Here is a 142,359-nt window from a genome sequence, read left to right as displayed (position 1 = left end):
GTAGAAAGAGTTCCTTATCCCTGTGTGTAAAACACACGCTGTTCAAGTACAGTTGTAGTCAGAAGTTTACACACAGAGACATGAATGTCATCTTGGATATGAATGTCATGGCAATATTTGGGCTTTCAATAATTTCTTTGAACTGTTCTTTTTCTGTGGCAGAATGATTGTACAGCATACAGCTTTAATTAAAAAAACACGCTAGAATTTGGTGCACAAGTTTTAATTTTCTTTGGGTTTTCTGAAATCAACACAGGGTCAAAAATTTATATACGCTCACTTCGATTATTAATTCCGAGGTGCTGAAACTTCCAAAATGTCTCTTATCTTGCCAAGGCCGAGGTCTCTTAACTTCCTGTTAGTGAGCATGATTGACTCCAGCTGGTAGCTTCTCTATGCCTTCATAAAAAGGGTTTGTTTACAGCGCTCATTGGCTTGACCAACACACAGTAAAATGGGAAAGTCCAAGGAGCTCAGTGCAGATCTGAGAAAGAGGATCACAGATATACACAACTCCAGAATGTCTCTTAGAGCCATTTCTAAACAACTGCAAATTCCAAGATCAGTTCAAACAATTGTATCCAAGTTATTGTGAGGTGTAGTCATTTTGCCAAGCCACTTTGCTTCAAGAAAACCCAAACCGTCACCCTCAGCTGAAAGGAAATTGGTTTGGATGGTCAGGAACAACCTGGGAACCACCATGGCACAGCCCTGCCATGAACTGGAAGCTGATGGATCACTGTCTACAGTTCAGATCACCATGGACTACGAGGCTGCTATCCAAGAAATAACCCCCTGCTCCAAAATTGACACCTTCAAGCTTAACTAAAGTTTGAAGCTGACCACATGGACAAAGATAAAAAGCCTTCTGGAGGATAGCTGTATGATCAGATGAGACAAAGATTGAGTTTTTTGGCCACAATGACCACCATGTACAGAGGGACACTGTACCAGCTGGTGGTGGTGGTAGGATCATCATGCTCTGGGGCTGTTTTGCTGCCAGTGGAACTGGTTCATTGCACAAAGTGGATGGAATAATGAAGAAGGAGGACTACCTTAGAATTCTTCAGCATAAACCATCAGAAACTTGAACACGACTTGGGAGTTACAAAAGGGCAATGAACCCAAACACACATCAGAGCTGGTTGTGGAGGATAAAGCAGGCTAACATTAAGCTTAAAACAAGTCCTGACTTCAACCCTGTTGAAAATATATGGATAGTACTTATAAGTCAAATCCATGCCAAAGAAAAAAAACATTTTTTTTATTGAACTCTACCAATTCTACCATGAAGAGTCATGAAATATCCAACCGGAATTCTGCCAGAAGCTTGTTCATGGTAAACAAAAATGTTTGGTCAAGGTGAATCTTGCGAAGAGACATTTTACCCAAATATTAGGTGTGCTGTATGTATATTTTTGACCCTGTGTTGATTTCAGAAAACCCAAAGAAAATTAAAACTTGTGCACCAAATTCTAGTGTTTTTTTATTATTATTATTAAAGATGTATGCTGTATATTCTGCCACAGAAAAAGAACAGTTCAAAGAAATGACTGAAAGCCCAAATATTGCCATGACATTCATATCCAAGATGACATTCATGCCACTGTATGTAAACTTCTGACCACAACTGTAGGTGTGAAGCTACCAGACCAGAGACGGTGACAGATAGATAAGAATCAATCTGTTTGTGTATTTATGACATCAATCATGAAGAATCAGACTTCAGCACATTTAAACACTAGCTAATGTAATTAATCTAAGGTGCGTAACTTTTCAACGTTAAAAATGTATACAGCTTTAAAAGTAGCAGAAAATAGAGAACAGCAGATTGAATATCATAACTTCAACAATATAACAAAAATACATTTTCAGTGCACACATTGTCATTATCAGCCTTCTGGAAGTAAACGAAACAAATGTGGCTGAGCTGAATAGACAGGATTATAGACATGTTATAATCCCAATACAAATATAGCCTGAGTAGTCAAATGAGCATAGAGTGCTTTTCCATTCATGTGGGCTTTAATGACTTTAATTCCCACAGAGCAAAACACTACTCAGAGCACATGTAAGCCATACGAATGGAATCAAGTGAATAAAAACCGTAAACCATCACAGCACCTGATGGCATGGAGATATTAATGTCTATTTTGGAACAGATGCATGGACTGACAGGTGTTTAATGATGCAATACAATACAGGGCATTTAAAGAAGCATCGTGACAACATTTGAGAGTAAAATAATACATTCTTTTAGGATTGTGAGCTATCAGTTCTACATTTGTGTTGCACATGGTTTTATTGCATGCAAAAATACTTCAAGTAAAATTTCACCGTTTTGTAAAAGAATATTTTCCAAGGTACTATTTTTGTGGCTATTGCCTCACAGAGACTGTAGCCACTATGTCATCGTGCTGTAAGAATGAGTGTAACAATAGCGCACTGCGCATATGCATCCAGGCGTTCCGATTAAAATGGCCGGTGAGTGTATACAATTCGGTTCACCGTTCGAAATAAATGGACTAGACTAAAGAAATCGTTTTTAGACACGTTTATGCTTATTACCGAGGGAAAGTGCGTTCCTATTTTAAAATATACTCCAGGTCGTCCCCCTTTCCTCGCCTTCTTTGGTCAGTGGTCCCGTGTGTGATGTCGATGTGACGCACTTCTGAGTTGTTACAGGAAGTTGTCGAAAAGAGTATGGAGACCACTGAGCTCTAGCGCCAGGCCTTTTCCGGGAAATAAGAGTCTGGGTCATGGCGACAGCGTGTGTATGTCAGCCTCGGTTCAGAGGTTTCAGTTGCGAAAACTGTAAGAGGTAAGAGTAGAATAATATAAAAGTACAGACACTTGGTATATTTTACTTCTGTGATTTTTTAAATTGTTCATTTTTGGATTACACTTCATTTTTGGGGCTACTGCCTCATAGAGTATGCCTCATATGAAGGAGAAGAAGAAGAACAACTTTATTCATCACATGCTTGTGAAATTCCTCTCTGCATTTAACCCATCTGAAGCAGTGAACACACACATGCACATGAGCAGTGAGCACACACACATTCCCAGAGCAGTGAGCAGCCATGCTAACAGCGCCCGAGGAGCATTTGGGAGTTAGGTGCCTCGCTCAAGGCCGTCCCATATTAACCTCACAGCATTTCTTTGGACTGTGGTGGAAACCAGAGCAAACTCACTCAGACACGGGGAGAACTTGCAAACTCCACACAGAAAGGCCCCCACCGGCCGCTGGGCTCGAACCCAGAACCTTCTTGCTGTGAGGCGACCGTGCTAACCACTTGCACCACCATGACACCCAATATGTGCTCTATTTACTGTATGGACATCGTATCAGGGCGGCACGGTGGTGTAGTGGTTAGCACTGTCGCCTTACAGCAAGAAGGTCCGGGTTCGAGCCCCGTGGCCGGCGAGGGCCTTTCTGTGTGGAGTTTGCATGTTCTCCCCGTGTCCGCGTGGGTTTCCTCCGGGTGCTCCGGTTTCCCCCACAGTCCAAAGACATGCAGGTTAGGTTAACTGGTGACTCTAAATTGACCATAGGTGTGAGTGTGAGTGTGAATGGTTGTCTGTGTCTATGTGGATGACCTGGTGACTTGTCCAGGGTGTACCCCGCCTTTCGCCCGTAGTCAGCTGGGATAGGCTCCAGCTTGCCTGCGACCCTGTAGAACAGGATAAAGCGGCTAGAGATAATGAGATGAGATGAGATGAGATGAGACATCGTATCAGAAAACAATTTTATTTATAAGCAGTAGCCACATGTGCCCATAGGGTACCTATTTTTAATATTTGTTTTCAATTGTACAGCTACGTATATACAATGTTCAAGTCTTTCATCAGCCAGTGGCATGAACATGACAGTCGAGTGAACATGTACATGCATGTTTTCAAACACTACATGGCTAGATGTTGCTGAGCTAATCCACTGAAAAGTGATCCTCTCCGCACTGTTGCTGACAGCTAAATGTATGGTCATGGTCGCCTTCAAACATTACAAGTTTAGTCTGTCACTACAGCAAGCCTGAAAGACTCTCAATCTTTCAGCATTCCAGCTAGACCATGAACAGTGAACAGAGTACACCTACGTACTCTATTTTCACAGCAGTAATGATTTAACTTCATAAAAGGTCTGCCAAATTCGACAAAACTGTTACATTACACAGCGAGTAGTGAAAAAAGCGTGGCTGGGGGGGTGGATACAGACACACAAGCTGTGCTTTGGTAAAAGAGAGGTGGAGAAGCTGAATCTGTCTCTTTAAGAACTGGTCCTTGGGCAGGTTGTGGTGTTGAGTAGGGAGGTGGATCCCTGACTGTCTTTCTTCTGCCTGATTTTCCCAACAAGCATTCCTATCAACAAACCCTGCCTCACTACCAGCTTGCTCCTCAGCCAATGTGTGTGAAGGTACTTGATTGAGTTGTTGGGTTGGGTTGGGTTGGATTGGGTTTACTCTCAGAGTTGTTCACTGTGTGTGTGTATGCATCACTTTATCATCACCTGAAGACTCCTGCACTTTTCTGAGCCAACCTTCTCAAGCCAGGTGTGTAGCATCTACAGTATTAGTGAGTGTGTTTCTTGAGCTTTCTTTTTAGAAATTCTGTACCGCTACAGAATCCCATGTACATTCCTCTATGTTCTGTTTAATTTACAAGTATTGTGTAGACATAACCAAGAAATAGGAGTGATGGGGGGAACAGATATGCACTGTGTTTTCACAGCATCTTGCTTCTATTTTCAGTCACAGTGTAGATTTTTCATACTGGTTGCCATTTGAGATAATGCTTTCTTCGGCATGGACTTGTTGCTGTCGATATTCATTCTTCATGTAAAATCCATGCTTGTAATAAACAATCAGTGCTAACCTGGAAAAAGTGATTTTATTGCACCAAAACATGGGAAAGGATTCTGCGACAATGAAGTTAACGTACAATGATATGGTTAACAATTTCGACCCAACCATGCAACAACAAACCCCGAGCATAATGTATTCTAGAAATAATTCCTTTAACTTCCAAATGAATGCAGAGATGGAGGTTGTTTGCCTAATTGCTGTCATACTAAAGTTGCAAAATTTAATTCCAACACTTTGCGAAGAACATCACTCCAGCATCTTCTACTCACACCTTAGCTGTTTCTTTGAATTTGGCTCCTGACATTAATCTTGAGAGTGTGATATTAGAGGTGCATTGCTGCTTGAAGATGATGATTTCAACAAAGGGTAGCAGGATTAGAAATATCATTAGTAATAATGTCATATTACTACAGCAGAATAGTTTGCTGATTAAATTGCTGAAACTGAATTCATGAAATGTGCCACAAATTCAATACGTGGCAAATGCAAAGTTGAGAAAGAAGCCAGCACTACATTTTCCTCCACCTGCTAACGGTCGTTAGATAATCTCAGTTGGATGATGAACACACTACCAGAATACCGTACACAGAGGTGAAATCCCCGTGTGGGCTTTAAGAACAAAAAACAAGTGAAAAACAGCCAAAATAGTTACTCTCACTTCATTTTCAGGATTCCTGTTAACTAACACAGGCTAAAAATACCACCCAGTATAATCAATGGCTGAGTGATTGAGCTGTGAGAATGGCACGAATAGATAAATATAGCTTGTTTATTTTCACTATACAGGTGTAAAGATGAAAGATAAGGCAGAAAGTTGAACTGATAATTGACTTGGCATCTCCCAGGATCAAGGACAACAAATAGTACAGTGACTGTCTATCATGTAACTCAGAAAGCCTCCAGTTAGAGACTTAAAGGGCTGATGACACGTTTTTGACATCTTTGGCGATGTTTTATAACATAAAAAGTAATTCCCGATGATCCATATATTAATTCACGAAGGCGCCTATTTTACAAGTTATGATAAAAAACGCGGCTATTTGGGCAAATTTGACGGGGCTGCAGCACCCAGGAGACGAATGAGGAGGAGGGGCTATATGACGTCAGCGAAAGAACCTTCCTCCTAACTTACCAGTTTGTTGTTGATGCGACAGGTGTTCAGTTTATCATTATTAGTATTATTATTATACATGGCGGCACGGTGGTGTAGTGGTTAGCGCTGTCGCCTCACAGCAAGAAGGTCCGGGTTCGAGCCCCGGGGCCGGCGAGGGCCTTTCTGTGTGGAGTTTGCATGTTCTCCCCGTGTCCGCGTGGGTTTCCTCCGGGTGCTCCGGTTTCCCCCACAGTCCAAAGACATGCAGGTTAGGTTAACTGGTGACTCTAAATTGACCGTAGGTGTAAATGTGAGTGTGAATGGTTGTCTGTGTCTATGTGTCAGCCCTGTGATGACCTGGCGACTTGTCCAGGGTGTACCCCGCCTTTCGCCCGTAGTCAGCTGGGATGGGCTCCAGCTTGCCTGCGACCCTGTAGAAGGATAAAGCGGCTAGAGATAATGAGATGAGATGAGATTATTATACATTATTATTATAATATATATATATATATATAGTTATTATGCCTTCGCGTTGTGTTGCCGGCTTTTGCTCCAAAACCCACAAGGATGGGGTAAGTTTATTCAAGTTTCCCAGAGATCCCGAGCTGCATGCGAAGTGGGTGAAGCAAGTCAGGCGCACTCGTGACAAGTGGGAGCCCTCACCAACATCCGTCCTGTGCTCTGAACACTTCGATTTGGATTGTTTTGACACCCTTCCCAGCTTAAAAGAATCTTTTGGGTGTGCAGTTTAGCACAAACGCGTGTTGCTACCATCAGCAGTGCCTACAGTATTCCGGAGGGGGTCTACTAGTAGCTATGCCGGATCCAGCAGTCGCCTGGGACAAGGCGACTCCTCCAAAGACAGTCCTCCTGTCAGAACATGTGTTGAGAAAAGACATAAGATAAAGGTACGTAGAGCTATAGAGTGCTCCGACATGATGCTAAAAATAGTAACCATGCGGTCTGCGCGGCCATCTTGGAAGTCACTCGCTCCAGAGCACTCATAGAGTACACATCATAGAGTACACATCATAGAGTACACATTGATGATAATCATAAATGTAATCATAAAGTCGGCGTGATATCAGTCATGTACAGTATTTGCTTGTGAAAGCTTGCGGCTTTCATGTAACTGCCGCCTAGCAACGAGAGGCAAAGGGTAAAGAGGGTAGGCTATCATAGATTCGATTCGGAAGAGATCAATACATGATTGCTTAAAAATTAGGTATTTTAACAATTTGCATCTGTTTTGTGATTATCGTGACACTTGTGTGTTATATAGAACTGTATGTCTTATCAGCACATCGAGGATCTTCCACCGGAGGCTTTAGCAAGTACTCGTAGCAACACTACACTTTACCCTTTGCCATGCATTGTTAGGGAACGGTAGCAAGTACCCCGATGACCGACTTCAAGAATATGTAGAAAAAATTTAGAAATTATACTTTCCAAAAGTCATTTGAGCTTAGTGTATTGCATTTCCATTTATATTGTCGGTTCTTGCTGATGTTTTTGCGGAGTATGACGCAGCTGCTGAATCAGAAGCTGCAGAGTTTGTATGTACTAGTTGTGAACATTCACATTATTATCAATCTCATTTATTTAAAATCAGATAAAATCATGCCATCATGATCACTGCTTAAAGTACCAGTATTTGGTTGTTCTTTTGTTCAGAACTGTGATGCCAGCTGCCAAGTAGACCGGCGTTTTCATGCGCCATTTCCATTGAGTAGAACAGCCAGTGAACCGCAGCGTGTTCTTCCGCTGACGTCACAGCATGGCTGCGAGCCACGGATCCAGTTTTCTTGCGCGGTGCAATTAAAAGTTGGATATTCGCGTAACAACAGCTTCTTTTCACGTAATTATAACAGAAATCTAACATGTTTGCCATGTTGTATAGTTTATTTAAGAAATTGCAGAGTCATGTTCGTGTCATCAGCCCTTTAAATCTACTCACCATTTTTATGTTTAAAGCATTTGTTGTAATTAATGGCTTAAACAATCATAATGGGTTCAATGGCCAATAGAAGTGTCAGAATTGATGTCTACACTCTCAGAAAATAAAGTACATTATTGTACTTTTAGGGGTACAATGGCTTGACGTCGAGCTTCGTCTCGGAAAAGCCTGGGGAGCTCTAAACAGCCTGGATAAAGTTTGGAAATCCAACCTTCCACCAGACCTAAAACATCACTTCTTCAGAGCCACCGTTGAATCTGTCCTGGTTTATGGGTCAACTACCTGGACACTCTCCTCCAAACTCCAATCCTCACTCGATGGTGCCTTTACAAGAACGTTAAGAACAGCTTTAAATATCTCCTGGAAAGACCATCTAATAAATAAAGAACTATACGGATTTATTCCCCCCGTATTGGCAACCATCCGGGAGAGAAGATTACAGTTTGCTGGCCACTGCTGGCGCAAAAAGGAAGAGCTGGCAAGCGATCTCCTTCTATGGCAGCCCAAACACGGTACCACCTCTGTGGGTCGTCCCGCATGTACAGTACCTACAGTACATCGATCAACTGCGGGATGACATGGGCTGCCTCGTAGAAGAACTGCCTGCGGCAATGCAGAATAAAGTCGGTTGGAGAGGCAGGGTCATGGGCGTCCGAGCTTGCTCGACATGATTGATTGATGGCTCGTCACTGGGACAGTACTCTTTATATACTGCTTGGGATTATATAATGTACCTTTTTGGCCCGGGCGGCACGGTGGTGTAGTGGTTAGCGCTGTCGCCTCACAGCAAGAAGGTCCTGGGTTCGAGCCCCGTGGCCGGCGAGGGCCTTTCTGTGTGGAGTTTGCATGTTCTCCCCGTGTCCGCGTGGGTTTCCTCCGGGTGCTCCGGTTTCCCCCACAGTCCAAAGACATGCAGGTTAGGTTAACTGGTGACTCTAAATTGACCGTAGGTGTGAATGTGAGTGTGAATGGTTGTCTGTGTCTATGTGTCAGCCCTGTGATGACCTGGTGACTTGTCCAGGGTGTACCCCGCCTTTCGCCCGTAGTCAGCTGGGATAGGCTCCAGCTTGCCTGCGACCCTGTAGAAGGATAAAGCAGCTAGAGATAATGAGATGAGATGAGACCTTTTTGGCCCTAAAAAGGTACACAGATTTACCTTAAGGTCCAAAATAGGCCCTATTAGTGTAGCTTGTACCTTGGGGGACAGAAATGGACTCCTACTGTAGCCCTATTTCTGACAGTGATGACCATGAAGGACAAGAAACCTCAAGCCAAGAGAGTCTTGAAAAAATACATACCCTTTCAATTCTTTGTCAGTTCCAAAAGCTGGAAAGATCAACTTGCTATTGTTCAGAGTGGTGAGAATAGTAGTATCATCTGGATGAGTAATTAAGGTCTGTGAGGTCATCTTGAGAGAAAGAAAATTTAATTTACAATGACGAATTAAATGGCTTGCCAATCTTCTGTAATATTGCTCCTAATGACTTTTTTTTTTTTTTTAAGGACAGCTTGGAAGATTAACAAATAGATGACTGCTTCAACATAAAGGTGCACAATAGTGCAAATGTCTGTACAAGTGACATTTCCTGTATCTGTAGCTGTGTCAAAATGCAAACAAGGAATGCCATGATGTTGGAAATGTCCACCATAAAAGATTCACAAAGTTGCCTGAATTATTAAGCGAGTGTCTGTTAGCTGTCTTGTGGTCCGGTTTCCTCACCGTTTGATCTTGAGATGGTTGCTGAGTTTAGTCAGTGGAAAAGAGCTGCGAACAAAAGATGCATTTTTACTTTCCTTTTGTTGTCTGCTTGCATCTTCAGCAATGAATCATTCCATTCAGTAATTTCTCCAAGACAAAGCATCGTGTTCACAGAGCTGATAAAACTCAGCACACTATGTAAATGTATGGTTTTAAATTGCCTGAAGGCAAGCGTCATTTTTACCTGTTGTGATTTTAATCCTTTTGGAGTCCTGCAGTCCCTGGTATATTTGCTCAAGCAAACCAGAGCAGTGACATATTTGATAGGCTACACCATTTAGTTATAGCTCTATGTAAGTTTTCACTGAAATGCATTTATTGAATGCAAATTGGACACGATCAGGATGATTGCTATGATCCCCCCCCCCCCCCCCACACACACACACACAAACACAATTCGCTGCAAAATCAGTCACTAATTTAAAATTGTATTATTTTCTTCAATTCTAACAAAAATGATCTTGTTCTGTTTCAGCTTGCACTGCATCATGATACAGAGGGTTACTCTGACTTTGCTTCTCTGGGGTAGTTGTGGTTGGCTCATCTCAAACTGTGAAGGCCAAGGTAAATATATCTGTCTGACTATGAAAACACACCAGCGTAAGATAACCTAATATTGAGATTATACAACATGGCCGGTACTGAATACATCGAGTGAATTATGCGACAACTAAAATCCACAAAATGATTGCACTGCTGCATTCTTTAGCAAACGAATCTGTCTTTTGTCACAAACATCTTATATAAGATGCAGGTATGCGCCTACTCCAGGTAGTTATTGCTTTAGTATGCTAATGCACCGACATAAAATCATGATATTCAGCTTTCATAAAGGGTATAACAAACAGTATCTGAAGTCCAGAAGGTGGAGGGGGTTGGGGACGTACTAGGCAGTGTACATTCCCTTGTGCCTGATACATCTTGTTGCTATGATATTATTTTCTGGTTGGAGAAGATGATGATGATGATGATGATGATGATGATTATTATTATTATTAAGGTCGGTAAAGTTTGCAGTATGTCCGGGAACTACAGGGTAAAAGAATAACATCGCTAGCACACTGCCTCTGAAAAGCTCTAACACATTTTAGGCTAAACCTTCATCAGCAGATTGGAGCCAGGGGATAAGGTGCTGAATCTGTCCTAGCAAAATGTTTCTCTAAGGACAGAAACAGCCAAGTAGATGCTGAGATTGAATGATCCTTAATTCCACAGGGGTTTGGTTACAACTCCGTCATCCGCTTCAGATGTTAAGAGTTCAGCTTCTTCCTTCCAGCCAGCGTACAGTCCCTAAGCATAAGCACACGCGTCACACACTTCAAGGCACGTGGAGTGGCAGCAGGCGCACAGCCCTTCAACGGATTGAAATGAAGGAAACCAAACCTGCATGTTTCACTGGCACCAGGGTGCTGGCTATAGCCACAGGAGCGCAGGAGATCTGGGATAGGATTTCATGGCCAGAGTAAATTTAGCTCCCTGTGGTTTGAACATGAAGCCTACTGACTAGATCTGCTGAGTGACATCCCTCCAGAGGCGAGTGGCTGAGACGACATCCCTCAGGAGTACGAGTGAACAGGATAGGCAGAGAGTGTCACATCACCTGTTTTTCAGTTATTCTAAGCACCCTCAAAGCACTGTCCCAACCACCTGATCTGATCTCTTTGAAAAAATTAATTGTTATGGCTTATGGGAGAATAGGTGCTTCAATATAGGTCAAATATGAATCAAAATAGTTTTTGTAATGTATACAACCTGTGGAAGGAAAAAAAAAAGAAAGACAGGAACTCAAGCTTGGTAATCTCCTGGTGCCAGTGTTTCTTTATTCAGGCCCTGTGTCAGCTGGCAGCTTTTTGGTTCAGTTGGCCATAGTATCGTTGGCTGTTTGAAGCAATTTGTGCCAAAGCCCACTATGGGACTGGGCCAGAGCGGTTTCCCTGACTCATGTGGTTTATTTGGAGTTCATCTGGAATTACAGACAAGCACTGCAGCCATTAGGACAAGACCACTCGGAACAAAAAGCATTATCTCGGCTCCAACTGTAAGTGTTTTAACATCTCACATCTGCCAACCTTGCAGATAAGCACTCGGACTTCCTACAGTAAAGCTGTACCAAAATCAGATTATTGCTAGGATTTATAAATCCTAAACCATTTGGTACTCAAAAGGGCACAAGCATTCAGTGTATGAAAAACAGCCACGCAATTAAGTCATAAAAAGTATTGTTTCACAATGCAGTCTGTTCATTCTTAAATGCTGCTGTAACTTCATTTAGAACTAATCCATGGCTTTCCCAGCTGTCTCTATTTAAGAGATTACTTGTTCTATTGTTGATCTGGGTTGCTCCAAACACTCTCGGATAACTGTTAGTACTTTTCAGCTGTTGCACTGATGGCACAAAAAAAGCCAGGTGTGCATTGTTTCGGGTTCACTGTGCTCCCATGAACACAGGTTTTACAGAGAGCCAGTTAAATGGAAAATGCATCTTGCACCAACCTGAGTGAATTAGTGTCAGTTCACAAGCCCGTGGTATGGCATTATGTCTTATACTATTTTTTTTAAATGGAAATGGGTACAATATCCCAAAAATTAGATGCAATATTTCCCCCAAAAACAGGATAGTTCAATGGCATGGTTCCAATCCCATAATGCTGGAACAAATGTTTTTACTGTCTGCTTTAAGCTTGGCTTAAATTAAATCCATTTAATAAGAATGTTTGGCACTAAGAGTACTCAATACCGTATCATCTGCCTTTACACTACCAGTTAATGTATAACATACAATGCAATAATATACAGGGTGCTTCAAAAAAATGTGATATTATTTGAGATGTAAGTATCCCAGAAACTACATAGTCCAGGCAAATGAAACTGAACAGGCTTAATGTTGAGCAATATAAGATTTATTCCTCAAAGTTTAAATGAGAAATTCAAAAGGTACGTGGATTCCATGAACGATTTCACAAATTTTCAATATTCACGAACCCGTTCGACCGTCTCTTCTGATGCTGGTGGTCGTCCAGATCCTTTTGCCCTGCACACACAGCCTTCCTCTTTGAACTTTTTGTGCCGTGTCCAAATCTGCATTGCGGTTGGTGCATTTTTAGAGAATTCTCTTATAAATGCACACTGCACAGTCTTGTTCGACTGTGTTCAAGCGTACTCTAACGCACAAAACGCCTTTTCTTCTCCAGTGAATGGCATTTCTAGACCTAAAAAGATAAAAACAAAAAACGTTAAACATAAAATTTTTACCTGTTTCCACATATGCTGTTAAAATCTGAGGTCAATTGAATGAGAATTGGCAAAGTTATTAGATTGTGAAATGATATCATATTTTTGTGAAACACCCTGTATATTACAATGACTTCTTTTTAGGATAAATATTTCATATATACGTAACTACCTGAGCACATTGGTTGACTCGGAGAGTGTCAGGAAGCACTCCGGGGGCTGGGACCTAAGCAATAGTGAATTCCAGTGATGTTGAAACAAAGCTCTGACAGGCAGCAGCTTGAAAACATTCCTGTCCTACCAGAGCACATACTCCTTTCATACACCTCACCACAAATACACACCCTCCTCTGGAAGGCGTCCGCGCGCGCACACACTATGACCAGTAGTATATTGGAATTTGTACTAAGGAGAAAATGCTGGAAAGCCAGCCCACTAAGAATGTTAATCCATCCATTATCTGTACCACTTATCCGTCAGGGTCGCAGAGGAAGCTCGAGCCAATCTCAGCTGACTTTGGGCAAGAGGTGGGGTACATCCTCGGCAGGCCACCAATCTATCACGGGGCTAACACAGATGAACAACCGTTCATACTCCCGGAGCATTTACACCAGATAGATTAGGCCAAGGGCGGCACGGTGGTGTAGTGGTTAGCGCTGTCGCCTCACAGCAAGAAGGTCCGGGTTCGAGCCCCGTGGCCGACGAAGGCCTTTCTGTGCGGAGTTTGCATGTTCTCCCTGTGTCCGCGTGGGTTTCCCCCACAGTCCAAAGACATGCAGGTTAGGTGAACTGGTGACTCTAAATTGACCGTAGGTGTGAATGTGAGTGTGAATGGTTGTCTATGTGTCAGCCCTGTGATGACCTGGTGACTTGTCCAGGGTGTACCCCGCCTTTCGCCCGTAGTCAGCTGGGATAGGCTCCAGCTTGCCTGCGACCCTGTAGAAGGATAAAGCGGCTACAGATAATGAGATGAGATGAGATTAGGCCAACTGGCTACTCTATATGTCTTTGGACTGTGGAAGGAAACCCATGCAGACACAGGGAGAACATGCAAACCCCACACAGAAAGGTCCCAGTCAGCTGCGAGGTTCGAACTCGGAACCTTCTTGTGAGGCAACAGTGCTAACCACCGCACCACTGTTAATCATTTTATAGAATTATAATCAAGATAAAACACAGATTTGTAGCAATGCAAACCTATACTTGCATGCATTTGGACAGTAGAAACAAGAAGACGTGAACTGATTTCCACTTCTCCAATTAAACATAAACTAGACTCTGTATTCATGTCACCAGAATTATGAGCCTCCAATGAGGGAAACCTGCTCAAATGTCACTATATATACTTGTAATTACAGCCGAGATGTCAACTATGTTAGACGACTATAACTAATTCACACGAAGCAAACATTAAAGCAAAAGGAAACAGAACTAATGAGTTATTTATGCCCTCCATGAGCCTTTCAGAATACCACTCACTGGCAGCTTGTCAAAACAAATGAACCACCCAGAAGAGCACAGCTGTCTGAGGGTGCAGTCTCATGATTTGCCAGCTGTTCTATCACTACAGAGTCACTATGGAAGTGCTACATAAACTGTTGTAAAGGAACACCACGCACGTCTGCTGCTAGTCACACATACTGCCAGGTCAAAGTTCGACACCCTAGAATTAGTATCCTCCAGCTCTCTTATTTGAAGCATAACAGATGAATTTTTCAATGACTAACCCTTTAATGTAACTGTGTCGGACTGAATAAAAGATGAGATTGGGGGCTTGGCAGTAACCGATACAAAACTCTAACCTTCATGCTTTCTTCACATAGCTTCAAGTGCAACCTCTAAGATAACCTTAAAGTCAAGTCAAAGTTATTTTAGTCAGTGAATACTGTACTTAATTACTCTTGAGTGAAACCAGTTTCTTTTATTCTTTGACAGAATTATTTCCACCAAGTACCATTGCAAACTGTTCCTGTAAGCTTGGCCATGGGAAGTGTGCTGAAGATGGCGACTGCAGGTAACATTAGTGGTCATGACTTAAACAATTTGAAATGTACAACAAATATTAAAATAGGTTGTCTTACGGTAAAATAACAAAGCTTCATTATAAATAATTTTGGTACAGTGAACCTATGGCGGGCGGCACGGTGGTGTAGTGGTTAGCGCTGTCGCCTCACAGCAAGAAGGTCCGGGTTCGAGCCCCGGGGCCGGCGAGGGCCTTTCTGTGCGGAGTTTGCATGTTCTCCCCGTGTCCGCGTGGGTTTCCTCCGGGTGCTCCGGTTTCCCCCACAGTCCAAAGACATGCAGGTTAGGTTAACTGGTGACTCTAAATTGACCGTAGGTGTGAATGTGAGTGTGAATGGTTGTCTGTGTCTATGTGTCAGCCCTGTGATGACCTGGCGACTTGTCCAGGGCGTACCCCGCCTTTCGCCCGTAGTCAGCTGGGATAGGCTCCAGCTTGCCTGCGACCCTGTAGAAGGATAAAGCGGCTAGAGATAATGAGATGAGATGAGATGAACCTATGGCATATGTTTTCTTGGACTTGAACATCTAGCTCTTGCTCTATGGTTCAGTCTGTTAACTTCGATAATTATCACATCCTGAATTTGCTGAGGAGTGGCACAGCGGTGTAGTGGTTAGCACTGTTGCCTCGCGGCAAGAAGGTTCTGGGTTCGAGCCCAGCGGCCAGCGAGGGCCTTTCTGTGTGGAGTTTGCATGTTCTCTGTGTGGGTTTCCTCCGGGTGCTCCGGTTTCCCCCAGACATGTAGGTTAGGTTAATTGATGGCTCTAAATTGACCATGAGTGTGAATGGTTGTTTGCCTCTGTGTCAGCCCTGCGATAACCTGGTGACTTGTCCAGGGTGTACCCCACCTCTCACCCATAGTCAGCTGGGAAAGGGTCCAGCTTGCCTGCAACCCTGTAGAACAGGATAAGCGGCTACAGATAATGGATGGAGTTTGCTGAGTCCCTGAATCTTTATAAAAATGTACCGTGTTTCATCGTTCAATTGCAAACTTGACAATATGACAATCACTGGCCTTTCTTGTCACATTTTGGGCTGCATACTGCACACTAAATAACAGAATAGTTTATGACGGTCTGCATTACATTAATGGCATTTAGCAAACGCTTTTATCCAGAGCGACATACAACAAACAGCCTGGGGAGCAGTTGGGGGTTAGGTGCCTTGCTCAAGGGCACTTCAGCCATTCCTGCTGGTCCAGGGAATTGAACCAGCAACCATTTGTTCCCAAAGCTGCTTCTTTGACCATTAGGCTATGGCTTCCCAGGTCTAGAAATATCAAGCTAGGCAACTATAACTGTCTAACTGTGGTTCTACGGACTTTGAATTACTGCCAGCAGATTTCTGAAAGAAGAAGAAGCCTTTATTTGTCACATGCACACTCAAGCACTGTGAAATTCGTCCTCTGCATTTAACCCATCTGAAGCAGTGAACACGCATGGACACACACACAAGTAAGCAATGAGCACACACACATACCCAGAGCAGTGGGCAGCTATACTACAGTGCCCAGGGAGAAGTTGGGGGTTAGGTGCAACCCCCAGCACCACCAAGATGTCACTGTTACCTCTTTTCAACCAACAGAGGATGAGCGCCGTTCTGATTTGTGCACCAAATTTTGAACCATTCAGAGCATTTCAACCAAAAATAAATTGGTTCTGAACCTGAAAAGTGTTTTTTCCAGTGCAAACCATTGCGACATCAGTGAGTATGTCATTAGTTTGGAGAGGAAGCACAGTGCAGCAATGGAAAAGGATACATTTGCAGGGTGAAAAAAAAGGACCAAAAACAAATGCATACAAGAACAGAACAAAAGCTTGCATGTAATCAGTGTGTACCACCATCTTGTTGCTACTGTTCACTCCTGTTGTGAATTGTGCAACAAACTCCATTCATGATTTATCCTTGATTACAACAGTTCTGCTCAAAACTGGTGAAAATGTGGGCTGGTTCGCTAGCTGGCAGCAAGATTCAAAGAATCCTGAACGGAACCAGATCAATAACCTGTTGGTCGAAAAGGGGTATGTTGGGCCCTTGAGTATGACCTTTAACCCTCTCTGCTGCAGGGGTGCTGTATCATCATGGCTGACGCGGCACTCGAACCCCAACTTCATCTTCACAAGAGAAAAGGAACTCCATATTATTGTGACACTGAAGAAGAAGAAGCCTTTATTTGTCACATGCACAATTTATCCTCTGCATTTAACCCATCTGAAGCAGTGAACACACACACACACACACACATGAGCAACAAGCACACATACATACCCAGAGCAGTGGGCAGCTATGCTACAGCACCCGGGGAGCATATGGGGTTTAGGTGCCTTGCTTAAGGGCACTTCAGCCCAAGGCCATCCCACATTAACCTAAATGCATGTCTTTGAACTCTGGAGGAAACCGGAGCACCCGGAGGAAACCCACACAGACAAGGGGAGAACATGCGAATGGGGAAACACAGAAAGGCCCCTATCAGCTGCTGGGCTCGAACCCAGAACTTTCTTGCTGTGAGGCGACGGTGCTGACCACTACACCACTGTGCCACCCTGAAACAACTGTGGCCTCCTTTATCAACCAGGCATGCATGTACTTGTGTATAAACCATGGATATGCACTGCCCATGATTTGTCAATTTATTCCTGTGGATTTTTTTTCTTTTTATTGTTTCGACACATTCACAACAAAAAGTACCCAAATTTATCAAAACAGTTCATCGATTTCCTCACGAGGTGACATAGAGAAATATGTCATGGTTGTAGTTCTCCATGTCCTGGATGAAAAATACAAGTGGTGTCTTTCCCAGTAAAACACTCGTGTCTGTGTAATATTTAGGTATTTGCAGGCAACCTGATTATGAGGTGCTCCCATCACTTCAGAATAACTCACAAAGTAACCGCTGACTATGGTGGTCACAAGAAGGTTCAGACAGGTGATACAGATGAAATCCATCCATCCATTATCTGTAGCTGCTTATCCTGTGCAGGGTCACGGGCAACCTGGAGCCTATCCCAGCTGACTATGGGCGAAAGGCAGGGTACACCCTGGACAAGTCACCGGGTCATCACAGGGCTGACGCATAGAGACAAACAACCATTCACACTCAGTCAATTAAGGCTACGTTTACATTACGTCGAATCAGCGGATCATCAGATTAACGTTCTTAAAACGATTCGCGTTTACACTAAAACCGTTAGCCGTGCACACAGCAACGCCAATACGCGGATACGCTCGGCTCCGCAGGCATCCTGCGCTCCAAATCACTCCACCCTGAACAGCGAGTGCCCTCTGGAGGGTGCGCACACAGCGCGCGAGTGAAGTGCACAAGCCACGATTCGGGACTGAGCCACTGTGTGTGAGATCCCAGCGCATATCACTTACTACTTGCAAGTGGAAGGATGGCAAGCCTAAAGACAATCATAACTACACAATGGGCAGTATTTGCATCAGTATTTGCAGTATTTTCATACTTTTATACTCTTTAATGAAAGGTGATACAAGGCGGAAGTCCGCGCCGTTTTTCAGCAGCGTCACATGACCAACGCCAGCGAATCAGGAAGGTGGATGTCACAGTGACGTTGTCCAATGAGACGCCAGCTAGAGCTCAGCACAGCGTATCCGCGTATTTTGAATGTTTACACAGCACCGGAGCTGACACGATCTGGATTGAATACGTGGACGCTGGCGGATTCCCGTTTCCTGGCGTTTCCAGGCGGTTTAATGTAAATGGACAGTGCATCCGCGAAGAAAACGAGACAGATACGGTCTAGTGTAAACGTAGCTTTAGAGTCACCAGTTAACCTAACCTGCATGTCTTTGAACTGTGGGGGAAACCAGAGCACCCGGAGGAGAACATGCAAACTCCACACAGAAAGGCCCTTGTCAGCCACTGGGCTCGAACCCAGGACCTTCTTGCTGTGAGGCGACAGTGCTAACCACAACACCATCGTGCCGCCCCCACAGATGAAATGTAAAGTAAAATCATATAAAAGGCACATCTAAAGATTGACTGGGAAGAGGTAGACAATGTTTTTGATCTTGTCTTGCTTGAAGATTTGGCACACATAGTTTTGCACAGGGAGCAAGTTTTGAAGTACCACAAGAATGATCAGACTGATGAGTGGCTTATCGGTACCATTTGCTTCACCCAGAGCAATTTTTTTTTTAAGTTAATTTTAGCCAGCAACTTGTCCTACTTCTAAAGAGGCAACTCATGAGGAGGTTGCACGAGTTCCAGATTTTTGGTGGGGGCACACAGATGAATGTAGTCCAAGTACAGTGGTATTCTAATGCCACTAGCCATCAGGAGAGACAAGGACACTAGCATACATCTTAAAAACACACATGGCATTAGGGTGAGGCCAAAGGGCAGGGCCAGCACAATAGAAATGCCGATGCTTGGCAGTCACATTTTAAAGCTATAGAGCACAAGTTAAAACAAATAGCTTTTGTTAAAATGATACTATAATGAATGAATAATCTTACTGATCAGGGAAAGCATACTGTATGAAATGATGTTCCTGGGCTGCTATGAGTTGCCATGAACAGGAAGGCAACAGTGTGGTATCCAAGTGTTTCACACCACCTCTGGCACTTAGAAAGAATGTCATATCAAGCATGATGGTATAAAATACCCAGTAGTCATAGTTTAGTAAAAGTACAAGATACCTTACTAGAAGACAATGTTATCAAGTGCTTAGCAGAAGCTTGAATGTCTCCCATTAACTGGATTAAACGGTATCTATGTGATAGTGTGATGGAAACGTACAGTAATACGCCATCGCAAAGATCCACATGTGGGGTCGACTCTTTTGATCACTCTTCTATCCAAGAGAGAATGAACATAGAGTGAGAAACTTTGTCCATCCATTCTCCGTAACCGCTTATCCTGTGCAGGGTCCTGGGCAAGCAGGAGCCTATCCCAGCTGACTATGGGTGAGAGGTGGGGTACACCCTGGACAAGTCGCCAGGTCATTGCAGGGCTCAGACATAGAGCTAAACAACCATTCACAAGTACAGTCAATTTAGAGCCACCAATTAGCCTAATATTTAGGTATTTGCAGGCAACCTGATTATGAGGTGCTCCCATCACTTCAGAATAACTCACAAAGTAACTGCTGACTATGGTGGTCACAAGAAGGTTCAGACAGGTGATACAGATGAAATCCATCCATCCATTATCTGTAGCCGCTTATCCTGTGCAGGGTCACGGGCAAGCTGGAGCCTATCCCAGCTGACTGTGGGTGAGAGGCGGGGTACACCCTGGACAAGTCGCCAGGTTATCGCAGGGCTGACACATAGAGACAACCAACCATTCACACTCACATTCACGCCTACGGTCAATTTAGAGCCACCAATTAACCTAACCTGCATGTCTTTGGACTGTCGGGGAAACCAGAGCATCCGGAGGAAACCCACGCGGACACGGGGAGAACATGCAAACTCCGCACAGAAAGGTCCCCGTCGGCCACTAGGCTCAAACCCAGAACCTTCTTACTGTAAGGTGACGGTGCTAACCACTACACCACCATGCCACATGAGAAACTTTGTGGGGTGTGAAATTTACAAGGCCCTGAGTGCCAAAAGGTTTTAACAGTATTCCCTGGGTGCTGTAGCATAGCTGCACACTGCTCTGGGTATGTGTGTGTGTGCGCATGCGTGTGTTCACTGCTTCAGATGGGTTAAATTAAGAGGAGAAATTTCATTGTACTTAAGTGTACATATGACCAAATACAAGCGGCTACTTAAAAAAAAAAACCTTCTTCTATCTCCTATTAATGCACATCATGGAGCTCACCCATTAAAGATGCTTTACACCAAAAACACTGCTCTTTGGTCAATGACCAAATCAGAACAGTGAATACTGATGACAATATCATAGGGGTAATACTGTCACCTTCAGATCTGCCATCAGCCCCCAACCTTCTGGCACTCGGGGCCTTGTAAATTTCATACCCCACAAAGTTTCTAACTCTATTCCAGGATGTTCATTCTCTCTTGGACAGAGGAGTGATCAAAAGAGTCGACCCCACATGTGGATCTATGCAGTGGCGTATTACTGTATGTTTCCGTCACTCTATCACACAGATGTTTTTTTTTTGTGTGTGTGTGTGGAATTCTTAACAAAGACTGGCACTCTGATTCAAAAACCTATCCTTCGGCTTCTCTCGAGCACCACGTGTACTTATGATGCTTTAAAACAGCCTCGTCATCAATGGCTGGCGGTATGAAGATACCACTGTATTTGCACAAATGACTCCTACACGTCCCGCCACAGAATACGTCGTCCAGGACACATCTGCTCTCCTCACACACACAGTGCCTAGTCTCACTGTGAACTCAAAAAAGCCTCCCTCATATCAAAGCAGACGACATAATTCATCTGTGTGAAGTGAAATTCTTTGAGAATGTGATCACCCAAACACGTAAAAGACTCATCACTGTGTTTGATAATTGAATTTAGGCAGGTACCATAGCCTGCAGTAACCTTGGGCAGTTCATGTATATTAGTTCTTTTTTGGGGTACCAGTAGTAAAAACAATCATGACACTTGAACCTGCCATCTTTGTTTCAGGCGGGTTTTATTTATTTATTTATTAATTATAAATGTTTACATTTTTCTGAACTTGAAAAAGAAATAAATGCAAAAAATGCTTTAAAAGCTATGTGTACATGTTTCAGCAATTAAGGAATGTAAATATTATGCTAGGGCGGCATGATGGTGTAGTGGTTAGCGCTGTCGCCTCACAGCAAGAAGGTCTTGGGTTTGAGCCCAGCGGCCGGCGAGGGCCTTTCTGTGTGGAGTTTGCATGTTCTCTCCGTGTCTGAATGGGTTTCCTCCGGGTGCTCCGGTTTCCCCCACAGTCCAAAGACATGCAGGTTAGGTTAATTGGTGGCTCTAAATTGACAGTAGGTGTGAATGTGAGCGTGAATGGTTGTTTATCTCTGTCGGCCCTGCGATAACCTGGCGACTTGTCCAGGGTGTACACCGCCCTTCGCCCATAATCAGCTGGGAAAGGCTCCAGTTTGCCTGTGACCCTGTAGAACAGGATAAGCGGCTACAGATAATGGATGGATGGATGAATATTCTGCTAATCTGGTGGCAAGGTTTAAAAATCGATGGTTTAGATAATATTAAAACTCAAATGTGATTTAAATGTTGCTTATTTGTTTGCAACCTATTTCGCAGAGCTTCACATGTAGTCTCAATAAAGTTTGCCTTGTTTTACCTTGAGCATAATGCTGTCTGGGGAACAGCATGGTGGTGTAGTGGTTAGCAGTGTCCCCTCACAGCAAGAAGGTTCTGGGTTTGAGCCCAGTGGCCGACGGGGGCTTTTCTGTGTGGAGTTTGCATGTTCTTCCCGTGTTTGCATGGGTTTCCTCTGGGTGTTCCGGTTTCCCCCACAGTCCAAAGGCATGCGTTTAGGTTCACTGGCTACTCTAAATTGTCCATTGATCAAGCTTGGAGAGGGATGGGCTGTGCCAAGTTTAAATGTCCTAGACACACCAGTGATGGACTGTTAAAATGACATCAGTGGTGCCCCTATGGCACCTGCTGGCTATGGGAAGATGATAGTGTTGTCTATGAAATAATAATAAAGAGCTGCTGAGTTTGTTTTCTGAAATTGTTGGGCAGATGTGACCCAGGTTGGGGAGGACCCTTTTGTGAGGACTGTGTGCGAATGCCCGGCTGTGTCCATGGCTCCTGTCATCAGCCATGGCAGTGCACTTGTTTGGATGGCTGGACAGGCCGCTTCTGTAACAAAGGTAACACTTTCCAGTGGACTGCATATCTGTGAAACCTTTGGATTTACGTAAATTTTGATTACAACTTATGAATTTATATATCTTTGCTTATCCAGATGTTCAAGTGTGTGAAAATGAAAAGCCATGTCAAAACGGGGCCACCTGTTTTCTAAATGATGCAGGAGAGTACAACTGTTTGTGTCCTGAAGGCTTCCATGGAAAAAACTGTGAGTTAAAGACTGGGCCATGCCATAAAATCAAGTGAGTGTTATTTTGTTAATCATCATTAGCACATTTCTACAACTTCTAAAACAAGTTTTCCTACAACCCCAGTTCCAAAAAAGTTGGGACAATGTGTTAAATGAAAATAAAAACAGAATGCAATGATTTGCAAAATCATGGAAACTCTAGATTTAATTGAAAATAGTACAAAGACAACATATATCAGTGGCACGGTGGTGTAGTGGTTACCACTGTCGCCTCACAGCAAGAAGGTCTGGGTTTGAGCCCCGTGGCCAGCAAGGGCCTTTCTGTGTGGAGTTTGCATGTTCTCCCCGTGTCCGCGTGGGTTTCCTCCGGGTGCTCCGGTTTCCCCCACAGTCCAAAGACATGCAGGTTAGGTTAACTGGTGACTCTAAATTGACCGTAGGTGTGAATGTGAGTGTGAATGGTTGTCTGTGTCTCTGTGTCAGCCCTGTGATGACCTGGCGACTTGTCCAGGGTGTACCCCGCCTTTCGCCCGTAGTCAGCTGGGATAGGCTCCAGCTTGCCTGCGACCCTGTAGAACAGGATAAAGCGGCTAGAGATAATGAGATGAGACAACATATATCAAATGTTGAAACTGAGAAAATTTTTTTTTTGAAAAAGATATGCTCATATTGAATTTGATGCCAGCAACACATTTTTAAAAAAGTTGGGACAGGGGCGTGTTTACCACTGTGTTACATCACCTCTACTTTTGACAACACTCTGTAAATGTTTGGGAACGGAAGAGACCGATTGCTGTAGTTTTGAAAGTGAAATATTATCCCATTTTTGCCTGATATAGGATTTCAGTTGCTCAACAGTTCGGGGTCTCCTTTGTCATATTTTGCACTTCATAATGCGCCAAATGTTTTAAATGGGAGACAGGTCTGGACTGCAGGCAGGCCAGTTTAGCACCCATGTCATGTGCACTAATACACCTCAATACATCACAGATGCTGACCTTTGAACTGTGCACTGATGACAAGCCGGATGGTCCCTCTCCTCTTTAGCCTGGAGGACGTGGTGTCCATGATTTCTAAAAAGAATTTCTACTTTTGATTTGTCAGACCTCTGGATAATTTTCCACTTTGCCTCAGTCCATCGTAAAAGGGCTCGGGCCCAGAGAAGGTGGCGGTGTTTCTGGATATTGTTTGTATCTGGTTTTAACTTGCATTTCTGGATGCAGTAATGAACTGTTTTCACAGATGATGGTTTTCTGAAGTGTTCCTGAGCCCATACAGCAATTTCCACAACAGACATGTGTCTGCTTTTAATGCAGTGTCGCCTGAGGGCCTGAAGATCGCAGGCATCCAGTGTCAGGTTTCAGCCTTGTCTCTTGCATACAGAGATTTCTCCAGATTCTATGATATTATGTACCGTAGATGACGTGATCCCCAAATTCTTTGCAATTTTACATTGAGGAATGTTATTCTTAAATTGTTGCACTGTTTGCCCACGCAGTCTTTCACAAAGCGGTGAACCCCTCCCCATCTTTACTTCTGACAGACTCAGCATCTCTGGGATGCTCTTTTTATACCCAATCATGTTACTGACCTGTCGCCAGTTAACCTAATTTTTTTTTTTCAAAGCATTACACAACTTTTCTAGTCTTTTGTTGCCCCGTCCCAACTTTTTTGAAACACGTTGCTGGCACCAAGTTCAAAATGAGTATGTTTCTCAAAAACACAATAAGAGTTTCAGCATTGGATATATTGTCTTTGTACTACTGTATTTTCAGTGAAATATGGGTTTCTATGATGTGCAAAATATTGCTTTTTGTTTATTTACGTTACAAAAGTGTCCCAACTTTTTTGGAAACGGGGTTGTACAACTAAAGGCTGTTCAGTTGATCTTGAAATAATTTTTCCAAGACATTGTATAATACATATGAAAAGCACAAATGTCTTTACGCTTAATTGTTTTATTATTTAATTCATGACAATAAACTTTTAATTGCTTGGTAAATTTTACACACACATTTTAAGACTGTAATTAAAACATTTTCTTTGGCCCTGCTTTATTGCTGCATCAGCCCAGAATTAGCTACACTCGCTGGCATGAGCTGCGCAACAGCCTGGTCAATTTGATGCCTCTGGAGAGCAATCATGTAATTCAATGGGCTCATTGCTGGCCCTGTAAGCGCTCGCTAATACTAGCGGACTGCAGTCACACTCCTACTGTTCTCCCCAAGTGCATTAAAACTCGCACATCAAGTGGTTTCCAGGGAAACCACAGCAGTGCTGAAAGAACGAGGCATTGTGCAGTGTAGATATTTCACACTGCAAAAATATTCAATTAAAATGGAATACAATATTTCTAAACTATTAACCCAGAACCATCATAAATCAGACTAGCTATTTACATTATTCATTTTCCAAATGTTTAAACCCAGACTGTGGATACATATTAAGATTTGCAATTTCTCTTGTTCTACTGTGGCGTACCTTAGGTCCCCCTGTAAGAATGGTGGCTTATGTGAGGATCGAGGTGGCTTTGCACCAGAGCTCTCTTGTCGATGCCTAGTCGGCTTCACAGGACCTCGCTGTGAGACCAACATGGACGACTGCCTGATGCGTCCCTGTGCAAATGGTGCCACTTGTGTGGATGGCGTGAACCGCTTTTCGTGTCTATGCCCCGCTGGGTTCACAGGCCGCTTCTGCACTGTCAACCTGGATGACTGTGCCAGTCGGCCATGCCTCAATGGAGGCCGCTGTATAGACCGCGTCACCAACTTTCACTGCCTGTGTCCTGCTGGATACACAGGTCGAACTTGTGAGGTTCCATTGGGGCAAAAGGGGCTCCAAACCCAAGCACCACACAGGGACTCCTTTGGCTGGGGAGGAGGAGGGTTTCCAGAACTCTCCAAATTACCCAGTTTTACTCCAAATAAGCCGCACACCTTCACCACAGGAAACTACTCCCACGGTGTTACAACTAGTGGGGATAAGGGCCATCTTCTGAAAATCTCTGTAAAGGAGGTAGTGACTCAGAGTGCAACAGCAGGACTCCCGGAGGAACATTTTATAATCCTGCTGGTATTAGGAGGCCTGACTCTGGCTGTGGTGGCACTTACAGCAGGCCTGGTGCTACGAGGGCACTGGCAGAATATCTGTGCCTGCAGTCATTGTAGAGCACCGACCTCTAAACAACATTCATTCCAGCGATGTCGCATGCAGCAGCGCCACTTAGCTGCCACTCAGCAGGACTGCAAGATCAGCTTCCTGCACTCATCTGCGCCCCCTGAGCTGGAGAAAAAGAGACTAAATACAGAGGTTATATGAAGCTACGGGGGAAAAGACTGCTTGACTGCTCATAGTAAAGATGGGTCATGTTTAATGAAAAAGGGTCCCATTTCTGTTTATGACCTTAAATGACCCGCTCACACCAGCTGTCGTTCAAGAAGAGAAGGAGCCGACTGAAGTGCAGGTAAACTGAAAGGATAAGAAAGTCTTGAAGAGAACGTCAGTGAAAAGCACTCCTGAGAAAAAAAGAGCACTTGACTAATCATCGTGGACTGAATGATGCCATGATGGCGCATACAGCACTGAAGAAGCATTAAGGCAAAAAAAAAAAAAGTGTAGAAAGGACCATAGGAATGTCCTTTACAACGCAATGAAGAAAAGTACTATACTATTCCTGTTTTATACAAAAAAGACTTTTTTTTTTCTATCCTACGAAAACAAGATGTTGCTCTTAAATCTAAAGGTGTTTTCACACTTGGTCCAGTTCAGTGCCCCGACTGATCTCAGATCGATGACTCGCCGTTTTCTGGTCATGCGTGAACACAACAGATGAACTCGGACTTCTCTAAAATGACCCACTGACGAACTGTTCTCAGACCGGTTCATTTATGGTTCATTTTGTGGTCCACTTGATTTGTGAAAACAAAGTGGTCTCAGTCCACTTCACATTTTGCTTTTGTATTTGGCTATTCGGTCGAATCTGACTCAAAAATCACATTTGATCCAGAGGAATAGTAAAGTAGTATACGGAAGCTACTAGTGTAGACGTCTCCCAGTCTTCAAATGCAGAAGTTGTCTAATATAGAGACAACTTGTAAATGATAACTGAATATTTGTGTTGTTTTATATCTGTGAATGTGATTTTTGTATAAAATTTGGAAGATTTGTTATGGGTCCAAGCACACACTACTGGAGCTTTCTTGTTTTGTGATGGGGAGCTATCAGGCCTGGAAACGCAAAAATCAGGCAAGTAAAGGGACCTTGATCAGTCTCATCATGGCCCTATAGCAGACTTTTTTTTTTTTTATTTGTTTATTTTGCCCAAATAATCTGACTGGAAGAAATTTCCATTTGATTGGATTTTAAATTAATTTCTATAATATGCAAAACTTAGCACTGCATCTGTAGAACTCTTGATAAAAAAAAAAAAGTTGACATCTCCAAACAATATGACCACCACGTGCCAATTAATCCTTCCATGGTGGAGTTTGATTAGTGCGGATAACTCATGAAGACTTTGCTGGATTCTCGTTAAACTTGAAAGTCTGCAGCAAATGATTTGAGAGGATATCGCCAAATATGAGCTGCATTTATTAACCAGGGTGACCTATAATTTTCAATTTATTGCTTCTTAGAGATTGCTTGTCGAAGTAAGCTGACCATTTGTGTGCTACATCTTTGCTCGTCTAGCTTTTAACAGGCTTAGCATTGGCCATGGGTGGCACGGTGTTGCAGTGATTAGCACGGTCATCTCACAGCAAGAAGGTTCTGGGTTCGAGCCCAGTGGTGGACGGGGGCCTTTCTGTGTGGAGTTTGCGTGTTCTCCCCGTGTCTGCGTGGGTTTCCTCTGGGTGCTCTGGTTTCCCCCCCCAGTCCAAAGATGTGCAGTTAGGCTACTCTAAATTGCCCATAGGTGTGAATGTGAGTGTGTGTGTGTGAGAGAGAGAGAATGTGCAGAAAGGAACTGGCCACCCTACTGCTGCAATGCTGGCCAAGTCAACCAAATATGGTTCGCCTCAAGCCTGGATCAGGTTCGGCAGTGACTACGACCATTGGTCATACTACAAGTAATGACTTCATCAGATTTGGAGTCTGTATCTCTAGAGTCACCAAAAGGCAAGAGGTTGAGCTAACATTTCGACTATTATTTTTGACCTGTATTCTTTAATATCATAATTAAAAAAAAATCAAAGGATGACAAGCAGATTAAGCTGTATGGAAAAATATCAAATGGATTTTTGAAATTCACAAGATCAAAATTTGGAGCAAAGACGCCAAAAATTAAAGGCCATATCTATGCAGTTCTTATTGTTGTGATATAAACCATGGTATTATTTGGCACCGCAGCCTGAGGGTGCCCAGATTGTTTTGTCATTTGACCACAGTGTGGTCCTAAAACATGCACATCACTGAACATGACTTTATGAAGCATTTGTCTAAACTCATGCTTTGTTCCTCCTGAATGCCTGGAACATAATGGGTCCAGTGAATGCAAGTTTTCTTGCCACCTTGTTGAATTATCTGTCATTTTGAATTTGAACAAAGGTAAATCTTATTATCCATCCATCCATCCATTATCTGTAGCCGCTTATCTTGTTCTACAGGGTCGCAGGCAAGCTGGAGCCTATCCCAGCTGACTATGGGCGAGAGGCGGGGTACACCCTGGACAAGTCGCCGAGTTATTGCAGGGCTAGGTAATCTTATTACAAAATTTCATGAAGCACAGCTTGATGAGATCCAGACTGTGCCAGACAAAGATATTTAAAAAATAAAATTAAATTCCGCTTTTGATGCGATACCAAAGACAACCACAATAACAACAAACAGGAAATCAGGACATGGTTTCACACCTCTTTTCTTCAATGACACCAGTATTTGTGCTTGGCTTGAGAGAACTAAATTCCTTTTAGCATTTGGCAGTTAAGCAGTGCTACAGCTAATGAAGTGAGATCGTATCTCATGAACAAGTTCTTGTAATTCTTGTACTGACACCAAATTGTATATTTGTCTTTGGCACTATTCCCACTTCTCACACTACTGCATGGCGTTTGGCCAAAAAGGAAGCGCGAGTCTGTATCTCTGTGGCACTTTTGTGTATTGGTTCTGAACTTGATACCCATCATTAAACATGTTCCCTGATGTGCAGATAGATCAATAGGGGGCACTATGACAACAAATGCAATGTTGGATTTGCTTCGGAAATAACACTTGGACTCCATTGACCATCACTTCCAGTTATATATATATTAATCTTAATACGTTGCCTGTCATTGCAACCATTTCGATAAATCACTTTGGAAAAACTTGACAAAACGTGCAGTTCCTTCATTGATGTACAGCGATATAGAATCGACAGTATTTTTAAATATAAATCTAATTTATTTCTGTAAATTATTGGTGTAATGTGTACTTGAGTATTTCAATGTGTATTTTTGATACTGATTAGATACTAAGTTGTATTAAAATTGTAAGAATAATGAAGTTGTCTTGTAAAATATTCAAAGGAAAAAATAATCAGCGATGTATCTGACGCCTTTGTCATGCCACGTCGGACGTCATTTGTTTCTGACTGAACTGATGACATCACACTTCATGGCACTTGCAAGGAAAGCAGAAGACGTTGTGTTTTTGTAATCCTCAGTATTTCTATTCAGAAAGGAAATGTGATTTATTTATTTATACAAGTTCATTGATTGATTGATTCCTTTTTCACGACACAAAGCAATAACCAGGAATTTTACAGCCATGTTCTCATTTTCATTGTTGTCATGCTTATGGTAACAGCACACCGATGGATTAAATATTGAAGCCACTTAAACAGAGTGACTAAAATACATGTTTCCATTTAACTTCTACACTCCTTTTGTACACGACACACAGAAATTGAGTATTGCATGCAAATACAAAAACCCCTATGCCATCAGGTAAAGATTAGCAAGAAAACATAGTAGTTACACTAATAACAGTATTCAGTATAGTGTTCAATAATAACTTGCACTGAGAGGCAGATTGACACTAACTGCAGCTTTCCACTGTCTAGAGATTACCTAAATGTCAAATGCTCACCAAGTTTTTTTTCACAACTGCAGGAAAGACACACGAAAAAAGAAATCTTACCATATGGAGCATGTCTACTGTCCCTGCGTATGATGTTCTTTCATCATAGCCGAAACTCCAAAGCTTTGGATTGGATTTTTCCGAATCGCATCTTTTGCAAGGAATGATCTGTGGTCTGGTCCCACCCTGATACGATATATCTGGCGCAGGAAGTGAGGAACGAGCGCAGGAATGAACTGAAACTGGAGCCAGCGCTTCCTGCTGATAGAACTGTATCACTCACAGAGCAAAGTAGAGAGCATCCTCCCCACTGTAACACTCCCAGTGCTATTAGACAGGATATTTTCTCCACAGCACAAGCTGTAAGCCTTTACTCAAATTCATCTATAATCATATTCATTACTGTATAGTTTCAAGAGACGTTCTTAAATTGCTTTTCGTGATATTATAGATGGCACAGCAGTGGTAGAGGTAAGTTCATAAGTGTAGATGTAGACTTACAAACGTGGTCTATTGACTTCAACTGATTTAAAAAAAAAAGTTTCATTAATTCCCATAACCATTATCAAAATATAAGAAAGGGGGGAAAAAAAGGAAGTTTAGACTACCAAATCTTCAGTTTAACTCCAATGGAAAATTTTATTTTCAGGTTTTCTGCAATTTTCTGACTTATAATTTACAGTGGTGCTTGAAAGTTTGTGAACCCTTTCGAATTTTCTATATTTCTGCATAAATATGACCTAAAACATCATCAGATTCTCACACAAGTCCTAAAAATAGATAAAGAGAACCCAGTTAAACAAACGAGACAAAAATATTATACTTGGTTATTTATTTATTGAGGAAAATGATCCAATATTACATATCTGTGAGTGGCAAAAGTATGTGAACCTCTAGGATTAGCAGTTAAGTTGAAGGTGAAATTAGAGTCAGTCAGGTGTTTTCAGTCAATGGGATGACAATCAGGTGTTTCAGTGGCTGAAAAAATTCAGCCACTGAATGAACATCCATCCATTATCCGTAACCGCTTATCCTGTGCAGGGCCACAGGTACCCGTAAGCTGGAGCCTATCCCAGCTGACTACGGGCGAAAGGCGGGGTACACCCTGGACAAGTCGCCAGATCATCGCAGGGCTGACACATAGACACAGACAACCATTCACACTCACATTCACACCTACGCTCAATTTAGAGTCACCAGTTAACCTAACCTGCATGTCTTTGGACTGTGGGGGAAACCGGAGCACCCGGAGGAAACCCACGCGGACACGGGGAGAACGTGCAAACTCTGCACAGAAAGGCCCTCGCCAGCCACGGGGCTCAAACCCGGAACCTTCTTGCTGTGAGGCGACAGCACTAACCACTACACCACCGTGCTGCCCTCTGAATGAGCATGATACTGATAACACCAGGGGCTTCAAAGTTTGGGAGAATAGCAGGGTACAAATAATTTACAGCAGGGTGCAAAATGGTAAAATGTCTGCCAGCAGCAGACATAATGCACGCAAAGCGTGCGGGGGGGGGGGTTTCAAAGGGGGGTGCGCCCCCCTTTGGGCATGGAAAATTTTATGAAATGCACTGAGAAATGGTGGCCTCTGGTAACTTTTAACAGTGAAAATAAAGGGTAATCAATACCATTTGGAAACTTGAAATATGAAACCATACCTCAGTCATTTTATCAAATTTCAGAAATATTTGCAAACAAACACACAAAAAAGTAGTCCGATTGAAATCCACATATGGATGATATAATAATTTTAAGTCTGATGTGCACTTTGACTAAGCTAAGGTGACAAGTTTCTCCAGATTCTCTAATACTATTGAAGAATATGGTGAAATCTTGAATACAGATGAAGAACAAAACAACTTCAATTATAATCAAAATGTTTATTTTTTGGCAGTCAATAAACTGTTACATAAAATGCAGCTACATGTACTTCATCAGCTGACTTCATCGTTATTAAAAAACAGCAGCTAGCAGCACTCAGTGACAGTCTCAGCATTTCTATTGAAAATAACTTTTATCCAAATCTCATCAACCTAATCATGTTTGTTATTTAACAAGATGAAAATGAAAAAAAGAGTCACTGCCTTCAAAATAAAGAGCAAATGATGACAAAATGTAAAGTTAAACATAGAGTAAATTATATAAAAATTATAAAAAGTAGATAGATAGATAGATAGATAGATAGATAGATAGATAGATAGATAGATAGATAGGTGTGTGTGTACATACCAAAATAAATCAAAGAAAGTAAGATTATATGATATAAAAATATTTCCTGAATTTACATATACCGTACATGTAGGGGCCTACTGAATAGAAATTATATAAATCTAGTTATTTAGTGCGGGTTAGGCACAACAAATATTATATGAGTGTGTGTATATATATATATATATATATATATATATATATATATATATAGAGAGAGAGAGAGAGAGAGAGAGAGAGAGAGAGAGAGAGAGAGATGCAAGTACGAATTTTTCATGGGGCGGGATGGTTTGGAACAGGTCATCTAAAATTGGGATAACATTTACCCGGGACGGGTATTTGAGGCGGGTCGTCTAGCTTAAGCTTGATTAGCGTTGTTACGCACACAGTTTGTTTTTTCGAGCAGCTGTCAAACGCAGAGTCAACTTTACGATCTGCGATTATAATGTCTTAAGCAAGGCTGAGAAACGGTGGACTAAGACGTATTTATTTTTCTATATCAACACAATGACAGAATAAATTTGCGTTCAAAACGTACTTACCTTTCCCTCGAGACCTTTTTAGCCACGCATCCAGCATGGAGCCGCTTGCAACTCACTTCGTCGCCATTTGTGAGTCACATGATGGTATGAACCATTCACAGTCCATGGAACACTCTAAGCCAATCAGAGTACGGCTTACATATGGCCCAAGGGGCAGTAATGGCTGCACTCATGTCGAGGATGTAAACAAAGTTGACGCGGCAACGGACATGCATGATATAGTGGATGTAATTTACGTTCACAACTTTTTTTGCCGTCAGAAATATTTAATATTAAATTTTGTGACTCGACTGACAATAGCCGGCGGCATAACAAGCCACAGACGGCGACTTGCCGCCGGTGACCGGCTACTTTTGAGACCGCTGGTGAGATTATTATTAACTTGAATGCAGATTGTCCCATATATTTCCTACACAAATTGAATAAAATTAAATAGTAGTAAACAGTGAAATAAACTGAAAGTTTATAACTCAAATATAAAGCCAGTTATTCAGTATAGGGCTGAGACGTGGAGACTGGCCAAAGGCTTAGAGAAGAAGCTTCAGGTGGCTGCGAACAGGTGTCGATGAAGTATACTGGGAGTAAGGTATCCTGAAACGATTAGCAATGAGGAATTGTGGGAAAGAATAGGCGAAAGACCAGTGGGGGGCGTTGTAGTAAAGGAGAGGGCTTGGAGATGGATTGGGCATACCTTACGAAGAAAAGAGAAGCGTAATGTATACCAAAAAAGGGCATTGGATTGGAACCTACAAGGAAGAAGAAGAAAGGTGGGGAGGCCAGTAGAGTCATGAAGGCAGAACTGAAGAATGCAAACGTCTCATGGGAAGAGGCAAAGTAAACAGGTGGGAACAGAGCAAGGTGGAAGATGATAAAGGGCCAATGTTCCCAGAGGAACAATGAGGATTAAGTCAAACAGTGAAATATGTTCTGACAACTCCAACTTGTCTGTAAGGCACACAGTTAACTTCATCACTGGTCCATACAGCAGGTGTCTTGTTTAGCACGTAGCCAAAACAACTGGCTACTTTTCAAGTTTATAGATGGTTTGCTGGTCCAAGTTTTAGGTTACCTACTGTAAAGGTACAGTACACTAGCTTCTTCTTCTTGACACCCTATTTATGTGTTTCAACAACAGGAACCAGTTATTTGGTTAATCTTTCAGTCAGTCAATGAGAAAAAAAAAAAGTCTCATTTTAGCTGGTCAGCTCAGTGGCACAACAAAAAGTAGTGGTGGATAATATTACATCATTAGAAGCTGATCATTGTACAAATCTACAGGAAGAGGATAAAATAACAGTAACACTAGATGAAATGAATCTCGACTAAACCGTAATTATAAGCACAGCAACTGTCTATGCGGGAATTATATTACAACCCCAAATTAGAAAAAAGTTGAGATGGCAAAAAAAAAAAAAAGATTTGTGAATAATCTTTGACCTGTACTGCACTCAAAACAATACAACAGCATGTTATTTGATGTTTCACCTCATGAATTTTACTGCTTTTTTAAAATAAATACTTCTCATCTCATTATCTCTAGCCGCTTTATCCTGTTCTACAGGGTCGCAGGCAAGCTGGAGCCTATCCCAGCTGACTATGGGCGAAAGGCGGGGTACACCCTGGACAAGTCGCCAGGTCATCACAGGGCTGACACACAGACAACCATTCATGCTCACATTCACACCTACGGTCAATTTAGAGTCACCAGTTAGCCTAACCTGCATGTCTTTGGACTGTGGAGGAAACCGGAGCACCCGGAGGAAACCCATGCGGACACGAGGAGAACATGCAAACTCCGCACAAAAAGGCCCTCGCCGGCTACGGGGCTCGAACCTGGACCTTCTTGCTGTGAGGCGACAGCGCTAACCACTACACCACCGTGCCGCCTAAATAAATACTTTAAAAAAAAATTTGATTCTTGCAACACATTTAAAAAAAAAAGTTGGGACAGTAAAGCATGTACCGCTTTGTAATGTTGCCATTCTGTGGGTGGTAGAAGAGAGCAACTGGACTTGTTTGAAGATTCTTGAAAACGTTTCACCTCTCATCCGAAAGGCTTCCTCAGTTCTGTCTGACTAATAGGGAGCATCAGGTATTTATCCTCTCATGGATCATAATAGAATCAGAATTCTGATGGCTGCATAGTAGGTGGCTGATAAATGATGTCTTAGACCCCCACCTCTGTTCAGTGATGGCCGTTCCAGGAAGCCTTTCGGATGAGAGGTGAAACGTTTTCAAGAATCTTCAAACAAGTCCAGTTGCTCTCTTCTACCACCCACAGTTTACTATGACCTGGATGACTGAGAATCTTCACAGACATGTTTCTACGCACTTTGGGATGAGATCCCTTCGACTGGTGTGGGAGTATTAGAGGACTTCCAGAAAACTGGCAGACATTTTAGCCAGAGAGGATCGTTCTTTTTTGTCAACATGGAATGGCCATCACTGAACAGAGGTGGGGGTCTAAGACATCATTTATCAGCCACCTACTATGCAGCCATCAGAATTCTGATTCTATTATGATCCATGAGAGGATAAATACCTGATACTCCCTATTAGTCAGACAGAACTGAGAAAGCCTTTCGGATGAGAGGCGAAACGTTTTCAAAAATCTTCAAACAAGTCCAGTTGCTCTCTTCTACCACCCACAGTTTACTATGACCTGGATGACTGAAAATCTTCACAGAAATGTTGCCATTCCTTCTCACAACACTTAAAAGATGTTTAGGGACTGAAGACACCAAGTGATGAAGTGTTTCAGGGGTTATTTTGTCCCATTCTTCCTGCAAACAAGGTGTGCAAAAGTACAGGGTTATCAATATCTCATCTCATTATCTCTAACCGCTTTATCCTGTTCTACAGGGTCGCAGGCAAGCTGGAGCCTATCCCAGCTGACTACAGGTGAAAGGCGGGGTACACCCTGGACAAGTCGCCAGGTCATCACAGGGCTGACACATAGACACAGACAACCATTCACACTCACATTCACACCTACGGTCAATTTAGAGTCACCAGTTAACCTAACACCAGGACACCTTAGGTCGGAGGTCGATGATCGACTTTGTAGTCGTTTCATCTGATCTCCGGCCCTATGTCTTGGACACTCGGGTGAAGAGAGGGGCTGAGCTGTCAACTGATCACCACCTGGTGGTGAGTTGGATACGCTGGCGGAGGAGGAAGCTGGACAGACCTGGCAGGCCCAAACATATGGTGAGGGTCTGCTGGGAACGTCTGGCCGAGCACTCTGTTGGGGAGGTCTTTAACTCCCACCTCCGGGAGAGCTTTTCCCAGCTTCCGAGGGAGGCGGGGGACATTGAGTCTGAGTGGACCATGTTCTCTACCTCCATTGTGGACGCAGCTGTTCGGAGCTGTGGCCGCAAGGTCTCCGGTGCCTGTCGTGGCGACAATCCCCGAACCCGGTGGTGGACACCGGAAGTAAGGGATGCCGTCAAGCTGAAGAAGGAGTCCTATTGGGCCATGTTGACCTCCGGGACTCCTGAGGCAGCTGACGGGTATCGGCAGGCCAGGCGTGCTGCAGCTCGGGCAGTTGCGGAGGCAAAAACTCGGAACTGGGAGGAGTTCGGGGAGGCCATGGAGAAGGACTATCGGTCGGCCTCGAAGAAATTCTGGCAAACCGTCCGGCGCCTCAGGAGGGGGAAGCAGTACTCTGCCAACACTGTTTACAGTGCGGGTGGGGAGCTGTTGACCTTGACTGGGGACATTGTCGGGCGGTGGAAGGACTTGCAAGCTCCTCGGTGGCACGGCACCAGGGGTGGATGAGATCCGCCTTGAGTATCTCAAGTCTCTGGATGTTGTGGGGCTGTCTTGATTGACACGCCTCTGCAACATCGCGTGGCGGTCGGGGACAGTGCCTCTGGAGTGGCAGACTGGGGTGGTGGTCCCTCCTTTTTAAGAAAGGGGACCGGAGAGTGTGCTCCAATTATAGGGGAATCACACTTCTCAGCCTCCCAGGGAAGGTTTACTCCAGGGTACTGGAGAGGAGAATTCGACCAATAGTCGAACCTCGGATCCAGGAGGAACAATGCGGTTTTCGTCCTGGTCGCGGAACACTGGACCAGCTCTATACCCTTCATAGGGTGCTCGAGGGTTCATGGGAGTTTGGCCAACCAGTCCACATGTGCTTTGTGGATCTGGAGAAGGCATTCGACCATGTCCCCCATGGTATTCTGTGGGGGGTGCTTCGGGAGTATGGGGTTCGGGGCTCTTTGCTAAGGGCTGTCCGGTCCCTGTACGAACGGAGCAGGAGTCTGGTTCGCATTGCTGGCAGTAAGTCAGACCTGTTCCCAGTGCATGTTGGACTCCGGCAGGGCTGCCCTTTGTCACCGGTTCTGTTCATAATTTTTATGGACAGAATTTCTAGGCGCAGCCAGGGGCCGGAAGGAATCCTGTTTGGGAACCACAGGATTTCATCTCTGCTTTTTGCAGATGATGTTGTCCTGTTGGCTTTTTCAAACCAGGACCTTCAGCATGCACTGGGGCGGTTTGCAGTCGAGTGTGAAGCGGCTGGGATGAGAATCAGCACCTCCAAGTCCGAGGCCATGGTTCTCGACCGGAAAAGGGTGGCTTGCCCTCTCCAGGTTGGTGGAGAAGTCCTGCCTCAAGTGGAGGAGTTTAAGTATCTCGGGAGCTTGTTCACGAGTGAGGGAAGGATGGAGCATGAGATCTACAGGCAGATCGGTGCAGCCTCCGCAGTGATGCGGTCGCTTTACCGGTCCATCGTGGTGAAGAAGGAGCTGAGCCAAAAGGCGAAGCTCTCAATTTACCGGTCGATCTACGTTCCGACTCTCACCTATGGTCATGAGCTTTGGGTAATGACCGAAAGAACAAGATCGCGGATACAAGCGGCCGAAATGAGTTTCCTTCGCAGGGTGGCTGGGCGCTCCCTTAGAGATAGGGTGAGAAGCACAGTCACTCGGGAGGAGCTCGGAGTAGAGCCGCTGCTCCTCCATATCGAGAGGAATCAGCTGAGGTGGCTCGGGCATCTTTTTCGGATGCCTCCTGGACGCCTCCCTGGGGAGGTGTTCCAGACATGTCCCCCCGGGAAGAGGCCCCGGGGAAGACCCAGGACACGCTGGAGGGACTATGTCTCTCGGCTGGCCTGGGAACGCCTCGGTGTTCTTCCCGAGGAGCTGGCCGAGGTGTCTGGGGAAAGGGAAGTTTGGGCTTCCATGCTTAGACTGCTGCCTCCGCGACCCGGTCCCGGATAAGCGGAAGAAGACGAGACGAGACAGTTAACCTAACCTGCATGTCTTTGGACTGTGGGGGAAACCGGAGCACCTGGAGGAAACCCACGCGGACACGGGGAGAACATGCAAACTCCGCACAGAAAGGCCCTCGCCGGCCACGGGGCTCGAACCCAGACCTTCTCGCTGTGAGGCGACAGCGCTAACCACTACACCACCGTGCCGTCCCGTCATCAACATCATATTTTTCATTTCAAAATTCACCACACATTCTCTTTTGGGGACAGACACCCTCTCCTTCTACAGCTCTGCCTTTGTAATGTGTGCAGAATGTGGTTTTGCATTGTCTTGTTGAAATATGCCTGGAAAAGATGTCGTCTTGACGGCAGCATATGTTGCTCCAAAATCTCAAAGTGCTTTTCTGTATTAATGCTGCCATCACTGAAGTGTAAGTTACCTTTGCCAAGGGCACTGACACAACCCCATACCATGACACACCCTGGCTATTGAACTTGTTGCTGTTAACAGTCTGGATGGTCTTTTAAGTCTTTGGTCTGGAGCACATGGCGTCCATTTCTTAAAAAATTTATAATAAAAAATAAAAAAATAAAGACCTGGAATACTGATTCATCTGACCACAATACGTATTTCCACTGTGTGATGGTCCAGTCCAGATGTCTTCAAGCCCAGAGAAGTCAACAGCACTTCTGGACACAGTTAACATAAGGCTTCTTTTTTGCACAATAAAGTTTTAACTGGCATTAGTGGCTATAACTCCGTACACTAGCGCTTGACAAATGTTGCCAAAGTAATCCTGAGCCCATGTGGTTATATCAGCTATAGATGAATTACTGTTCTTGATCACAGGTGTTCAGCTTAGGCTTGTGCCCTTGACATACCAAAATTCCTCCAGCTTCCTTGAAATGTTTCATGATGTTATGCACCGTAGAAGGTGGAATATATAAATACCTTTGTACAGTGGCGGAACAACTGCACACAAGGCCCCAGGGCAAAACACCAATCAGCCCCCCCCCCCACATAGCAAAATTGCAAACAAACAAATTAGAAGGCTTGCAGCATATAGGCCTACTCAGGCTATATCTAACAAAAAGCAGTTTTTAAGAATGTAGCCTTTGGACCTAGCCATGGCGAAATTGCAAACAAACAGAAGGCCTGTGGCATATAATCAGGCTATATTAGAACAGAAGTTGCTCAAATATTTTTATTATTATTTTTTTTTATAGGCCTACACAGCCTGTATTTTACATTCATTTTTTTATTATGTTCCAAATAGACACTAAACAACAACAAAAATCCAGCAATCATGAATGATACACCCTCATTGTGTAAGCACGTCTTCAACTACAAAGCCAACACGGAAACCTGCGTTCGTCATTAAAAAGGCATTCGATGCGCCTTGCGCTCCACAAAGTCGTCGACTATTTGAGGGATGTTAAGCGCTCTTGCTCGCTCATTCTCAATTGATAAAATGGCCAATCCACAGAGTCTCTCTTGACCCACTGCACTCCTGAGATAATTTTTTTATCAATTTTAATTTGGAGAAAGAGCGCTCTGCTGTTGCAACTGAGACGGGGAGAGTGAGAAAAAGCAAGAAGGCCGTGCACACCTCACTAAATGTAGAAGTTACTGCTGGATGATCTACTACCAGCAACCTGGCCAGGCTAAGCACAGATGTGTGTCTCACTATCTGTTCCTTGAAACAAGCCCTAAGTGACACTAGTTGACCAGGAAAGCTGGAGTCAATATCCTGACAATAGTGATCACACAGTCGACGGGCCACTTCGTATAGCTCCTCGTCCTTGGCATGCTGGAGCGTATTTGGATGAATAGCCTCAAACAAATGAGCAGTCCGATTTAAACTGACAAACCTTTGTGACAGATGCTGAATGATTACATCAAGGCATGCATAGAACACATTCACCCGAAAATAATGTTCTGCATCGGAAAGCCGACTGTCTTCGCCAAGGTGATCAAAGTGGCGCTTCACTTTTTTCAACCTGGCGGCTACAAATTGCGTTTGACTGCCCCATTTCACAGCCAATGCCAGAGTGGAAGCCTTTGCCTCATCAAACTGCTCCCTGTACTCCTGTAGAGTTCGTACAGCATTCTGCAATAATGCAGATGCTTTGAGGAGATCATTGGTCTTCTCCTGCAGTAACTTTGAGATGGCATTAGTGCACTCCAAAATCTTTGTCTGAAGGCTGATTAAAAATATGAACTGAAATTTAGTAATGGCCTTTTTAAATGCATCTACCTCATCTCGTTCATTCATTTTCTCGCTTGTAAGTGAGAGCTTGTTGAGAGCTTTAATGACGTCTCCATACCTGTACTTTAACGCAACAAGCGCATCGTAGCAGGAGGACCAGCGGGTTGGGCAGAGGCGTTTCAAGGTTATGTCCCTGCTCTCTGGACTCAATAAGTCGGCAAGTAATGCCCATCTCTTAACAGATGCCTGTCCACGGCATCTGGAGAGATCTAAGCCATTCCCTTCAATGCAGCTAATAATTCGGCCCTCCAGTTCAGAAGTGCATGCGTTCACAGTTGTCTCGAATCCAAGAAAAGCCTCAACTATCCTGATTTCACAGGGTTTTTTTTATTTTATTTTTTTAACCATGATAAGAATGTGTAGCAAAAATGAGAGATATATAGGTCAACTAGTCTGTAATCATGTGAAAACTTGTAGGTTTCAAGGAATTTCCAATGAAATCGCATAAGGCACATTTATTGCGAGGGCCTGAATGTCAAAGGGTGGGGCCCTGTATGGCTAGGGGGAGGGCCCAGGGGCAATGGCCCTACCCGCCCCTGCCTTTGTATCTTTCTTTGAGAAATATTGTTTTTAAACATCTGAATAAATTTCTCATGCGTTTGTTGACAAACGATCCTTTGCCCAGCTTTGCTAGGTCTTTCCTGGATATAGATTTTGTACTGAATCATGATTATAATCACCTGTTGACATCACATCAGTCATTAAATAATTTACACATTGCTAAAGCTAAATTGCCCTGTCCCTACTTTTTTTGGAATGTGGTTTAGGCCTGAAATGCAGGAATGGATGCATATTAACAACTGAGATGAAGTTGGCTAGACAAACCATTAAATATCTTGGGTATTCCATATATGTTCCAGATGTTACTTCATAGTTTTGATGTCTTCAGTATTGATCTAGAATGTAGAAAACAGTCAAAATACAGAAAAACCTATGAATGAGTAGGTGTGTCCAAACTATTGATTGGTACTGTGTGTTTGGAAGAAGTTGTCAAAGGATGCCTTCAACCAGCTTGTGGAAATCATTAGGTCCAATGACCGATTTGCACAGCTGTACAACAGCTAAATGATACAAGAGTGCTCCAAGAGCACAATATCTCCAGCTGGCAACTATGCCATAACTCTGGTAAAATGCGACCGAATTGAATGAAATTGCAATATGCGTATTACCGACATATAACAAAGAATCCTGTCAAGTTTCATGAAATTCCTCCAAAAATTGAGAGAGGAGTTGATTTCAGAAAGTGAGTACCCTTCCTGGGACGGATGGCCAGACATCGCCGTGACATAATCCCCCTTTGGGCCAGCGGAGGATAATAAAAATTGTGAGGGAAGTTGATTTCAGAAAGCAAGCACAGCTTGATGAAATTGCCAAAGTACAAGTTTGTTAATAATCAAGAACATAACTCTGGTAAAATTTGCCCAAATTAAATGAAATGTCAATATGCGTATAACTGTCATACAACAAAGCCTTTTGCCAAGTTTGGTGAAATTCCTCCACAAATTGTGAGAGGAGTTGATTTCAGAAGAGCGTACACCCTCATGAAATTGTCAAATTACAAGTTATTTAATCAAGGGTCAAAACTCTGGGGAAAATTTTCACAAACAAAATTAAATCGCAACATGCGTATTACTGCCATATAACAAGGCCTTTTACCAAGCTTCGAGAAATTCGTCCAAAAATTGTGAGAGGAGTTGCTGTCAGAAGGCGAGTACACCTTCATGAAATTGTGAAAGTACAAGGTTGTTAATCAAGGGCTATAACTCTAGTAAAATGCAACTGAATTGAACAAAATAACAATATGCGTACTACCAACATATAACAAAGAATCCTGCCAAGTTTTATGAAATTCCTCCAAAAATTGTGAAAGGAGTTGATTTCAGAAGGTGAGCATCCTTCCCGGGACGGACGGATGGACATCGCCACGACATAATCCCCCTTCGGGCCTTTCGGCCAGCGGGGGATAATGAGGCAACTGAATGGAGCAGGTTAACTCGATGGTGCAAACACTCTTTTCTGATGATGAACCCATATCCCCCAGATGATTATTCCCCCATTCTTACTCCTAATATTATTTTGTAGTGCTTTGATGAATAACAGGATGAATTCAAATGACTGCCATGGTCTCTCTAATCACTCGATTTAACAGTCATGGTGTGTTCTGGATCACAGACTGTAAAGTAGATATCCACCTCCTTCATCCATCAAAGACCAGGAAGATTTTCTTCTTGAAGAATGGCTCAAGGCGGCACGGTGGTGGTTAGCGCTGTCGCCTCACAGCAAGAAGGTCCGGGTTTGAGCCCCGTGGCCGGCGAGGGCCTTTCTGTGTGGAGTTTGCATGTTCTCCCCGTGTCCGCGTGGGTTTCCTCCGGGTGCTCCGGTTTCCCCCACAGTCCAAAGACATGCAGGTTAGGTTAACTGGTGACTCTAAATTGACCGTAGGTGTGAATGTGAGTGTGAATGTTGTCTGTGTCTATGTGTCAGCCCTGTGATGACCTGGCGACTTGTCCAGGGTGTACCCCGCCTTTCGCCCGTAGTCAGCTGGGATAGGCTCCAGCTTGCCTGCGACCCTGTAGAACAGGATAAAGCGGCTAGAGATAATGAGATGAGATGAGAATGGCTCAAGACCCCAACACAAACCATCTGCTTCCTTTGACGACGGGATTCCAAGCAGGGTACTTTCTGTGATCGGCAAACGGCATTTAGTTTTTGGTTTTCATTTGACTAACTGTTTTTGTCTATTTGCACACTTTTTCTCTTCTGTGGAACTGGCTATGGCCAGTAACTTTTGTGCCACCATTTCCTAACCCTCATATCCATCCAGTAAACTACGAATCATATGATTCTCTCCTGGTCTCTTCCTTTTAGCCCAGTATTCAAGAACATTTCAAACTTAGTAGGCACTTTTCTTGGGCACTCAGTGATCTGGGGACTGCTACAGTATGCCATGATTTTTTTTTTTACACTGGAGCCTAACACCTATGCAAATATCCATGAATCTGGCCTTACTGTCCACATTCTTCAATCAGCTACATACAAATAAGTGATTGAGTTAATGCTCTTGATCTTTCTCCAATATTACAAATTATGATCAAATTATTTACACCAGATGCTGGGAGATAAGAAGAAAAATTAGATGCAAGAATGTGGAAAAATAATGAACATTAATTCTTTAATATGATAGAAAATGTCACAATATTTTGACTTGTAGAATCTTGTTTGAACTCTTTCAATCTGAGACACCCATATTTTAACAAACAAGTGCATCACATGTCAGTAAGAGCCTCTGTTCAACTGAAAAGATCTACTTACAAAAAAAAACGTTCTATCCAGAGCTGGATAATAAAATTACTCATTACATTATGAGTGAGCCGCACTATAGGACCAAAAGTATGTGGACACCTGACCATCACACCCATATGTGGTTCATCTTCAAACCGTTGCCACAAAGTTGAAAATACACAATGTATTATTCCTGAATGTCTATACGCTGCAGGATTATAATTCCCCTTCACTGGAACTCAGGGGCCCAAACCTGCTCCAGCGCGACAATGCCCCTGTGCATAAAGTGAGGTCCATGAAATCATGGACTGCCAAGGTTGCAGTGAAACTCTCCTAACCTGGGACTAACTGGAATGCTGACTGTGTACCAGGCCTCCTCGCCCAACATCAGTGCCCGACCTCACTAACACTCTTGTGGCTGAATGGACAAATCCTCACAGTCACCTTCCAAGATCGAGTGGAAAGCTTTCCCAGAAGAGTGGATGCTGTTATAAAAGCAAAGGGGGGACCAGCTCTATATTAATGGCCATGGTTTTGGAAAGAGATGTTCAGTATCTGGTTATGATGGTCAAGTTTTCACATACATTTAGCAATATAGTGTATTTTTTAAACGCACATTAGTTCTTGGTAAGTTCACGAAAATATTTCTCTAGGATGTCTTCAACTTCCTCTTCCACGTAATCCTGTACCCGAAAGAGACAGCTGCTCAGCTTGCCCTCAGCGCCTCGTATCATGGCAGACAGCACTAAAGAACCAATAACAATATTAAGAAGAAGACATTAAAAAATTATTTTCCCATAAAAGTCTACACTGACGTGCTTAAATGTTGGTCTGGTGATTAGACGAGAGAGAGAGAGACAGGTGCTAATGAGCTGCGAAATAGACTGAGATATTCTGTACAACCGCAGGGACAAATATGGCATTAATATAGTTTCTGAGCAAATATTAATGTATTATGCAGAGACTTAAAGTGTACCTGTAGTGAATTTTAATTACTAGCCATTTCAAAAGATCACGTATGATACCAGTGGCTCCGTTATAAGCTCTTGTCAAGTCCACGCAAGTTTTAAGTCACTGTTCTGACAGTCAGGCATGGTCAGCAACATGCTGCCTCCTTCGTGGGCTGTTCCGGCACTGGTAGTGACGCACAGTCGTTGGTTTGTCCGATTGTCTGGGCTGCAATGGACTGGTCACTGACCCCGTGTTGCAAACACCAGTCTAAGATAACACATTATCAACCGATCTGCTCATAAGAAATATTTATACTTACTCGAACTGATCTTTGGCTGGATCGAGTCGAAGTTTAAGAGAAAGAAATAAAAATTTTTTTAAAAAGGCACCGTTCATCATCAGTGTCACAGTTCTCAAGATTGAACTGAATCGCTGTCCTGAATCATAAAATGAATCATCCGAAGCGCATAAAACCCGCATGCCATCTCGCAACAAGTTTTACCTCCAAATAAACCAAAATATAGCCCAAATATATCCCTATATTCCCTAATAGGATGTCCGACAGATTTTATCCTGTTTATGGTGGGCGTTCCCACCACGAAAGAGAAACCAATCGAAACTGAAAGACTCAAAGTGATTATCTGCCGTTACCATCCCTGTGTCCGAAATCACTCACTTGTTCACTACTCACTATATAGGGAATTAGAGGACTATATAGTGAGCTCATTGGCAAAATGAAATTACGCTTTCGGACACTAGTCCGTCGCGCTGGTATTTATGTCATTACTGTTGCACAATTAAAACGTACCAGATCAGTCGGCTGGTGGGTTTTCAAAATAATAAATACATGCGTGTATTTTTGTGATAAATCCGTATTATGCTGAGCGTATTTACCACATTAATCAATACAAAGTACCTGCATCTTTCAGTTCTTTTAAATCAAGGCTGAATACTTTCTTCTTCGCCGCTGCCTTTTATTAAATCAAATTTGAGGCTTTTAATATGATTTCTTTCAGCACGACCGCAATGCATGATGGGATATATTCCTTGTTTAGTGACCATCGGTTGTACACTACTTTTCGTGATGCATTGTGGGATACTTTGAGTGCACTATATAGGGTGTAATAATCCTCACTATCGTTTCGGACAGCACTACAAAATAAGCCTAGGTCACAACCGGACGTACGATTTTTTGGCCATGCGATTTTTGGCGTTTCCCAAATCGCTGCGTTTTTTTTTTGTTCATGGAGAAAGACGCGCGTTGGCCGTAAGTTTGTCTTGCAACCTGAAAAAAAACGTAAGCGCCCGTAGAGTTTGTTTGACATGACAAAGAACCTCTGCGGCCAGTCTACAGCTTGAAAATCAGCACGTCACACACGTGCTCTCGTGCGTTTCACGTGCGCCCTCCGTGCGTTTCTTGCACGTAGACCGGCCGTAGGAGCACATACGGCCGGTTGTGACCGAGGCTATAGCAGCCTCACTATATAGTGAGCAGGGAGCGATTTCGGACACAGGGCATGTGAACAGTCTTTTATGAATGCGGAAGTGCGCGCTCTGGTGTGACCGAGTAAGGTGACAAGCTTTATGTTTCATCTAATTTCAGTAATATAAACAACTATAATATTATTTGGCAGTGGGCACATAGGAAAGTGTCAAGTTTCTGTCAACATGTTTATCGTGCTTGTATGATAAAAAACTCAAAGATATTTATCTCAATACATGACCTACTCATTCTAAACCTGTTGAGCTTCACCGGTGAAGCTCTCGACCCCAAAGTACAACCAAATCTACTTGCACATAATGCCATGAAATAATAGATATGTGCCATAAAGATCTATTACAAGTATGAGATCCATATTTATTCAATGTGTTCTGAAGTTACTTGACTGGGAACTGGGAATCTTGACCGGGAACTGGGAATCTTGACCCACAGAACACTGCTTGTTTACTCGCACCCGATAACCCGGAATCAACGACTGTACGCCACTTCCGGCTGGCAATGGCTGCTCCCCGTGGTTCTGCCTCCACGGGTAATTCACGGAATAAAATTGTCCACAAAAGTGCTTTTATGGTGTTTTTTGACTGAAAGTGTGCATCTTTTATCTATAAGTAATACATAAAGCACGATTACTGTTATAAGCATGACCAGTACTGGTACACTTTCAAGAGTAATCAGATTACCTTTCCCTGATGAGGGTCGGAAAAGGCAGAGAATCCTCTTCTTCATGGCCACGGCTTGACCGATTTCATAACCCACACCACAGGATGGTTGGGTTACTTCAGCAACTACGACTGGGAAGGTAAACAAAAAAAGTTAAGGATGATAAAGTTCAAAGTCATCTCCTATCATGGGGCAATTTTTTTTTTTCAAAATTGGTCTGTGCAAAATTACTTTCTTTCTGAAAATGAGCATAAGTCTCTTTACTGTCCCGTGTGTTTTAATAGGTGCTAATGGATTATCTCAGACTTTTTTGGGACATTTCTGACACCAGGAATGACAGAATTTTGACTGTGCAATTAAAATAAGATGTTAAATAACTACTGGTTAAGGTATGAGTAAAGAAAAGGAAAACATCATTATACTTCATGTCCATTAGTCTTCAATGAGCCTCATATTCTCTATTCAAAAACCTGTTTTACCATCGGACTGAGCGAGCCACTTCATATCACGGTCATAGATCGCCTCGTCTCCTCCCGGTAGCGCATCCTCACCTGAGTCAGGAGCAAATCAGGTTTATTTATTAAAACAACAGTTCAAATGGAGCTAAATGCTCACTTGCTACCATGTGAGCATCATACAGACTGCATACGGTGGTGGTTGAAAGTTTGTGAACCCTTTGGAATGTTCATTATTTCTGCATAAATATGACCCAAAGCATCATCAGATTTTCACATAAGTCCTAAAAGTAGATAAAGAAAACCCATTTGAACAAATGAGACAAAGACCTGGTCATTTAGGCCCTGTCCACACGGCAACGGATTCAGGTGACTCCGATACAATTGTTTATCGTTTCGGCCCGGCGTCCACACGGCACCTGCGTTTTGGGGCACCCAAAACGCCATCTTTTGAGAACGGGTTCCAGAGTGGAAAGATCTGGTAACGTTGCCGTTGCGAAGTCATCTGGATGAGTAGAACGGATTTGTTTACGATGACATCACAACCACATGACTGTGAGTCCTTCACGCCGGGTAGAAGTGTAACGAACTCGATGCGAGTTGTCAACAAATCCTATAACTTGGTTCATGAAACGCGCTTACAAAATATTTTCACTGTGAATATTTGTGTAATGGTGCAGAGAGAGAGAGAGAGAGAGAGAGAGAGAGAGAGAAAATAGCCCTTAGGGCAGACTCAATCCCGCCAGCAAAAATAGGGAAAAAAAGGAGCGATCTCACCTCTTCAGATGTTGGTTTAAGTCCTATAATACATTCCTCAAAAAGGGCGTAGAAGAACAAATTAATCCATCAAAGTGTAGCATTCAATTTATTCCGGACCATTAAAGACGCCGCCTTCCGCGTAGAATCATACGTCATCCTCGCCGCCATATTGGATGGGTCAAAGCGGAGAATAAAGATGCCTCATTCATGTGCTGCGTTTAACTGTACCAACAGGTTTACCGTCCAAACGAGATCACATGGGATTACCTTTCACAGGTGAGACTGGAAAAATACTTTTCATTGTATTTGGTCATTGTAATGTAATTTTACGAACAGATTTTTCTGACTTTGTGGCTAATATGAAGTCTCGCGCATAATAATTTATGCGCATGCGTCCTTACTTTTTCTATTGTTCTGGTGTCTCCGAAGGGACCGTCTTACAGCGCCCCTAGAGGTGTGGCATGTGTATTGCATCGTTTTCAGCAAGCGTTGCATTGCCATATGGACCTGATATTTTACTGATCATTGCCCATTTGGACGCGATATTTTTTTAAATAACATCTCGTTGTCGTGTGGATGTAGCCTTATTTATTGAGGAAAATGATCCAATATTACATATCAGTGAGTGGCAAAAGTATGTGAACCTCTAGGATTAGCAGTTAATTTGAAGGTGAAATTAGAGTCAGGTGTTTTCAATCAATGGGATGACAATCAGGTGTGAGTGGGGACCCTGTTTTATTTAAAGAACAGGCATCTATCAAAGTCTGATCTTCACAACACATGTTTGTGGAAGTGCATCATGGCACGAACAAAGGAAATTTCTTTGGACTTCACCAATCCACAGATTGACAGATGAAGGAAATTAAAGATCACCGTTACCCTCCCCAGGAGTGGTCGACCAACAAAGGTCACTCCAAGAGCAAGGTGTGTAATAGTTCATGAGGCCACAAAGAAACCCAAGGGAACGTCAAAGCATCTAAAGGCCTCTCTCGCATTGGCTAATGTTAATGTTCATGAGTCCACCATCAGGAGAACACTGAACAACAATGGTGTGCATGGCAGGGTTGCAAGGAGAAAGCTACTGCTCTCCAAAACGAACATTGCTGCCTGTCTATAGTTCGCTAAATAGCCTTCTGGACAAGCCAGAAGGCTATTGGAAAAATGTTTTGTGGACGGATGAGACCAAAATAGAACTTTTTGGTTTAAATGCGAAGTGTTATGTTTGGAGAAAAGAAAACCAGACATTCTAGTATAAGAACCGTATTCAATCTGTGAAACATGGAGGTAGTAGGACCATGTTTTGGGCTTGTTTTGCTGCATCTGGGCCAGGATAACCTGCCATCATTGATGTAACAATGAATTCTGAATTATTCCAGCGAATTCTAAAGGAAATTGTCAGGACATCTGTCCATGAACTGAATCAAGACAAAGTGGGTTAATGCAGCAAGGCAAGGAACCTAAACACACAAGTCGCTCTACCAAAGAATGGTTAAAAGAGAATAATGTTTTCAAACGACCAAGTCAAAGTTGTGACCTTAATCCAATAGAAATGTTGTATGAGCAGTTCATGTGAAGAAACCCACCAGCATCCCAGAGCTGAAGCGGTTCTGTAGAGAGAAACGGGCTGAAATCCATCCAAGCCGATGTGCAGGACTGATCAACAGTTAACAGAAATGTTTAGTTGCAGTTACTGCTGATCCTGAAAGCCAAGTTTCACATACTTTTGCCACTCATTGATGTATAATATTGAGACCATTTTCCTCAATAAATAAATGACCACATAATATATATCTTTTTTTAATTTCATTTATTTAACTGGGTTCTCTTTATCTACTTTTAGGACTTTTTTTTTTGAAAATCTGATGTTTTTGGTCATATTTCTGCAGAAATATAGAACATTCTAAAGGGTTTACGAACTTTCAAGCACCACCGTGTCTGAATAACCAAACAGCCTCAAACCATGTCAATTCATCTCAAAAATACCAGCTTGTGCAATTTCCGAAACTGCTAAAATTTAGTATCTCATCTCATCATCTCTAGCCGCTTTATCCTTCTATAGGGTCGCAGGCAAGCTGGAGCCTATCCCAGCTGACTACGGGCGAAAGGCGGGGTACACCCTGGACAAGTCGCCAGGTCATCACAGGGCTGACACATAGACACAGACAACCATTCACACTCACATTCACACCTACGGTCAATTTAGAGTCACCAGTTAACCTAACCTGCATGTCTTTGGACTGTGGGGGAAACCGGAGCACCCGGAGGAAACCCACGCGGACACGGGGAGAACATGCAAACTCCGCACAGAAAGGCCCTCGCCGGCCACGGGGCTCGAACCCGGACCTTCTTGCTGTGAGGCGACGGCGCTAACCACTACACCACCGTGCCGCCAAAATTTAGTATTATACCCAATAATTTATTTGCTATCAATAAACAAGCTACAGTTTCCTTTCATACCCAAGGATATCATGGAAAATAAAGAAACAATGGAAAGAGAGACAGGTTCTCTAAGGTGATGGAGGGAAATCAAATGGCTGGTACAGGTGTTCCTGTTAAAGTGGACAGCGAGTGTACGGACACAAAGTTGTTTAGATTGGTTTCAAATTAATAAGAGCCACATTCCACCACTTCAATTAGCATATTAGGTTTAATTGGACCGTTCCCCGTCAGGGATCAGCTAAATATTTACTCAAAGAAATATTACTATAATAATAACAGAACACGGCAAGTTTATATTGGAAACAGTCTGTTTGATATCTGTGGTGTTTTACCACTGAAACCTGGTTGGTTTCAAAATCAGTTACTTCTGCATTCATTGTTTTAAGCAGACTAAACACTGCCTCAAAAGCCAAGCCAAGAAGCCTTTATTTGTCAGATGTACACTCAAGCACACAGTGAAATTTAACCCATCTGAAGCAGTGAAAACACACACACACACACACATCCAGAGCAGTGGGCAGTTATGCTACAGCACCCAGGGAGCAGTTGGGGGTTCGGTGCCTTGCTCAAGGGCACTTCAGCCCAACCTTAGGCCATGGCTGCCCCATGTAAACCTAACTGCATGTCTTTGAACTGTTAATTCCACAGCACGGCACATGTATACTCAGACCCAGTCACGTAGCCATCACAACTTGGCCCTTGTCAAAGTTGCTTGGATCCTTATGTTTGCCCATTTTTCCTGCTTCCAACACATCAACTTTGAGAACTGACTCTTGCTGCCTAATATATCCCACCTCTTGACAGTTACCATTGAAATAAGATAGTCAATATTATTCACATCACCTGTCAGTGGTCATAATGTTATGGCTGATCACGGTGCATGTGTGTAATATATATGTGTGTGTGTTTCATCTCATCTCATTATCTCTAGCCGCTTTATCCTGTTCTACAGGGTCGCAGGCAAGCTGGAGCCTATCCCAGCTGACTACGGGCGAAAGGCGGGGTACACCCTGGACAAGTCGCCAGGTCATCACAGGGCTGACACATAGACACAGACAACCATTCACACTCACATTCACACCTACGCTCAATTTAAAGTCACCAGTTAACCTAACCTGCATGTCTTTGGACTGTGGGGGAAACCGGAGCACCCGGAGGAAACCCACGCGGACACGGGGAGAACATGCAAACTCCGCACAGAAAGGCCCTCGCCGGCCACGGGGCTCGAACCCGGACCTTCTTGCTGCGAGGCGACAGCGCTAACCACTACGCCACCGTGCTGCCCGTGTGTGTTTCAACAAATTTTATATCATTTCACAATCTAATAACTTTGCCAGTTCTCGTTCAACTGACCTTAAATTTTTACAGCACGTGTGGAAATGTGTCAAAATTTTATGTTTAATGTTTTTGTTTTTATCTTTTTAGGTACAGAAATGCCATTCACTGGAAAAGGCGTTTTGAGCGTACTCGAACACAGTCGAACAAGACTGTGCAGCGTGCATTTATAAGAGAATTCTCTAAAAATGCACCAACTACAATGCAGATTTAGACACGGCACAAAAAGTTCAAAGAGGAAGGCTGTGTGTGTGTGTGTGTCTCAGGCGGCGTGAATATTAAAAATTTGTGAAATCGTTCATGGAATCCACATATTGTTGTATTTCTCATTCAAATTTTGAGGAATAAATCTTATATTGCTCAATATTAAGCCTGTTCAGTTTTATTTGCCTGGACTATGTAGTTTCTGGGATATTTACATCTCAAATATCAATTTTTTGAAACACCCTATATATATATAAAATTTATTTATTGTGCTCACAAGTATAGGCATTCAAACAACACAAACTAGCAAGTATTAACAGAATTTATTTACAGACTAAAGTTCTCAAAATGTCACATCCTCTGAATGTTTATCCTAAACCAGTGTGTTATGTCCGAGTTTCCCTTCAGCATGTCTACAGCTTTATCCATCCCAACCAACACAGCTCCACTTATCTGCATGATGCAAAAACTGGAAAAACAAACAGCTTGTGCAGAAATGGTAGTGGCTCAATCCCACAATGCAACACAAACCACTTCCATTCCTCAGGGTTTATTCTGTTATTTAATGGAGGAGTGTTTAAGTAGCGAGATTTATTATTCCTGAGTTTAAAAACTGATTTGGAGAAATGTCCCCCCCCATCCCTCATTTGGACTGGGAGGGAGAGACTGGGAGGTAAAGTGTCCAGTTTACTGCTTTAAAGTGAATGAATGAGACGGCTGATGGATTTGTTTCTGCTCCTATGACACATGATTATAAAAAAAAAAAGTGTATGGTAAATAAGAAGGCTGAAAATAACGTGTAAACACCTCCAGGTCCTTACACTGGGCGGCACGGTCGCCTCACAGCAAGAAGGTTCCGGGTTCGAACCCAGCGGCCGGCGAGGGCCTTTCTGTGTTGAGTTTGCATGTTCTCCCCGTGTCTGCGTGGATTTCCCACACAGTCCAAAGACATGCAGTTAGGTTAACGTGGGGCGGCCTTGGGCTGAAGTGCCCTTGAGCAAGGTATCTAACCCCTGACTGCTCCCCGGGTGCTGTAGTGTGGCTGCCCACTGCTCTGGGTGTGTGTGTGTGTGTGTTCACTGCTTCAGATGGGTTAAATGCAGAGGATGAATCTCATTGTGCTTGAAGTGTGCATGTGACAAATAAAGGTTTCTTCTTCTTCTTCTTTACTGTAATAATGAACCCTTAGAGTAGTATCTCACTGGGCTGCGACAGCCTGCGACTAGCTGGAGACACAACAACTGCGATAAAATATGCGAATCAGCAACAATTTTCACTTGGAAATCACAGTGAATTTATATTTTATCGCAATTGTGTCTCCAAGTAATCGCAGCCCACTGAGATCTATTCGCACTTCCTGTCTCACGGAAACTGACTTGAGAAGGGTTCGCGACAGCTTTGCGACAGCAGCGACGCATTTGCGGCTATTTTGTCGCGCGGATTTTTTGAACACGTTCCAAATTTCAGCGACGGGGAAGCGACACTTTGCGACTCATGCGAGGAAATTGAGAAGCCCCGCGAATGTTTCAAGACACTTTTGAAACTCTCTCTCTCTCTGTCTCTCGAATGACGTTCGCAATTTGTCGCCGCCCAGTGAGATCCTGGCTTTAGGAAACTGTGTTTACCTTTCTCAGTGACATCATCGTGGCTCACGTGCTCTGTCAAAACCTGTCCATAAGTCTGCAGTTTCTTCACAATTTTTTGATAAATCCTCACATCCTGCCTTCCTCCCCTAATACTGCCACAAAAATATATATTCATCACGGGGAATCTGAACAAAAAGGGCAGCACAAACAAAAAAAAGTAGCTCTGTCTAGATGAAGACGCCTCTCTGTCTTCTTTTTGTTTTATGACGGTGGGCAGCCAGCTTATTGGTGTATTACCGCCACCTTCTGCTCCGGAGTGTGGATCAGACACATCCATCCATCATCTCTAGCCGCTTTATCCTGTTCTACAGGGTCGCAGGCAAGCTGGAGCCTATCCCAGCTGACTGCGGGCGAAAGGCGGGGTACACCCTGGACAAGTCGCCAGGTCATCACAGGGCTGACACATAGACACAGACAACCATTCACACTCACACTCACACCTACGGTCAATTTAGAGTCACCAGTTAAAGTGCCATTCCACCATTGGATGGATTCTTTGGCATAAAATACAATATGTTTTGACAACATATATAAATGGTATCACTAGATAGAGAAATCTTTTAGCTTCAAAATGATATATCAAACATAATTTTTTGACAACGACAAGTATATTAATTTTGCGACCAAAGTCACCTACCCTTTTAATTTCCGCGCGTGATGTCATCGGCAGGTTCCCCTTCTTGTGTACCACGTGACGTGTGACGTGGCACATATTATCAGCAATGGTGGATAGAACGCGATAAAAATCTCATCTCATCTCATTATCTCTAGCCGCTTTATCCTTCTACAGGGTCGCAGGCAAGCTGGAGCCTATCCCAGCTGACTATGGGCGAAATGCGGGGTACACCCTGGACAAGTCGCCAGCCAGGTCATCACAGGGCTGACACATAGACACAGACAACCATTCACACTCACATTCACACCTACGGTCAATTTAGAGTCACCAGTTAACCTAACCTGCATGTCTTTGGACTGTGGGGGAAACCGGAGCACCCAGAGGAAACCCACGCGGACACGGGGAGAACATGCAAACTCCACACAGAAAGGCCCTCGCCGGCCACGGGGCTCGAACCCAGGACCTTCTTGCTGTGAGGCGACAGCGCTAACCACTACACCACCGTGCTGCCCCGCGATAAAAATAATACCAATAAATCTAGCTAATACCAATAAATCTAGCTAACTGAAAGATTAACTCAAAATTTTTCGCAATTTTTTTGGCCCCCATATCCGAGGAGAAATGACTCTCTCACTTTGGGGGTTTCCTGGTCTAAAAATAGACCAACACGTGGTACACAAGAAGGGGAACCTGCCGATGACATCACGTTTCACTACCGCGCGGAAATTAAAAGGGTAGGTGACTTTGGTCGCAAAATTAATATACTTGTCGTTGTCAAAAAATTATGTTTGATATATCATTTTGAAGCTAAAAGATTTCTCTGTCTAGTCATGTTGTCATAAAATATATTGTATTTTATGCCAAAGAATACATCCAATGGTGGAATGGCACTTTAACCTAACCTGGGGGCGGCACGGTGGTGTAGTAGTTAGTGCTGTCGCCTCACAGCAAGAAGGTCTGGGTTCGAGCCCGGACCTTCTTTCTTTCCCACTGCCATCAGACTCCTGAACAGCTGACAGGAGTCTATAACTATGGACTACCTCCCTGTAAACTGTACTTGACTGTTTACATCTGGGTCATTCCATGTCAAATCTCTGAATGCTCCCATTTGACCATCTCAGATTTGGCTGAAAAAATTCCAGGAGGTTCACACACTTCCCAATAGGAAAAGTCCCAAATTCTAGCTCCCAACTCCTTATAGTTTTGTCATAAAAAAATATTTTTGCAACTAACCTCAGACCCATTTTGAGCAGAGTTTTTTGGCGAGGCACTTTGAGATTGCTGTATCTTGAAAAGTATTTAAATTAAATTTTCAAGGGCAAAAATCTGGCACCAGTACTTGTAGAATATGGACTTTTACATGTGTGCTTTTGGTTTATCATAGAATTCTGGGGGCTTGAATTTGCTCGGAAATTCTACACTATGCTCTGTGGCAGTATATTTGAAGGACTGTGGAAAGTGCAATTTCAAAGACAGAGGCTTGATATTGCACAAACACCTTCCCATATATACTGTGTACTTTGTATTCTAAAACTGCCCCTCTGTGATGAGAGGTTTGGAAGATATTAAAGTTTAAAAATGGAAAAAATAAATTTGGTGACATTTTTGGCATGTTACAGCAAAAAAAAAATGACAGCATCCACCAACACAAAATTGACTGTTTTAGAAAGATTAGATGTCTGTTTTTAACATATCCAAAATTTGTGATGGTGTTCTGCCTTATTTTTGCAAAATTATTTTTTGAAAATGTGGTGATTGCATACACGCACAGCATTCACTGGTGGGTTCGAAGCATCAGAGAGGCATCTGAAGCCCAGCAAGATGTTCTGATACAATTCATGCATCCACACGCCCCAGCAAAAAGTTTCTCCTGGCCCAGGAGAGAAGATTTGTGCTGGGTACCTGTGCAACACATAATTTCTAAAATAGATGTTCCTAGCACTACAACTGGACGTGTATATACACTTAAGGAATGTGACATCAAAGCATCTGAAAGTTTCATGAAATAGTTCAAATAGTTTACAAGAGTTGTCCCAAAGTTACCAGCTTTATAATAAATTTAAAAATTCAATGTGGGGCGGCACGGTGGTGTAGTGGTTAGCGCTGTCGCCTCACAGCAAGAAGGTCCGGGTTCGAGCCCCGTGGCCGGCGAGGGCCTTTCTGTGCGGAGTTTGCATGTTCTCCCCGTGTCCGCGTGGGTTTCCTCCGGGTGCTCCGGTTTCCCCCACAGTCCAAAGACATGCAGGTTAGGTTAACTGGTGACTCTAAATTGACCGTAGGTGTGAATGTGAGTGTGAATGGTTGTCTGTGTCTATGTGTCAGCCCTGTGATGACCTGGCGACTTGTCCAGGGTGTACCCCGCCTTTCGCCCGTAGTCAGCTGGGATAGGCTCCAGCTTGCCTGCGACCCTGTAGAACAGGATAAAGCGGCTAGAGATAATGAGATGAGATGAAATTCAATGTGTCATAAATAATAAATCATAATAATCATAATAATCAATTCTACTGGACTGTCAAAGACTTTTTATCATGGATTAATACTAACTGAAGCATACAGGTTGCTTTTTCTTCTAAATTATGGTACAACAGAAATGTTGTAATGAAAACAAGTTTCAGTTTTCACCCATATTGGAACTCCAATATTTCAGTATCTAAAGGTTGCATACAGGTTATCCTTCAGGCATATTTTACCATGAACCAAATGAAGCATTTTGTTGAGTTTAAGCTGTGTGTCATAAATTCAGGGCATTTTATTAGCATTTGAAAATGCTTTCATAGGCCATGAGTGCTGTGCATGCATGCGAACACCACATTTTCAAAAAATCATTTTGCAAAAATAAGGCAGAACACCATCACAAATTTTGGATATGTTAAAAACAGACATCTAATCTGTCTAAAACAGTCAATTTTATGTTGATGGATGCTGTCATTTTCTTTTAGCTATCACATGCCAAAAACGTCACCAAATTAATTTTTTCCTTTTTTAAACTTTAATATCTTCCAAACCGTTCATCACAGAGGGGCAGTTTTAGAATACAAAGTACACAGTATATATGGGAAGGTGTTTGTGCAATATCAAGCCTCTGTCTTTGAAATTGCACTTTCCACAGTCCTTCAAATATGCTGCCACGTAGTGTAGCGTAGTGCGTAGTGTAGAATTTCCGAGCAAATTCAAGCCCCCAGAATTCTATGATAAACCAAAAGCACACATGTAAAAGTCCATATTCTACAAGTACTGGTGCCAGATTTTGGCCCTTGAAAATTTGAAGGATCTAGCTTAAATACTCTTCTAGATACAGCAATCTCAAAGTGGCTCCCCAAAAAACTCTGCTCAAAATGGGTCCGAGGTTAGTTGCAAAAATGTTTTTTTTATGACAAAACTATAAGGAGTTGGGAGCTAAAATTTGGGACTTTTCCTACTGGGAAGTGTGTGAACCTCCTGGAATTTTTTCAGCCAAATCTGAGATGGGTGAATGGGAGCATTTGGAGAATTTACATGGAATGACCCATCTGTTTACATTTGTTTACACATTACTGCCCTTTTTGCTGCTGTTTCCTTGACTGTTTACATCTGGTTACATTGCTTACACATTTGCACATTACTGCCCTTCTGCTGCTACGTCCGATCATTGCCTTATTTTTGTATACACTACCTATTTTGCACTACATTTACCTTCATTTTGTACTATACTGGGTGGTTTTGTTTTTTTTTCTTTTCCACTATATTGCCTTTACTTTGTATTACTTCTTCCGCCTATTTATTTATTTGTAATTGGCATTCATGGTGGGCAGCAAACTAAGAATTTCATTGTGCAAGAGGACGTGTCCTTACTGTGCATATGACAATAAACACTTTGAACTTGATGTAATGTAATGTAACTTCCAAATGCTGGTCCATGTCTGAAGTGATGCTGGAGGCTGAGATGCATGGCAGCAAAGACACCAAAGGGGGGAAGGTGCATGAAGGGAGTGCCCCCTCCCACCAGGAGGTCTGGGGGTCTCTGTCCATCCATCCATCTATCCATTATCTGTAGCCGCTTATCCTGTTCTACAGGGTCGCAGGCAAGCTGGAGCCTATCCCAGCTGACTACGGGCGAAAGGCGGGGTACACCCTGGACAAGTCACCAGGTCATCACAGGGCTGACACATAGACACAGACAACCATTCACACTCACATTCACACCTACGCTCAATTTAGAGTCACCAGTTAACCTAACCTGCATGTCTTTGGTCTGTGGGGGAAACCGGAACACCCGGAGGAAACCCATGCGGACACGGGGAGAACATGCAAACTCCACACAGAAAGGCCCTCACTGGCCACTGGGCTCGAACCCAGGACCTTCTTGCTGTGAGGCGACAGTGCTAACCACTACACCACCGGGCTGGGGGTCTCCCCTAGCAAAAATTTTTGATGGCATTGAAATGTGTAATTTCCAAGCATTTCAGCTTATTTTGATGACATTTATATTGGTATCAAAACTTGCAAGTGGCTCGTATATCTGCTGACAGTTTATAACAGCACATGTTTAGCCCCTGACAGCACCGAGCAGTGTTTATTTTGACAGGGCAACGACCTTGATATTTGATAAATCACACATTCGTCTGAGATCATTACAGACATTAGGCTATTATAGGCCTACACTTGAGTTTATCAGATGCAGATCTAGATTTTAGATGCATTAAAACACTGGGATATTCTGGAAGTATCCATAAGAAGACAGCAAATTGTGGCCATGAAGGGATGCACATGGTCAGCAAAAATACTCAAATAGTCTGTGGCATTCAAGCGATGACTGGCATTAACGGGCCCAAAATGTGTTAAGAAAACATTCTCCACACCATTGCACAAACCTCCACCAGTCTGGACTGCTGACAGATTGCAGGTTGGGTCATGGATTCATGTTGTTGGTGCCAAATTTTGACCCTGCCATCTGTTTCCCTCAGCAGAAATTAAGATTCATCAGACCAGACTATGTTTTTCCAGTCTTCAGCTGTCCAGTTTTTGGTGAGCCTGTGACCACTGCAGCCTCAGCTTTCTGTTCTTGGCTGACAGAACTGGAACCCGATGTGTTCTTCTGCTGTTGTAGCCAATTTATCTGAGTTACTATAGACTTTCTGTCAGCTTGAACCAGTCTGGCCATTCTCCACTGACTGCTCTTATCAACAAGGTGTATCTGTCTGCAGAATTGCTGCTCACTGGATATTTTTTCTTTATTGCACCATTCAGAGTAAACTCTAGAGACTGTTATGCTTGAAAATCCCAGGAGATCAGCAGTTCTAGAATTACTCAAACCAGTCCATCTTGAACCACCAATCATGCTACGGTCAAAATTACTGAGATTTTTCCCCATTCTGATGTTTGATGTGAACATTACCTGAAGCTGCTGACCAGCTTCTGCATGATTTCACCTGAGGAGCACCACCAATGCTTCTAGTCACTGCAGCTCCCTGAGATCGGCCACCCCTTCACCTGCACACAGTCGCTGAGGGACTCTTATCTACAGAGGTTGGTATCTGGCACTTCAGCCATTCAAATTTGCGGTGGGCCATGGGCCAGGGGCACAGATGGTGGTGGCAGATGACCTCTCTCGCCACAGGGGGGCAGTATAGTTTTGTTGCAGGCTGGATGACTCCCCAGCTTGAGTCAGGTGATGAAGGAATGTGGCAGCGGGGCATGGTTGAGCATAAGCTGTGGACAGAACTGTGGGTCGAACTGGCAGGTAATGTGTGATTATTCTCACCTGTGTATATTCTACATTCTACTGTGAATTGGCCTAGTAGTTAGCATGTCTGCCTCTTGATTGGGAGATCATGAGTTCTACTCATGGTCAGGTCATATCAAAAACCATCATAAAATGGTGAGGCACACCACAGTACAAACACAAGAAGGGAGTCAAATTCTCACAGTTACCAGAGGACCAGCACCTCACTGTAACCCTAGCTATGTAATAGGTGAGAGGCTGAGGGCTACTGAAATGAAGATCAGCACCACCTGATGTGCCTTAAGGGCCTGGTTAGTACTTGGATGGGAGACTGCCTGGGAATGCCAGGTGCTGACACAGGAAGGACTTTATTATTCTACATGGATATATTATAATAATGATCTTTTATAGCTCTTATACGGGATGTATCATGTTCACGCAGGCCATGGGCTTGTTTCTGCATCAGCCACCAGCTCCAGACAGTGACGAAGAGGAGGATCCTGAAGGAGCTGCTGCACATCGGAGCCACATGTCCATTGATGTACTTCAGGATAGCTAGTGTGGCTCCTAAACATACCCTCCTTCACTTCTGTAAATCAGTTTTAATATTTTGGTGTATTTAACTGCACTGTAAAATCTAGATCACTTTGGGGTTTTTTGTATAGTCTTTTCCTTTCAATATTCAGTTTCAGTATGATAAGACATTTGAATGTCTCCCATTAATGAAAATTAGCTTAAAGCCAAACAAACCCTAAAAATAAAATGCCACTTGCTGATCACGGCAAGTGCCTTGATCTCGTCGTACATGGCTTATAGCCGACTTGACGCTATGCGCCTTGTCGGCTATCAGCTCATGTACGACTTGATTTTGTGGAATAACTGTTAAATGATTTGTATGGATATTATCCGTTAGTATAAAAGAGTTTATTTTCTGGGTTTTGTTTGGGTTTAAGTGACTTAAAATCTGCAGCTTCTTGATGCTTATACTAGTGCATCTCAAACATTTCAAATGTCATGAAAAAGTGTAATATTTTTCCATCAGTTATTTAAGAAAGCCTTCCATACCACAATTGGGAATCAGACCTGTCCATTACTCCTGATGCCGGCTTCTGGACCCAAATCTGCAAAAATATCTATCTAATGACTAAAAATGCCAATCTTCAACTAATACAGTACAAGGTACTCCATAGATTTCACTACACTGCACAGAAACTGGCAAGAATGGGTTTTGGCTCCGACACGTGTTTCCACTGCATGCTAAACACCCCGGACACATACATCCACGCTGTCTGGCATTGCACCCCAATCCATAGGTTCTGGATAAAAGTCACAGACTCACTCACCTCTATCCTTGGCCATCACATCCCAGCAACTCCTTCCCTCTGCATACTAGGAGATACATCTTCAACCAACCTTAACGCCACAGACAATAAATTTCTTCTAGTAGCGCTAACTATTGCCAAGAAAACAATCCTCATGAACTGGAACTCAAAGAACTCAATCCACATTACCCATTGGAAAAACCTGCTAGCAGATTATATATCATTGGACAATCATACCTCTCCCAACTTACTCCATACTCAGAATACACACTCCCCTTGGTCATCTTACCTCACCTTTTTACAGACTTGACCTGGCCCTCTGTGCCTGAGATTCAGTCCCAACGCCACACTCAAATATCCTTCCATAATCATTAATACTTAGCCATACATATTAGGGAAGGGAGGATGGAAGCTGGAATCTCTTATCTCTGTTTGTTTATGTACTTCATTTATTAATTTTTCCCACCACTCCCTCCCTCCCTCTGCTACCGTCTTCCCTCCCCCACTTCATCTACTCTTGTTATACCTGGGCTTCTGGGATGGCATGGTCGGCCCCATCCTGTCTGGCTGTCAGGTGGGACTGGCATTGGTTGGTGCCATTGGGAGGGTTGATGGGTCAGGGTTCCCCTCCGGGTCAGGGTCCCGAGGTTTTCTCAGCGCCCCGCCCACCCCACGCATGCACTCTGATACCTGCCTACTCTTGGTATTGCACAGCGTGCCTTATCCTCTTTTAAATGCTCTACACATTAGGAAGCACACACCATTTGTCCACCTTCAATAAGAACAACATGATAGACTAGGGCAGGGGAGGAGTGCATGTGGGAAACCTCTGCAGGTGCTTTGCTGCACTCCTTGCCTCTTTTAATGCAAATACATCTTAGAGGAGGCTTCTATCTTTGATTGCATAGGGTGTGGGGGGCGTGTAGGTGGAGATCTGGGCAGCTTTCACCCTGCATGCCCTCTTCTTTTAATGCAGTACATTTTAGAGAAGGCACACATTCTTGTCATATACAGTCATATATAGGATAGGTAGGGCGTGTTGTGCGGAGGTTATGGGGGGCTGGTGTCGGTGTATGGGGCGTCAGGGCCCGGAGCCCTGCCTCATGCAGTACCTCCCCCTCCCCTCTGTCGTCCCATCATGATTTAGCTTGGGCAGGGGCGGCTGGCACCATAGCCATGAACAGGTGCTCAGGTAGTCATCATAATTAACTATTAAATAACTATTATTTTTAGAATTACTATCTATAAAAAAATTTACTAACACAAATGATTAGCAAATAAAATAATACTCCCCCTCCCCCCCCCCCCTTCATTATGATCCAGTTTCCTTCTCCTTGGCCCGACACAGACCAGCACTGCTTATATACACTCGCGCACACACACACACGTGCTTACTTTCACATACCCCGCTCCCCCCCAACATATACACACTGTCCCTCCACCCATAATTCAAGGCCCAAAACCCCTCCAAATCCCCCCCCACCTACCCTCCTCTATCTCACATGCACATTCATTACCCCTAATCAACCCCACCCATCCTCCTCTATACAGCAATATAGCTCTTGTTTATCTTTGTTGAATTTGTCTCCATGTGTTCTGTTACATCTCTTTGTTAACATATTAGTAGTATTGTCCAGCCTTTGTAATTGTTGTTAGTTACGTCAGTGCTTCTGTTGTATGTCATGTGTATGTATTGATTTGTTTCATTCTGTCCTTTTTACTTTGTATTTGTTTGTATTTGTTAGCAAATAAATAAATAAATTTAAAAAAGGAATAACTGTTAAATGATTTGTATGGATATTATCCGTTAGTATAAAAGAGTTTATTTTCTGGGTTTTGTTTGGGTTTAAGTGACTTAAAATCTGCAGCTTCTTGATGCTTATACTAGTGCATCTCAAACATTTCAAATATCATGAAAAAGTGTAATATTTTTCCATCAGTTATTTAAGAAAGTGAAAAATTTTATATTCTAGACTCATTGCACAAATGGTTTCAATAATTTTTCTATTTTAATTTTGATAATTACGGCCTACAGCGCAAAAAAAACATACACACATCTCAAAATATTAGAGTATTTCATTTCGAATTTGAGAAACAGTATAAATACCATATCTAGGTATTTATACTGTCTTGGTATATCTCTTGGTCTAGACCAGTACACACAATCACGGGGAAGACTGCTGGCTTGACAGTTGTCCAGAAGACGATCATGAACACCCTCCACAAGGAGGATAAGCTACAGAAGGTCATTGCTGAAAAAGTTGGCTGGAAAAGGTGCACAAGCAACAGGGATAACCACAGCCTTGAGAGGATTGTCAAGAAAAGTTGATTCAAGAACTTGGGAAAGCTTCACAAGGGGTGGACTGAGGCCGGCATCGGTGCATCAAGAGCCACCACACACAGACATCAAGAAAGGACCTACAACTGTCGCATTCCTGATATCAAGCCACTCTTGAACCAGAGACAACGTCAGAAGCGTCGTACTTGGGCTCAGGAGAGAAAGAACTGGACTGTTGCTCAGTGGTCCAAAGTCCTCTTGTCAGATGAAAGTAAATTTTGCATTTCATTTGGAAATCAAGGTCCTAGAGTCTGGAGGAAGAGTGGAGAGGCACAGAATCCAAGGTGTTTGAAGTCCAGTGTAAAGTTTCTGCAGCCTGTGATGATTTCAGGTGCCATGTCATCTGCTGGTGTTGGTCCACTGTGTTTTATCAAGTTCAAAGTCAACACAGCCATCTACCAGGAGATTTTAGAGCACTTCATGCTTCCATCTACTGACAAGCTTTATGGAGATACTGAGTTGGTCTGTGAGTGGCAAAAGTATGTGAACCTCTAGGATTAGCAGTTAATTTGAAGGTGAAATTAAAGTCAGGTGTTTTCGATCAATGGGATGACAATCAGGTGTGAGTGGGCACCCTGTTTTATTTAAAGAACAGGGATCTATCAAAGTCTGATCTTCACAACACGTTTGTGGAAGTGTATCATGGCACGAACAAAGGAGATTTCTGAGGACCTCAGAAAAAGCGTTGTTGATGCTCATCAGGCTGGATAAGGTTACAAAACCATCTCTAAAGAGTTTGGACTCCACCAATCCACAGTCAGACAGATTGTGGACAAATGGAGGAAATTCAAGACCATTGTTACCCTCCCCAGGAGTGGGCAACCAACAAAGATCACTCCAAGAGCAAGGCGTGTAATAGTCGGCGAGGTCACAAAGGACCCCAGGGTAACTTCTAAGCAACTGAAGGCCTCTCTCACATTGGCTAATGTTAATGTTCATGAGTCCACCATCAGAACACTGAACAACAATGGTGTGCATGGCAGGGTTGCAAGGAGAAAGCCACTGCTCTCCAAAAAGAACATTGCTGCATATCTACAGTTTGCTCAAGATCACGTGGACAAGCCAGAAGGTTATTGGAAAAATGTTTTGTGGACAGATGAGACCAAAATAGAACTTTTTGGTTTAAATGAGAAGCATTATGTTTGGAGAAAGGAAAGCACTGCATTCCAGCATAAGAACCTTATCCCATCTGTGAAACATGGTGGTGGTAGTATCATGGTTTGGGCCTGTTTTGCTGCATCTGGGCCAGGACGGCTTGCCATCACTGATGGAACAATGAATTCTGAATTATACCAGCGAATTCTAAAGGAAAATGTCAGGACATCTGTCCATGAACTGAATCTCAAGAGAAGGTGGGTCATGCAGCAAGACAACGACCCTAAGCACACAAGTCATTCTACCAAAGAATGGTTAAAGAAGAATAAAGTTAATATTTCGGAATGGCCAAGTCAAAGTCCTGACCTTAATCCAATCAAAATGTTGTGGAAGGACCTGAAGCGAGCAGCTGATGTGAGGAAACCCACCAACATTCCAGAGTTGAAGCTGTTCTGTACGGAGGAACGGGCTAAAATTCCCCCAAGCCGGTGTGCAGGACTGATCAACAGTTACCGCAAACGTTTAGTTGCAGTTATTGCTGCACAAGGGGGTCACACCAGATACTGAAAGCAAAGGTTCACATACTTTTGCCACTCACAGATCTGTAATATTGGATCATTTTCCTCAATAAATAAATGACCATGTAGAATATTTTTGTCTTATTTTGTTTAACTGGGTTCTCTTTATCTACTTTTAGGACTTGTGTGAAAATCTGATGATGTTTTAGGTCATATTTATGCAGAAATATAGAAAATTCTAAAGGGTTCACAAACTTTGAAGCACTACTGTATTTACAGATGGATTCAAAGCAAGCAATCGCATATCTGCAGCAATAGCAACTGAACACATTTATTATGGATTGTGCATCCCAGGGGCAAGTTTGAATTTCATAGCTGAAGCATGTACCCTGCTCCTAGCACTTGAATATATAGAGTCCACCAATACTGCAGAATATCTGTATAAACAGGGCTGTTGATGCTGTTTCTGAAAGCCTCTTTTTGTATGCCGTCATTGTCAGTTGGTGTTAGCTAAGTGATTGTAATGCTCTCTGTAGTCATTAGTTTCGGCTAACTCGCATACATCACATACAGTGGTGCTTGAAAGGTTATGAACCCTTTTGAATTTCCTATATTTCTGCATAAATATGACCTAAAACATCATCAGATTTTCACACAAGTTCTCAAAGTAGATAAAGAGAACCCAGTTAAACAAATGAGACAAAATTATTACACTTGGTCATTTATTTATTGAGGAAAACGATCCAATATTACATAGCTGTGAGTGGCAAAAGTATGTGAACCTTTGCTTTCAGTATCTGGTGTGACCCCCTTGTGCAGCAATAACTGCAACTAAACGTTTGTGGTAACTGTTGATCAGTCCTGCACACCGGCTTGGAGGAATTTTAGCCCGTTCCTCTGTACAGAACAGCTTCAACTCTGGGATGTTGGTGGGTTTCCTCACATCAGCTGCTCGCTTCAGGTCCTTCCACAACATTTCGATTGGATTAAGGTCAGGACTTTGACTTGGCCATTCCAAAACATTAACTTTATTCTTCTTTAACCATTCTTTAGTAGAACGACTTATGTGCTTAGGGCCGTTGTCTTGCTGCATGACCCACCTTCTCTTGAGATTCAGTTCATGGACAGATGTCCTGACATTTTCCTTTAGAATTTGCTGGTATAATTCAGAATTCATTGTTCCATCAATGATGGCAAGCCGTCCTGGCCCAGATGCAGCAAAACAGGCCCAAACCATGATACTACCACCACCATGTTTCACAGATGGGATAAGGTTCTTATGGTGGAATGCAGTGTTTTCCTTTCTCCAAACACAACAGTTCTCATTTAAACCAAAAAGTTCTATTTTGGTCTCATCCGTCCACAAAACATTTTTCCAAAAGCCTTCTGGCTTGTCCACGTGGTCTTGAGTAAACTGCAGATGAGCAGCAATGTTCTTTTTGGAGAGCAGTGGCTTTCTCCTTGCAACCCTGCCATGCACACCATTGTTGTTCAGTGTTCTCCTGATGGTGGACTCATGAACATTAACATTAGTCAATGTGAGAGAGGCCTTCACTTGCTTAGAAGTTACCCTGGGGTCCTTTGTGACCTTGCCGATTATTACATGCCTCGCTCTTGGAGTGATCTTTATTGGTCGACCACTCCTGGGGAGGGTAACAATGGTCTTGAATTTCCTCCATTTGTCCACAATCTGTCTGACTGTGGATTGGTGGAGTCCAAACTCTTTAGAGATGGTTTTGTAACCTTTTCCAGACTGATGAGCATCAACAACGCTTTTCTGAGGTCGTCAGAAATCTCCTTTGCTCGTGCCATGATACACTTCCACAAACGTGTTGTGAAGATCAGACTTTGATAGATCCCTGTTCTTTAAATAAAACAGGGGGCCCACTCACACCTGATTGTCATCCCATTGATTGAAAACACCTGACTCTAATTTCACCTTCAAATTAACTGATAATCCTAGAGGTTCACATACTTTTGCCACTCACAGATATGTAATATTGGATCATTTTCCTCAGTAAATAAATGACCAAGTATAATATTTTTGTCTCATTTGTTTAACTGGGTTCTCTTTATCTACTTTTAGGACTTGTGTGAAAATCTGATGATGTTTTAGGTCATATTTATGCAGGAATATAGAAAATTCTAAAGGGTTCACAAACTTTCAAGCACCACTGTACAGCTAAAGCGTTAGGTATTGAAATTTTTAAATGGTGCCTTGGATGTTATTATAGCCTTGAGGATTAATGTTGTTGGAGTATGCTCAGCTAAAAAATGTTCAAATTTAAATGTTCATAGAAAACTAGTTTGCCTGGAAGGTTCATCCCAGTTTGCAGAATTTGAATGTACCTTAGATTAACTTGATGGTGCAAGCATTCTTTTCTGATGAACTCATATCCCCCAGATGATTATTCCCCCATGCTTACTCCTACTATTATTTTGTAGTGTTCGGATGAACACCAAACTGAATTCAAGTGACTGCCATGGTCTCTCTAATCTAATCACTAGATTTGATCGTCATGGTGTGTTTTGGATCACAGACTAGAAAGTAAATATCAATTTCCTTCATCTATCAAAGACCAGGACAATTTTTCTTGGAGAATGGCTCAAGACCCCAACACAAACCATCTGCTTCCTTAGACGCTGGGATTCCAAGCAGGAATAAAGCTGTTCTTGGGCAAAGATTTTCCTTTTTTGGTTCTTGATATTGATATCTTGAAGTGCCTTTGGTCACTTTGCACACTTTTTCTGTTCTGTGGAACTGGTTACAGAAGTAACTTTTGTGATTGCATTTTCTCAACTATCCAGTAAACTATGAATCATACAATTCTCTCTTGGTCTCTTCCTTTTAGCCCAGTCTTCAAGAACATTTCTAACAAAGCAGGCAATTGTCTTGTGCCCTCAGTGATCTGGGGATTGCTGCGTCCTGAATGCCATGAACAATATTTTTGTAACACATTGCAGTCTGATGCCATGCCTCTAAATAGAGTGAGTGGAGATAAGTATTTAGACACTTTTGTTTTCATTATTTAATATATTTCCCTGAAGATATCCACTTCAAACTTACACACGTAAGTTATGTCTTTGTTCTTACGAAAAACAAAACCAAGAGTAACTGAAACTGATAGACAATTTGCCAGGAGGAATGGGGCAAAATTGGATCATAACGCTGCAAAAGACTAATAAGAGCTTCAGTTAAAGTTTACGTCAAACCTCAAAATGGGGAAAAAGTGCGACACCTGTGATTTTGACAGTGGCATGGTTGCTGCCAAATGGGCTGGTTTCAGTCATTCAGAAGCTGCTGATTTCCTGGGATTTTAACACACAACAGTCTCTAGAATTTACACAGAATGGTGGGGGGAAAAAAAATGGGTGAGTGACAGTTATGTGGTTGGAAAAACTTTGTTGAGAAGAGAAGGCAGAAGGAAAAGGACAAATTAGTTTGAGCTGCCAAGAAGGATATAATCAGTCATACCAGGCTTGCAGTACTTGAGTCCGACTCATGCCCTAATTTTAAAGACTCGTGACTTGACTTGGACTCAGACTCGTGCGTTAACTGCATTCAGACTCGTAAATTGGAGACGAGGACTTGGATTTTTCTTTATTTTTGTAACGTGCCATAATAATTTGGCATAAGATACACTATATTGCCAAAAGTATTTGCTCACCCATCCAAATTATCGGAATCAGGTGTTCCAATCACTTCCATGGCCACAGGTGTATAAAATAAAGCACCTAGGCATGCAGACTGTTTTTACAGTTTGGAGCTGGCCCCTTCCTCTTCCAACATGACTGTGCACCAGTGCACAAAGCAAGGTCCATAAAGACATGGATGACAGAGTCTGGTGTGGATGAACTTGACTGGCCTGCACAGAGTCCTGACCTCAACCCGATAGAACACCTTTGGGATGAATTAGAGCGGAGACTGAGAGCCAGGCCTTCTCGTCCAACATCAGTGTGTGACCTCACAAATGCGCTTCTGGAAGAATGGTCAAAAATTCCCATAAACACACTCCTAAACCTTGTGGACAGTCTTCCCAGAAGAGTTGAACCTGTTCTAGCTGCAAAGGGTGGACTGATGTCATATTGAACCCTATGGATTAGGAATGGGATGTCACTTAAGCTCATATGTGAGTCAAGGCAGGTGAGCAAATACTTTTGGCAATATAGTGTATTTATATCTACATTAATTTTTGTACTAATTTCGTGCAAGTGTCATGCATCAGATAGACTCTCGGGCGCGTTCCGGACAGCGCGTGTGCCAAGCAGACTCTCGTGTGCACCATAAACGACTCGCACCTGCACAGGATTAAGGCGCAGTCAGTGCGCCTATATAAAAACTGTGAAAACACACTTAGTTTGCGAAGTATTGAGTTGCGTTCTTGACACATTACTGAGCCTTATTTTCTTGTTTGGGTTCCTGATCTTTGATTCTGCCGAGTCTATGATAGCTCATTTGTGCCTCGCTCGACCTATTGCCTGTTTCACAATTTTGCCTACCGTTCTAGATTGTTTACCTGTCTTGACTTGTATTAATAAACACACCATCTGCACTTACAGCCGTCTCCCAACCATCTCTGACAGAATACTTCACACTCCCTGATAAAGAGAATGCGCATTCACCTGTTCATACATCATGTTCAGGAACAAACTAATGTTAATGGCGCTAAATCAGCCACTGTCAAATGGTGCAGTTGGAGTCTTGCTCTCGGACTCGACTCAATTTTTTTTTTTTTGAATGCCTTGAACACTGGGTGGCGCGGTGGTGTAGTGGTTAGCACTGTCACCTCACAGCAAGAAGGTCCTGGGTTCGAGCCCAGCGGTCGGCGAGGGCCTTTCTGTGCGGAGTTTGCATGTTCTCCCCGTGTCTGCGTGGGTTTCCTATGGGTGCTCCGGTTTCCCCCACAGTCCAAAGGCATGCAGGTTAGGCTAATTGGTGGCTCTAAATTGACCGTAAGTGTGAGTGTGAATGGTTGTCTATGTGTTAGCCTTGCGATGACCTGGCGACTTGTCCAGGGTGTACCCCGCCTTTCGCCCGTAGTCAGCTGGGATAGGCTCCAGCTTGCCTGCGACCCTGTAGAACAGGATAAGCAGCTACAGATAATGGATGGACTTGAACACTGGGGACTCGAGACTCGACTACAACACTGACTCATACAGTGACTCTTTACAAATGTGGAGAGCAGAAAGACATCTCAGCATGCACAAAACCTTGAGCTAGGTAGGCTACAACAGCAGAAGACCACACTGGGTTCCACTTCTGTCAGCTAAGAGTCAGACTTCGAGGCTTTCATGGTCACAGACTCACTGAAACTCAAGGGTTGATGTTTCGTGCATGCTGAGATATCGTTCTGCTCATCAGAGTTGCAAAGAGTGGTTATTTGAGTTACTATAGACTTCCTGTCACCACAGGCCAGTCTGGTCATTCTCCTCATCATGTTCCTTTACACGTTGTTTCAGTCTGGAGGCCCTCCACACACAGGAATTTTTTTTTTGCACCATTCTCTGTAAACTCTCAGACTCTTGTGTGTGAAAATCCCAGATCAACAGTTTCCAAAATACTCAAACTAGTCCATCGGGTACCCATGACATGGTTAAAGTCACAGAGGTGATGCTTTTTTTTTCATTCTAATCTTTAATGTGAATGTTAACTGAAGCTCTTGACTTGGATCGACATGATTTTATGCATTGTACTGCTGCCACGTGACTGGCTGACTGGGTAGCTGCATAAATGAGCAAGTGTACAGTGAGCATATGAGCACATTCAGAGTTGGTTCGATTAATAAATTGGTTCCAAATTAACAAGAGCCACGTCCAACCACTTAAATTAGCATAAAGTTTAACTGAACTGTTCTCCTGCCAGGGATTAGCAAATATTTACTCAAAGAAAAATCACAATATTGTGATAACAGAATACGGTACATTTACATCTGTAACCACTTTATACGTTTCGTTGGTGTACCACAGAAACCTGGTTAGTTTCAAAGTCAGCCACTTTTGCATTCATTGTCTTGAGCAGACTAAACTCTGAAGCAGTGCTCCAGAAATTCAAGCGTGAGGATGTTGCAAACAGCATGTGGCAACCGTGATAATAAGGCAAACGTAAGTCAGGTGATTGGAGGCCTGATCCTCAGCACTGGAGAGCAGGGGTAGGATTGAGCACCGTCACTTTTTACATATCATGATGGAATTTCAAACAAACCATTACTGTACTCTGAAGCCATTTGTTAGTTATATTTCCAGTTAACTGGTGCTTTTACACTGGAGCCTAACATCTATGCAAATATCTATGAATCTGGCCTCACTGTCCGCATTCTTCAATCAGCTATGTACAAAAAGTGATTCCGAATCAACGCTCTTGATCTTTCTCCAATATTAGAAATTATGATCAAATTATTTACACCAGCTGCTGTGATATAAGAACAAAAATCAGATGCAAGAATGTGGAAAAATGAACAGTAACAGTTTAATAAGATAGAAAAAAAAATCACAATGTTTCCATTCTTCTGGAATCTTGTTTGAACTCTTTCAATCTGAGACACCCATATTTTAACAAAACACAAGTGCATCACATGTCAGTAAGAGCCTCTGTTCAACTGAAAAGATCTACTTACAAAAAAACGTTCTATCCAGAGCTGGATAATAAAATTACTCATTACATTATGAGTGAGCCGCACTATAGGACCAAAAGTATGTGGACACCTGACCATCACACCCATATGTGGTTCGTCTTCAAACTGTTGCCACGAAGTTGAAAATACACAATGTATTATTCCTGAATGTCTATATGCTGCAGGATTATAATTCCCCTTCACTGGAACTCCGGGGCCCAAACCTGCTCCAGTGTGACAATGCCCCTGTGCATAAAGTGAGGTCCATGAAATCATGGACTGCCAAGGTTGCAGTGGAACTCTCATAACCTGCACAGCGTCCTGACCTGGGACTAACTGGAATGCTGACTGTGTACCAGGCCTCCTCGCCCAACGTCAGTGCCCGACCTCACTAACACTCTTGTGGCTGAACGGACAAATCCTCACAGTCACCTTCCAAGATCGAGTGGAAAGCTTTCCCAGAAGAGTGGACGCTGTGATTGGAAAGAGATGGTCGTGATGGTCAGGTTTTCACATACATTCAGCAATATAGTGCATTTTTAATGCACATTAGTTCTTGGTGAGTTCACCAAAATAATTCTCCAGGATTCCTTCAACGTCCTCCTCCTCATAATTCCGAACCTGGAAGAGAGAGCTGCCCAACTTGCCCTCGGCACGCTGTATCATGGCAGACAGCACTAAAGAACCAATAACAATATTAAATAGAAGACATTCAATAAACAGATTTTTTTTCATAGAATTCTACACTCAAGTGTTCAAATATTGGTCTGGTGATAACGGGGAGAGAGAGACTGAAGAATTCTGTAAAACTATAGAGGGCAAATATTAATGTATTATGCAGAGCCTTTAAGAGTAATCAGATTACCTTTCCCTGACGAGGGTCGGAAAAGGCAGAGAATCCTCTTTTTCATGGCCATGGCTTGACCAATTTCATAACCCACACCAAAAGACGGTTGGGTTACTTCAGCAACTACGACTGGGAAAGTAAACAAAAAAAAGTTTATCCGACATTTATAACACTGAATGACAGAACTGTGACTGGAACTCAGTAACTTTTTACCAGATACCAGAAATAGAATTTCCACCCATTTTGGGGGTTCCTGTGTTCAGAAGTTAAATTTTTTGTGGTGACGCACTTCGTATTAGTGTTTAATGGCTCATAAGAAAGTAGACACTCAGGGCTTTAAGAATCTGCAGTTTTTCATAAGTATTTCTCGCTTTTTATCCTGGTCTACTAGGTTTAACCCTTTGATGCAAAACGTATGCACACCCCTTCTAATGCACAACATGGGTCAAAAATGACCCGCATTCATTTTCCAGGTTATTTCATGCTGACTGAGTTTTTCTTTGCTCTATCTTTTGAAATCAATTTATTTTATGATTGAATATTCCAAGTATTCTTTAAATATCTTGTTTTTAATGACCACAAATCATTAATTTATTTTTTTCTTTCCTACTTTATGAACAAAAATACTTTTTATATTTCTACACATGGGTCATCCAAGTGTGATTTAAAATTAAATGTCTTAATACTATAATAATAATAATTTGTTTCAAGTAATTACTTTAGCAGTGAATGGGGCCAGTTATTTATTTATTAACTATGTAGTTAGCTAAGCCAACTACAATAAAATTAGCTAACTAAAGTGGAATATGTCAACAGCTAGGTAGCTAATAGTAATTACTTGTAACTTTCTGACAAGTAATCTACTCACTCTCAAGGTAACCTAAACATAATCAATTTTTTTCTAAGGTAATGTTAGAACAATTGAAAAACATTACTTGCATGTATTAGATGGGCAAAGGGTGCTGTGCTGAGCTGTGAAATGTCTGACACAAGCACAATTCGCAGTTCCCACCAAACGCTGTAGTAAATGCATGCGGGTCGGTTCTGACCCATGTGTGTAAACTTGATGTAGAATTACAAAAGCTGTGCTTGTTCATAACTTAAGAAGGGAAAAATAAAAATGATGATTTGTGCTAAACAAAAACAAGATATTTACTGCATATTTGGAAAAGTAAATGACAAAATGAATTTATTTCAAAAGTATATGATAGAAACACTCAGCCATACATGAAATAACCTGGAAAATGAATGCAGGTCGTTTCTGACCCATGTTGTGCATTAGAAGGGTAGTGATACAAAAAGGGTTTTTATTCAAAAACTAAGAAAGGAAAAAATAAAATAAGGATGTATGATGATCAAAGACAAGTTAATTGATGAATACCTTGAATACTGAATGATGGAATTAATTTATTGCAAAGATATAGAAGATAAAAACTCAGCCGGGTCACTTTTGACCCACGTTTTGCATCAAAGGGTTAAAAATAATTTTATTGTGGCACATGTATACAGTGTTTTACTATCAAAAAAGCTTTAGTTGTACTGTGCATTAGGCATGTAATGATATATTGTGCAATGATAAATCACAATACAAATTTATAAAATGACTCAAATCGATTAAATAAAGAAACGAATCATAATTATCGGGCTGCATAGTCTAATTTGTTCCTAACTGTAATCGCATTATTCAGACAGCAGAAGGTGTAATAACGTAAAATAACAGGAATACATACAGTGGTGCTTGAAAGTTTGTGAACCCTTTAGAATTTTCTATATTTTTGCATAAATATGACCTAAAACATCATCAGATTTTCACACAAGTCCTAAAAGCAGATAAAGAGAACCCAGTTAAACAAATGAGACAAAAATATTATACTTGATCATTTATTTATTGAGGAGAATGATCCAATATTACATATCTGTGAGTGGCAAAAGTATGTGAACCTCTAGGATTAGCAGTTAATTTGAAGGTGAAATTAGAGTCAGGTGTTTTCAATCAATGGGATGACAATCAGGTGTGAGTGGGCACCGTTTTATTTAAAGAACAGGGATCTATCAAAGTCTGATCTTCACAACACATGTTTGTGGAAATGTAGCATGGCACGAACAAAGGAGATTTCTGAGGACCTCAGAAAAAGCACTGTTGATGCTCATCAGGCTGGAAAAGGTTACAAAACCATCTCTAAAGAGTTTGGACTCCACCAATCCACAATCAGACAGACTGTGTACAAATGGAAGAAATTCAAGACCATTGTTACCCTCCCCGGGAGTGGCCGACCAACAAAGATCACTCCAAGAGCAAGGCATGTAATAGTCGGCGAGGTCACAAAGGACCCCAGGGTAACTTCTAAGCAACTGAAGGCCTCTCTCACATTGGCTAATGTTAATGTTCATGAGTCCACCATCAGGAGAACACTGAACAACAATGGTGTGCATGGCAGGGTTGCAAGGAGGAAGCCACTGCTCTCCAAAAAGAACATTGCTGCTCATCTGCAGTTTGCTAAAGATCACATGGACAAACCAGAAGGCTTTTGGAAAAATGTTTTGTGGACGGATGAGACCAAAATAGAACTTTTTGGTTTAAATGAGAAGCATTAAGTTTGGAGAAAGGAAAACCCTGCATTCCAGCAGAAGAACCTTATCCCATCTGTGAAACATGGTGGTGGTAGTATCATGATTTGGGCCTGTTTTGCTGCATCTGGGCCAGGACGGCTTGCCATCATTGATAGAATGATGAATTCTGAATTATACCAGCAAATTCTAAAGGAAAATGTCAGGACATCTGTCCATGAACTGAATCTCAAGAGAAGGTGGGTCGTGCAGCAAGACAACGACCCTAAGCACACAAATCGTTCTACCAAAGAATGGTTAAAGAAGAACAAAGTTAATGTTTTGGAATGCCCAAGTCAAAGTCCTGACCTCAATCCAATCGAAATGTTGTGGAAGGACCTGAAGCGAGCAGTTAATGTGAGGAAACCCACCAACATCCCAGAGTTGAAGCTGTTCTGTACAGAGGAATGGGGTAAAATTCTTCCAAGCCGGTGTGCAGGACTGATCAACAGTTACCGGAAATGTTTAGTTGCAGTTATTGCTGCACAAGGGGGTCACACCAGACACTGAAAGCAAAGGTTCACATACTTTTGCCCCTCACAGATATGTAATATTGGATCATTTTCCTCAATAAATAAATGACCAAGTATAATATTTTTGTCTTATTTGTTTAACTGGGTTCTCTTTATCTACTTTTAGGAGTTGTGTGAAAATCTGATGATGTTTTAGGTCATATTTATGCAGAAATATAGAAAATTCTAAAGGGTTCACAAACTTTCAAGCACCACTGTATGACTTCACCATAGGTGAAGTAACACAGCTCTAATGCCATGAAAAAAACCCCACACACACAAACAGATCTAAAATGGGAAAGAGCTATTGTGCGATTGACTGTACAAATAGATTTAAAAAGAAATCAGTGCTCTCCTTTTACAGACTGCTGAAAACTAAAGAGAAGAAAAACAGAGGTAGCAGAGATGTTCATCGAAGGCCAATTTGTTATTCACTTTCATTTTTAATAAAAGGAATATTTTAGTTAATAGGTTATTATATTTTACTCCAACCTCTACAAATGTGGGTAAGTAATCACCTCGCCCAGGGCAGAGTCAACCAGGGGGTGAGGTATTGTTTTCAGTGGGGTTTCTTTGGTTTTTTGTTAGCAACATTACGGGAAAACGGCTGGACCAATCTTCATGAAACTTTCAGGACAGATGGGCATTGGTCTCAAATAGAACCTCCAACATTTTGAGGGTCATCCGGTCAAGGTCACCAAAAAGGTCAAAATCGTTTTTGGTGCAAATGGTGTCCCAAATCACTCCCTACTCACTACATAGTGGACTATATAGGCAGGTCGCCATTTTGTAGTGCTGTCCGAATGTATAGTGAGCATTATTACACCCTAGATGGTGCACTCAAAGTATCTCACAATGCATCATGAAAAGTAGTGCCGCGGCAAAGAAGAAAAAAAAAAGGCTACAGCAAAGAAGTTTTCATTTAATCAATGAGCTCACTAGATTGTCCTCTATATAGTAATTCCCTATATAGTGAGTAGGGCATAGTGAACGAGTGAGTAATTTAGGACACAGCGTTTGTAATCAATCAGCACTTATCCTGATCAAATTCGATTACCCGTCTATATCTTGATAAACTTTGGAACTAATCAGAACTAGAAATGAAAATGATTGTTGCCTTTTTTCTGGCAATAAAATTCTTAAAAAATTTTTTTCCAAAAAATATTGTGGGAAAATTGAATTGTGCACCCAGTATCATAAATCAAATGGAATGATTACATGCCTAGTGTCCATTTTATCTCTGTACCAATGTTATTGTGAAGAGGGGTGAATTGTTCGCCCAGCAGGGAGCTCAACCCCCCCCCCCGTTCACCAGCAGCTAAACACAGAATCACGATACTCTACACACAGTGTCCTGACTAATCTAATGCTGTGTTCACACTTATACCGGTACGAAAGTGGTATAACTGTATCGATACAAAGTATACCGGTACAGTTTAGTGCATCTGTCCACACTAGTGAGAAATGTTTGCAGTTTTCTTTCATGGTAGTTGAAATGCGTGTGCGCAAAATGTTTCCGTGGTTACCGAGTAACTTCCTTCCGAGAATATATGGCATCCGTTATTTCGAGATCTCGAGAAAACAAAACAATTATTCAGTGATCTCGAGAAAACAAAATTATTTCATGATCTCAGCTGGATCACTGTATCCCCGTCGGTAGAGATGAAGCCGGGCCAGTCTTCTGCGGAGGTGCCGCGGACTAATTTTGAAATGATCCCTTATTAAAAGACTTAATGCAATCTCTCCCTGTGTCAACCCCTGATCAAAATATTGCCTTATTAGGTGATCGATTATTCCAGACATTCTAATGACCAAAGTTGCGTCTATACAGAATGAGAAACAGCCCCAAAGTCAGCATATCACAAGTCTCTTGGCGCACCTGAATGAACCATTTCTCAGCTGTTTACTCGAGATCACGGAATAATTGTTTTGTTTTCTCGAGATCTCGAATTAGTTGTGTTGTTTTCTCGAGATCCTGAATTAATTATGTCGTTATCTCGGGATAACAAGGTGAACAAAAAAAAGGATTATATGAAGGGCCTCTCTCGGCTTCCGTACGGATGAAACAACGTGTGTGTGCTTTTTGTTGTCAGTGTACAGTCTGTATTTCTGGTGGTCATTTATTCAGTCGAATCGTATAAAACGCGCGAGGCAGTTGAGAAAGAAACAAACGAATCTCCATTCTTCACTATTTTATTCAGCGAAGACATCGATTGAGGTGTGTGACTTTGCGCATGTGCATTATATTTGTATCGATACAGAACCGCTTCATCTGCCCACACTACAGCGAAGCGCTACAGTACCAATACTGTACCGGTACGAAACCCATACATTTGTGGGTTTCGTACCGATACAGTTATACCGCTACAGTACCGGTATAGTTGCTAGTGTGGACAGGTGTTGCGGTACAAAAGTAGTATCATATCGGTACAAAATCCCTAGTGTGGACAGGGTATAACTCCAGTGGCAGAATGAAACGCCATTGTGCTGTGAGAATGGGTTAAAATAGGATCAATAACAACTGGTTAAGGTAGTCGTTTAGTAAAAAAGAAACAAGAAAACATTATATGTTCCTTAGTCTTCAATGAGCCTCATATCCTCTATTCAAAACCTGTCTCACCATCAGACTGAGCGAGCCACTCCATATCACGGTCATAGATCGCCTCGTCTCCTCCCGGTAGCACATCCTCACCTGAGTCAGGAGCAAATCAGGTTTATTTATTAAAAACAACAGTTCAGACAAGTTTTGCACTGGAGCTAAAAGATGAATGTTGTTAAGGATTCAGGGACATTTATAGCTACCATGTGAGCGTCATGCAGGCTGCATCTCTAAATAACTAAACAACAGCCTCAAACCATGTCGATTCATCTCAAACAGACCAGCTTATGGTTTATGAAACTACTAAACTCATTCGTATTACATTCTATTTATTTGTTAAAAGTAAACAAGCTTCAGTTCCCTTTATACCCAATGACATCATGGGAAATAAAGGAAAACAAGCTCTGAAACAGGGAAATTAAATGTCTTGACAAAATAAGAAGTAATAATTTATCTACAGACTAAAGTTCTCAATATGTCACATCCTCTGAATGTTTATCCTAAACCGGTTTGTTATGTCTAAGTTTCCCTTCCAACCAACACAGCTCCACTTATCTGCTTGATGCAAAAACTGGAAAAAAACCAACAGCTTGTGCAGAAATGATGGTGGATCAATCCCATAACATACTTGCCAACCCTCGCGATTTCAGCGGGAGGCTCCTGATTTTAGCCTCCGTCTCCCGCCTCCCGATCGTATTTGTTAAAAACTGGATAATCTCCCGGTTTTAGGAAACCCCTACCGCAAAGTTAAAAATACTCCCGATTATGTCCAACCAGAATCGTGTGAGAAACACTGCTGATGTCAACTGATTCTTAACCAATTAACGAACAGAACGACAGTCACTTCCGTAACCTAGGATTCACCCAGGCTGTCCGACATTTTTTACAAGCAGTCATTCATCATGGCCACTAAACCCAATACCAAACGGCAAAAACATGAATGCAGATACCAGGTTGCATGGGAGAACAAATCTCCATGGATAAGCAAATGTTCGACCAGCCAGTTACACATTTTAAGGTAAAGATACATTAAATCAGAATATAACGGACATTTGAGTATGAAATTAAACTAGTCTTCCCGACCATTTCAGAAACAAACTGTACAACTTCTAAAGTGTTGTGAAATTTTGCATGACAGGGAATGTGTTTGGTGAGTGTATTTGAAGTGTGTGGTCGTGTCTTAGTGCTATTTTGAATTTATGTTTGAAAGTTTTAAGTGAAAGTTTACAAGTGAATTATCTGGAAAGTGACTGATTTTGATAGAGTTTTAAGTGAAAGATTACTAGTGAGTGGATTTCGGTCGGACTAAAATTTTGCATTCGAGTGAATTTCTTTGCGGAGTATATTTTGATAGTATGGTAGTATTTATAGTGACATTTTTAAATTTTGTTTGAAAACTTTCAGTCAAAGTTTGCAAATGAGCAAATTCCTAGATGCATTCCGACAGGATTTGGACAGGATTTCTAGTGCTTTTTAAAAATTCTGTTGGAAAGTGTTTCGTGAGAGAGATGCATTTTAGTCGTACTAAGACAGTGCAGTATTTATTTAATTGAGTTGTTACTCATCTCATTATTTCTAGCCGCTTTATCCTGTTCTACAGGGTCACAGGCAAGCTGGAGCCTATCCCAGCTGACTACGGGCGAAAGGCGGGGTACACCCTGGACAAGTCGCCAGGTCATCACAGGGCTGACACATAGACACAGACAACCATTCACACTCACATTCACACCTACGGTCAATTTAGAGTCACCAGTTAACCTAACCTGCATGTCTTTGGACTGTGGGGGAAACCGGAGCACCCGGAGGAAACCCACGCGGACACGGGGAGAACATGCAAACTCCACACAGAAAGGCCCTCGCCGGCCCCGGGGCTCGAACCCAGGACCTTCTTGCTGTGAGGCGACAGCGCTAACCACTACACCACCGTGCCGCCCGTATTAATTGTATTTAATATATATATAAGTGATTCCACGCTTATGGGTACTGAAATGGGGACATGAACTTATTTTTAAAAATTCACCTAAAACCATTTCTTTTTTTACCATCAGGTCACAAAACATGTAATCTTTAATGAATGACATGTTAAAAGATAACTTTAATTTTCTGAGATGTAATAAAAACATATTTATATGCCAAAGTCAGAACGTAACAGAAGTGTTGTGGACATATAGATTCTCAATTTTAACAATGTAGAATTACTTTTTGAAACATAGGAAGGTGATGTTTTAGCAAATATAATTAATAAACATGTGTAGTAGAATAAACATACACATTCTTTCAATAAGATTAACATGGTATATAGCTAGATTGTAATTAATTTGTAACAGACGCGAGATGGACAATCGTAACAGAAGTAATGTAACAGACATCATTTTGGAACTCATAGGCTTGACTTTGGCATATAAATATGTTTTTATTACATCTCAGAAAATTAAAGTTATCTTTTAACGTATCATTCATTAAAGATTACATGTTTTGTGACCTGATGGTAAAAAAAGAAATGGTTTTAGGTGAATAAGTTCATGTCCCCATTTCAGTACCCATAAGCGTGGAATCACTCATATACATTAGTTCTCTGTATTTTTACATGAGCTTACAGAAGGAAAACACATTTGATGCAATCCAATAATACGTTTCATTCACTGTGACTATTTTAATAAGAAATGATAAACATTCTTCTAAAGCATCGCTTGTGTTATTTTCTGTGGGTCTCTGTATGTAGACAATATTCAGGCATGAGATTTTTCAGCTAAAAATCTGATTTAAGACTTCCCTTTCATTGTTATTATATTAAAATTCAAGACAAGAGTATTATTTCAGATGTTTCACTCTGAGCTGAGCTCTCTCAGGCCTGATACATGAATCCCAGAACCTACAGTAACTGATAGAACAATATCAACAATTCAAAAACTCTTTCATTGTATACATTTCAAATGGTTTGCAATTAATTGGGATCCACTGTTTTTATCGTTTCAACCGCGCATCAGACCCTCATCCAATTGAAAATATCTTTCATGCACTTTTCTCCTCCATGAGAATTTTGAAAAGTTGGCAAGTCTGCTTTTCTCCTCATGCCCATTTGGACTGGGAGGGAGAGACTGGGAGGTAAAGTGTCCAGTTTACTGCTTTAAAGTGAATGAATGAGACTGCTGATGGATTTGTTCCTGCTCCTATGACACATGATTATAAAAAGTGTACAGTAAACAAATAAGAAAGCAGAAAATACCGTGTAAACACCTCCAGGTCCTTACAGTGTAATAGTGAACCCTTAGGAAACTGTGTTTACCTTTCTCAGTTATATCATCGTGGCTCAAAACCTGTCCATAAGTCTGCAGTTTCTTCACAATTTTTTGATAAATCCTCACATCCTGCCTTCCTCCCCTAATACTGCCACAAAAATATATATTCATCACGGGGAATCTGAACAAAAAGGGCAGCAAATGAAAATGGAACACTGTTTATATGAAGATGCCTCTCTTTCGACGCAAGTCTCCGTCTATCAGGTTTGTTGATGAGCGCCCCCTGGTGGTAACTCAGCATCATCAGCTTCTTCTTCCTCTTCATTGAGGTTTATTGGCGGTTGGCAAATCAACGAATTGGTGCATTACCGCCACCAACTGGCATGGAGTGTGGATCAGGACATCTAAAATATCCATCCATCCATCCATCCATTATCTCTAGCCGCTTTATCCTGTTCTACAGGGTCGCAGGCAAGCTGGAGCCTATCCCAGCTGACTACGGGCGAAAGGCGGGGTACACCCTGGACAAGTCACCAGATGATCGCAGGGCTGACACAGAGACAAATAACCATTCACACTCACATTCACACCTATGGCCAATTTTGAGCCACCAATTAACCTAACCTGCATGTCTTAGATTGGACTGTGGGGGAAACCGGAGCAAATCCACGCAGACACGGGAAGAACAGGCAAACTCCACACAGAAAGGCCCTTGCTGGCCACTGGGCTTGAACCCAGGACCTTCTTGCTGTGAGGCAACAGTGCGAACCACTACACCACCGTGCCGCCCTCATCCATTATCTGTAACCGCTTATCCTGTTCTACAGGGTCACAGGCAAGCTGGAGCCTATCCCAGCTGACTACGGGCGAAAGGCGGGGTACACCCTGGCAAGTCGCCAGGTCATCACAGGGCTGACACGGAGACAAACAGCCATTCACACTCACATTCACACCTACGGTCAATTTAGAGTCACCAGTTAACCTAACCTGCATGTCTTTGGACTGTGGGGGAAACCGGAGCACCCGGAGGAAACCCACGCAGACACGGGAAGAACATGCAAACTCCACACACAGAGGCGATTCTAGAGTCTGTTGTGGCCCCAAGCAAAAATTTCCAGGGGGCCCTTCTGACTAGTGTTCATCACCAATATGTTATAAATAATCTGACACCAACGAAAAATGTATGAAACCAAAGTTTTTTAAATTCCAAATGTGAAAATACAATGGTAAAGAACAATAAAAAACTAAATAAATACGCTCTCGGGACCCGACTCTCAGGGGGCCCCTGGGCCAGGGGGCCCCAAGCAGTTGCCTGCCTTGCCTGTTCACAAGCTGCGCGTCTGTCCACACAGAAAGGCCCCTGTCAGACACTGGGCTCAAACCCAGAACCTTCTTGCTGGGAGGTGACAGTGCTAACCACTACACCACCGTGCCGCCCGATATCTAATATAAACTATCCAAAAACAAACAACCAAACCCTCCCAACTCTCTCTCTCTCTCTCTCATTATCTGTAGCCGCTTTATCCTTCTACAGGGTCACAGGCAAGCTGGAGCCTATCCCAGCTGACTACGGGCGAAAGGCGGGGTACACCCTGGACAAGTCGCCAGGTCATCACAGGGCTGACACATAGACACAGACAACCATTCACACTCACATTCACACCTACGGTCAATTTAGAGTCACCAGTTAACCTAACCTGCATGTCTTTGGACTGTGGGGGAAACCGGAGCACTCGGAGGAAACCCACGCGGACACGGGGAGAACATGCAAACTCCGCACAGAAAGGCCCTCGCCGGCCCCGGGGCTCGAACCCAGGACCTTCTTGCTGTGAGGCGACAGCGCTAACCACTACACCACCGTGCCGCCTCCCCCAACTCATATCCTCTCAATTAAATTATTCTTAAGAACTGAAATAGACTGTGGAAGCATTCCTCTCTCAAGTTTCTTTGTGGGATATCTATGATATTAAGATGTACGTTCCTTTCCCTGAGTTTTACAATTAAAGTTACTGACTGCAAAGTCATCTGAAATTTTAAAAAAAAATTGTATTGTGCATGGCATTTTCCTATGTCTTGCAAGAACAATATCATACAAAATGATATGTGATCATTTTGAAGCACTGTGCTGATCAGCTGTCTCCGGTGTTCACAGACATCTTTAACACCTCATTGGAGACATGTCCTGGGCCAGCCTGTTTCAAGGCCTCCACCATTATTCCCATCCCCAAAAAGCCAAGGATCACAGGATTAAATGACTACAGACCCATCGGCCTGACTTCTGTGGTTATGAAATCCTTCGAGAGCCTTGTGCTTTATCACCTTAAAGCCATCACTGACCCGCTCCTGGACCTCATGCAGTTTGACTACAGAGCCAACAGATCTGCAGACGATGCTGTCAACATGGGTCTTCATTTCATTCTCCAGCACCTGGACTCCCCAGGAACCTATGCTAGGATCCTGTTTGTGTATTTCGGTTCCACCTTCAACACTATCATCCCGGCTTTTTTGCAGGACGAGCTCTCCCAGCTGAACATGCCTGAATCCACCTGCAGGTGGATCATTGACTCCCTGTCTGACAGGAAGCAGCATGTGAATCTAGGGAAATATGTCTCTGACTCCCGAACCATCAGCACCAGATCCCCCCAAGGCTGTGTCCATTCTTCTCCCTGTTCACCAACAGCTGCACCTCCAGTCATCAGTCTATCAAGCTCCTAAAGTTCACAGACAACACCACCCTCAGTAAACTCATCTCTGATGAGGAGGAATTGGCCTACAGATGGGAGATTGACCATCTGGTGTCCTGGTGCAGGCAGAACAACTTAGAGCTTAATGCTGTAAAGACAGTGGAGATGATTGTAGACTTCAGGAGGAGCTCCCCCATCACCCTGTTTGACTCCCCAGTGACCTCTGTGGAGTATTTGTGTTTCCTGGACACTATAATCACTCAGGACCTTAAGTGGGAGATGAATACCTGCTTTCTCACCAAGAAAACACAGCAGAGGATGTACTTCCTGCGGCAGCTGAAGAAGTTTGATCTGACAAAGACAATGATGGTGCACTTTTACACGTCCATCTTTACCTCCTCCATCACTGTCTGGTATGCTGATGCCATTGCCAGGGACAAGGGCAGACTGCAGTGCATCATTCACTCTGCTGAGAGGACGATTGATTGCAACCTTCCATCTCTTCAAGACCTGTATGTGTCCAGGACCCTGAGGAGAGTAGAAAGGATCGTGGCTGACCCCTCTCACCCCGGTCATAAACTTTTTGAATCACTCGCCTCTGGTAGGAGGTTGTGGTCCATTAGAACCAAAACCTCATGCCAAAAGGCCAGGTTTTTCCCCACTGCAGCTGGCCTCATCAAGAAGGTCAGAGACCCCCACTTTGTCTCTGAACTGTGATTTTGCACATTTCAAGGTCATGTCGGGGTCTCTGTGAACTTTCATTGCACATTCCGGCACACACTGTACAGCTTGGTTATTGACTTAGCCCACTGCACATATCCTCTTCCTCTCACACATTCATATCATGTCTCTTCTCCATCCTCATCATGTGACCTATTTTTGCACATTCCGGGACATACTGTACAGCTAGGACTTCAACAATTCATGTACATACCCCTTAAATATGTCCACTTTTCAAATTTGTATATTTCAGATTATTCTATTTTTCATTCTATGTATATAGCTACTTTTGTCTTTGCTAAATTCTTCTATCTTAACTGCACCAATCACCAAAGCAAATTCCTTGTATGTGAGAACGTACTTGGCAGTAAATTTGATTCCAATTCTGATGTGCTGAGGGTTGCTTTCCTCTGTTTTGGGACCGAATATCCTACTTCTTGAGGTAAACAGTATGGCCCCACAGAAATAGCCAAACGTGAGGATCTTGAAAGAATTAGCATAATTATGGAACTGGGTCACACCAAGATGGCGACGCGCGGAAAACATCATGACTCTACATCGACCTTGGAAAGTTTTGAGTCGCAGGTATGCAATTTATGGTTGGCATTCGTGAATAGATCCATGAAACAAAAGATGAATATATCTTTTCTCTGGTACTGCTTTTGTGTTATCGTTTCTTTCTCTGTAAGATCAAAACATTAGGTGTATAATTCCATACTCAGACTCATCAATCCGAGACAAGTGCTGCAAATTCTTCATCAGATTTTGTGCCCGTTTAAACCTTCAGTCGATTCCAGTGGTCAATCTGTACCTTCATAAAAATTCTTGTGGACAACCTTTTGGTTTCCATCGCTTTTCTGCTGTGTTTTCTTGCTGATTCACTTTCATATTTTCCTTTTCTTTTCCGCTGGCTTTTAGCTTGTGGGAGGCCGGAGTCCGCCATGTTTGCCCATGCCAAATTGTTTTGGTTCAAAGTAGCCAAACATGCCTCACGGTGGTCACGTGATATTGTTGCTCACTTGCTTCAGCAAGCTCCAGAATCGTAAAATGCAGGACACATTTTATCTCTGCAAAACTTTTACACAAAGGATACACAGTGTGTGTAGCAACGAAACTCCTCAATTTCGATGTAAAACATCTCGAGACTCCAACAGCAATAGAAATAGAACATTTTTGCCCAGAATTCAATTTTGCAGTCATCACCTTTAACTGCCTTTTTTCCGATTCATATTTCCGACAGTGTAATATAAGATGCTCAGCAGTCTCTTCTTGCCCACAGTACTCACAGTTGCCAGTATTATATTTACCTCTTTAATATAATGTATTGTTTAATCCTGTATGTCCAAATCTGAGTCTTGATGATAGTATTATCTCCTCTCTCCAATTCCTTGTTGCAGATCTACTTTCTCCTACTTTCCTTTGAATGCTATAAAACCATCGCCTCTTCCTCTCTCCTTCATTCTTTGTTTGATGATACTCTTGATTTCAGGCAGCACAGTGGTGCAGTGTTTAGCACTGTCACCTAATAACAAGAAGGTTCTGGGTTTGAGCCCAGTAACCGATGGGGCCTTTCTGTGTGGAGTTTGCAAGTTCTCCCCATGTCTGCATGGGTTTCCTCGGGATGCTCTGGTTTCTCTCACAGTCCAAAGACATGCAAATTGGCTTCTCTAAATCATCTTTTGATGAAGCTTGGAGAGGGATGGGCTCTGCCAAGTTTAAATGTCCTAGACACACATGGACTGATGGACTGTTAAAATGTCATCAACGGTGCCCCTACGGCCCTTGCCGGCTATGGGACGAAGAAGAGACTCTTGATTTCTCATTATCTCTAGCCACTTTATCCTGTTCTACAGGGTCGCAGGCAAGCTGGAGCCTATCCCAGCTGACTACGGGCGAGAGGCGGGGTACACCCTGGACAAGTCGCCAGGTCATCGCAGGGCTGACACATAGAGACAAACAACCATTCACACTCACGGTCGATTTAGAGCCACCAATTAGCCTAACCTGCAAGTCTTTGGAGGAAACCCATACAGACACGGGCAGAACATGGAAACTCCACACAGAAAGACCCTCGCCGGCCGCTGGGCTCGAATCCAGGACCTTCTTGCTGTGAGGCAACAGTGCTAACCACTACACAAAATCAATAGCTTCCTTAGCAGCCTTGTCGGCCATTTCATTCCGTGTGTGATCCCTACATGTGATGGTACCCGTAAAGTTCCTGTCAGCCCCATCATCTGAACTCTCTAGTTTTTGCTCTGTGTTTATCATGATATCTGATCTGCTCCTAAACGTCATCTCTTCACATTATAAAGTAGCAAATAAACAACTGTTTGCTGAAATCCTTTAATTATAAATTATGTCAAGTTTATTTGTATAGCGCTTTAACAATAAACATTGTCGCAAAGCAGCTTTACAGAATTTGAACGACTTAAAACATGAGCTAATTTTGTCCCTAATCTATCCCCAATGAGCAAGCCTGTGGCGACGGTGGCAAGGAAAAACTCCCTCAGACGACATGAGGAAGAAACCTCGAGAGGAACCAGACTCAAAAGGGAACCCATCCTCATTTGGGCAACAACAGACAGCCTGACTATAATATTAACAGTTTTAACATGACAGTTTCGTTGATGTTATAACTCTTCATTGATGGAAACTTGAGTGCAAAACTGTTCATGACAACTGCAGTCCTAAAGTTAGCAAGTCAACTGTAGTCCTCAGCCATAAAAGCATTACTGCAAGAGTCCAGAGCGTCCTCCAGGTGTGACTTTCAACTGTTAATTTTAGACATAATTTTAATATAAATTATGTCTAAAATATTACTGGAGTGACATATTAAACAGTCCCCCCCAGGATTCCGCGGGCCTTTTTTGTGATTGTTGCGGGCTAAAATGTCTGATGTTGCGGGAAAAAAATTGCGATGAAAGTTGCGGTGTTTTTTTAGGTTTTTGTTGCGATTACATTGCGGGAGGAAGTGAAAGTTGCGAGAAATTGTTGCGATTTTCTCTTTTTGTGATTAAAATTGAGTGATATGTTAAATATTAAGTTATTACTGAAAAACTATTAATTAAAAAAACAAAGACACTGAGAAATGGTCCTATAAACAACTTTACCAATATAAAAGATTACCAGGACTACAAAAATGCAGAAAAATAGGCTTTACTTATCCAAATGCACCTGTCGGTTCAAAAGTTAAAGTGCAGAGAACCTCACAGCACAACATGAAGTTACCTTAAAATATAATATAAATGCCTCAGCTTTCATGTCAGAAAAAAAAAAACCTATTAATACTAGTACTGTGTGCAGGCAGTCTCTCCTGAAGACTAAATTAAACAATAATTATAAACTAATAAAATAAATGGCTCAGGCTTCATAGAAGAAAAAAATAATTTGAACAGAATCTCACAGTATGATGCTGAAGCTGCCTAAACAATGGAAAATAAAATACCATTTTGGCAAAATGTTGGCATCCATTAATTTCTTGTATTAAGTAAAAAAAATAATGTAAAGTGCAGACAGTCCTTCACTGTAAACATAACACACTTTCAGTAACAGTAAACACTGACTCGCACGTGCTGCTTCTCTTGAACGGAAACACGGAAGTAAGGCGGAAGGTAGTTTGTCGACGTCACCTCAAGACGACGCCAACGATTGGTCAAATTTGCGGGGAAGTTGCGGTGATTGGATATAATTGCAACACCGCCCTGAATTCGCGGGGATTGGTTGAATTTGCAAATCGCAACATGGCGAAATCCTGGAGGCTCTGATTAAACTACATACTGATCATTAAATTTGGTGAACAGAGTGTTGTTGATTGATTTTTTTTTCAGTTGGCGCGACCAAGTGACGTCACAACGCGTAATTATTACGCATTTCCGCTTCCATGCGGAAGGCAATGGTACATTTTAAGCTTCAGCTGGGTGTTAAGTGTTTGTTTATCGCGATAAACAAAAGAGGTGAAGCGAGTATCAGTCTTGGCCAGCGTTAATACAGGTATAAAGTCTGATAAACTAGTCTGTGATGTTGTTTTAGTGATATTGAGTGACTGGAGGTGTATTATTATTATTATTATTATTATTATTGTTAGCCCTAGCAGCTGGTGTAAGTGTGCTGTGTTTGTCCATAATGAGCCTGTGGTGTGTTCAGTGGCAGCTTTGAACCCGTGGATGGAAGTGGGGAGGACCCGGGTCATGGGTCCAGAAAGAGTGCTGCCGAGCTCGGAGGAGGAGCTGGGACAGGAGCGAGGGTCAGAGCCCACAGCCGAGGAGTGGAGCGGGGAGGACGGGGAAGGGGAGGACGGAGCCCCAGGGGAGGAGGAGGAAGAAGAGGAGGAGGAGGACAGCGCCGGTTATTATTATCAACCACTGAACCAGGAGCCTGATGGAGGGCCCAACACACAGCTGGATCAAAACGACGAAGCAACACATGTCGATCAGCTCCAGGAGGTTCAGGAGAGAATAGAGGTGATGGAGTGCTGACTCTCTCAACCATGTTTACTAGGCTTGGATTCATTTTAATGCTGGTTAGATCGGGGGGGTTCAAAGTGTGGGAGAGTCGTCACCCCCCCCCCCCCCCCCCCCCGGGAGCAAATAAACAACAGCGCCCCCCCTTACAATTTTTGTTGTTGCTATACTTAATGTTCCATTCGTATTTAAAAAAAAAAATGGTTGTTGTACACTTATTTTTTTTCTTTTACACATTTTAAACATATGAGCTTTTTAAAAACCTTTTTTTTTTTACACATTTTAAACGTGTGCTTTTAAAAACCATTTTTTTTTACACATTTTAAACTTCTGTGCTTTTTTAAAACCTTTTTTTTTACACATTTTAAACATATGAGCTTTTTTAAAACATTTTTTTTTACACATTTTAAACATCTGTGCTTTTAAAAACTTTTTTTACACATTTTAAACATCTGTGCTTTTTTTAAACATCTGTGCTTTTTTAAAACCTCTTTTTACACATTTTAAACATCTGTGCTTTTTTAAAACCTTTTTTTTAAACCTCCTTTTTTTTACACATTTTAAACATCTGTGCTTTTAAAAACATTTTTTACACATTTTAAACATCTGTGCTTTTTTAAACTTGTGCTTTTTTTAAACCCCCCCCCCCCCCTTTTTTTTACACATTTTAAACAAATCTCATCTCATTATCTGTAGCCGCTTTTATCCTTCTACAGGGTCGCAGGCAAGCTGGAGCCTATCCCAGCTGACTACGGGCGAAAGGCGGGGTACACCCTGGACAAGTCGCCAGGTCATCACAGGGCTGACACATAGACACAGACAACCATTCACACTCACATTCACACCTACGGTCAATTTAGAGTCACCAGTTAACCTAACCTGCATGTCTTTGGACTGTGGGGGAAACCGGAGCACCCGGAGGAAACCCACGCGGACACGGGGAGAACATGCAAACTCCGCACAGAAAGGCCCTCGCCGGCCCCGGGGCTCGAACCCAGGACCTTCTTGCTGTGAGGCGACAGCGCTAACCACTACACCACCGTGCCGCCATTTTAAACAAATGTACTTTTTAAAAAACTTTTTTTTTTACATTTTAAACATCTCATAGCATTGTTAGCTAGCACCTCTTGGCAGACAACACACTGGCAGTGGAGCATCTTCAGATCCACTCCATGAAAATCCAATCTTTAAATAATCGTGGTCATACTTCCTTCTTTTTTTGTTTGGCCCAGACTCTGTCTCCTCACTCACTGCAGCTTTAGGTACTAAAAATCGATCCATTTTGTCTCTGGTAAAGGCTAGCTGAAGTTCGCTAGATGTCCACAATAGTAACTTATTCTGGTTTATTTTTCCTCACGTTACGCCCCCCCCCCCCCCCCCCCCCCCCAAGAACTCTGGCACCCCACACTTTGAAAAGCCCTGAGTTAGATGATCTCCCTTTTTACTAAGTAACTCTCCATGTTATTGATTTTAAGCTCCTTTAAAATAGATATTTCCTGGCTCAGAAGTAAGTTATCCTTGTTGTTGTCGTTGTTTACTTTTAGTTTAAAAGGTGTCTAATAAGTGGAAGAAATTTCACTCATGAGTATTTTTTTTTAAATTATATTTATCACAGTGAGATTATGTTCAGATGAATTTAATCTGAAAGTAACAAACATTTCAAAATGCTTTACTTTTTTTTTTTTCTTACTTGCCATTAGGATGATCTGAAGTCACTTGCTTTTCTCTTTAATTCTATTAACGTGTGTGTGAAGAGGAATGAAGGTGAGCAGGAGCAAAAATGAGAATGGGGATGAGAGTGTAGTGAAGATGCAAGGAGTAGATGTAAAGAAAGTTGGTGAATTCAAGTACCTGGGGTCAACTGCAGGAAAATGGGGGCTGCGATAGTGAGGTGAGAAAGAGAGCGCAGGCAGGGTGGAGCAGTTGGAGAAGGATTTCGGGAGTCATTTGTGATAGGAAAGTCCCATCAAAAGTGAAAGGTAAGATGTATAAGAGAGTAGTGAGACCAGCTGTGATGTATGGATTGGAGATCGTACTTTTAATGAAGACTGGAGGTGGCGGAGTTGAGGATGTTAAGGTTTGCGATGGGAGTGACGAGGTTGGACAGGATAAGGAACGAGCACATCAGAGGGACAGCACATGTGGACAGCTTGGGAATTAAGCTAAGAGAGATGAGACTGAGATGGTATGGTCATATCCTGAGAAGAGATGCAGAGCATGTTGGAAGGAGAATGTTGATGGAGCTGCCAGGCACACGAAAACGAGGAAAGCCAAAGAGGAGATGCATGGATGTGGTGAGGGAGGACATGAAAGTGGCAGGTGCGGTAGAGAAAGATGCGGAAGACAGGGAGCAATGGAGACGAAAGATCCGCTGTGGCGACCCCTAATCGGGAGCAGCCAAAAGAAGTGTGTGTGTGTGTGTGTGTATATGTATGTATGTATGTGTATATATATATATATATATATATATATATATATATATATATATATATATAGCGTATTATGATTATTATATTTTCTAGCTGTTTATGCATTAGCAGTCCTGTTTACACAGGCCATGGGCTTGTTCCTGCCTCAGCCCCCAGCTCCAGACAGTGATGAGGAGGAGGATCCTGAAGGAGCTGCTGCACGCCGGAGCCATGCCTCCATTCCTATGGATCCTGGTAACATACCCTCGTATAAACTCAACTCAAAGACCCAGTTATATTGTTCAGTGTGTCTTATAAAATATATTTTTTGCCACTGTTCAGATCATGTTGAGCTCGTGAAAAGGACTATGGCAGCAGTGAACTTGCCGTCTCTGGGGATCCCTGCGTGGGCTCGTGAGATTTCTGATGACCAGTGGAAGGACATGGTGCAGAAGACTCTCCAGTCTCGGCAGAGCTCAGCAGGCCTCTTACTGCAACGTAAATGAAATGACCTTAGGCGCTCATGATGTTCTCATCCCTAATAAAGCACCAAAAGAGCCTATAAGTTCATGTGACTGAGGTGATAAAGAACCATTGTTTATTATGTATTGTATTTGTTTTGAAAGGAATTCACCCGGTACCATGATGCACAGAATACTCACAAAATTTGCAGGGCTTAAAGGAACAGTCCACTGTATTTCCATAATGAAATATGCTCTTACCTGAATTGAGACGAGCTGCTCTGTACCTCTCCGAGCTTTGCGCGACCTCCCAGTCAGTCAGACGCGCTGTCACTCCTGTTAGCAATGTAGCTAGGCTCAGCATGGCCAATGGTATTTTTTTGGGGCTGTAGTTAGATGCGACCAAACTCTTCCGCGTTTTTCCTGTTTACATAGGTTTATATGACCAGTGATATGAAACAAGTTCAGTTACACAAATTGAAACGTAGCGATGTTCTATGCTATGGAAAGTCCGCACTATAATGACAGGCGTACTAACACCTTCTGCGCGCTTCGGCAGCGCATTGATACGGAGCTCAGATATCAATGCGCTGCCGAAGCACGCAGAAGGTGTTAGTACGCCTGTCATTATAGTGCGGACTTTCCATAGCATAGAAAATCGCTACGTTTCAATTTTTTTTTAACTGAACTTGTTTCATATCACTGGTCATATAAACCTATGTAAACAGGAAAAACGCGGAAGAGTTTGGTCGCATCTAACTACAGCCCCAAAAAATACCATTGGCCATGCTGAGCCTAGCTACATTGCTAACAGGAGTGACAGCGCATCTGACTGCGTCTGACTGACTGGGAGGTCGCGCAAAGCTCGGATAGGTACGGAGCAGCTCGTCTCAATTCAGGTAAGAGCATATTTCATTATGGAAATACGGTGGACTGTTCCTTTAATGTATTTCAGGGTAGTGTAACTCCTAGACATTCCCCACTTATTTGTAAGTTATTAGACCTCTTAGTTTTCTTTGTATAATTTTTTTTTTCCCTTTTTCTTCCAGGATTGTTCAGTTTAATTTCATGTAAGACATTTGTGTCTCCCACTAATTACAGTAATTGACTGACTGCTTTTGTAGCTTAGTAGTGCACATGTCCTGCACATTCAGCAATGTGTGTCTTTCATTTAACTTTATTTTTGTTCTGTACATACATGAACATCTGTACAAAATATGACTTTCATAGTATGTAATGCTCTGCCTAATTAAAGTACAATATATGTACATATGACCTGGAAAGCAGCTTAAGATTAGTGTTTAGACTTGAGGGAGGGAAGGGGATGGGGAAAGAAGGGGGGGGAGAGAGAGACCAATCCTTTCATAAAGTCCTTCTACAGCATATGTAACATTCAGACAACCACATGTCCTGTCTACAACTAGTGCCAGCTTGGATTCAGGACTTTGTGTAAAATTAAACTGATGTTCCTTTGAAATGAAATAATGCTAGATTATTTTCCCAATTATATGCACAGCTTTTTTTCATCCATTAGCAAACAAAGTAGTTGTTCTGACAAGAACGCAGATAAATATTTAATGTGCTGTGTCAAGTAAAACATCAAGTGTTTCACTGTCTGGTAGCCTATTCAAGGAGCAAATACTCTATTAACCAGAAGGAGAGAGAATTCACTCTGCACTAGATAAGAGGGTACTGTTCAACTGATGAAGACATATTAAAGAAAACATGATCTGAGTGAGAGGTGAAAGGAAAAATTCTTAGGTGATGTGAGCAGCAAGGCTGCAAACCAAAGCAAGAGACATTACTACAACACATGATTATTTGGAGTAATAACTGCAGCCTCTCCCTTACCCCTGTACCCACTACTGGGAAAGTTAAACAACCATTGTCCTGTCTGCTTGATAGTCACAATAAGGATTGAAAAGAATTGAACCAGACCTTTCACATGCCTCTTTGTCTCCTTTCCAAAAATACTGCTTAGGCTCTTCAAAGATGCCGAACTTATTCATTTAAAGTTTGACAGTAGAAGGGAGTGAAAGGACAATCCGACAATGACATTAGATTCACCTTTACCACCTGAAAAGGCAGATGAAATATGGGAGGGTTTTTTTTTTTAATAAACTATAGGATGCATAAGATGTTAAAGTGCCATTCCACCATTGGATGTATTCTTTGGCATAAAATACAATATATTTTGACAACATATATAAATGGTATCACTAGATAGAGAAATCTTTTAGTTTCAAAATGATATATCAAACATAATTTTTTGACAACGACAAAGTATATTAATTTTGCGACCAAAGTCACCTACCCTTTTAATTTCCGCGCGTGATGTCATCGGCAGGTTCCCCTTCTTGTGTACCACGTGACGTGGCACATATCAGCAATGGTGGATAGAACGCGATAAAAATAATACCAATAAATCTAGCTAACTGAAAGATTAACTCAATTTTTCGCAATTTTTTTGGCCCCATATACGAGGAGAAGTGAGACTCTCACTTTGGGGGTTTCCTGGTCTAAAAATAGACCGACACGTGGTACACAAGAAGGGGAACCTGCCGATGACATCACGTTTCACTACCGCGCGGAAATTAAAAGGGTAGGTGACTTTGGTCGCAAAATTAATATACTTGTCGTCAAAAAATTATGTTTGATATATCATTTTGAAGCTAAAAGATTTCTCTGTCTAGTCATGTTGTCATAAAATATATTGTATTTTATGCCAAAGAATACATCCAATGGTGGAATGGCACTTTAAGAAGGTTAGGCTATTACATAAAATAGCTGTTTAAAGGGAACCATTAGGATTTCTCAGTAAATCAATAATAAAAAAACATTACAGATATGTAATCATCACAGAATCATGTGTAATGATTGGTAACTTATGGACACTTTTTTTGAGGTACAGAACATTGAAGATACAGCATTCTTCTGTCAAATGAAATGATAATGAAAAAATGGAATGGTCTGCTGGTGTTGTAAGAGGTCAGCACTTTCATTCAGCACCTTACAGCGTTGTGTTCTTAGTTCACCAGTAAGGCAGGAAACAGACTAAACATTAAATCCTGTGTTGAATGTCAGCATAAATGTGACTACAGGCATTTAAAAAAAAAAACAAAAAAAAAACAGCAGTTCTGCCATTTGGTTACTGCACAGCAAGGTTTCAGGTCATACACTTGAGACTGCCACACACATCTGGACCAAGAAACCAGGCTAATTCCTTTATGTCAGTTGCTGAGCTGATGACAAGCTTGAACATATGACATCTAAGAAGGAAGCATGATGCCTTGTCTTGAGGTATTTTTCAGAGACTTTTACACAATTATATCGGACTTTAAACTTATTGCATGAGGACACCACATCATCAACAGCTAGGTTATGCAAGAAAAAAGCAGCTCTACACTTCCTGTAGAGTGCCTGTGGTATATTTTGATAGCAAGTTCATATGCATCACACTGTCCCACAAGAGCAAGGCAACATGATCCAGAAATAAAGACCTACACTCTCTAGTCCCTAAACCTGGCTGAAGCAAATGCACTGTAAGTGTCACTGATGGGCTGCTTATCTTTTCAACAACACAGGTGGTTGTCTAAGTGAACATGGATGCACAGGGCCAGTGAAGGAAAACGCAAGAAAATCAATATAGTTTAAAAGCAGGGCAAAAGAGATAAAGACAGTAAAAACTGCAACAAAATACAGAACATTAAAAAAAATTACCACAAAGAGGAAACATGGTTCTGAAGAATAAATTGTGGTAGTACAATTCAAATACTGCTTTGCATGGTTGATTTTTCTTGTGATTTGGAGTTGCCATTGAAATGGAGAGGGGGGGGGGGAGGGAAAAAAAAAAAAAAAGGGAGCTATTCCCAATTGAACACTGGCCAGGATTTTGCAGAAAGGCCTCTCCAAGAGGAAGTGAAGGAAAGAAGCAGAGACAAAAGGAGGAAAGGAGGGGGAGTATACAGCAGGCGACATTTCTGGACAAATACGAGTGGGACAGTCTAGGCGTGGTACAGGTGACTGGTTGTGGTGTTCCTCAGTCAGAGGGCTTCCTGATTAGCAGTAAGGTACTCTTCTGCTCGCTTGTGGGCCTCCAGAGCCTTTATAGTGTACACATCCTGCGGCAGCTCTGACTTCCGTCGCATCAGCACCTTGTCCTTCTTTATGTCCTTCGTTCCCTAAAAGGAATTAGACATTTGATGAGACTTTGTGCACAAAATGTATTTTCACCTGCTGCCATTCACACACAGGCAACTTATACCCTGTCCACACTAGGGATTTTGTACCGATACGAAACTACTTTCGTACCGCAACACCTGTCCACACCAGCATCTATACCGGTACTGTAGCGGTATAACTGTATCGGTACTGTAGCGCTTCGCTGTAGTGTGGACAGATGAAGCGGCTCTGTATCGATACAAATATAATGCGCAAAGTCACACACCTCAATCGATGTCTTCGCTGAATAAAATAGTGAAGAACGGAGATTCGTTTGTTTCTTTCTCAACTGCCTCGCGCGTTTTATACGATTCGACTGAATAAATGACCACCAGAAATACAGACTGTACATTGACAACAAAAAGCACACACACGTTGTTTCATCCGCCATATTCTCGGAAGGAAGTTACTCGGTAACCACAGAAAAACATTTCTCGCTAGTGTGGACAGATGCACTAAGCCGTACCGGTATACTTTGTATCGATACAGTTATACCACTTTCGTACCGGTATAAGTGTGAACACAGCATTAGAGTAGCCAGTTGTACTAATCCTGGATCTTTGGACTGTGGGAGGAAACCGCAGGAAACATGTCAACATGGGGAGAACATGCAAACTCCACATATGCCCCTTTTCGACCAACAGGGATCCGTTTCTGTTCTGGTTCAAAATTTGGTGCGCGAACCATTCAGAGCATTTTAATGAAAAATTACTTGGTTTGGAACCTGAAAAGCTGGTTCCCAGCTGGGACCAAATTATAGCATCCCCCCCAGCACAAACTGTGACAGAGAGCTTCATTAGGTTGGAGAGGAAGCGGAGTGCAGTAATGGAGAACATAATGAAAAAGGATGTATGTCTTCATTTAAAAAAAAAAAAAAAAGAACTAATATCTGCTTTTACAGAACAAAATCTTGCAGGTAATCAATGCACTCTGCCATCTTGCTATTACTGTTTATCCGTCCTGCAATGCCCTCCATTCATGGCGCATCCTTGATTACGCTGGTTCCACTCAAAACCGGTGAAAATGTTACCTGGCGCCAAGGTTCAAAGAATCCTGAACGGAACCAGTTCAAGAAAAGGTTCCCTGTTGGTCAAAAAGGGGTAATGCAAAAACCCCAGTTGGCTGTGAGGTTCGACCTCAGGATTTTCTTGCTGTGAGCCAACAGTGCTAACCACTGTACCACCCCACATGTACTTAGTCTCTATGAAAATTACAAACGGTTCAGGTTTCATCATTTGTGTACTAATGAAGCAATTAATTTTATTGTGCACACAACTCTAAATTTATAACTTTTTCCAACACAAAGTTCATAAACAAGGGCACTGATGACCAGCTTGTTGACAACTCTCCATCTTGGTGACCTCTACAAAATGTTTGGGACTAAGAAGACAAGCTGGTGCAAGTATACATCATGTAAGGAACAGCACACAACAGACCGTGCTGTTATACAAATCTAATCCATGTTGGGGTAGTGCGATATGGCACAACACAAAGCAGAGGACTGTTAGAGAAGTAAAGTGGCTTACTGCATTGTAGGTTATTCCTCTTTTACCAGAAAGATAGGCCAATGTTTAATTTGTTTCTAAATTATGCATCACACTTTTTAAACTGCCTATAGTTAGATTTAATGGCATGGAACAGCCACAAAACAACTTTGTTCCCATCATCGCTTCTAGCGCTTATGAGCAGTTGGTTAGTTACCTTCTCATTTTCTCTTGAAGTTAAAAAGAGGGGAGAACATATGACAGCAGCCTGTCATGTGACTGAGGAAACAGAAATCATAAACTCCTCTCTTTCTCTGAAGACAGTCAGGAACTTGACCATTAAAAAACACTGACAAACATTTCCCAAAAAAGCTAAGCCACATTAACGATTTTATATAATTATATATATATATATATATATATATATATATATATATATATATATATATATATTCTCTTCGTTGAAAATGCAAGGTTTTTTTTAAAAATCTAAATTAATTTATTATTAGCCTTAGATTATGTGGAGCATCTGCCATACAAGTCCCTATGAATTAGCTGTTACTATGGAAACAATAACATTACAATTGTAGCATTAATATAAATCCATCATGTATATTAAAAGGCAGAACTATTGTCAGAGAGTCATGCTGTTATAAAAAGTTAGTTTATGCACACCTTCCAAGTTGAGAATTCAACTGTGCTGTGGTACAAGTATTTTTACATGTTAGGGTACGACTAGTATAGTCAGGAACACTATACGATACACTGAGTAGGGCCTCCTTTTGCTCTCAAAACAGCCTCAATTCTTCATGGCATGGATTCCACAAGATGTTGGAAACATTCCTTTGATATTCTGGTCCGTGTTGACATAATTACATTCATGCAGTTCCTGCAGATTTTTCAGGTGCACTTTAATGCTGCGAATCTCCCGTTCTACCACATCACAAGGGTGTTCTACTGAATACAGATCCGGGGACTGGGCAAGGCAAGGCAAGTTTATTTATATAGCACATTTCATACACAATGGCAGTTCAATGTGCTTTACAGAAGTAAAAACAAAAACAGTAAACAATAGAGAAATAAAATTACATAAAATAATTTTATTTTTATTCTAAAACAATTAAAAGAATTAAAAGAAAATAATAAGAATTAAACAATAGTAAAAATAATATAATAAAATGTAGTAGTTCAAATAGGATGAGAAAGAAAAGGAAAAAAAAACCTAGCAGAATAGAAAAGAATAAAATAGGATAAAGTTAAAGTAAATTTAAAACATGCAGAGAAGTAAAGATTATAAAGAATGTAAAGAAGACAATTATTTAACGGAAAGCATCTGAAAACAGCTTGGTCTTTAGTCTAGATTTGAAGCTGCCAACAGCAGGAGCATTTTTAATGTCCTCTGGCAGTTGGTTCCATAGCTGTACTGCATAGTAGCTAAAAGCTGCTTCACCACACTTTGTTTTAACAACTGGTTTTAATAGTAAATTTTTCTGTTTTGATCTGGTAGATCTGATTGGGTTAGGCCGCTGCAACATATCAGAGAGGTAATTGGGCCCTGTACCATTTAGAGATTTGTACACCAGCAGCAATACTTTAAAGTCAATTCTGTAGCTTACTGGAAGCCAGTGAAGGGACCTTAGAATTGGAGTAATGTGCTCTGTTCTTTTTGTTCGTGTGAGAACCCTCGCCGCTGCATTTTGAACCAGGTGAAGTCGTTTGATGGTCTTTTTTGGCAGGCCTGTGAAAAGGCCATTGCAGTAATCAACCCTACTAGAAATGAAGGCATGTATTAGTTTTTCCAGGTCATTTTTTGACACAAGTCCTCTTATGGCCCTTTTCCACTACCCTTTTTCAGCTCACTTCAGCTCACTTCAGCCCGACACGGCTCGCGTTTCGACTACCAAAAACCAGCACGACTCAGCTCGCTTCAGCCCTGCTTAGCCCCTAAAACTCGCACCGTTTTGGAGTGGGGCTGAAGCGAGCCAAGCCGTGCCGAGTGAGGTTGGGGGCGTGAGCAGACACTCCCCTGTGCACTGATTGGTGAGGAGGAGTGTCCTCACATGCTCACACACGCCCCGCGAGCACGCTGGGATCTGTAAACACCGCAAACCCAGAAGAAGAAGAATAATTACGAATTACGAGAATTTCTGAAGCCTTATGCGCCTCGCCTCATCTATACGCTCTTGCCAGTATCTGTTGGCGTTGTCGGTGACAACAAGCCACAGCACCAAGACCAGCAACACTAACGACTCCATGTCCTCCATGTTTATTGTTTACTATTCGGGTCGTGAGACTACCGCTTAAAAGATCACTGAATCAGTGACATACAGAGCATCGTGGACGAGTTTGCGGAGCGCAAGGCTCGTCGTATGCCCTTCAAATAATGCGCGCAGTAGGCTATTGATGTTTTATTATGAGCCATGTACAGTATGTCACCTGTTTTTTTGTTTCTGAGTTACATGTTCGTTTGAAGGACTTAATGTACAAAATAACATAGTTGCACCCCGTAGTGTTGAAATTGGTAAACACAGTGCATTCAGTGAGGTTTGCACCGCCCTCCTTTTATTTCTGACTCTTCCTGTCACCGTTGCAACCTCTGAGCGCTCATTCGTATGCCCTTCAAATAATGTGCGCAGTATAGGCTATTGATGTTTTATTATGAGCCATGTACAGTATCCTAATGTTTTTTGTTTCTGAGTTACATGTTCGTTTGAAGGACTTGATGTACTAAATAACATAGTTGCACCCGGTAGTGTTGAAATTGGTAAACACCGCAGTTGCGGACATTTGTAGCCTAAAATGATAAGCTTTAATAAAGGGCCCGGTCATTTGCCCCGCCCCTGGCCCGGCTCTGACTTGTTCCGCCACTGTCACTGATGTCACTGTTTGCGCTGCTTAACGACATCACGTGACGTCCACCCACTTTCGCTAACTCCACCCAATGTGTCCACCCACTTCCAGCCAGCACGGTTCAGCGCGGTTGTAGTCGAAATGCAACTCCAACAGCCCCGCTCAGCTCGACTCAGCTCGACTCAGCACGGCACGGCTCAGCCGCGTTTGTAGTGGAAAAGCGGCATTAGTTTGGAAATGTTTTTTAGGTGATAAAATGCCGTTTTAGTGATTGCTTTCATGTGACTGTCAAAGTTTAGCTCGCTGTCAATGAAAACACCAAGATTTTTAACCATTTCTTTAGTTTTAATCCCTTTTGTGTCAAGAATAGTGGTAATCCTGAGTCTTTCATCTTTTTTTCCAAATAGAATTACTTCTGTTTTATCTGTGTTCAGCTGAAGAAAATTTTGTGACATCCAGCTATTGATTTGATCGATACACTGGTAGAGACATTCAAGGGGGGCATAATCATTAGGTGATAGAGCAAAATAAATTTGGGCATCATCTGCATAGCAGTGATACAAAATTGAATTTTTATTGATAATTTGCCCAAGTGGGAGCATATAAAGGTTGAAAAGTAATGGTCCAAGAATCGACCCCTGGGGGACACCACAGGTCAAGGATATTGACGTTGAGGAACAATTTCCCAGGGTAACAAAGAAGCTTCTATCTTTTAAGTATGATTTTAGGAACACCTGTACACCTGGGAAGGCACTGAACAGTGAATTTTATGTTCATGAAACCAGTTTGAGATGACTTGCTTCGTGACGTGGTGCATTATGCTGGAAGGAGCCATTAGAAGATGGTAATTGTGGCCATGAAGAGATGCACATGATCAGCAACAATACTCAAATAGTCTGTGGCATTCAAGCGATGACTGTTTGGCATTAACTGCCCAAAATGTACCATTAAAAAAAAAAAAAAAACACCACATTCCCCACACCATTACACAACCTCCACCAGCCTGGACTGTTGACACATTGCAGGTTGGGTCCATGGATTCATGCGGTTGGTGCCAAATTCTGACCCTACCATATGTGTGCCTCAGCAAAAATCAAAATTCATCAGACCAGGCTACGATTTTTTCAGTCCTTAGATGTCCAGTTTTAGTGAGCCTGTGCCCACTGCAGCCTCAGCTTTCTGTTCTTGACTGACAGAACTGGACTCCGACATGCTCTCCCTGCTGTTATAGCCAATCTGCCTCAAGGTTCGAATGTTGTGCATTCTGAAATGCTTTTCTGCTCACCAATTTTTCCGAGTGATTATCTGAGTTACTGTGGCCTCTCTGTCAGCTCCAACCACTCTGGCCATTCTCTCATCAACAAGGGGTTTCCGTCCACAGAACTGCTGAACACAAAGTCCTGCCCCCCCTCATTCTGATGGGGGATGTGAACATTACCTGAAGCTGCTGGCCTTTATCTGCATGATTTTATGCATTGCACTGCTACCACATGATTGGCTGATTAGGTAAATGAATGAGCAGGTGTACAGGTGTTCCTAAGAAAGCGCTCAGTAACTGTTTAGGCTGAATTTCAGTTGAATGGCAGAACCACTAAAAATGTAAAGCTTCTGCACAGTAATGAGGTGGCTGATCAGCTAAATATTGTAGCCATACCTGTGAGGCCTCAGATTCCACAGTCTTCTTCAGCAGCTGGATGTCCTCAGCAGTGGGAGTCTCTGTCTCCATGGAATAGTGGGGTATCCCTTGGTTTTCATTATACATTATATACTGTTCATGTACAGACAGACACACACACACACGACCTTACTCAGTGCAACCAAACAAAATGTTTAAAAAGCTGCTTAGGAGTACCATTCTGCAAAAATAATTCAACTGCCTTAAATTTAACAGAAGAGAGGAATGACTGACCGCATCTGGAGGCAGACCAGGTCGGAGACTAGGATGGATCTTAGTAATCTGACAAAATAAAACAAGGTGATGGATTTAATTTTAAACACACACAGAACAAACTTGGTTATATGGTGTCATACATACACGCAGTCAAAATTAGGTTAACACTAATGGATGATTTTTCTCCTCGATGTGTGGTGCGCCGAGACCGCTGCTGGTGTAATTGGGCCTGACTTTTTTGCCACCCCAACAGTGACGTCAGACGTCTACTTACAGATGGTGCAGCAGTACACCATTGATGAACTTCCACTACAGATCCGACTGGTTTCTACTATTTAAGTGTTAACATGCTTTTGACTAACCCTTTACATAGCATATTACACACACATACACCCCATAACTAAACTATATGATTCTTTAAGGCCTGTTCTCAGAATAAGGCCAAGTTTTAAGCATTAATTAAAGTATAAAAAGTGGAGAAAAAAAAAAAAAAAAAGACCCCAAGACCACAGATTTTCATTTGCACTAAGCAGGAGCCAACTAGGTCAACATGGATGTGTTTTCACTTCTTATCTAAGAATTTAAAATGATTTCTTTATCTTTTATAAATTAGATTTATTTGATTTTGTCTGAGTGATACAGCAAGGCTTGCAATCTTCACCTGAGGATTTTGTTTAGCAAGCTGTTCAATCTTGTGCCAGATCTCTTCCCGCTCCTTAAGTTTGTACTTCTCCCTTGGAAGGGGGAAAACAGAACAATTTACTGTGTGCCACAAACAGGGATTTGTATCAGAACGGCATAAACAAAGGCATACGGGTCTCTTTGGGTATTGATAAAAACACCTGGATAACAAAAGCTACAAAGAATGAAAAGCAAAGCCAAGTGTTGCTTAACAGAACTGTGTGGAGACATTATGCAGAGACTATGTATTTCTCTTTGCCTCTTCTCATTCTAGCATATGACTCCATTTTTCTAGTTCTCTTTACTCCTTACTTTTGCTTCTCGGCTTTGTACTGCTGAGTGCAATCATCAAACAGCTTCTGGTTCATCTCCATAAAAAGCTTTAGCGCATTGTAAATAAGTCCATGGATTGTCCTGCAGCAAAAAGAGGACCACCGTTACTACAGGACAACAAAAAGCACTAGCAATATAGGAAAAGCCATGCATAGGAACCAACATGCATGTTTTTGTTCTTGCTGTACACATGATGAGATGATCAATCCCGTGTTCATGAGCAATAACAGTGCAGGTCATGTGGGTTCCTTACTTGTTCCAATGACTTTTGGAGTTCTTATAAAGAGCAGGGAACATGATGGGGAGGATTTTGGCAGCATTGTCACTGATCAGACTCATGATATACTCATTGTTCCAGTAATACAGTGCCCTCTCAGCAACCTGAAACAAAGTGTCCATTTTAGTTAACAGGTGAAGACTTTCAACGCAAAATGCTATATATCCAGTTTTGCTAGTTTGAGAAAAAGCCATTTTTTATTGTGCATTATTGAAAAATGAAACTGATAATGTTATTTGAAAAGTTTATTATAAACTACTCTAAATCATATGACATGTTCTGATAAAATCCTCATTCTCATCTCATTATCTCTAGCCGCTTTATCCTGTTCTACAGGGTCGCAGGCAAGCTGGAGCCTATCCCAGCTGACTACGGGCGAAAGGCGGGGTACACCCTGGACAAGTCGCCAGGTCATCACAAGGCTGACACACAGACAACCATTCACACTCACATTCACACCTACGGTCAATTTAGAGTCACCGGTTAACCTAACCTGCATGTCTTTGGACTGTGGGGGAAACCGGAGCACCCGGAGGAAACCCACGCGGACACGGGGAGAACATGCAAACTCCACACAGAAAGGCCCTCGCCGGCCACGGGGCTCGAACCTGGACCTTCTTGCTATGAGGCAACAGCGCTAACCACTACACCACCGTGCCGCCCACAAAATGCTTTATATCCAAGTTAATTAATAATGACAAGTCTGTAAGTTTTCCATGCAGTAAACGGTCACAATATGGTTTCTTAAATTAAAAAAAAAAAAGTCCTCCCAAGCATAATAAGTGTGAAACTTTACACTTAATTGTAGCATTTACCTTTTGTGACAAGAATGCTCTGAAGAGTTATGTGGTAAAAGCACCATGATGGTTCACCCCTATGCTCAATTTTTTAAAGCTAGCAACAGGACTAAAATACAGATGTGCAGAAATCAGTTCACAAGAAAACCCCACATGCCTCGTCTAAAATAATAGTTTGTTCTTTTAATCTTTTGTCCCATTTTATGTCCTGGCCTGCTTCTCTCCAGCATTAAAAGCTAAATCATCATTGGAAAGTTTGTCCACATGACCGAGAGAACGATTGTCCCGTGCATTGTGAGTACACCCAATTTGCGACACCTTTCCACCAGCAGAATACCTTCCTTGCTTCTTTATTTCACGCTCATGATATTCTACAGTCCTCCCTCTTTTTCCTGGCTTCGGTGAAACCAGAATTTTATCCTCTAATCCGTGGAAATCATTCATTTTTAGCAGAGAATAGTTCTCGATTCAGCGTCACTTCAAACGATCATGGGTGCCGCCATATTGGACAAATTGAGAACGCTGATTGTCTGAGCAGATAAAGTGCGATTCGGAAGAAAATTAGAGTGGCGGATATCGCGGTTTGATTAAAAAAAAAAAAGTGGAACTTCATGCAGTAAAAGTAATGGGATGTGTCGCGTTTTGACAAAAAACGATTTGAGATATGAATAGAACTTACTATTGACAATCTCCTACGTATATTGGTTACAAAATTTCAAAATATGGTGCTTATCGCGGTTTGCGATGAAAGTCTTCAAGTTTAGTTTAGTTGGGCTAGCCCCCAGAATGCAACATGGTCAGAAACAACATTCGAGGCTTTCCTTCCATAAATGGTAATCCACCCTAATGGATGGACAAGAAAACACGTAGTAGTTTACTGACTGGACACTCCAAAGCACGTCGACATCCAATATTTGAATATGGAGTCACTCACTGTTCCTGGACATCAAAACTTTAAAAATGTAGCAAGGCATAATAATAAAATAATAAGTTAAATTTATATAGCGCCTTTCAAGAAACCCAAGGACGCTTTACAATAACAAACAAAGAAAGAAAAAAATTAAAATATAATTTAAATAAATAAATAAATAAAATAAATAAAAAGTAAAAAAAGTCCACCAAGTAGGGATCAGGATGTAATTCCCGTGGTGTAGCAGCCACAGTCCTACCAAAAGGTGCACGAAAACAAGTCCCACATCTCCAGCACCGCCGCCGCGACGCCGTCAACATCGCTCGAACACCACGCCATGAATCCACAAAGCGAGCAGAGAAGCTCCGCCACGCAGAGCGCTGGGGTGTCCCAAACCGCCTGCACAGCCGCTGCGACACCACCGAACAACATCGCTCGGAACATCACGCCAAGCGTTAAAGCGCAGAGCGCTGGACAACCATGATGTAAAATGAGCAACGAGCTCACTGCAGTCCATAGCTGGGAGCACAGGCATCGCCCACGGCGAACCAAGGCCTGGAGGGAACCGACGCCCAAAACTAGGTCCGGAGCTACACCACAAGCGGTGGAAAAAACACTCAAACATCAAACTACACAAACACACAGAAAAAAATAGAAAAATAAATAAAATTAAAAAAAAAAAAAAAAAAAAAAAACTCCGGTAGGATATGAATTTACTACAAAACCAGTATACTCAAAATAAACAATTTTGGGGGGCAACAAAAACAATAAAACATTTAATCCACAGAACATTAAGCAAGTATATGTGCACCTGGCATCAGTATTATCCACAGAAATACACTCTTGCTGGTAGGTCGCATGGTTGCTTACCTGAAAGTGTGGACTTGATACACACTTGGCAAGCTGTCTAAACAGAGGCTCCATAACTTTTACAAACTCCGAAGGCTCAATGACATCCAGGATTTCCTCCAGCTCATTCAGGAACATCACCTCTTTAGGACTATGGGTCTTGGGCCAGAACTTCAAGAGACCCATTATAACCTGGAGCATGAAAATGTATAGAGTGAGCCAATAGAATGTGAGAAGAGAAAAGCACTAAAATGTCCACCCATTGAACAAAAAAAAAAAAAAAAAAAAAAACCTAATTCAAAATGATTAGAGGTGGAAAGGCTGTAGTACGTACCGGTTCAGTAAGACTGCTGTCTTTTTCCAAAAACTGAACAACACAATATGCCAGCTGCAGGAAAAGGAAAAAGACCTCTGAGCCACTCATCACAAATACTAAAAGTAGCCAATACCACTGAACCTTAATTAAGGCCCTGAGCAACTTGTGCTTTCCACATTTGTATTTCTGCTCTAAGGCTATCTGATGAACAGAAACTTTTAATTAGTCATTTCTAAAGTGCATCAGTATTATAGGAAAAAAACAATATTGTACATGAATACTCTAGTCCTTAAGAGAGTTTTTGCATCAAACGTAAGCCTAAAAAAGGGGGCAATTAATAGAAAAATACCTGAGGGTGATAGACACTCAGTGACTTGACCTTGTGCAGTGGCAGGAGCACTCGAATCAGGAACATTTTGTGCTCCTCTTTCAATGGCAGCGCAAAACCATTAATTATACTGGGAGAAGAAAAGAATACATGTTCTGGTTATGTGATATGTAACGGTCCATTCAATTAAACACAGAGCGGAACAACCCATAGGTCCGATTTGTCACTGCAACATGTTTAATGCATGTGCTTACCTTCCTAGAATTTCCAAGAGCTCTGCAATGCCATTGTGATGCTCCGTTTCATATATAAACCTGCAACAAGAGCACTCACCAAATGAATGAATAAATAAAGAAAAAAAATCTCCAGACTACAATCCATACAACAATTAATAAAGTACTTAATTTAAAAAAAAAGAAGCATTTAAAATCAAATTAAAACATAGTATGAATCCCCCAAAACAAGAACAGAGAAGACCCAAATGAAGTATGCATGAAGATATTCAGAGACTTTACCGATAGAATATGTTGTTGATCTGTCGACGGATGTACGCTCTAAGTCCCAGAAACTTTCCATAAATCCTATGTAGAATTGTTTTCAAGAAGTCCCGCTCTCTGGGGTCTTCACTGTCAAACAGCTCCAAGAGCTGCACAAGGCATTTGCATATTTGTCATGGTATAATTTAAAGCCATAGTGGAAAAAAAAATAGGAGCTCAAAGCAAAAATAAAATAAAACTAGAGCGATGAATAAATAGTACATGATTTCAAACATGACTTTATAAACCTAGGAGCTCCACAAACGTCATCATTTGAATTTATCATCAGGTATGCAGGAATACATACTTACAGACAATACAAACTTTTGGTCAATGTATTTTTTGGCGACATTAGGCTGGAAATCAGGTGACTCCAAGAACCGTAAAAAGAATTCATACACCAGCTAAATGAGCAAAAACAACAGAAGACAAATAATCAGTCAGATACATACCCAAATCTGGGTTTACTGGTAAAATATCACCGTAATACAGAGCTCTGCACAGAGGCACTCGGTTCATCTTGCCTGTCGTGTGTCACATATTACTAGAGAACAGCTTGTCACGGTGCACCTACACAGCTTCTTGACACACAGTTGGTGTTTGGGGGGGGTGGGGGGTATCAGATTCTCCCTCAAGCGTTTATATTTTAAAGTGCATATCCTGGACCAAATTCACTTTTTTTTATTTTATATGAAAGTATGTCCCTTTACACACTCATCCAGAAGGGTAATTTTGCACAAGGCCATCTGTCTACAGCAGAAAAAAATAAAATAAAACGCGTCTGGAAAAATCCCAAGGGAGTCTGGAGCCAGATTTGTGACGTCACGTGCAGAAGCGCCAACAGGCCGAGAGAGCTTGCACGGTTTCAGTGCACAGCCTGTGTAGACCAAGTTTAGCAGCTAGCGATTTTGCATTGAAATATGGAATTGTCACCTGAGCGCAATGTGGGAAACGATGAGTACTAATCCCATCAAGATTGGTGTTGCTACCCCCTCCTACGATACATCTGTTAACCATTTTAATAATTATGTGATAACGTTGAAGAAATTTGCAGAAAACCACCAGGTCGTTTTCTTATAAATAAACCAGTGCTGACATAGGATTTAGAGGGAGGCGTCCCGCACGCGACGTCACGAAAATCAATGTTTCCTGGGAAATCCAAATGCCAAGTTTTTTCAGAGGCGGACCAATTCGCCTCAAATGGCTCGATTTCAACTGAATTTTTCTGGTATTGCGCAAGGTAAAAAAAAAAAAATTCCACAAAATGTGACAGATATTTGACCAAAGTTTAATATAAAATGGGAGAATTCATTGATCTTGCTCCTGAATTTACCCGTGATATGCACTTTAAGGGCACCCACAAAATGCAGTAGCCCATTGTTCACAAAGCAGCCTGCGAATCTACTAATTTACCAATGTATTAGTGTTAAGGTGGTACACTTGCCTGCAGGTGAGGCCAAGCTGCCTCCAGTGTAGGCTCATCCTCCTCAGGATCAAATTCTGCTCCAGTTGGATTAGAAGAAGGAGGCAGGGTCCTAAACAGGTTCACTGAAAACTACAGCAACAAAAAGACAAATTGTGCATCATTAGGGAGCTTTATTTTACAGGTATGATAAATTATTTATCAAAACCTACATAAATCAATCTTTCCTATTGCTCATGGCTATAATTACCACACAGTTTTGTGTGAGAGTTTGTGCTAATTTCTGCAAACTAAGGTATAGGCGTCTAACTAGGTATCTTCACCCAAATATAACGTGACAATCTTCATATATCTGACCAGCTAGTGGCCTAGTGGTTAGCGTGTCCGCCTCTCGATCGGGAGATCGTGAGTTCTACTCATGGTCGGGTCATACCAAAGACCATCATAAAAATGGCACCTACTGCCGTCTGGCAAGGCATGCTGCAATATAGATGCGAGTGGGGAGTCAAACTCTCGTGGTTACCAGAGGACTAGCCCCCCACTGTAACCCTAGCTATGTAATAGGCGAGAGGCCGAAGGCTACGGAAACGGAGAGCGGCGCCGCCCTATGCGCCACATGGTGTGGGAAGGACTCCCCCCACATCTGTCTCTCTCTGGCTTTCATTCATGCCATAAAGATGTATACATTCTATAAAAAGAGCAATAGTTTTGACAGAGGGAGGAGGCAGTTGACAGTGTACCTCTGCAAGATCACAGAAAACATCTCTTCATGCTCTGAAATGCACATTCACAGACCTAGAAAACACTACATCAAGATGCCTCGGCTGTTCCTGAGTGATTAGCAATGGTCAGAGCAGAGATGTCAGAGGCTGGTCAACTGCACATTATTCAACTCCTCATACACAGCCTTGGGAACTTTGTATGAGAGAGAGAGAGAGAGAGAGAGAGGACACAGTTTAGGGGTGGCGATTTACAAACCCAAGCAAAGGAGGGAAGGAGAAAATAGAGATGTATGGGTTATTCAACTGGTTTATATAATTTTGCATGGTTAAATCTATTCATGTACGCGTGTGAATGTTTTCAGGCGAAGCAGAGCTATGCTCCGATAAACTGATTTGCAAGTAACAAAAAACTGAAAATTGCTCTTTCAAACGTCTAAAAACACACATTACCGAAGAATGAATACCTAGGATGACTCATGTGATTATCAGTTCAGTGTTCCCTTTACGAGCATCATGTAAGGGATGAGACACTCCGCATTGTTTGTGAAACAGGCAATACCTTACAGGACTACAGATAGGCCCTAGAAAAAGGCTGTGTTACCATGGAAACAGAATTTCCAGACAAAAACGTCCATGTGACCTAGTACAATTGTAAAAGGCTCATTAGACGTCAAACAAAACTGAAACACAGCTCATGACGTGTTATCTAATATAAAATACTGCATAGACACTAAGTAAAGTGCTTCATACACAAAGTCCAAATTTGCAGACAAAATATTCACACAAAATCACACCAAGAATCTCATCTAATTATCTCCAGCCGCTTTATCCTGTTCTACAGGGTCGCGGGCAAGCTGGAGCCTATCCCAGCTGACTACGGGCGAAAGGCGGGGTACACCCTGGACAAGTCGCCAGATCATCACAGGGCTGACACACAGACAACCATTCACACTCACATTCACACCTACGGTCAATTTAGAGTCACCAGTTAACCTAACCTGCATGTCTTTGGACTGTGGGGGAAACCGGAGCACCTGGAGGAAACCCACGCGGACACGGGGAGAACATGCAAACTCCGCACAGAAAGGCCTTCGTCGGCCACGGGGCTCGAACCCAGACCTTCTTGCTGTGAGGCGACAGCGCTAACCACTACACCACCGTGCCGCCAGTACGAGTACATAATACGGCTTTTTATATATAGAGTTTAGGACACAAAACACACTTTGTTTTGCCAATAACAATGACTAGCAACATTACAGAGATGAATTATAAAACTGAAAACATTATAAAACAGGAGTCTGTACTGCAGCACTGTCATCATTCAGTTTGCCATTGCATTTAGGAGGAAATTAAACAACCTGTCCTCATCTACATCAGCTTCCTGTGCAGCCTCTGCAAACTGCGGGCGCCGTTCACGCTGTCCCTCCGTCTACCATTGGTGGACTGCCCTATCAGCATTATATGCATCAAGATCCGGGTCCTGTAGAGCAGGGGTTCTCAAGCTTTTCTGCTTCAAGACCCACCTATTCAAACTTGTACCGAGTTGGAGCCCATTAAAAAAGATCTCCAATTATTTTGGCTCATCTGTTTGATTAGAATCTAATAATTTATTGTGAAGTGTATTAATGGGATGCAACATCACTCCCGGTTACAGATGGGAATTTAAATAAATGCAATAAAACATTTTTAGATTGTAGGGACTGTATTTAAAACTGTATGGATGTACCAGAAGCCAAACCCTGCATGCAGGGCATTCTCAGTCAAAAGGGATTAATGATCCAAAAGTGGAGTCTGATCGATTAACACGAACTTATTGCCATGTTTCTGTCCAGCAAACAAGCAGGTTATTAAAACCAAGAAGTACACTCAAAAGAAACGGCTATAGAAACCACTCAGTGGGATTAGATCCTTACACGCTAACAAAGAAGAATTTTTCCTATGAAAGAAAAAAAAAATAAAAAAAAACTTACCACCTAAATTTGACATTAGTAGAATAAATTTTGATCATACTGTAGCCAAAGACAATAGTTATGCATACTATTAATTAACTTAACGTGAAGATAATTAACAGATTACTTTTTTTTTTTCAAAAGATTGTGTACATTTTTAGTCTTTTGTATTTGTACATGCACAACCCCACCAGCTCTGCTGATCAACTTGGCGTTTAAATAAAGTTATTCATTCATTAAGAGTTGGAAAATTATCCATCCGTTGAGTTCCCCGATGTCTCAAACTACCTGGTGCTGCAGACATCGTTCTACACGGACACAGAGATGAAAACCTGGAAGAGCATGGAGGCGTACAACTTTTTATATGTGGCTGGGTTAAAGATCTGGGGATCAGGACGCTACAAGATAAATCCTGTATTGTTTTTGCCCGGGTAAATAGGAGTTTCTAGGCTTTTTGTTCACATCTTTGTGATGGTTGCTAGGACGCTACAAATTTTGGTATCGGGTGTAAACAAACGACTGCTGCTCGATTCCCAATCCTCCTTGCACTTCTCTCCCAGCAGGCATCACAGATCCATATAATTACCCACAAACATCTGTCTCTGTGTGTGTGTGTGCGCGCGCGCGCGAGATCTCCAGTCACTTTTGATTCTTTTGACTGCTGAGAATCCCCAGTCACAGATGCTACTTGAGAAAGGGATGGTAAACACTATATGCACCACTTTAACAAACACACAAATGCACGCATGCACCTGAAGCGAGCCAATCAGAATTGGCGTTACAAATTGGGAAGAAAAACCAAAATGATGATCACAGGGAAGGCGAGGATGCTGGTTAATACATCTTGGTTTTGTAATGTACTCACTCGAAAATCGTTTCTGTGCTTAAAGAAGCCGACCATAGGTGTGCCCGGAGGGGCCTAACTCGCTAAAATATTTCTGCCCGAGCGTCTTGGTCGGGCAAATCAAGCAATGCCTGGTGTTGAGGCTCGTACCAAAACTTTATTATATATTCACAAGAGAAAAACACACCAACAGACATTAGAAAACTGGAAGAGAGAGAGACACAAAACTTCCGCATTCGCGAGTGACTGACAGTTTGTACACAAACATGGCCGCGAGGTTTGCTTCGTTAAAAGCGAAAGATTTAGAGAGAATTTTGAAAGAGAAAAGACGCGCTGAACACCCGAAAGGCTACCAAAATCTTCACTGGATATTCTTCAAGCGTTTAATCTTCCACAATAAATATATGGAAAAGCTGGAAAAGAGACATGTCAGAGATATAAAACTTCCACGCTAGTGAGCGACTGTGACAGTTTGTACACAAACATGGCCACGAGGTTTGCTTCATTAAAAGTGGAAGATATATTTTTGAAAGAGAATTTTGAAATAGAAAGACGCACTGAAGACCCAAAAGGCTACCAAAACTTCACTGGGTACTCTTCACACATATTTATAAGAGAAAAACATACCAATGGACATCAAAAAACTGGAAAAGAGAGCAATAGCGGAAATATGGTCAAAGTTCTATTTGGAGGTGAGGAAACGTGACGGAGACTTTTACAAGAGGAATTCACTCGTGGACTTCACTCAGCAAAGCCCTTTTGTTTTGAACAACTGCAGTGTAGCAACTAACTACAACCAGAAGTAACTTTCAACTTGAACTGTCAACCTGGATATCGCTTGTACAGTGGGGCAAAAAAGTATTTAGTCAGTCACCAATTGTGCAAGTTCTCCCACTTAAAAAGATGAGAGAGGCCTGTAATTTTCATCATAGGTATACCTCAACCATGAGAGACAAAATGAGGAAAAAAAACCCCAGAAAAATCACATTGTCTGATTTTTAAAGAATTTATTTGCAAATTATGGTGGAAAATAAGTATTTGGTCAATAACAAAAGTTCATCTCGATACTTTATTATATACCCTTTGTTGGCAATGACAGAGGTCAAACATTTTCTGTAAGTCTTCACAAGGTTTTCACACACTGTTGCTGGTATTTTGGCCCATTCCTCCATGCAGATCTCCTCTAGAGCAGTGATGTTTTGGGGCTGTCGCTGGGCAACACGGACTTTCAACTCCCTCCAAAGATTTTCTATGGGGTTGAGATCTGGAGACTGGCTCGGCCACTCCAGGACCTTGAAATGTTTCTTCCGAAGTCACTCCTTCGTTGCCCGGGTGGTGTGTTTGGGATCATTGTCATGCTGAAAGACCCAGCCACGTTTCATCTTCAATACCCTTGCTGATGGAAGGAGGTTTTCACTCAAAATCTCACGATACATGGCCCCATTCATTCTTTCCTTTACACGGATCAGTCGTCCTGGTCCCTTTGCAGAAAAACAGCCCCAAAGCATGATGTTTCCACCCCCATGCTTCACAGTAGGTATGGTGTTCTTTGGATGTAACTCAGCATTCTTTCTCCTCCAAACACGACAAGTTGAGTTTTTACCAAAAAGTTCTATTTTGGTTTCATCTGACCATATGACATCCTCTTCTGGATCATCCAAATGCTCTCTAGCAAACTTCAGACGGGCCTGGACATGTACTGGCTTAAGCAGGGGGACACGTCTGGCACTGCAGGATTTGAGTCCCTGGCGTCGTAGTGTGTTACTGATGGTAGCCTTTGTTACTTTGGTCCCAGCTCTCTGCAGGTCATTCACTAGGTCCCCCCGTGTGGTTCTGGGATTTTTGCTCACCGTTCTTGTGATCATTTTGACCCCACGGGGTGAGATCTTGCGTGGAGCCTCAGATCGAGGGAGATCATCAGTGGTCTTGTATGTCTTCCATTTTCTAATAATTGCTCCCACAGTTGATTTCTTCACACCAAGCTGCTTACCTATTGCAGATTCAGTCTTCCCAGCCTGGTGCAGGTCTACAATTTTGTTTCTGGTGTCCTTTGACAGCTCTTTGGTCTTGGCCATAGTGGAGTTTGGAGTGTGACTGTTTGAGGTTGTGGACAGGTGTCTTTTATACTGATAACGAGTTCAAACAGGTGCCATTAATACAGGTAACGAGTGGAGGACAGAGGAGCCTCTTAAAGAAGTTGTTACAGGTCTGTGAGAGCCAGAAATCTTGCTTGTTTGTAGGTGACCAAATACTTATTTTACCGAGGAATTTACCAATTAATTCATTAAAAATCCTACAATGTGACTTCCTGGATTATTTCCCCCCATTCTGTCTCTCATAGTTGAAGTGTACCTATGATGAAAATTACAGGCCTCTCTCATCTTTTTAAGTGGGAGAACTTGCACAATTGATGGCTGACTAAATACTTTTTTGCCCCACTGTATACAAGTTGGGTTGTTGTTCAGGCTTTTTGGACTTGTACCATTTTTATTGTTAGAACTTTGACTTTGTACATGTACAGTGGATTGACAAAACATTGAATTACATTCGATCAGAATCAGCATTCAATGTTGGGAAGTTAAACCCCTGTTCTTTTCGTAAAATCTATAAATTGTTCCATCGAATGTGTATGTATAATAATACTGGCTGTTTTTTTTTCATGGTATATGAGGTATATTCATTTCAGTTAGCATGATATTGAACTCATCTTCGACTCGTTCCATATTATGCTAGCTGAATGGAATGTATCTGATATACCACTCAATGCCAGCCAATATTATTTAAATATCTCAGTCAATGTCCCGGACATAGTTCGTATGAAAAATGAGTGGTGTATTTCCCAGTAAAACACTCATGTCCGTATTACACACACACACACACACACACACACACACACACGTATGTGTATAGAATTTAAGTAACTTTTCAATCAACAGTTTGTTAATGTTCTAAAGAAAAGAAAAAAAAAATGGAGTGAAGCAAACTGCAAATAAATCTGAAGTGACAAAAAAAAAAAACCCTCCGATTTCTGGTGACCAGTGACACATAATACTAATAGACATGAGTGAACTTTCCAGTGTCCTAAACGTGTCAGAATGTGCACGTCAGTACGTGCGCTCTCACCATTATGACCGCCTCGGGGTAGATACACTCCGTAACTACATCACGATTGTGTGTGATGTACTCCACCATCTCATTCAGCCCAGCACGCTTCACCTCCTTGTACTTGAGATCACTGAGAGGATCTGTTACGAAGTCAAACAGTACACAGCACTGGCGCAGCTTCTGAACAAACAACTCCTCCCTGTCGATGGGTGGGGCATCTAAAATTCAGAGACAAAACACATAAGGTGGTGAGAGTTTTTGGTGGCATGCATGCATAAAAAAAAAATTAAGTACATCCCATGGACTTTATAGACTTGTCTCAACATATTTAAACAAATTTCACCCTTTTGATACAGTACTTACAGATAAAGTACAAGTCATGCAAAAATATTGCTTGATGTTACCAAAAGATCATGGCAGGTTGTGTCGTTTCGTTGACACAGAATGTGAAGTCTCGGATAAAGAAACAAAGCTCTCTCATGGGTCCGTCTCAGAAACTGGTCTCTCATTTGGGACATTAATGGTCAAAAAATAAATTTTCTAAATTTTACTTTTTTTTTTTTTGCATTTACCCAACACTCTGTTTCTTTTGTCATGTTTAATAAGAATAAAGATAGTATCTTGCTTTATCTGGCCTCCACTGTGGAAAATTCGATTACAATTCAAATGCTTTTGTAAAATTGATTTCCATATAAAATAACTCCATCATGAAGAATTAAAGCCCCTCCTTCACAGAGGAGTGAAAATATTGAATAAATTTCCTCTTTTTGATTGCTTGGGTTAAAAATGCCAAGTTATGATGACTGAATTGATTATTCACTTAAATATGAATAATATGATACATTTTTGGGTATTTGATGTGGCGAAATAGGACACAATGGAAAAATCAAGAACACACCGGAAAGATGAGAATAACGGCGGTGGTAAAAGAACAGCGACTGTACCGGCTGAAGGTCGCGCGGGTCTCTGCTGCGGCGCACAAGCAACGGGACATCACTACCGCACCGGACGGAGCGCGAGGCGGGGGCGGGGCAAAATGACTGGCCGTAGATTCTATCAAAAGTTCGATCTAAATTGACCATGTTTGCAAAATATTGACCAAAAATACGCAAACACTACAAAATATGAAAGTAAGATGAAAAAGAAATGTTCTATTGCCTTATACTGCAAGATTAAAACAAAAAACTGTCAAAACTCACCTTTTCAGTGATAACGTCCAAACAGATCACATAAAGACCGCAAATTCTAATTGTTGGAGTGGAAAATTCCATTCTACACATGCAGATTGTTAATGTGTGTCCTTCCCCGCACACAAATAACACGCTACAGTAAAAAATAGACCACGACTCATTTTATAGCTCAGAAATTCATACAGGACCAGCTACCATCGTAACATATTCTGTAAGAAACATATTCTATACCTAACTTTCAGCTTTCGTTTTAAAAAACAAAATCGCAGATTTATAACTAAATTTTTATATGGCGTAGTGATTTTAAGTTACTACTTTTGGTGAGGTCGTGACCTTGACCCTGAGGCTTTCTGTTGAGATCAAAACACGCGATCGTATTGGTTTTGGGTTTGCGGAAAATGGAGTTACAACAGTGATCAAATATTTTGCATGATGTTTTATTACGGTTATGATTATTCTGTGAGCGCACCAATCCTTAGGTGTATAAAGTTACAAGTTAAAATACAGTTAGTGACAACTAGACTTTTCAGTGGACTACAACCTTTTTAAGGGAATGCGATGTAGTCAACCATTTATCATGTCCCAGATTAAGCCGCCATTTTTCCACAAACTTGTAGAATTTTTGCCAAATTCTGAATAGAGTATTCACAAAGATTTAGTTTTATCTGTATTATTTCTTTCATCATTTTATTTCAAATTAAAACCAACGTCACCATTCAAAACCGTATAGTTTATTGATTGCGAGTATATTTATTGGGGTACCCCCACAGTACCCAGTTTCTGAGACAGACCCATATATATTTCAAGTGGGTGACACTGTGGTGTAGTGGTTGGTTAGCAGTGTCGCCTCACAGCAAGAAGGTTCCCAGTTCGAACCTCACGATAGGGGCCTTTCTTTGCATGTTCTCCCCGTGTCTGTGTGGGTTTCCTCCGGGTATGCCGGTTTCCCCCCACAGTTTAAAGACATGTAGATTAGGTAAAATACCCAGCCACTGGGGTTGTACAAGCCAGTACATACTTCGTGTCAGTTCCAAGCTCGGATAGATCAGGGAGGGTTGCGTCAGGAAGGGCATCCATTGTAAAAACATATGCCAAAACAAATGTGCGGAACAGATCTGCTGTGGCGATCCCTAACAGGAGCAGCCGAAAGAAGAAGAAAATAATACATCAAAGACATACTTATTCATAGTAATTAATAATTTGTATTAATTATTTCTTTTTTTGTTAATCACTGTAGCTTCTGGAGAACTCAAGTTATGACTTGAACTTTAAATTAACTAGGTAGAAGTCGACGCCAACGGTGTCGATGGGGATGCCTCCGCCTGGTAGACTACACGCCTTAAGTTGTGATTTCGGGATAGACATTTGACCTCACAGTAATCTTGACCTGGTGAAATTACTTGTATTAGCCTTGGAGACATTGTGTTCACAAGGTTTTCGGACAGACATTTGACCTCACACTGACCTTGACCTTAGACCTTTTGATCTCAAAATCTAATCAGTTCATGTTTGTCCCAAAGCGCACAAATGGTGAAAGTTTGGTGAAATTCCTTTTATTAGCCTTTGAGATATCGTGTTCACAAGGTTTCGGGATGGACGCACGCCCGGACAGACGGACAACCCGAAAACAATGCCTCCTGCACCTTACGGTGACGGAGGCATAAAAAGCAGAGACTGGCATTTACCTTATCAAGTCTTCAATCTAAATTCTTTATATTTTCAACAGCTTAATTACAACTTCGTCTAAGATCACAGATCAGAAGTGTGTTTGCCCCATCATTCGGGATCATAACTGGTGATGCTCTCATAGCAACAACAGCCAATCATGGGCGTCTATGAGCTCATGTATGCAGAAGTGGCTGGATAGTAGAGCTGTGCAATATATCGTATTTTTATCACGATATCGATATTGGTGTCAAACGATATCAAAATTCATAATATCGATATGAAACGATTTTTTGTCATTTGTAAGGTAAAACAACCCTTCTGTCCCCTAAGGCACACCGTAGCCTTGTATACGTCATCCATTCTACTCCCGCGATATCTCCGCAACAGTAAAAAGTCAGTTCTTCTGTTTTCATACGTGTTGGGTGATTTGATATATTGATTTGCTAATATGTTGTTTGATTTGCTTGCTAATAGTTATAATAATACAATTAACATATATTTACGTCATATTTTTGGATGTGGGACTGGGTAATGTAAAAATGGCATCTACGGAAGAAAACAAGCACAACAATATTAGCACATATCCAGCTTGCTAGCTGTGTTAAACCGTGTGGATTTAAGTGGAATAATTGCGAGTCGTCCTGTGGTCAAGGCAGTGTTTTAAGGTAAGGCAATTTGGTTATTAATGTTGCCCGCCGCGGCATGTTTACTTGGGTTCATTTGATTTTGACTTGTGCATCTGCAGCTAGCATCATGCTTTGAAGTAGGTTCTGCTAAGGACGGGTTTATTGCGCGATGTAGACGGACTCAGATGTAATTACATTGTTTTTAAAATTCCGTGCGCTTAAAACGGTGTCCCCCTGCTAATCATGTAGCCCTAATCATGTGTTGCTTTTACTTTTCCTAATGGCGAGTGAAATATCTCTGCAAATGGTATTTCAATGCTGACATGCCAAAAAGATAGCGGAGTCCACATTTGGAAGATGAAGGAAGAGAAGCCTGATGCTTGAAAATAGATCGCTTAATCCACAACGCATATCTGTATTTGAGACATAACCTGCAACTAGTGGGGATGTTTTGGAATGACTGTGCGTAGGGTGTTTTTGGCCACAGAACACTAACCCACAGTAGTAGGAGGACTACTGGGTTCGTGGATTTTGTCTTTTGACTGAGCGACGCATGGTGTTTGCCTTGTGCCATTTCACGTAGCATCTAGCCGCAGTGCCACCTACACTTTCAGGGAATGTTTACATGCTGCTGAGCTATTTTCATGTATGTTAATTCTTAAGGACTTGTCTCTATATTGTGCGTGTTCACACACGGACTGGCCATCGGGAGTAGCGGGAGTTTTCCCGGTGGTTCAGTGTGGGCCGGCGGAGAAAAAAAAAAAAAGAAAAAAAAAAAAAAAACAGTTGCGCGCTGGCCTTTAATATGATAAGCAATGTTAACAGTTTCTTTAAGAAACTTAACATTGCTTATTACAGTTGCGCGCTGGCCTTTAATATGATAAGCAATGTTAACAGTTTCTTAAAGAAACTGTTAACATTGCTTATCATATTAAAGGCCAGCGCGCAACTGTTTTGTTTTTTTTCTCCGCCGGCCCACGCTGAACCACCGGGAAAACTCCCGCTACTCTCAATGGCCAGTCCGTGTGTGTACGTGTTTAATGTTGGTGTCTTAACAACACACAAGCTTACGTTGTAGTGTGTGTGTGTGTGTGTGTGTGTGTGTGTGTGTGTGTGTGAGAGAGAGAGAGAGAGAGAGAGTTTATCCTTGGCTGGCTACGAGCCAGTGTGGACATTACGCAGTAATCACTGGTAATACCAGCGCTGGCTCCATCCTCTGTGATCGGAAATGTTGAGTGAGGAGAACGTGAGCCTTGTGCAGGCTATAGGACCTATGCAAAGTACGCGCTTGCACAGTAAATAGTTTAAGTAAAAGGCATTTCAGGGTACAACGGGAAGGGTTGACAGGTAGCCTATGAGGCCTGTACTATAAAAATGTGGCCCGGTGCCTCGGGTGTTGATGATCGGGGCTTTAAAAAAAAAAAAAAGGTGTATAAATATCGTTTTAAAAATCGCGATATCGATATTTACTGAAAAAATCGTGATATTGATTTTTTCCAATATCGAGCAGCCCTACTGAATAGCGCTTTCCTCAGTGTGTGTGACGGCGCCCTGTGACGCAGCATGGGCAGTAGTTCAAAGAGATGTAGTTGGCAGCCTCACGTATTTCTGAGGAAGCACGTTAACCTTCACCCTCTCAGGTTTGGTAATGGTCATATGATAGGAAACAGCTGGATGGCCAAGACTAAGTTACAGAGAAAAAGGGGAATCAAACAGGAAATAAATAAATAAAAACGCACAAATGAGAGAATCAGAGTTCGTACATGACTGAAAAGATCGTCCAACACTGAACTAAAAAGTCACAGTATTTTCTAGCAAGTTGGTTTTAACTCTCACCCAATAACCAAAGTCCATCCCATGATGAGATGTCTGCCGGTACACAACCTCAGACCTGACCCAGTTTACTGCTGAATAGCAGTCAGTCAGTCATAAGACTGAACCTTCACACCTCCAGGGCCAAATGAACTCTGATGGCACAGATTCTCCTCTCAATACACACAATGCCAATTCAACATTCACTCCCATCCTCTAACAACTCTCGGCTACAATGATGGCCTGTACAAGCACATAACACTGACAAAACACAGCCATGAAAACATACATTTCACACAGAAATGCACAAAAGCAGGAAAGAAAGTCCTTGGGGCTTCCTGTATTTACCATGTTCACTTCCAAAATCAGTGCCAGAATGCAAATAAAATTCATGGGTCAGACTGCAACAAACAACTGCCATTTTAGGTGAACTCCCATCTGTTCAGCATCACACAGCATGTGTATCTATATTAAATTAACGACAGCAGCTTTATTCTAACTTACCCGACACAATTTACTGATCCCTGAAAGGAACTGTATTATTACTGTATTATCTATAAAAATATTCATAGCAGCAACAGAATATTTCTGCTCATGGCAAAAAGTCTTATTGTGCACCCATTTCTATTGAGCAGACATGTGATGAACAATAATCAAAGTTTTGATGAGTTCAGTTAAATAGTACTGTGCAAAAGTCTTAGCCACATGCAATGCAATGCTGTAGAGCAAAAATACCTTCAAAAATAATGAAATTAAAGGTTTCTACATTAAAAAAAAAAAAAACATGAAGATCAGTAAGCAGTAATGAAAGAAAAAAGTAAATGATGACTCTTTGCTTAAAAAAATAAAAGTAGTAGTATCAGGTACAATGAGTGCAGTTTTATAAGGAAATGAGCTGGAGGTTTTACTGAACATCTTCCAGAACCAGCCACAGTTCTTCTGGACACTTTGACGGTCACACTCGCTTCTTAATTTTGAACCAAAATCCAGTAGCCTTCATTATATTGTTTTTTCCTGAAAATTGGTCCATTATGTAATATAAAGTTCTCTTTACCGACATACATTTTTCTGTAACGTTTAATCTTGTGCTGAAAAACTCATGTTTGGAAACCCAAAGCGTTTTTGTACTGGCTCCATAATGTAGAAGTCATTTAAAAAAAAAAGTCTAAAACAAAGTTTGTACTAAAAAAATAAATAAATAAATAAATAGGGCACCTAAGAGCTTTGCACACTACTGTACATCACAGCAGTGCAATAACGAAGTTCCATACTGTATATTACGTGATACAAACTCTACTTTTAAGTAACAGAAATAGTCCGGATAATGCAAAAGCATCTAACGGCAATACGATTAGTATGGCAGTACTGGGGGGGGGAGCAATGAAATCCAAAACTTTATTTTTGGTACAGTCAATTTTCACTTCAGTACAACCGATGGCCACCTACATTACATTCCAAGTATTCTGATTTTAAGATGGCTGCTGCTACCCAGTGCCCTTTTGGCCAATTTTAAGTCATGCATTGTCAGACGCTGGAAAAAGTACGTCTTTTTTGAAAAAAGCAAACCTGCGCAACGGGCGACAAGTTTGTCGTGAATTGTCCATGCAAGCTGGAGGCTAAAAATAAGCTTCCCTTCGCTATTGTCACACTTTCTCCCTTTTTACCTGCTTACTCTCAATGACCATCAGAGCACAACATGAAGTAAAAACAAGCCTAGGCATTTGTAGATTAAATAAAAATTAATAACCCTCATTCAAGTCTACTGAATGAACAGCTTTCACCACAGTGGAAAGATGGAGAATTCCTTACAGAGCACTTTTCTAATTAATACTGCCCACTGGACAGGCTTGTCTTATTTAAGACCTTCGTATTGTGCTCACAAGTGGCAATTTGTGGGTTTTTTTAAACTTGTGTTGAGTCATGTATTGTAAACACTAAACGGCAAACAAGAACTATGCATTTACATGGGCTGTAAAAGCTGGCGTTCAGGCCAAAGGGTTTCAGACGTTAGTCTATTTTTTTTATTACCTGGGAGATGCCAAAAGAGTGATAATATACACTTTATAAAACTTCATGAAAACTTGTGCTTATGCTTTGGCAGCCCTTTTATTCATTTCAGATCTAAAATATTAATTTTAAAATAAATTACAGTAAAGCTATAACTGAACAAAATAAGGGAAAGGTGAAGAGATCGAGATGCTTCATAAATGGATGTTCCCTAAAATTAACACAAACACTGAAAAATATCAAGAGCTCACAAACACAATCATTCTTGGTGTAGAGAGGCCACAAAAGCGACACTGTACCTTTAAGGGCAGGAAGCTTCTGCAGCTCACGGTTCTTGCTGAGGTTAAAGCGAGAAGAGCTCTGTCTGCGCTCTTTCTTGACAATCTGGGGGCCACCCGAGTACTTGATTTTGTTGAGCTGAGTTGGAGGTGGAGTGCTGTTGCTAGGACGCTTGCTGGCTGTCTGCTGCTGCGCCTTTAAAAACACAGACAGGTTAAACTTTAGTAACTCATGTGCAGTCTTATAGTTTTATACAAATCAACCTAGATGCAATACCTCAAAAGGCAGAAAACATTGTAGACCAAAGCTCTTATTTTAGTAATTTCATTCAGTAAAGTTCTTTATTTTGTTACCAGCACCAAAATGCATCACGTCTGGAAACCAGGGGCTAATAAGTTCAAGGAAATTAGTGTGTCGTCAGTTCATCAAGCAATTATAACTTACAGCACCCTCCACAATTATTGGCAGCCCTTGTTAAGATATGTTCTTAGGCTTCTAATAAGTTCATTTTTTTAAATAATATAGGACAACAAGGCAAAAAAAAAAATCCAACCTTTAATTCAAGTACATTTATTCAGTGGGGAAAAAAAAAAAAATCCCACATTAAGAAATAATTCTTTTACATAAAATCATGTGTGCCACAATTACTGGCACCCCTGCTGTTAATACTTTGTACAACTCCCTTTTGCCAACAAGACCGCACTCAATCTTCTATAACATTTCACAAGATGGGAGAATACAGAGTGAGGGATCTTCGACCATTCCTCTTTGCACAATCTCTCTAAATCGTCCAGAGTCCTGGGTCCTCTCCTATGCACTCTCCTTCAGCTCACCCCACAGGTTTTCAATTGGGTTGAGGTCTGGGGACTGAGATGGCCATGGGAGGAGCTTGATTTTGTGTCTGGTGAACCATTTTTGTGTAGATTTGGCCACATGTTTAGGGTCATTATCTTGCTGAAAGACCCAGTGACGACCCATCTTCAGCTTTCGGGCACAGGCCACCAGATTTTGATTTAAAATGCCCTGGTATTTCAAAGAGTTCATGATGCCATGCACCCTAACAAGGTTCCTGGGGCCTTTGGAAGAGAAACAGGCCCACAGCATCACCGATCCTCCCCCATACTTCACAGTGGGCATGAGGTGCTTTTCCGCATACTCATCTTTTGTGTTACGCCAGACCCACTTAGAGTGTTTGTTGCCAAAAAGCTCTATCTTGGTCTCATCTGACCAAAGCACACAGTACCAGTTGAAGTCCCAGTACCGCTTAGCGAACCCCAGACATTTACGTTTATGCTTGTAAGTGAGAAAAGGCTTTTTCCGTGCATGCCTCCCAAACAGCTTGTTGGCATGTAGATAGTGCCTGATGGTTGTTATGGAAACTTTGTGACCCCAAGATGCTACTCTTTGATGCAATTCTCTAACAGTGAGCTTTGGAGAACTTTTTACTTCTCTTACCATCCTCCTCACTGTGCGTGGTGGCAAGATAAACTTGCATCCTCGTCCAGGCTTGTTTGCCACTGTTCCAGTTGTTTTAAACTTCTTGAGGAGTCCTCGGACTGTAGATATGGGCAGGTGTAGGCGAGTGGCTATTTTCTTGTAGCCATCGCCTGACTTATGAAGGTCGACACACATCTGCCTTACTTGAATGGTGTGCTCTCTTGTCTTTCCCATGTTGAAGAGTGGATAAGAGAAATAGGCCTCTGTGTCACATCATATTTATACCCCAGGGAAACAGGATGTGATGAATTACTAATTAAAGGTTCCGAGATCCTCTGATCAACTTTATAAACTACAGTAGAAATGACAGAAATGCTTCAATTACATTTTTTTTCTAGGAATTGTTACAGGTGGCAATAACTGTGGAACAGGTGATTTTATGAAAAATAATTTCTTAGGGATTTTATTTATCTATTTTTTTATTCACTTGAGTTAAGGGTTACATTTTTCTACAATTTTCAGTGTGAGATTATGCTTCTGCAATAAAAATTTAATTTATTTTAAGGCTTTTAACACATCTTAACCAGGGGTGCCAATAATTGTGGAGGGCACTGTATTATATTACATTTTAACTCATACAGCATTAAATGTATTACAGGCTTTCGTCTAAACAGGGGAACAGGGGCGCTGCGCCCTCTTACTCTCGGCGTGCGCCCCCTTACCGACTCCGTGAAAACATCCCAGCAACACTACATGACAATGTGTCTGATCATCAAATACGTTATAATTGCTCCAAAAATATTCCAATCATAGTAGATACACCGCCAGACGGTGCAAAAACAATCCGAATTGGCATTTTCCAGACTGAGGCGCCATGTTGTTTAGTTGTTTACTTGTCGCGGCTGCTCTCGCGAGATTTGACATGGGTTACATACAAGGTCAGCTGACTTGTAGAGCGAGATTTCTCGAGACTGAATGACCTTTCACCCACCGGCGCGGGAGCTTTTGACAGAAGTAGTTCACGAGTTGTTTTTGTTGACACTTGGGCATTTAAAGATGTCATCCCGCGGCACGAAACGGAAGAAAGCCAAAGACTGTCCGGGGCAGAAGAAGATTACTTCTTTCTTTTTCAATGTTGACAGACAATTTGTTACAATTTCCCTCTCAGATAGCCTCAGAATGTCCCATTGGAGCATTTTTCAAAGGCTTTGCACGGCGGGGGGGGGGGGGGGGGGGGGGGGGACAACCGGCACCATCTCCCCCCCGCTTCGCTCCCTCGCCATGGTGAGCGCCCTCATACTAAATTTTTCTAGAAAAAACCCTGTATTATATAGCAAGAAATGTACGCTATATGCAGATGCTACGTCTGAGTCTGAATGGTTGAAAAATAAAGTTCAAAAATAAAAATAAAGGGGGGGGGGTATTAATAATGACAGAAATACAACATGCATGTAAAACCTTCCATGATTATTGTTTATGGAAAGTGCATTCGGAAACTTCTGAACCTGGTTTTGCTTCTCAACTGTTTGGATGACAATTAGTTGTTAGCCAAAATGTCAAAATGCAGTCTTCAGTATCAACTTGCAATTCGCTCCCATTTACCATGCAGAAATGAAAGAAAAATCTTGTAATCGTGTCATCGTATTCGGTCATGCACACCCTTTCATTAAATGTTTAGATACATGGAAGGAAACAGTAAATTTTCATTTGATGTCTTGAGGTGTTACTTCAGGATTTCTAGGTAATTCTCCTTCCTCATGATGCCATCTATTTTATGAAGTGCACGAGTCCCTTGTCCAGCAAAACACCACTAGAGCATGATGCTACCACCCCCATGCTTCACACTTGCGATGGTGCTCTTCCATTTAAAACCCATCCATCATCTGTAGCCGCTTATCCTGTCCTACAGGGTCACAGGCAAGCTGGACCCTATCCCAGCTAACTATGGGCGAGGTACACCCTGGACAAATCGCCAGGCCATCAGAGGGCTGACACAGACAACCATTCACACTCACACCTACGGTCAATTTAGAGCCACCAATTAGCCTAACCTGCATGCCTTTGGACTGTGGGGGAAACCGGAGCAGCTGGAGGAAACCCACGCGGACATGGGGAGAACATGCAAACTCCACAGAAAAGCCCTCATCGGCCGCTGGGCTCGAACCCAGGTTAACTAACCCAGGTGCTAACCACTACACCACTGTGCCGCCCCCCCCCATTTAAAACCCTCCCCGTTTTTCATAAACATACAGCACTAATCACTATGGACAAAGTTTCCTTTTCGTTTTATCTGACCTTAGCACACTCCTCTAAAGGCTAGTGATCACCTGCAAACTTCAGTTTGGCTTTTTTATGCTGGTCTCCAAGGAGGGGATTCTTCCTTGAGGGACAGCCTTGAGGGAGAGCTCAACTGTTTTCAGCTGTGCTAACATGATTGTACAAGGGTTTTCTAATCATCCATTAGCCTTCTGAGGCAATGAGCAAACACACTGTACCATTAGAACACTGGCGTGAGAGTTGCTGGAAATGGGCCTCTATACACCTATGGAGATATTGCACCAAAAACCAGACATTTGCAGCTAGAATAGTCATTTACCACATTAGCAATGTATAGAGTGCATTTCTGATTAGTTTAAAGTGATCTTCATTGAAAAGAACAGTGCTTTTTTTTTCAAAAATAAGGACATTTCAAAGTGACCCCAAACTTTTGAACGGTAGTGTACATACAGTGGTGCTTGAAAAAGTTTGTGAACCCTTTAGAATTTTCTAAATTTCTGCATAAATACGACCTAAAACATCATCAGATTTTCACACAAGTCCTAAAAGTAGATAAGGAGAACCCAGTTAAACAAATGAGACAAAAATATTATACTTGGCCATTTATTTATTGAGGAAAATGATCCAATATTACATATCTGAGTGGCAAAAGTATGCAAACCTCTAGGATTAGCAGTTAATTTGAAGGTGAAATTAGAGTCAGGTGTTTTCAGTCAATGGGATGACAATCCCGTGTGAGTGGGCACCCTGTTTTATTTAAAGAACAGGGATCTATCAAAGTCTGATCTTCACAACACATGTTTGTGGAAGTGTATCATGGCACGAACAAAGGAGATTTCTGAGGACCTCAGAAAAAGCGTTGTTGATGCTCATCAGGCTGGAAAAGGTTACAAAACCATCTCTAAAGAGTTTGGACTCTACCAATCCACAGTCAGACAGATTGTGTACAAATGAAGGAAATTCAAGACAATTGTTACCCTCCCCACGAGTGGTCGACCAACAAAGATCACTCCAAGAGCAAGGCATGTAATAGTCAGTGAGGTCACAAAGGACCCCAGGGTAACTTCTAAGCAACTGAAGGCCTCTCTCACATTGGCTAATGTTAATGTTCATGAGTCCACAATCAGGAGAACACTGAACAACAATGGTGTGCATGGCAGGGTTGCAAGGAGAAAGCCACTGCTCTCCAAAAAGAACATTGCTGCTCGTCTGCAGTTTGCTAAAGATCAAGTGGACAAGCCAGAAGGCTATTGGAAAAATGTTTTGTGGACGGATGAGACCAAAATAGAACTTTGGTTTAAATAAAAAAGCATGTTTGGAGAAAGGAAAACACTGGATTCCACCATAAGAACCTTATCCCATCTCTGAAACATGGTGGTGGTAGTATCATGGTTTGGGCCGGTTTTGCTGCATCTGGGCTAGGACGGCTTGCCATCATTGATGGAACAATGAATTCTGAATTATACCAGTGAATTCTAAAGGAAAATGTCAGGATATCTGTCTATGAACTGAATCTCAAGAGAAGGTGGGTCATGCAGCAAGACAACGACCCTAAGCACACAAGTCAGACCCTCCAGGATTTTGCGATGTTGCAATTTGCAACTTCAACGCAAATTCAACCAATCCCCGCGAATTCAGGGCGGTGTTGCAATTATATCCAATCACCACGACTTTCCCGCAAATTTGACCAATCGTTGGCATTGTCTTGAGGTGACGTCGACAAACTACCTTCCGCCTTACTTCCGTGTATACGTTCAAGAGAAGCAGCATGTGCACAGTGTTGCCAGATTGGGTGGTTTTAAGTGCATTTTGGCGGGTTTTGAACATATTTTGGGCTGGAAAACGTCAGCAGTATCTGGCAACACTGCATGTGCGAGTCAGTGTTTATGTAGACTTAAATTCTGTTACTGAAAGTGTTATGTTTACAGTGAAGGACTGTGTGCACTTTACATTATTTTTTTACTTAATACAAGAAATTAATGGATGCCAACATTTTGCCAAAATGGTATTTTATTTTCCATTGTTTCGGCAGCTTCAGCATCATACTGTGAGATTCTGTTCAAATTGTTTTTTTTTCTTCTATGAAGCCTGAGCCATTTATTTTATTAGTTTATAATTATTGTTTAATTTAGTCTTCAGGAGAGACTGCCTGCACACAGTACTAGTATTAATAGTTTTTTTTTCCTGATATGAAAGCTGAGGCATTTATATTATATTTTAAGGTAACTTCATGTTGTGCTGTGAGGTTCTCTGCACTTTAACTTTTGAACCAACAGGTGCATTTGGATAAGTAAAGCCTATTTTTCTGCATTTTTGTAGTCCTGGTAATCTTTTATATTGGTAAAGTTGTTTATAGGACCATTTCTCAATGTCTTTTTTTAATCAATGGTTTTTCAGTAATAACTTAATATTTAACACATCACTCAATTTTAATCACAAAAAGAGAAAATCGCAACAATTTCTCGCAACTTTCACTTCCTCCCGCAATGTAATCGCAACAAAAACCTAAAAAACACTGCAACTTTCATCACAATTTTTTGGAAACCCCCCCACAACATCAGACATTTTAGCCCGCAACAATCACAAAAAAGGCCCGCGAAATCCTGGGGGGACTGACAAGTCGTTCTACCAAAGAATGGTTAAAGAAGAATAAAGTTAATGTTTTGGAATGGCCAAGTCAAAGTCCTGACCTTAATACAATTGAAATGTTGTGGAAGGACCTGAAGTGAGCAGTTCATGTGAGGAAACCCACCAACATTCCAGAGTTGAAGCTGTTCTGTATGGAGGAATGGGCTAAAATTCCTCCAAGCCGGTGTGCAGGACGGATCAACAGTTACCGGAAACATTTAGTTGCAGTTATTGCTGCACAAGGGGGTCACACCAGATACTGAAAGCAAAGGTTCACATACTTTTGCCACTCACAGATATGTAATATTGAATCATTTTCCTCAATAAATAAATGACCAAGTGTAATATTTTTGTCTCATTTGTTTAACTGGGTTCTCTTTGTCTACTTTTAGGACTTGTGTGAAAATCTGATGTTTTAGGTCATATTTATGCAGAAATATAGAAAATTCTAAAGGTTTCACAAACTTTCAAGCACCACTGTAGTTTGGTACCCAATGCCTCCAACTCCTTCACTGGTTCCTTTGCTGTGTTGGGGTTCAGTTGAACCTTTTGGACCAAAGTTTGTTCATCCCGGGAAGTTAATTTGCTCCTCTTTCCTGAACAACACAGTATCTATAATTATAAGATTTTATATTTGCATACATCACTGTTTGCACAGATGCTCTTTGTATCTTTAGTTGTTTGAGAATTGCTTCCAATTTCCGAAATTTACATTTATTTTTTTCCCCCCCGGAGGTCTTGACAGAGTTGCTCGGATTTTCCCTCAGGGCATCAAAGGCAAAAAGGCACTGACTTTAATACAGCCAAAGGTGCACTCCCAATTAACTCCTAATGACGACAATTGGCCAATCAGAAGCTTTAAAGTGCATATTCTGGACCAATTTCGTGTTTTTTTTATATGAAAGTATGTCCCTTTACACACACATCCAGAAGGGTAATTTTGCACAAGGCCATCTGTCTACAGGAAAAAAAATAAATAAAATGCGTCTGGAAAAATCCCAAGGGAGTCTGGAGCCAGATTCATGACGTCACCTGCGGAAGCGCCAGCAAGCTGCGCGAGGTTTGCACGGTTTCAGTGCACAGCCTGTGTAGACCAAGCGCTCCCATTTCTCTCTCATTGTCCAGTCTTTTGGAAAATGATGAGTACTAATCCCATCAAGGTTGGTGTTGCTACACCCTCCTACGATACATCTCTCATCTCATCTCATTATCTCTAGCCGCTTTATCCTTCTACAGGGTCGCAGGCAAGCTGGAGCCTATCCCAGCTGACTACGGGCGAAAGGCGGGGTACACCCTGGACAAGTCGCCAGGTCATCACAGGGCTGACACAGACAACCATTCACACTCACATTCACACCTACGGTCAATTTAGAGTCACCAGTTAACCTAACCTGCATGTCTTTGGACTGTGGGGGAAACCGGAGCACCCGGAGGAAACCCACGCGGACACGGGGAGAACACGCAAACTCCACACAGAAAGGCCCTCGCCGGCCACGGGGATCAAACCCGGACCCTCTTGCTGTGAGGCGACAGCGCTAACCACTACACCACCCACGATACATCTGTTAACCATTTTAATAATTACGCGATAAAGAAATTTGCAGAAAACCACCAGGTTGTTCTCATAAACAAACCAGCGCTGACGTAGGATTCAGAGGGCGGCGTCCCGCAGATGACATCATGAAAATTAATGTTTGCTGGGAAATCCAAAATGCCAAGTTTCTCAGAGGCGGGCCAATTCGCCTCAAATGGCTTGATTTCAACTGAATTTTTCTGGTATTGCGCAAGATAAAAAAATAAATATTATATATATATATATATATATATATATATATATATATAGCACAAAATGCAAAATGTGACAGATATTTGATCAAAGTTTAATATAAAATAGGAGAATTACGTCGATCTTGCTCCCGAATTTACCCGTGATATGCACTTTAAAAAGTCAATACATCAATTTCTGGAATTTTCTATGACTTTTTAAAAGGGACTGTCAACTTCGTGTATATAAACCTTTGACCACTGGAATTCTGATATTATGAATTAAAGCTGAAGAAAATCTGTCTTTAGTTGATGGATTTAAAATTACTGATGTGAAAGCATATTACCCTGAAAAAAAAAAAGTTTTAACATGTGTGGACTGAATTTTAATATCTTCAGCCTTGGTGTTTAAGCTTTTTGCCTCAGCCCATGTTTACATTAGACAGTATCAGCGGATCATCAGATTAACGTTTTAAAAACGATTAGTGTGCACACAGCAACACCAATACACAATTTGCGTGCACACAGCAACGCCAATACACGGATACGCTCGGCTCCGCAGGCATCCTGCGCTCCAAATCACTCCGCCCTGAACAGCGAGTGCCCTCTGGAGGGTGCGCACTCCGGCCCTGCGCAGCTCACAGAGCGCACGAGTGAAGTGAACAAGCTGTGATTCGGGACTGAGCCGCTGTGTGTGAGATCCCAGCGCATATCACTTACCACTTGCAAGTGGAAGGATGGCAAGCCTAAAGACAATCATAACTACACAATGGGCAGTATTTGCATCAGCATTTTCATACTTTTATACTCTTTAATGAAAGGTGATACAAGGCAGAAGTCCGCGGCGTTTTTCAGCAGTCGCGTCACATGACCAACGCCAGCGAATCAGGAAGGTGGATGTCACAGTGACGTTGTCCAATGAGACGCCAGCTAGAGCTCAGCACAGCGTATCCGCGTATTCTGAATGTTTACACAGCACCGGAGCTGACACGATCTGGATTGAATACATGGACGCTGGCGGATTCCCGTTTCCCGGCGGTTTAATGTAAACAGACAGTGCATCCGCGAAGAAAACGAGACAGATACGGTCTAATGTAAACGTAGCCTCAGATGCAGCTGGTACAGATAGCTTGCTTTGTTAATCTGCCAGTAAAGCTGGCCTTGCACATGCTAATCAAACAACCAAATTTTCACACTGATTAGTGTGTTATTTAATTCGTGCTTAACTCGTAAGCCTATGAAGCATTTACATTATAGCTACGACTGTTTCTCATCAGAACTCAGAAAAGTGCTGGACAGTGGACACCCACATGCGACAACAGTAGCAGTCACTACATGCCCATAATAGAAACACTGCAATCTACACGAGTGACCTGTTGCCTGTTTGTGGGATGGTAGGGTAAAGTTCATCAGTGCTTTGGAGAAGAAAAGGAGCATATGCACACTGCAGAATGTCAAAGTTCTGATGCTCATGAAACATTGCTCAATGCATGAGTATGTGTATTCCTGGAAGCAACTGATTTACACCAAACTTAAAAAAACAACCCACTGTCGCATTACACAGCTTTGGGATTTATTAATTAATTCAGGTGAAGAACGCATCACTGATTGTGAGACATGCCGAGTCCTGTCTGTGGTATGGCAGAGCTGGCCGTGGTGGCTGGGTTTGCGTGATTGATTTGGAGTCAAAATAGATCTAACCAATAAACTTCACCCTGTGCAACATCAACCTGTGTCTTCAGTTTCCTGTCAGCGATGCCAGGAACATACTTGCCTTAGAACCACAAGATACCAACAGATGTGTTATATGGAATAGTGCAACAGTGAATTCAAAAGAGAGAGTAAATCCATGTTCCTCCTTCTGTTGCTCAGGTGGACCACTTCTCTCATCCTGGGGTTCTCAAACTCTGCAACCAGTGACCCCTTTAACTCAATTTATAAGCCTTCATATTTTGTGCAGCTTCTAAAGTTTGTACTTAACCGATTCAACTAACCAACCAGTCACATATGCTAATAACGAAATAAAATAACGATAATATACCTATGATAACTTAGTGGATCACTTGTTATTTTCACTGCTGTAACAAAAAGAAAAAAACAACTAAAACACCCCACGGGGCTATGCTTCACAGACGCACTTAGAGTTATGGTTCGAAACCAGCAAGAGGGGTGTCACCTGACATTTGCCAGTATTATGTAGCACATAACAGTGATCGCAAACCCCACACCAAAGTGCATTATTTTCATATAATTGCACTATCTGGAGTATGTTATTCTACATATACCACAGAGACTTTCCAACAACTGCAACGTTTAATTTATTACTGAACATCAGACATTTATCGGTTTATATTTCGACTTTATGTTGAGGAACATCTGAGAGACAAGTTAGTTCCTGTTAACACTTATGTTATAGCCACGATAAACAGCCATTCCCTCAACAACTTCTCCTTTGTCTGTCTGTCTTCCTCTTCCCCCCCGCCAGTATTTAAAATAAATAAATAAATACACAAAAAACAGCTTGTCATGTTATTGAGAAGCTGAAAAGTACAGGATGGAGGAGCTTGAAGACTTTTCCAGTGCTGAGTAGCTCTGCAAAGCATTGTGACTGTTACAAAGCACCGACATCTGAGACTCCAGTTAAAGAAACGTCTCCTAACCCCCCCAAAAAAAACCCACTTCACCACATCGATAGACATTTTTCTTTGTTAAACACCACTTTTTTCCATTTATTATTAGTATTAGCTTATGCTGAAAGTCCACCGCATAAGGTCCTGTGTCTGAGCGGTTACTATAAAAACAATACAAGCTCACTGATAATAACCTACCGTTCATGTTACAGCTAGAACTACTGTCGGAGCTGTGGGGTTATAGAAAAATAATGCACATCTGACCAATCAGATTCAAACATTCAACTGTGCTGTGGAATGAATTAATATACTACAGGTTTATATATGAGGCAGTGCCTAAAAGCAGAGCTCCTGATGAGTGTATGAGCAAAATATTTGCAAGGGCACAAAATCAACCTGAATAGAATAATAATATAGCATATGAACCATCGAACTGTGTCGTGTATTTTGCATCAGTAAATTGCTGCATTGTTTTGTGACAGTGATACAAATAACGAGATACGCATCACAGTTATGAATACATACTTATTCCTTTCTTCGACACCGCATGCCATGCGCCAGAAACAACACCACATTTATTATGGTGTGACTCTACTGGGTGCCTGGTGGACAGCAGTGAACCGGCACTTTCACTTTACATCATTACTATATAGTTACCATCCAATATCATACTTGATCTGTCAAACAGCTGTCTGGTTACATCTTTCAGGCGTTGGAACGTGCAGCTGCAGACTGCAAAGTGCACGCACGCAAGCACCTGTTCCTAATTAGAGCTCAATCACAGCACATAAGGACTCTCAGTAACACACCGTGTCCGAAATCGCTCCCTACTCACTATATAGGGCACTATATAGTGGGGACGCCATTTTGTAACGCTGTCCGAAACCTTAGTGAGGATTATTTACACCCTATATAGTGCACTCAAAGTATCCCACAATGAATCACTACAAGTAGTGTACAACAATGGTCACTAACCAAAGCAATCCCACCATGCATTGCGGTTGTGCTGAAAGAAATCAAATTAAGTCTCAAATTTGATTTAATAAAAAACAGCGGCAAAGAAGAAAGTACTTAGCCTTGATTAAAAAAAAACTGAAAGATGCAGGTACTTTGTATTGATTAATGTGGGAAATGTGCTCAGTATAATATGTATTTATCACAAAAATACATGCATGTATTTATTATTTTGAAAACCCACCAGCTGACTGATCTGGCACGTTTTAACTGTGCGACAGTAATGACATAAATACCAGCACGACGGAGTAGTGTCTGAAAGCGGTTTTTCATTTTACCAATGAGCTCACTATATATAGTCATTCCCTATATAGTGAGCAAGTTTGCACACAGGGACAGACTTTGCAAAAACCTTGTATTTTGCATAATTTTTCTGATTTTGACCCCGTTTGTGTTTTTGGACTGGGAGTATTGCATTACCTCCAATATCCTGTCTGTGCCTCACTTGACCACTGCCTGTTTTTTGACCCCGCCTTTGTCTCTGTTTGCTAACGTGCTTTCGGTAAAACTCTTCCTGCACTGACATCCGTCTATCACCCTTACATGACAAACTGTCAATTGTCCAACAAGCTAACAGACCAATAAAACTGTTTTAACTAGTTTTATATGGAATGGTCATGAATATTTTCCATAAAACGTGTTAGTAAATAGTCCCACATTGTTTTTAAAAAGCAAATTAAAAGTAACCACGAGGTAAACCCCCATCTATCTTATGTAAACAAAGATAGAAATTTCAATGCCCGGTGGTCATGTTTATGAGAAGTGCTGCCTTGCACTTATGATCAGGTTCCCAGTGGATGCACGGACATCATACGGTCAAGCCATCAAAAATCAGGTCAATGCATTTCTATAAGTATGGGACTCCGCTCTGTGCAAGGGGCTCTGCTAATATACATTAGAGAGATCTCACTATAGGACTGTTAAGGTGAGCGCACTGACGTGAACTCTGTTTCTGGCAGTTTACCCAGTGCTGATGTACAACAACAGGCGGCAATAAAGACTGTGTCTACATTGTTATCTCCGAGTTTCTGCATATCCTGAGAACCTCGCTGCGTCACAACGGCAACCTGCTGAATCCTGTACACATGGTCTTTTGAAAATCTTACCCAAACCCAACAATACAAATGGTCCAGTTTCTGTCAGTCCAATACAACTGTTGCCTTGCATGAAAAGAGCATAAGAACTGTGCCATCATTTAAATAAACTACATCATTCATGAACACTATACATCACACAGTGTTCAGTAGCAATTATAAATGCTGCAGCATTTAAAAGCTATGCTCTGTGTTATAATAACTAGTTCAAGTGCAGTGACTGGTTTTCTATTAAAAAAAAGGGGTAGCTTTCTTCTCAGTACATAGGGAAACAGGTCCTTCACAGGTCAACCGCTCTAGCTAGCCACTCCCTTCCTGACAAAACATGCTACAGTCTGGATCGAGTTCAAGTGCTCTAATGGTCCTCTGTGTGCAGTTACAGATATGCCGCTTGATCAGCATTCAGTAATCTGATGCGGCTCTTACTGTCGATGTTATAAACGAAGCGCTCTCAAAACACTATCCCGGAAAGACCATACAAATCACTTTACGAAACAGTGCTACTACGTTTAAAAGACACAAATATTAATTGTTTTTCTCACCCAAGTCTTCCATATCAGTCAGAGAATTTGCTTGTGAGTAAAGCCAGGAGATTATCACAGCAGCTATAGACATTTATTTATTAAAAATCGTGTGGCTTGATGTCTCTTCTTCTGCTGCTATAAACAGGAAATTTCCCCACTGTGGGATAATAAAAGCCTTCTTATCTTTAAAACATTCATCAGTACTTCAAATTAAAAAAAAAATCAGCTTTTACCTCATCTGAATTTTCAGTCCCGGGATCCTTTCCAGCGTTGACGTTACTGTTTTTACTACTGGCTTTCACAGATTTCGGCGATTCCTATAAAAGCCAAATAAAATTAAAAATAAACATAGATATGCTTAGCAGCGCTCAAGTACTGAAAAGACACATGACATTCATGCGCACAGATCTGGCCTCCCTGAGTTTCTCAAAAGCATCGCAGCACAAAGATCACTGTTAAATGGTAGAGCGAGCAGCACAATGAAAACTGTCCTAGTTAAGATGCTCTTCATGTTTAGAGGCTTTTGGGAAACCCACCCTTGTTCAGTGATTGTGATGTAAAAACACCACAAAAACACCCGCATTGGTATGTGTGTAATCATGACATCAATTCCCACCACACCTCTGGAATGAGTGCTGCATTTTCATATGCAGGTGTGCACACATCTGTATGCTAGCCTGGCAGCTGAGAAAACGCATGCTGATTAAAAAAAAAAAAAACAGGAAGTGTAACTAAACCAGCGTTAGCTGTGTCAGGGACAGAGGTTTCCATGGTTAAGTGCAACATTCAGGTTAATAAACCTGCGAGTATAAGGTTACTTCTGCATCAGGTGTTTCTCACATCATCAAGATAATTAGTTAAGGAGAGTCAGTGATGCTACTGACAATGTCAGGATGACAGGAAGTCATTTTAGGATGCTGGAGAAAATGGTTTAGGAAATCAAACAGGTCTGAAATGTGAACCTCAGCAGCCAAGTATATATATATATATATATCCTCCTGCCACCTGAAGGGAAACACTGATAACCAGCTCGGTGTATCGGCGATACTGCCAAACGACATGTTCAGGAAACTAGCTGGCTAGTTAGGAAGGGAAACACTGATAACCAGCTCGGTGTATCGGCGATACTGCCAAACGACATGTTCAGGAAACTGGCTGGCTCGTTAGGAATGGAAACACTGATAACCAGCTCGGTGTATCGGCGATACTGCCAAACGACATGTTCAGGAAACTGGCTGGCTAGTTAGGAAGGGAAACACTGATAACCAGCTCGGTGTATCGGCGATACTGCCAAACGACATGTTCAGGAAACTAGCTGGCTAGTTAGGAAGGGAAACACTGATAACCAGCTCGGTGTATCGGCGATACTGCCAAACGACATGTTCAGGAAACTGGCTGGCTCGTTAGGAATGGAAACACTGATAACCAGCTCGGTGTATCGGCGATACTGCCAAACGACATGTTCAGGAAACTAGCTGGCTAGTTAGGAAGGGAAACACTGATAACCAGCTCGGTGTATCGGCGATACTGCCAAACGACATGTTCAGGAAACTGGCTGGCTCGTTAGGAATGGAAACACTGATAACCAGCTCGGTGTATCGGCGATACTGCCAAACGACATGTTCAGGAAACTAGCTGGCTAGTTAGGAAGGGAAACACTGATAACCAGCTCGGTGTATCGGCGATACTGCCAAACGACATGTTCAGGAAACTGGCTGGCTAGTTAGGAATGGAAACACTGATAACCAGCTCGGTGTATCGGCGATACTGCCAAACGACATGTTCAGGAAACTGGCTGGCTAGTTAGGAAGGGAAACACTGATAACCAGCTCGGTGTATCGGCGATACTGCCAAACGACATGTTCAGGAAACTGGCTGGCTAGTTAGGAAGGGAAACACTGATAACCAGCTCGGTGTATCGGCGATACTGCCAAACGACATGTTCAGGAAACTAGCTGGCTAGTTAGGAATGGAAACACTGATAACCAGCTCGGTGTATCGGCGATACTGCCAAACGACATGTTCAGGAAACTGGCTGGCTAGTTAGGAAGGGAAACACCGATAGCCAGCTCGGTGTATCGGCGATACTGCCAAACGACATGTTCAGGAAACTGGCTGGCTAGTTAGGAAGGGAAACACTGATAACCAGCTCGGTGTATCGGCGATACTGCCAAACGACATGTTCAGGAAACTGGCTGGCTAGTTAGGAAGGGAAACACTGATAACCAGCTCGGTGTATCGGCGATACTGCCAAACGACATGTTCAGGAAACTAGCTGGCTAGTTAGGAATGGAAACACTGATAACCAGCTCGGTGTATCGGCGATACTGCCAAACGACATGTTCAGGAAACTAGCTGGCTAGTTAGGAAGGGAAACACTGATAACCAGCTCGGTGTATCGGCGATACTGCCAAACGACATGTTCAGGAAACTGGCTGGCTAGTTAGGAATGGAAACACTGATAACCAGCTCGGTGTATCGGCGATACTGCCAAACGACATGTTCAGGAAACTGGCTGGCTAGTTAGGAAGGGAAACACTGATAACCAGCTCGGTGTATCGGCGATACTGCCAAACGACATGTTCAGGAAACTGGCTGGCTAGTTAGGAAGGGAAACACTGATAACCAGCTCGGTGTATCGGCGATACTGCCAAACGACATGTTCAGGAAACTAGCTGGCTAGTTAGGAAGGGAAACACTGATAACCAGCTCGGTGTATCGGCGATACTGCCAAACGACATGTTCAGGAAACTGGCTGGCTAGTTAGGAAGGGAAACACCGATAGCCAGCTCGGTGTATCGGCGATACTGCCAAACGACATGTTCAGGAAACTGGCTGGCTAGTTAGGAAGGGAAACAATACTAGACTAGATATGACAGGACATGACATAGTTTGGTATAATATGGTATGGTATCGAATACTCCAGTAAAATATGCTGGATCGGAGCTCGGATTTTACCCACAGAGCGGAAATTCAGTGCAGCCATCAATCCGAATAACGAGGTTTCTGCACGCTAGCACTTAGTTTTAGCTCACTAGCATTAGCAGCATTAGCTTCTTAGGCCTCGAGACGAAAACTGCAAGCTGCTGGACGGTTTGTAAGAGACCAGGCGCGTGCACACACACACGCACGCACAAACTAGCATCATGTTTGACTTCAGCAAAAATATATCTATACAAATATAAAATTGTGTTCATGTTTGCAGATTATTTACCTTTTCTTTTTTCGTTTTATTCGGCATTTTTGCGGACGCGGTGTTCGGCGGCGCCTCAGTGACAGAATTTTCTCGCGCTGCGCTCTCAGGCCCGCTGAACGCTGATTGGTCCGCTGGCCTGGAGACAAGCCGACTCTGCTTTCCTATTGGACACGATTTTGTGAATTAAAAAGGGAGGAACACTGCAAATGATTTTGGCCACAAGTGCTTTATACTCGCTGTTTTACATTTAACAGCACAAAAACTGCCGGTTTAGCTCTCTGCTGTGACTTACAGGACATGCTGAGTTCGAGTGCAGCTCGTTGTGTTGTATTATCTCTCTCTCTGTGTGTGTGTGTGTGGATGATATTTTATCTACCTGCAGCAGGGGCGTGGCCTCTAAAGCCTCATCACCCAGCTGTGTCTTCATCACATCTGCAGGAAATGGACTGAATCATCTCTTTCTCAGGTCTTCTGATCAAATTCTTTGAATCTTAGGGAGTATAGACCAACAATAAAGGCAATTCTGTAATGAACTGAGTGAACATGTTGCACCACAAATCATGCTGAACCAATGCAACTTCCTGTACATACAGTCAAGCAGGAAAGTCTGCACACCCCTTTCACCTTCTCCATGTTTTATTACATGACAGACTTATTCTACAATAGATTAAGTTCTTTCCTTTTTTTTGTCACAAAATAGCCCATCATGACAAAGCAATGTGTGCAAGGGCGGCACAGTGGTGTAGTGGTTAGTGCTGTCGCCTCACAGCAAGAAGGTCCAGGTTCAAGCCCCGTGGCCAGCGAGGGCCTTTCTGTGTGGAGTTTGCATGTTCTCCCCGTGTCCGCGTGGGTTTCCTCCGGGTGCTCCGGTTTCCCCCACAGTCCAAAGACATGCAGGTTAGGTTAACTGGTGGCTCTAAATTGACCGTAGGTGTGAATGTGAGTGTAAATGGTTGTCTGTGCCTATGTGTCAGCCCTGTGATGACCTGGCGACTTGTCCAGGGTGTACCCCGTAGTCAGCTGGGATAGGCTCCAGCTTGCCTGCGACCCTGTAGAACAGGATAAAGTGGCTAGAGATAATGAGATGAGATGAGATCATGTGTGCACACCCTTTGATATGACACCCAAAAGTGATCTGAGGTGCATTTTGTTTCCACTGATACTGCTTGAGATGTTTCTACAACCTAATTGGAGTCCACCTGTGGTAAATTCAGTTGATTGGACATGATTGAGGAGTGCCAACACCTGCCTATATAAGGTCCCACAGCTGACAGTGCATGTCAGAACTTCTAGCTTGTAATCCTTGGGTTGAGTCTTTTCCATTCTGGGAAGCCCAATCTCCAAAAGTTGACTTATCTCTAAACAAGAAGATAGTAGTTGCTACAATCAGCATTAGAACATCCATCTGTTATCTGTAGCCACTTATCCTGTCCTACAGGGTTGCGGGCGAGATCTATGGACAAGAGGTGGGGTACACCCTGGACAAGTCACCAGGTCATTGCAGGGCTAACACATATGTAGACAACCATTCACACCTAAGGTCAATTTAGAGCCACCAATTAACCTAGCCTGCATGCCTTTGGGAGAAACCTGGAGGAAACCCACACAGACACTGCATGCAAACTCCACACAGAAAGGTCCTCGCCGGCCACTGGGCTCGAACCCAGGACCTTCTTGCTCTGAGATGACAGCGCTAACCACTACACCACCGTGCCACCCGGCATTAGAACACATTCAACTCAAATACAATCAACACTTACATATATTTACTGATGGTTCAAAAAAAGATCTTGATTGTGCATCTGGCATTGTAATTCCAAGTCTAAACATTCAAAAAGATTATAAAATCTCAAATGGTACTATTTTTTAGAGCTGAGTTACTAGCAATTACAAAGGCTTTGGAACTTCTTATTGATGAACCTCCCTTTCAAAGTGTGATTGTGACAGTTCGTAAGGGTGGGTGGCGCACAGAAGGACGGCAGGCCAGAACTGAGTTCACAAAACTTTTTTTTATTGTGACACTTTTCAGCGTACACTCTCCCAGACACTCAGACACACGCACACACATTAGTCGTCTGGTTGGGGAGAGCTCCCTCTGCTCTCGCTCTCTCTCCTTAAATAGGGCGTGGTCACTGGGGAAGACACACAAACACATTAATTAACATTAGGTGCAATGATTCTGCCACTTACCTTCCCTGACTCCGCCCTCCGGTCACAGACCGACGCTTGACCACGGCCCCGCTGCCACATACCCCCACCGCCCGACTCAGGCTGGGCGGCCGTCCGGCCTGCAGCCGACTCCCCCCCCCCAACGGGAGAGGAAGTCCGCCACGATCATCTGCGCCCCCGGCCTGTGGATCACCTTGAAGTTAAAGGGTTGGAGTGCCAGATACAAACGGGTGATCCGCGCGTTGGCATCCTTCATGTGGTGGAGCCACTGGAGGGGCACGTGGTCCGAACAGAGAGTGAAAGGGCGTCCCAGAAGGTAGTAACGGAGGGCGAGGACCACCCACTTGATCGCCAGGCACTCTTTCTCAATGGTGCTGTAGCGCC

At 42.2% G+C, this 142,359-nt stretch overlaps 5 protein-coding genes across 7 annotated transcripts; 2 read left to right on the top strand and 3 right to left on the bottom strand.

The window, feature by feature from the left end:
• The first annotated feature begins 4,351 nt into the window (after positions 1 to 4,351).
• dlk2 (delta-like 2 homolog (Drosophila)) lies at positions 4,352 to 29,208 on the top strand. 2 transcript variants are annotated; one of them, XM_060925551.1, is made up of 7 exons: positions 4,389 to 4,414; positions 4,514 to 4,550; positions 10,147 to 10,235; positions 14,838 to 14,916; positions 22,553 to 22,683; positions 22,779 to 22,923; positions 25,358 to 29,208. In XM_060925551.1, exons 3-7 carry the CDS (start codon positions 10,160 to 10,162, stop codon positions 26,187 to 26,189), a joined length of 1,263 nt encoding a protein of 420 aa, XP_060781534.1. In that variant the 5' UTR covers positions 4,389 to 4,414; positions 4,514 to 4,550; positions 10,147 to 10,159; the 3' UTR covers positions 26,190 to 29,208. The 2 variants fall into 2 exon arrangements, with proteins under 2 accessions (XP_060781535.1, XP_060781534.1); XM_060925552.1 differs by lacking the exon at positions 4,514 to 4,550 and having other exon boundaries at positions 4,352 to 4,404.
• dnph1 (2'-deoxynucleoside 5'-phosphate N-hydrolase 1) lies at positions 12,550 to 53,611 on the bottom strand. Of its 2 annotated transcripts, none has more exons than XM_060925554.1 (4): positions 53,386 to 53,611; positions 47,048 to 47,119; positions 46,589 to 46,699; positions 12,550 to 12,880 (listed from the first exon to the last, which is right to left on the bottom strand). In XM_060925554.1, the coding sequence occupies exons 1-4, from the start codon at positions 53,519 to 53,521 to the stop codon at positions 12,822 to 12,824; spliced, it is 378 nt and encodes a 125-aa protein (XP_060781537.1). In that variant the 5' UTR covers positions 53,522 to 53,611; the 3' UTR covers positions 12,550 to 12,821. The 2 variants fall into 2 exon arrangements, with proteins under 2 accessions (XP_060781537.1, XP_060781536.1); XM_060925553.1 differs by lacking the exon at positions 12,550 to 12,880 and adding an exon at positions 43,328 to 44,201.
• Positions 53,612 to 71,440: 17,829 nt separating this feature from the next.
• LOC132888600 (2'-deoxynucleoside 5'-phosphate N-hydrolase 1-like) lies at positions 71,441 to 81,689 on the bottom strand. Its single transcript, XM_060924647.1, has 4 exons — positions 81,459 to 81,689; positions 78,194 to 78,265; positions 72,473 to 72,583; positions 71,441 to 72,284 (listed from the first exon to the last, which is right to left on the bottom strand). Exons 1-4 carry the CDS (start codon positions 81,580 to 81,582, stop codon positions 72,157 to 72,159), a joined length of 435 nt encoding a protein of 144 aa, XP_060780630.1. The 5' UTR covers positions 81,583 to 81,689; the 3' UTR covers positions 71,441 to 72,156.
• A 6,869-nt stretch (positions 81,690 to 88,558) lies between these two features.
• On the top strand, positions 88,559 to 92,402 carry mea1 (male-enhanced antigen 1). The gene is made up of 4 exons (XM_060924646.1): positions 88,559 to 88,805; positions 88,959 to 89,275; positions 91,830 to 91,938; positions 92,026 to 92,402. Exons 2-4 carry the CDS (start codon positions 88,979 to 88,981, stop codon positions 92,187 to 92,189), a joined length of 570 nt encoding a protein of 189 aa, XP_060780629.1. The 5' UTR covers positions 88,559 to 88,805; positions 88,959 to 88,978; the 3' UTR covers positions 92,190 to 92,402.
• Positions 92,403 to 94,994: 2,592 nt separating this feature from the next.
• Positions 94,995 to 139,914, bottom strand: ppp2r5d (protein phosphatase 2, regulatory subunit B', delta). The gene is made up of 17 exons (XM_060925549.1): positions 139,825 to 139,914; positions 136,844 to 136,927; positions 123,263 to 123,437; positions 115,679 to 115,878; positions 109,062 to 109,172; positions 107,929 to 108,021; positions 107,597 to 107,727; positions 107,336 to 107,395; positions 107,103 to 107,211; positions 106,772 to 106,825; positions 106,459 to 106,629; positions 103,858 to 103,985; positions 103,584 to 103,685; positions 103,252 to 103,324; positions 102,609 to 102,656; positions 102,354 to 102,467; positions 94,995 to 96,325 (listed from the first exon to the last, which is right to left on the bottom strand). The coding sequence occupies exons 1-17, from the start codon at positions 139,849 to 139,851 to the stop codon at positions 96,188 to 96,190; spliced, it is 1,818 nt and encodes a 605-aa protein (XP_060781532.1). The 5' UTR covers positions 139,852 to 139,914; the 3' UTR covers positions 94,995 to 96,187.
• Positions 139,915 to 142,359: the final 2,445 nt, after the last annotated feature.

The sequence above is a fragment of the Neoarius graeffei genome, chromosome 7, assembly GCF_027579695.1.
Source record: "Neoarius graeffei isolate fNeoGra1 chromosome 7, fNeoGra1.pri, whole genome shotgun sequence".
NCBI classification, from domain to species: domain Eukaryota; kingdom Metazoa; phylum Chordata; class Actinopteri; order Siluriformes; family Ariidae; genus Neoarius; species Neoarius graeffei.
This window is presented reverse-complemented; position numbering and strand designations above follow the sequence as displayed.

Coding starts and splice junctions, on each gene's coding strand:
- dlk2 (XM_060925552.1), top strand. CDS start 10,160: ATGATACAGAGGGTTACTCTGACTTTGCTTCTCTGGGGTAGTTGTGGT. Junction 22,684..22,778: donor AGGCCGCTTCTGTAACAAAG/GTAACACTTTCC, acceptor TTGCTTATCCAG/ATGTTCAAGTGTGTGAAAAT. Junction 22,924..25,357: donor GGGCCATGCCATAAAATCAA/GTGAGTGTTATT, acceptor GGCGTACCTTAG/GTCCCCCTGTAAGAATGGTG.
- mea1 (XM_060924646.1), top strand. CDS start 88,979: ATGGAAGTGGGGAGGACCCGGGTCATGGGTCCAGAAAGAGTGCTGCCG. Junction 89,276..91,829: donor AGGTTCAGGAGAGAATAGAG/GTGATGGAGTGC, acceptor CTGTTTACACAG/GCCATGGGCTTGTTCCTGCC. Junction 91,939..92,025: donor CTCCATTCCTATGGATCCTG/GTAACATACCCT, acceptor GCCACTGTTCAG/ATCATGTTGAGCTCGTGAAA.
- dnph1 (XM_060925553.1), bottom strand. CDS start 53,521: ATGAATATATATTTTTGTGGCAGTATTAGGGGAGGAAGGCAGGATGTG. Junction 46,700..47,047: donor GTGGCTCGCTCAGTCCGATG/GTAAAACAGGTT, acceptor TTACCTTCCCAG/TCGTAGTTGCTGAAGTAACC. Junction 44,202..46,588: donor CCGACCCTCATCAGGGAAAG/GTAATCTGATTA, acceptor TTGGTTCTTTAG/TGCTGTCTGCCATGATACGA.
- LOC132888600 (XM_060924647.1), bottom strand. CDS start 81,582: ATGAATATATATTTTTGTGGCAGTATTAGGGGAGGAAGGCAGGATGTG. Junction 72,584..78,193: donor GTGGCTCGCTCAGTCTGATG/GTGAGACAGGTT, acceptor TTACTTTCCCAG/TCGTAGTTGCTGAAGTAACC. Junction 72,285..72,472: donor CCGACCCTCGTCAGGGAAAG/GTAATCTGATTA, acceptor TTGGTTCTTTAG/TGCTGTCTGCCATGATACAG.
- ppp2r5d (XM_060925549.1), bottom strand. CDS start 139,851: ATGCCGAATAAAACGAAAAAAGAAAAG. Junction 103,986..106,458: donor TATCAAGTCCACACTTTCAG/GTAAGCAACCAT, acceptor ACTTTGTTTCAG/GTTGCTGAGAGGGCACTGTA. Junction 103,686..103,857: donor TCCAAAAGTCATTGGAACAA/GTAAGGAACCCA, acceptor TTTTTGCTGCAG/GACAATCCATGGACTTATTT.